Consider the following 144179-nt stretch of genomic DNA (forward strand, 5'->3'; position numbering starts at 1 on the left):
GCCATCAAGCAGGCTGCTGTGTCCTGTAAGATATCAGGCCTATTGAGTGTTATTGCTGAAAGTTTCATCTCATGGCAGATTTAAGCCTTTGACATGACACTGAACAACTAAGATTTTGCTTCCTGAACACTTTTGGGTTTATTTCATGGATTTTGGGCCGCCGATCACAAAATTCACTTAAAAATTATACGATCACATACCATTTTTTAGATATCAACTATTTTTGTGATTTCCTGACCTATTTTAAGTTTACTTCAAGCATACAAAACCAGGAAGTGTAACATGTCATTGAAAATTAATTTTCTACATTCGTGCGTGGACTTCTTCCCTGTCATTAGTACCCCAATCACACATGACATGGTCTCATGCAACCAGAAAATTCAATTATCCAGCATCTACCAATCCTTATAGATCCATGAGTTTTACTGTATTAAATTTTTATTAATACAATATACATTATTAGTATGCGCTGTGTATTATGTGTGTATTATGTGTGCACCATGGTCTGGAGAGATGTTATTTCGTCTGGTTACATATGTATAGTCAGATGATCATAAACTTGAACTTACACTTGAAAATAGGAAGCTCAGAAGATATTGGTTCATATGCTGTTCAGAGTTGATAAAATGGGCTACAAGAGGGATCATGGAGATAAACAATTCCAGGAATTACCATGTAAGTGTTGGCGAGAAATTCAGAAGCTTAATGTCAACTGTTTGAATACAGTGCAAGCTAGTTGGGTTTGTGTGTTTGGCTTTATTTCTGAAGTGAGTCCTTCAATTATACAAGAGGGATTGAGCAGGTATACAGCTGTTGCAGAACACAGCTTTTAATGATCCAGGAATGGAAGCTATCTCAACAGTATCTGTTGAATTGGCAGGATCAATAGAAGTAATATCAGCACAGTCATGTAGGTCATAGACAATTCAAAGTCCATTGAATCACTAATGAAACTTGAAAGCTTCTGTATGCTTTCAAACTAAAAAGCTCTGTTATTTGGGGGGAAAACCCCATGTGTGGCTTTTCTTTATGATGGATTGTGCATGTGTGTATTGCTTTTTGTGTGTGTGAAGCTTTTGGTATGTGTGAAGTTGACCTCATCAGCAACAACGATGAGTCGCACGACAGAGAAGAGGTGGAAAATCTCATGAAATGGTGTGAGGGTAACAACCTGAGTCTCAACATGGACAAAATCAAGGAGATGATCGAGGAATTCAGGAGGACCAGGAACAATCACCCTCCACTATACATCAATAACTCTGTCATGAAAAGAGTGGAGATCACCAAGTTCCTTGGAGTTTACTTAATTAGTGACCTATCGTGGACACTCAACATCTCTTCACTTGTCCGGATGGTGCAACAGTGACTGCATTTCCTGAGAAGACTGAAGTGGGCAAGGCTACCAGCCATCATTATGTCAACCTTCTACTGAAGCTCTATCAAGAGAGACCTGGCTGGCTACATGACTGATTGGTATCGTTGCTGCAGTAAAATGGGTTAGAAGTCAATCCACAGGTCCATAAGGGTAGCAGAGAAGATCACAAGAGTTTCTTTCCACCCCAATGACATTCTCTACTGGGATCATTGTCTGAACAGGGTGTGCAAAATCATTGAGGACCCCCTTCCTCCCTGCACACAGAATTGTTCAGCTGCTCCCATCGGGAAAGAGATAGAGGAGTATCAGAGCCAGCACCACCAGGCTGAGAAACAAGCTCTTTTCCCATGGACAATGAGAATTGTGAATGACCAATGGAACTACTAACACTAATGATCCAAGACTCTCATATTCATGAAAGAAAATCTATTTATTTATTTATTTGTATCGGTGAATGCTTATCCTGAATATGTACTAGTTTGTGTGTGTGTGTGTGTGTGTGTGTGTGTGTGTGTGTGTGTGTGTTATGTCTGGTTGAGTGTCTGCATGTTTTATACTGAGGATTGGAGAACACTGTTTCATCAGGTTGTACTTGCACAATCAAATGACAATAAACTTGATTTGACTTAACTTGACTAAATTGAAGGATTCCAGTTGCACTGATACTACTTTTCCATGGTGAAACCTTTCACCATGTTCATCTCAGAGTGCACCATGATCACCAGGGAAGAAGCCAAAATATGAATGCAGAAAATTAATTTTGAATAAGATGTTGTACTTCATGGTTTTGAATGCATAAAGCAGATTTAAAATATGACAGGCAATCACAAAAAAATAGGTGATCTCTACAGAACAGTGCATGATAGGAAAAATGTAAGGTGATTTTTGTGAGCAGCTGCCCAAAATCCATAAAATACACCCTAAAGTATTCATGAGGCAAAGTCTTAGTTATCCAGTGTAATCAGGTTGAGAAACAAAGAACTGTTGTTCTTTAATGGAATGTATTCATCCTCCAAAACAAAATTCAGTAAAACCCCTGATATCCAGAAGTCAAGCAATCAGCAGCCTGTTTATTAATGAAGATGTGTTAATTTTTGCATTGTAAGAGTAAATCTCAAGCAAATGGAAAATATACTTATTCGGCATCTACCAATTCCCATAGATGCTGGATACCAGGGATTTTACTGTACATGCAAATTTCTATGGATATTCTATTCCATGTTCTCCTGATTGCATTCATAGAAAATCCTCTCATCTATTCACTATTTTGGCATTGACCATCTGTTAATCTATCATTCTCTCTCTCTCTCTCTCTCTCTCTCTCTCTCTCTCTCTTCTCTCTCTCTCTCTCTCCCTCCCTCTATAACTCTTGCTCTCTCTCTCTTTCTCTCTCTCCCTTCCTCTATAACTCTCTCTCTCTCTCTCTCTCTCTCTCTCTCTCCCTCCCTCTATAACTCTTGCTCTCTCTCTCTTTCTCTCTCTCCCTCCCTCTATAACTCTTGCTCTCTCTCTCTTTCTCTCTCTCTCCCTCCCTCTATAACTCTCTCTCTCTCTCTCTCTCTCTCTCTCTCTCTCTCTCTCTCTCTCTCTCTCTCTCTCTCTCTCTCTCTCTCCTCTCTCTCCCTCACATTATTACATATCTCTGGAACAATGTGCAATCACAGACATGGGAACTCATATTGCTTCCTCCTGTGCTGTGATGATTCTACTTTCCCCGATTGTTAAGAACCAAAATTGTTTCCTCAATCAGCTATTTTTCTGGTTTTTGTGGTGCTTTTTCACTTAATGCTGTATGTTGGTTACCTTAGTTGCTTGAATAGTTACAACTTCAGTCAGATATAATATTTCAGCTGTTTAAAATATATTTTCCCCAATTAATCTTTCATCACATTTCTGAATGTAGTTACTGACAGCTCTGAGTGTACTTCTGACAGAGGAAGTCAACCTCTTCTAATTCACCTTCACCTTATTCTTTCCTTTGACGTAGTTGATTTTATTAGCTTCATTCAATGCTTCTTCAATTCACCTGGGATATTATGTGTTCCAATACACACTTATCTATCCAATTGTGACAGGGAAAAACATAGGAACATAGGAAGTAGGAACACGAGTAGGCCAAAAATGGCCCATCGAACCTGCTCCGCCATTCAATACGATCATGGCTGATCTAATTTATGACCTAACTCCACCTACCTGCCTTCTCCCCATATCCCCTAATTCCTCTATCATGTAAAAATTTATCTAACCGAATTTTAAATATGATTAATGAGGCAGCCTCAACCACTTCTCTAGTTAGAGAATTCCAAACATTCACTACTCTCTGGGAAAAACTATTTTTTCTCATCTCTGTCCTAAATCTACTCCCCCGAATCTTGAGACTGTGTCCTCTCGTTTTAGTTTCCCCAGCCAGCTCAAAAAACCTTCCTACATCTATCCTATCCATACCCTTCATAATCTTATATGTTTCTATAAGATCTCCTCTCATTCTTCTGAACTCGAGCAAATACAATCCTAGACGATTTAATCTTTCATCATAAGTCAACACCTTCATCCCAGGGATCAACCTAGTAAACCTCCTCTGGACCATCTTCAAAGCCAGTATATCCTTCCTCAAATATGGAGACCAGAACTGGACACAGTACTCCAGGTGCAGTCTCACCAGTACCTTATACAGTTGCAACATTACCTCCCTACTCCTGAATTCAATTCCTCTAGCGATGAAGGCCAACATTCCATTTGCCTTCTTAATAACCTGCTGCACCTGCAACCTAACTTTTTGCGATTCATGCACAAGCACTCCCAAGTCCCTCTGCACAACAGCATGCTGTAGTTTTTCACCCTTTAAATAATATTCAGCTCTTTTATTTTTCTTGCCAAAGTGGTTAACCTCACACTTACTAACATTGTACTCCATCTGCCAGACCTTTGCCCACTCATCCAGCTTAACTCTATCCCTCTGCAGACTCTCCACATCCTCATTACAATTTGCTCTTCCACTCAATTTGGTGTCATCCACAAACTTGGCTACACCACATTTTGTCCCCTCCTCCAGGTCATCAATGTAAATGATGAACAGTTGTGGGCCTAACACTGACCCCTGCGGCACCCCACTTACCACTCTCTGCCAACCTGAAAAACTCCCATTTATCCCGACTCTCTGCCTCCTGTCAGACAACCAATTTTCAATCCAGGCCAAAATACTTCCCCGGAGTCCACTTTCCTGTAACTTACTGATAAGTCTCTTGTGTGCCACCTTATCAAATGCTTTCTGGAAATCCAAATATACAACATCAACCTGTTCCCCTCTATCCACCACACCCATTATATCCTCAAAGAATCCTAACAAGTTTGTCAAACAAGATCTTCCCTTTCTAAAACCATGCTGCATCTGCCTGATTGAACCCTTACATTCCAAAAGTTTCACTATTTCATCTTTAATGACGGCTTCAAGCATTTTTCCAACTACAGACTTCAAGCTAATTGCCCGATAATTTCCAGTCTTCTGCCTACATCCCTTCTTAAAAAGTGGCGTGACATTTGCTGTCTTCCAGTCTGCCGGGACCTGCCCAGGATCCAAGGAATTTTGGTATATGACCACCAATGCATCAACTATAACTTCTGCCATTTCCTTCAGAACCCTTGGATGCATATCATCAGGACCAGGTGATTTGTCTGGCTTTAGTCCCATTAGTTTCTCCATCACTACTTCCTTTGTAACAACTATATAATCAAGGCCCTCCCCAACATTCGCATCCTTAACTCCGCACTTGGGCATGCTGGACGTGTCTTCCACCGTGAAGACTGACACAAAATATTTGTTTAATGGCTCGGCTATTTCCTCATTTTTTGCTACCAGTTTTCCTTTCTCATCCTCCAAGGGTCCTATGTTAACTCTGGCCACCCTCTTCCGTTTTATATATTTATAAAATTTTTTGCTTTCTGTTTTTATATTTTGTGCCAATTTACTTTCATAATCCTTTTTCCCATTTCTTATTACCCGCTTTGTAACCCCTTGTTGTCTCTTAAAGTTTTCCCAATCTTCCAGTTTCCCACTGCTCTTTGCAGCTTTGTACACCTGCGCCTTCAATTTTAAACTCTCCTTTATCTCCTTTGTTAACCACGGTTGATTTTTTTCTTCTCTTGCTGCCCTTTTTCCTGACCGGAATATATTTTTGTTGAGCATTACAGAATATTTCTTTGAAAATCTTCCACTGTTCCTCAACTGTTTCATGAATTAGCCTGTGCTCCCAGTTCCAATTCCTCCTTCATCCTATGGTAGTCACCCCTGTTTAAGCATAATATATTAGTTTTAGATCTAACTATTTCCCCTTCCATCTGAATGAGAAATTCAATCATACTATGATCGCTATTTCCCAGATGGTCTCTGACTATTACATCAGTTACTCTACCTATCTCATTGCACAACACTAGATCCAGGACAGCATTTTCTCTTGTGGGTTCCTTAACATGCTGCTCAAGAAAGCTATCGTGGATGCATTCTATGAAGTCCTCTTCCAGACTCCCACGACCAACTTGATTTTCCCAATCTATGTGGAAGTTAAAGTCCCCCATGACTACTGCCGTATCATTATTACATGCCTCATTTATCTCTCTATTTATTTCCTGCGCCACTAAACTATTGTTATTTGGTGGATGATAGATAACACCCACCAATAATTTTTTCCCTTTGTTATTCTTTATCTCTACCCAAATGGACTCAACATTATGCTCTTTAGATTTTATATCATTCCTCACTACTGCCTGGAGCTCATCTTTGATTAAGAGTGCAACTCCACCTCCCTTACCATCCTGTCTATCTCTTTGCACCACCTGATACCCTTGAAAGTTTAATTCCCATTTAGGGTCACCTTGTAGCCATGTTTCCGTGATGGGTACCAAATCATAGACATGGGTACCAATTTGCGCCTCAAGTTCACTAACCTTATTTCTAATACTGCGGGTATTCAGATAAAGTGCCCTTTTGCTCTTTGTCCTTTTAATATCTAGTGAAAACGTGAAATGGTTCCAACCTGAAACATGGGCAGACTATTCCTGCCCATGAATGTTGTCTGTCTGTTGAGTTCCTTCAGCTGCTCACCAGTAATGGTTCCTGTACTGCACCATAGGTGTCCCATTATCAACTACCTTGGGCCCTTTTTCTTAAATGCAAGAGGTTGTTGTTACATCCAAAACAACATGGCCACTGAAGTCACTCAGATTTCCCAGCCTGCAATCTTTCTTGACCATTCAATTTCCTTTACCTTATTAGCTTATTTGTCTGGGTGAAAGGTTACAAACCTTCAACTAAATACACTAAGACCCCTGATATCCGCCATCTCTGGGAATTGGTAGGTGCCGGATAAGTGTATTTTCCAGTTGCTTGAGACTTACTCTTACAATACTTAATTGTTAATTTTAAAAAGATAAACAATAAAACTTCTATACTGTACTTGGACTGAACAAGCTTCACTTGCACCTTAAAAAAATGTTACTTTATTTTCAGACACATTCTTTGAAAACATTTAACTGTTGCTGCATCTGCTGGTTCCTCTCTCTCCACGGAGCTGCCCGAAAGACAAACGATAACATTATAGATAATTAAACCCCAGCATCATTTCCCCCCCCCCCACTCCCCCCCGCCCACTCCCCCCCCCCAAGTTTACAGATAAATTTTCTGACTGAGATGACTTTTACTAAGGAGGGATAAGGCACACTTCTCTTTTCCCTATCTCGTTTCAGAGACAAAATCAATTCTCACCTTTCCGCTTATCATATCCAATTAACATGTTTTGTTTGTTGGTCTAGACTCCTCCCCCTCCCATTCTTCCACCTTTTTCAGTCTTTACTGAGATGCCTGCCTGCTTTTTGGTTGTAACTTGAAGAAGGGGTCAGGCTCAAAACATTGGTAATATATTTTTATCTCCGATGGATGCTGCGAGACTGGCTGGGTTCCTTCAGCATTTACTGTATGTTTTTTTAAATTTTTAAAATTTTTCACACTATGAACCATATTGACCAAAATACACATAAACCTTTCCCTCTTGAATATACGCAGTGTCATTTTCTCCCCTTTTCTTCCCCTTCCCTTCCCTCCCTCATTCCCACCCCCTCCCCACCCATATACGATACATTAAACCCATTAAACAATATCTTCACAAAATGAAAATAAACAAGAAAATTGTATCATCTACTTTTACACACTGGGTCAGTTCATTTTGTCTTCTTCTCATTCTGTCATTTTAGGTGATGGAGGTCCGCGGTAGGACTTCTCTGTTGTTTTCCATGTACGGTTCCCAAATTTGTTCAAATTCTGTGATGTTATTTCTTAAATTATATGTTATTTTTTTCCAGTGGAATACATTTATTCATGTTTATGTACCATTGCTGTATTCTCAGGCTATCTTCTGATTTCCAGGTTGACATAATACATTTTTTTGCTGCAGCTAAGCCTATCATAATAAATCTTTTTTGTGCTCCATCCAAATCGAGGCCAAATTCTTTACTTCTTCTATTACTTAGCAGAAAGATCTCTGGATTTTTTGGTATGTTGCTTTTTGTGATTTTATTTACTACCTGATTTAGATCTTCCCAAAACATTTCCACTTTCTCACATGCTCAAATTGCATGTACTGTTGTTCCCGTTTCCTTCTTACAGCGAAAACATCTATCTGATACTGTTTCATCCTTTATCTTTATGTTTAGATCTTGTTCCCACTTTTGTTTGGGTTTACAGCTTATTTCATCTTTCTCTTTCTCTTGTAGTTTGATGTTGTACATGTTTGTTATAAATCTTTTAATTGTCATTGTGTCTGTAATCACATATTCAAAACTTATGTTTTTATTACAATCACAACAGCTGCAGACTTCGATGTTTCACTCCATATTTTCTACACCCTCTGGAAAAAGAAAAAAAAACCAAGCTTAGCTAATATTGCAGGGACAAGCAAGAACCCCAGCTCTAGCCTTAATTCTGGAAAATTAAACCAACACATAACATGCTGAAGGAAGTCAATGGGTCAGGCAGCATCCAAGAAAAGCAAGAATAAAAAGTGAGGGATACTGCCCAAAACTCGTGATTAATAAAATCAGCAGTTTGAAACATCCTTAAGGTGTACTGGTGAGCTCAGTAACTGCAAAGGGGCTGATGTTCCAAGGAAGAATATGATGTCAGAAGAATTCTCCTCATCATTAAGAAAAATCCCCAAATGTATGTCTGACAGATCAGATACATTCTTCAGGATGCAGGTGTGGATGTGTCAATGCCTTATTTCTGCAGAAGACTTCATGAACGGAAATGCAGAGGGTACGCTGCAAGATGCAAACCATGGCAAAGGTGGTATGCTTTGAATCTTGGGACTTCGTTTACACCTCCACACTTTGCTCTTGCCATCACTCTGATACAAGTTCATCTTGGTCTCATCTGTCCACAAGACCTTTTGCAAGAATTCTGCAGTCTTTTTAAATACTTCTGGGCAAACTGCAATCTGGCCATTGTTATTGTGGCTAACTAGTCATTTGCATCTTGTAGTGTAGCCTCTGTCTTTCATTTGATGAAGTCTTCTGCAGAAATTAGGCATTGACACATCCACACCTGCATCCTGAAGAATGTTTCTGATCTGTCAGACATACATTTGGGGATTTTTCTTCATGATGATGAAAATTGTACCAGTCGTACCAGTTGAGGCAGCTGACAGGGGTTTTCATTCGAAATCCCACGACTGCAGGTCTGCACCCAAGATGATAATGCCTATTAATCGGCAGCAGCCACAAGGGGTGCAGGCTCCAGGGAAATAGAGGACTGGAGCAGGTCACAAGAGGATGGGAAGATCACCCCCCCCCCATTCTGAGAGGGAGGAATGGAGGAGAGGATCGTCAATGATGGTGACCACTGCGGTGGACCAGTGAGGGGGCTCTGCGGCTGAGCGACTGTAATGAAAGATTTAAACTGTGTTTTTACTTCTGCAGCTGCAAGGCTGAGAAATTGTTTGGAATCAGCAGACATAATCTGAATTCCACCATGAGCCCAGGATGCATATTTAGTAAAGACCCACCATGGGGCCCATGATGCAGTTGAATAGGAAGCAATTTACATTTGCTCTGGAAGCCCAGAGCAGTTTACATTTGTTGGTCGCAGACTGTCAGGAGACCTTGAAGATAATTAAACCATTTGTTCAAAGAGATAGGATTTGAGGCAAACAACTTTTGGGGTGATATGAGCCATGGTCCCACTGCTGAAGTGAGAGACTCTCCAAGAGGTGGTAACATCTCTCAGCAAGAGGAAGATAAATAACCATTTGTTCAAAGAGATAGGATTTGAGGTAAACAACTTTTGGGGTGATATGAGCCATGGTCCCACTGCTGAAGTGAGAGACTCTCCAAGAGGTGGTAACATCTCTCAGCAAGAGGAAGATAAATAACCATTTGTTCAAAGAGATAGGATTTGAGGTAAACAACTTTTGGGGTGATATGAGCCATGGTCCCACTGCTGAAGTGAGAGACTCTCCAAGAGGTGGCAACATCTCTCAGCAAGAGGAAGATAAATAACCATTTGTTCAAAGAGATAGGATTTGAGGTAAACAACTTTTGGGGTGATATGAGCCATGGTCCCACTGCTGAAGTGAGAGACTCTCCAAGAGGTGGCAACATCTCTCAGCAAGAGGAAGATAATAAACCATTTGTTCAAAGAGATAAGATCTGAAGTAAACAACTTTTGGGTAATATAAGCCCTGGTCTCACTGCTGAAGAGAGAGACTCTGGAAGAGGTGGCTACATCTCTCAGCAAGAAGAAGAACTTCAAGAGTCCAGCTAATGTCCCGGTCGAGGGAGGTAGAGAAGCTGCTACCGGTGCCCCGACAATCTACTACAAGTGTGCAGGCGTTGCCTCGCTTTGGCAGTTGAGACCAGTCCAGGCGTTGATAAGTATAATTGGGAAGGGCTTGCATATTGTAGTGTGAATTCAGTTTTAGATTTAGTAATAAAGACTTGTATCAACTGAACTGCTCTCGGTGTGTGTCTATTTTCTTTCGGTAGTTCGAACACTGCGACCAATCTAAAACGAACAAAGTGAGAGGTACAAGTTTACCCAAGACAGGGACCAGTGCATGCGGTGGACTGCTGGTGACTTGAGGTGGGGAACCATGGAAGCTGTGGGCTGCTGGAGACTGCTGCTGGTAGACTTGCACTGGGATGTGGTCTGCTGGAGACTGGCTCAATCTCGCTGGAGGGGTACCAGGTATTGGAACCAGGTTACGAGGATGTGCCAATGGTGCTGAAGGGTTCCTGACCGTGTCAGAGGTTCAGATCAGGAACTCAGGTTGCCAATGGTTTGAACTGGACTTTGAGTGGCGGTGGGGGCTACATAAGTGCTGGTGCAAAATCTACCGATATGGTGACTCTGGGGGACTCTCTTTTTCTTCTCTCTCTCTGACTGTCCGACTCTAAGACTGTAAGAGGCGCTTATGCAATTCCTGCCAGAGGCGAATCTGCCTGCCTTGCAGAAGACACAAAGCAATTTCATGTAATACAACATTCTTTTATTACTATGAACATAAATTGAATCTTGAATTCTTCTGTCATCAGCAGTGGAGGTTTCCCTTGGAACACCAGTCCCTTTGTGATTTCTGAACTCCCCAGTGCACTCTTTTTTTCTTAATGATGTTCCAAACTAATGATTTTTTATTCTTGTTTTTCATCCTCATAATGACTTCTTTGACTTTCATTCGCACAAATCTGGTCCTCGGGTTTAAAATGGCAACTACAGACTCCAAAGGTGAACAAAAGCTTAGAAGCAAGCCTAGCTCTCTTATACCTACACCAATAAAGCAATTAAACATACCTGAGTAATCACAAACACCGGTGAAAACTAATGTCCCAAACATTATGGTGCCTGGAAATGAGGGAACTTCGACATGGTCAAACCAAAATGTATACAAATAACCTTGAATGTGCACTTTAATAACTTGTGAATTGTTTGATCCAACATTTAAAGCTGTGGGGCAAATAAAGGAAAAAAAAATGTCTTTGTCCCAAATATTGTGGGGGTCACTGTATATGTGATAAGTTCTACCTCTGCTTTTGTGTTATTTTTAAAAATTAACCACTTGTGGTTTGGGCTTTATGCTACTTGATCTACTTCTTCCTCAGATTCCCTCTTACCTTTCAACCTAAACTTCTGCTCTTTGCTTTTTCATACCTCAGAAGATTCTTACTGGCCCAGCTAATCAAGGGACTAAGCTACAATCAAAGAATGGGGTAAACTGAGAGCAAAGGGTAAGGCATTTTGGCACAAATAGGATGATTTTCCACAGAAAGGAATATACCTCAATTTGCTTCCATTCTTGCAAAAATAAAATTTTTCCACTCTGATAAATAGCGCATCACACTCTGACTATAGTTTTTTATTTCTCAACTCAGATATATATATATATAAATATCTCACACACACACACACACACACACACACACACACACACACACACACACACACACACACACACACACACACACACACACACACACACACACACACACACACACACACACACACACACACACACACTCCGGTTATCCAAAATGCTCGAGACCAAGCCTATGTCAGAATATCGGATATACCGTAAACATTTTTTTTCGGATAACTGGTCATTTTTTTAAAAGAGGCCGATAGCAATAGCAAATCACTTGTTTATACAACATACAACAAGGGAAGACTTTTTAAACATTAAAATAATGTTTAATTCTCTTCAGCAAAATGTTTGCTGCCATCGATCACTGGCACTTTCCCACCAAGGCCCCGTTCCTGCCAGGAGCCTGACGCTCCTGCTTCTGCCTGGAGTCCGAGGTCCCCACCACTACTGGGAAACCGATGGCCCTGCTACTGCCGGAAGCCATACGTCCTCACTGCTGCCTGGAACCAGAAATCCCCACTGCCGCCAGGAGACCGAAGGAATGCTCCTGCTGGAAGGCCACACTCCTTGATGATGCCGAGAAAAGGAATTCTTCCAACCACTTGCGGCTGGGAGACAGCGGCATACAGTTTGAGAGGCAGAGTTGGAGAGTAAAGTCAATAGGGGAAGGTAAAGAAGAAATGGAAAGAGAGAGGAGAGTGCATTACCTGATAAGAGGACAATTGTCATTCTAATTTCATGTCAAGTCAATTTTTTTCTCAACCTGTGAGTTCAGTTTGGTTCGAAAAATTTTGGATAAGTGAGGATTCCTGAGAATCTGATTTCAGATAACCGGAGTTGTTGTTGTTGTTGTTGTTTTGTGTGTGTGTGTGTGTGTGTGTGTGTGTGTTCGTGCGCGTCTGTGTGTGTGCATGTGTGTGTGTGCGCGTGTGTGTGTGTGTGTGTGTGTGTGTGTGTGTGTGTGTGTGTGTATGCATAAAGTATATGTATGGGGCCTAGATATATAAATTATCAGTGTTCTTTGCGGGTTTGACAAATACAGAGAGGGGATAGATTTAAAGTGAAAGGGGATAGATTCAAGAAGTCACTGAGTGGCCATGTTTTCTTTCAGAGGATGATCCATACAGCATCATGCTGCCAGAGGAAGGGGGAACATTCAATTCAAGATTAATTTATTGTCATATCTTCTTTGGCTTGGCTTCGCGGACGAAGATTTATGGAGGGGGTAAAAGTCCACGTCAGCTGCAGGCTCGTTTGTGGCTGACAAGTCCGATGCGGGACAGGCAGACACGGTTGCAGCGGTTGCAGAGGAAAATTGGTTGGTTGGGGTTGGGTGTTGGGTTTTTCCTCCTTTGCCTTTTGTCAGTGAGGTGGGCTCTGCAGTCTTCTTCAAAGGAGGTTGCTGCCCGCCAAACTGTGAGGCGCCAAGATGCACGGTTTGAGGCGATATCAGCCCACTGGCGGTGGTCAATGTGGCAGGCACCAAGAGATTTCTTTAGGCAGTCCTTGTACCTTTTCTTTGGTGCACCTCTGTCACGGTGGCCAGTGGAGAGCTCGCCATATAACACGATCTTGGGAAGGCGATGGTCCTCCATTCTGGAGACGTGACCCACCCAGCGCAGCTGGATCTTCAGCAGCATGGACTCAATGCTCTCGACCTCTGCCATCTCGAGTACTTCAACGTTAGGGAAGAAAGCGCTCCAATGAATGTTGAGGATGGAGCGGAGACAACGCTGGTGGAAGCGTTCTAGGAGCCGTAGGTGATGCCGGTAGAGGACCCATGATTCGGAGCCGAACAGGAGTGTGGATATGACAACGGCTCTGTATACGCTTACCTTTGTGAGGTTTTTCAGTTGGTTGTTTTTCCAGACTCTTTTGTGTAGTCTTCCAAAGGCGCTATTTGCCTTGGCGAGTCTGTTGTCTATCTCGTTGTCGATCCTTGCATCTGATGAAATGGTGCAGCCGAGATAGGTAAACTGGTTGACCGTTTTGAGTTTTGTGTGCCCGATGGAGATGTGGGGGGGCTGGTAGTCATGGTGGGGAGCTGGCTGATGGAGGACCTCAGTTTTCTTCAGGCTGACTTCCAGGCCAAACATTTTGGCAGTTTCCGCAAAACAGGACATCAAGCGCTGAAGAGCTGGCTCTGAATGTGCAACTAAAGCGGCATCGTCTGCAAAGAGTAGTTCACGGACAAGTTTCTCTTGTGTCTTGGTGTGAGCTTGCAGGCGCCTCAGATTGAAGAGACTGCCATCCGTGCGGTACCGGATGTAAATAACGTCTTCATTGTTGAGGTCTTTCATGGCTTCGTTCAGCATCATGCTGAAGAAGATTGAAAAGAGGGTTGGTGCGAGAACACAGCCTTGCTTCACACCATTGTTAATGGAGAAGGGTTCAGAGAGCTCATTGCTGTATCTGACCCGACCTTGCTATTTTTCGTGCAGTTGGATAATCATGTTGAGGAACTTTGTGGGGCATCCGATGTGCTCTAGTATTTGCCAAAGCCCTTTCCTGCTCACGGTGTCGAAGGCTTTGGTGAGGTCAACAAAGGTGATGTAGAGTCCTTTGTTTTGTTCTCTGCACTTTCCTTTGTTTAGTTTTCTGCACTTTTCTTGGAGCTGTCTGAGGGCAAAGACCATGGTCATGGTCTATTGTCATATAATAAAACACTAAATGAGATATTAAATGAAATTTCCTTTAGTCTGCTGAAAGGCAGACAAAGATTTGCTTTCTGCAGAAATTGCCATGTGTCCCTTATAGTCAGAGAAAGAGGGCAAAAGAGCGTCTCCCCAGAGTCACTGAGTGTCCATGGATTTGCCTCCTGTGCTCCTACTGCCTCTGCAGCCAAACGGACTTCAGTCCAAACCATCGGCTGCCCAAGTTCGAGATGGAAACCTCTGACATGATCTGGAAGCATTTGTCACCCTTGACACTCCCAGTTCCAATACGTGTACCTGGTACCCTTTCAGCCAGTCTCCAGCAGACCGCAACCTGTGTGGATTCCTTTCCTTGAGTCACCAACAACCCGCAGCCTCTGTGTTATTGAGCCTCGGAGCTCCTCACTCTTCCACAGGTTATTTTCTCTGCTTCTCTGTCTCAAACAAGAGTGGGGAGGGGATGTTGGACTCCATTCCTCTGCTTCCTCTGAGTCTGCAATGTCTCATGGCCGCTGTCAATTATTGGCGCCACTACCCTGGGCCCAGATCCTCCAGTTGCAGGGTTTAAAAACCTTTACAGAACCAACGGAAGTTGGACTGTGTGGCTAGACCCCATAGGCCCAAACCAGCAGCCAAGCTGCTGCTAAATTAGCTCCGGCAGCACTGCGATTTATATTTATGATATTCAAAAGGCACCTTAGACAGATGAATAGAAAGTGTTCAAAAGGATTTGGACCAAATGCAGGCAAATGTAAATAACCCATAATAACAATTTGGTGGGCATGCAGAAGTTGGACCAAGGGGTGTGTCATATGACTTGATGACCCAAAATGTCGACAATTCCTTTTCTCCCACAGATGCTAATCAACCAGTTCCTCCAGTATATTGTTTATTTTTTGGCCAACTATTTCAAGGATGACCTTTTGGGATGTGCTTCAGATAATTGGTTATCTCACTTCCCCACTACCTTGCTATTTGAGTTTCTGATGTAATTCTAAATATTTTATGAGAATTACATAGCCACAAATAGTAGAGTAATAAAACACAAGTCAGAAGGGTCAAATTCAATGCATAGAGGAGGTTTTGGAACAAAGTCTAAGTTCAGTTTTTTTTTTAAATCAGAGTCCGTACATGACATCATACAACCCTGAGATTCTTTTTCCTGTGGGCCAGGCAGAATTTCTACTTATCAATAGGGTCAAAAATCTATACTCAAGAAAACATATAACATAACATAACATAACAATTTACAGCACGGAAACAGGTCATTAGGCCCTTCTAGTCCGCACCGAACCAAACACCCCTCTCTAGTCCCACCTCCCTGCACAATGCCCATAACCCTCCATCTTCTTCTCATCCATATACCTGTCCAACCTTTTCTTAAATAATACAATTCACTCCGCCGCCACTATTTCTCCCGGAAGCTCATTCCACACGGCTACCACTCTCTGAGTAAAGAAGTTCCCCCTCATGTTACCTCTAAACCTCTGCCCCTTAATTCTTAACTCATGTCATCTTGTTTTAATCTTTCCTCCTCTTAACGGAAATAGTCTATCCACATCCACTCTGTCTATCCCTTTCATAATCTTAAATACTTCTATCAAATCCCCTCTCAACCTTCTACGCTCCAAAGAATAAAGACCTAATCTGTCCAATCTCTCCCTATACTCTAGATGCTTAAACCCAGGTAACATTCTGGTAAACCTTCTCTGCACTCTCTCCACTCTGTTTATATCCTTCCTATAATTAGGCGACCAGAACTGCACACAGAACTCCAAATGAGGCCGCACCAACGTCTTATACAATCTCAACATCACCTCCCAACTCCTATATTCCATGCAATGATTGATAAAGGCCAGCATACTAAAAGCCTTCTTCACCACCCTATTCACGTGAGTTTCTACCTTCAGGGGACGATATACCGTTACTCCTAAATCTTTCTGCTCTTCTGTATTCATCAATGCTCTCCCATTTACCACGTATGTCCTGTTCTGATTCTTCTTACCAAAATGAAGCACCTCACACTTATCAGCATTAAATTCCATCTGCCATTTTTCAGCCCACTTTTCTAAGCAGCCCAAATCCCTCTGCAATCCTTGAAAACCTTCTTCATTATCCACTATTCCACCTATCTTAGTGTCCTTGAGGCACACCACTGGTCACCGGCCTCCAACCTGACAGACAATTATCCACTACCACTCTCTGTCCTCTCCCTTTCAGCCATTTGACTATCTCAAAATTTATACCTAAAGACTGCACCTTCTTAACTTACCTTCTATGTGGTACCTTATCGAAGGCCTTACTGAAGTCCATATAGACAACATCCACTGTGCTACCCTCATCCACATTCCTAGTCACCTCTTCAAAAAATTCAATCAGATTGGTCAAACATGACCTTCCTCCCACAAATCCATGTTGAGTGCTCCTGATCAGACCCTGTCTATCCAGATGTTTATAAGTACTATCTCTAAGAATTTTCTCCATTAATTTGCCTACCACAGACGTCAAACTTACAGGCCGATAGTTGCCAGGCTTCCTCCTTGAACCCTTTTTAAATAATGGAACCACGTGCGCAATGCACCAATCCTCCGGCACTATCCCCATATCTAATGACATTTGGAAAATTACCGCCAGAGCCTCTGCTATTTCCTCCTTCACTTCTCTCAATGTCCTGGGGAAGATCCCGTCTGGTCCCGGAGACTTATCCACCTTTATATTCTTCAAAAGCCCTAAAACTACATCTTTTGTAATCTCTATATTCCCCATATTTACCCAATTTGCTTTTTTTTTTAATCTCACATCTCCCAATATCCTTCTCCTTAGTGAATACCGAAGAAAAGAAACTGTTCAATATCTCCCCCATTTCTCTAGGCTCCACACACAGTTTTCCACTCTGATTCTCTAAGGGACCAATTTTGTCTCTAGCTTTCATTTTACCATTAACATATTTGTAGAACTCTTTTGGATTAGTTTTCACCCTGCTTGTCATAGTTTCCTCGTACCTTCTTTTAGCTTTCCTAATTCCTCTCTTAAGATTCCTCTTACATTCAATGTATCTTTCAAACATCCCCTTAACTCCATGCTTCTTATATCTAATGTATGCCTCCCTTTTTCTTCGAACCAGGTTTCCAATATTCCTTGAAAACCACAGCTCTCTCAAACCTTTTTCCCCTCCTTTTAACCTAACAGGAACATAAAGCTTTTGCGCTCTCAAAATCTGATCTTTAAAAGACTTCCATCTCTCTACTACATCCTGCCCATAAGACAAATTGTCCCAATGCACACCCTGCAAGTCCTTTCGCATCTCCTCAAATCTAGCTTTTCCCCAATCAAAAACCTCAACCCTTGGCCCTGACTTCTCTCTTTCCATAATGACATTGAAGCTGATGGCATTATGATCACTGGACCCGAAGTGCTCGCCAACACTAACCTCCGTCACTTGACCCATCCCATTTGCCAACAGTAGATCTAACACTGCTCCTTCTCTGGTTGGCACCTCTACATATTGCTGTAAAAAACTATCTTGCACACATTTCACAAACTCTAACCCATCCAGTCCTTTCACAGAATGTGTTTCCCAATCTATATGTGGAAAATTAAAATCTCCCATAATTACAACCCTGTGCTTATCACAAATATCTACTATCTCCCTACAGATTTGCTCCTCTAGGTCTCGGTCCCCTCCGGGTGGTCTATAATACACCCCTACAAGTGTAACCTCTCCTTTCCTACTCCTCAGTTCCACCCAAATAGCCTCTGTGGATGTGCCCTCTAATCTATCCTTCCTAGGCACCGCTGTAATATTTTCCCTGACAAGCAATGCAACCCCACCTCCTCTTGCCCCTCCGACTCTATCACACCTAAAACAATGAAACCCAGGGATATTCAGCTGCCAATCACAACCCTCCTGCATCCATGTCTCACTAATCGCTACCACATCATACTTCCAAGTATCAATCCACACCTTCAGCTCATCCACCTTTTTTACAATACTCCTGGCATTAAAATATGAATTTCAGAGATTTCCCAATTTTTAATCCCTGTTTTCCCTCATCTTTAATAACAACATTATTTACTTTTCCTGCCAAATGCCCTTCATCTTCTTCCAGAGCATTTCCCTTCTCTATCACCTGCCCATCCATATTCAAATACTTACTACAAACTTTCTTTGTTTGCATTCTAACCTTCTCCTTACTGCTCTGTACTATTTTGTTCCCTCCCCCCAACCATTCTAGTTTAAAGGATCCTGAGTAGCCCTAGCAAATACCTCTGCCAGGATTCTGGTCCCCCTGGGATTTAAGTGTAACCCGTCCTTACTGTACAGGTCACATCTCCCCCAAAAAAGGTCCCAGTTATCCAGAAACTTAAAACCCTGCCCCTTACTCCACCCCTTCAGCCACGTGTTAATCCTCCACCTCATTCTATTTCTATTCACACTGTCACGTGGCACAGGGAGTAATCCAGAGATTACCCCCTTTGCGGTCCTTCTTTTTAACTCCCTACCTAACTGCCTGTACTCACTTTTTAGGACCTCTTCTCTAATTCTCCCTATGTCATTGGTACCTACATGTACCACGACCTCTGGCTCCTGTCCCTCCCACTTTAGGATATCTGGGACACGAGCAGCAACATCTCGGACCCTGGCACCAGGGAGGCAAACCACCATCCGGTTCTCCTTGCTGCGTCCGCAGAATCCGGAAGAGTGAAATATAAAGAAAGAAAATGTAAACAAACTGACTGCAATACAGAAAAAAAATACATAAACACATATTCATTAATTAATAGTCTACAAAGTAAGAGTCCTCAAATGAGTGTCTGATTAGTGTGTTTCTAGGAGTCAGGTGGTGAATGGGTAGCAACTGTTCCAAACCTGGTGGTACAGATTTTGTAGCACTTATGGCTCTTTCCTAGTGGTAGCAGGGAGAACAGTGTATGTCCTGGGTGGTGTGGATCCTTGATGCTTGATGTTGCTCTTCTTTTTTTTTAATTTTTAAAAATTTTTCACACTATGAACCATACTGACCAAAATACACACAAACATTTCCCTCTTGAATATACACAGTGCCATTTTCTCCCCTTTTTCCCCTTCCCTTCCCTCCCTCCTTCCCACCCCCCTCCAAACCCATTAAACATTCAACATATACAAGACAATAAACCCATTAAACAATGTCATCACACAATGAAAATAAACAAGAAATTTGTGCCATCTACTTTTACATACTGGGTCAGTTCATTTTGTCTTCTTCTCCTTCTGTCATTTTAGACGGTGGAGGTCCGTGGTAGGACTTCTCTGTTGTGTTCCATATACGGTTCTCAAATTTGTTCAAATACTGTGATCTTATTTCCTAAATTATATGTTATTTTTTCCAATGGAATACATTTTTTTCATTTCTATGTACCAATGCTGTATTCTCAGGCTATCTTCTAATTTCCAGGTTGACATAATACATTTTTTTGCTACAGCTAAGGCTATCATAATAAATCTTTTTTGTGCTCCATCCAAATCGAGTCCAAGTTCTTTACTTCTTATATTACTTAAAAGAAAGATCTCTGGATTTTTTGGTATGTTGCTTTTTGTGATTTTATTTAATACCTGAGTTAGATCTTCCCAATTTTTTTAAAATATTTTCCCAAGGATACAATACCTATTCCGATCATTACCAATTCACCTAACAGAAAAATTCTTCAAGGAGCTAAAGAAAATAATAAAGAAATTCTTATGGAAAGGGGAGAAACCAAGGATAGCGCTAGATAAATTAACAGAATGGTACAAACTAGGGGGCTTACAGCTACCAAACTTTAAGAATTATTATAGAGCAGCACAATTAAGATACCTATCAGATTTTTATCAAACAAGGGAAAAACCAGATTGGACCAGATTAGAGCTAGATAAAATAGGGGAGAAGGGACCTGAACATATACTATATAAGTGTGATAAAAAGCTGGTGCAACATAGGAATTCACCAGTACTGCACCATCTGCTCACTATTTGGAAGAAGATTCACGTAGAAAGGAATAAAACAAATTATCAACTACCAAAATTAATATTGATGTTGCTCTTCGATGTCAGTGTTCCATGTAGATTTCAGAAACAAATAATGAAACTCTGTATGTAGCTTTAAAAAAAGTTTATCTGTTTTGATGAGCAAGTAATGGCTTGCAGCTTTAACTGTTTACTTTAAGGTCAGTGAAGTTGCTACTACCTAAAGAAATACTGTCACATTCTTAAATATGATTGGGGGCAGCACAGTTAGAGTAGTGGTAAGTGTAACTTTATTACAGTGCCAGCGACGAGTTCGAATGCAATGCTGTCTGTAAGGAGTTGGATGTTCTCCCCATGTCTGCATGCTTTATATCTGGCTGTTCTCATCCTTCAAAACATTCAGGGTTGTAGGATAATTTGGATGCAATTGAACAGCACAGCTTTAAATGGTCAGAATTGGTTTCTATCAAATTGTAAATAAAATTTAAATTTAAATTTAAAGTTTAAATTTAAATATTCCACTTCATACATTCTATACCCCCATTCAGTTAAGAAATGAACTCCCGAATATATAAACAAATTTCCTTCATGCTATTAGTCTAAGCAAATAACATAGTATTTTTTTTTACCAAAGGTTAATATGCTATAATCCGAAGTATTATATTCTTCACGAAATGTGATTATCATTAATCTGAGCAAAAGGCTGCAGAAAATAATCTTGGAAAAATGTTAATGATTGAAACAATTCATTCTCAATCATCCGCAATAGGACCAATAGAAAATAAAGAATAACACTTATGATGGTTTCTCAATCAGTATCCAAGTTTATCTGCCACTTGAGGCAAAGTTTTCTTCTTCTTAAATGGTGTCTTGGCTTTCAGGATGACCTGCTGACCCTGCAGGTAGCACAGTATTTTTATTAGAATTTAGTACACCACAATTCAAACTATTAAACTAAAGAACAAAATTATATCTTTAATAAAACATGAGTGTGTTGAAAAGGCAACACTTTCACAGCAGTGCTACGATAGTGTGTTTTTGTCATGCAGGTTGAGGTGTACATTTTTCCAGGGTGTTATATTTTAAAATAATGACATAGGATCATCTTCCACCCAACAAAGCAGTTACTATATTATTTGAAATGCAATATACTTCCAATAATAAAGTATTCATTCAATACTGTAGTGGAGTGTCACATATATTTTCACGCACAGATTGAAAGAGTAGGATTTGAGCCCTTTTTGATTCAAGGATAGAAATCCTGGCTAACACTAAGTGTTGATAGAAGTAGTAATTGGGAGGAAACTGGTGTTGAACATAAACACCAACAATGAATGAGTCAAATGGCTGTTTCTGTGCTGTAAATACCACATTTATGTTAATCTATTTCCTTAGGACATAGTAGGGCGCCTTTTGGCCCATGAAGGCAATGCCAACACTCAGAGAAACATCATTGTTCTCATTTTCTCACAATACTTGTCATCATTTCACTTTCACATGCCCATCAGCTAAGCTCCCTTTTGATTCCCAAAGGACCACCTGCACTAGCGATCATTTATAAAGCAAAACCAAAAAGAATCAGGAGGTCATACAGCACAGAAAATGACCAATTAGCCCACCATCTGTGCCAATCAATGTCTGATTTACACTGAGCCCATTTTATTCTCTCACCAATTTGCAGTGGCAAATTAAGCAACTAATCAGCACTCCTTGGATGTGGGAAGGAAACAGAAGACCCAGAATAAAGTTATGCAGTCACAAAGAGGAGGTCCACATTCCATACAGACAGCGCTGGAGGTCAGTATCAAACCTGGAACCCTGGAGGCGTTAGACGACTGATCTATACACTGCACCATTTTGTTGTCCTCAGTCTTTCACAGTTATGCAATTCACTGAAATATTCCAGGTAGGAACTCCAACCGTTTTGAAAGAGAGCTTTAGGAGAGACTTGAGGAACTGTCAAAGAATGGGGCCATGAATTAAATGAGAATTGTTTCAAAGAGTGCACAGGTTTCCATGAGGATGGAGATTTAGTTTTACTTTCAAGACATATATTTAGAATCTTAAATAGTTAAACTTTTAAATGTAAATTGACTGGAAAAGATTAATTCTAAATACTTCTATGAGATTTTAAAATGATGATGATTAATTTCCAACTTGCTAATAACTAGTTGTATAATTTAATGTGTGAAACTACTTATTTCTGGAGCAAAATTGAATTGGTGTCAGAATCTGAAAGCATCAATATGCTTTCAGAGGACTTTATAATTGTAAGATGAAAGAAATGGAGAAACGAGGTTAATTAACTCTTTGTGTACTTCCTCTTAATGAACTTTCAGAACTAATATTTGGATCTTTTGAGAGGACAATCACGTGATCCTAACTGTGATGCAAATGACATTTTAGGCTATTAGCCTTGAGATCAGCCACATGCTGGATGTAAGAGTGAAACACAGGTAAACCACAGAGCTTCATTGTGTGTGCTTGGCTCATTGGAGGTTGTTTAAGTCAAGTCAAATCAAGTTTTTTGTCATCTGTTTGCACACCTGACAAAACTGCATTCTTTGGTCCTCGGTGCAAAGCATGCAAACATGCAACCAGACATAATACATATATGGTCAAACAATACATATGCAGGACAAGTATTCATATACAATAGAACTATAGAATGATACAGGACAGAAAACAGACCATTCAGCATTTCTAGACTGTAATAACTATTGTTTCACTAGTCCCATTGACTTGCTCCCATCCATAACTCTCCAGTCCTCTCCCATCCATGTGGTATCCAATTTATTCTTAAAGCACAAGACTGAGCTCACATTCACCACACCAGATGGCAGTTCATCCCACATTCCCACCACTCTCTGAGTGAGAACCTTCCCCCTTTCATTGTAACACAGTGACCTCTCATATTTATCTTCCTCAATCTAAGTAGAAAAAAAACCTACATGCATTCATTCTGTCTATAGCTTTCATAATCTTGTAAACATCTATCAAATCTCCCCTCATTCTTCTTTGTTCCAAGGAATAAAGTCTTCACCTGTTTAATCTTTCCCCGGAACTCAACTTCTGAAGACCCAGCAACATCCTAGTAAATCTTCTCTGCACTATTTCAATCTTATTAATGTCCTTCCTGTAGTTTGGCAACCAGAGCTGCACACAATATTCCAAATTTGACCTCACCAATGTCTTAAACAACTTCAACATAACATCTCAACTCCTATACTCAGTACTTTGATTTATAAATGCTAAGATGCCAAAAGCTTTTTTTTACAGCCCTGTCCAATCTCTGGAGCACACTAATAGTCACAGGCTTCCAGTCTGAGAAGCAAACATTCACTTCCACTCTTTGTATTCTCACATGCAGCAAATTACAAATCCAGTTTACAACCTCTACATGGATACTGAGTGTCATAAACTTCTGAATTAACATCCCATGTGGGACCTTGTCAAAGGCTTTACTAAATTCCATATAGACAACATCCACAGCCTTTCCTTCATCAACCTTCTTGGTAACCTCCTCAAAAAATTCTACAAGATTTATTAAACATGACCTACCGTGCACAAAGCCATGCTGACTGTCCTTAATCAGCCCATGGCTATCCAGTTACCTATATATCCTATCTCTCAGAACTCCTTTCAATAATTTACCTACTACTGACATCAGGCTCAGCGGCCTATAATTTCCTGGTTTATTTTTGGAGGCATTTTTTAAACAACAGGACATGTGCTAACCTCCAATCCTTGGAGGATAAAGATATTTTGAATATATCTGCTAGGGCCCTTACAATTTCTTCACTAGACGCCCTCAAGGTCTGAGGGAACATCATATATGGCCTGGGTGATTTATCTACCTTTAATCACTGTAAGGTAGCAAGCATTTCCACCTCCTTAGTCTTCATATGTTCAGGGACCCTTTTTGTTTCCCTTCCATCCATATGCCAGTTTTCTGACAAATGTTGTCACTTACTATCCATTTACTCTTAATATACTTATAGAAACCCTTCGTGTTTACCTTCACATTGTCGGCCAATGCAACCTCATGTCTTTTTGCCTTCCTGATATCCTTCTCGAGTATTTTCTTGCCTTTTCTGTACATTTCTACTACCTCATTTGCTGCTTGTTCCATGTAAATGCTATACACTTCTTCTTAACCAAATTGCCAGTATCCCTTGAAAACCAAGGTTCCCTATACCAGTTAACTTTATTCTTAATCCTAACAGTGACATGCAAACAAATATAGATAAAAAAATAAAAAGATAAATAAATAAATGTTGAGTCTTCAGTTGTAGCAACTGCAGAGCTCAAGAAACACAACTTATCAGAGATTAGACAACTACCAACTGTTTTTTTCTTTTAAGTAATCACGTGCTTCATAAAGAGGAGTGATATAAGCTCGCACAATAAAGGGGAGTGATGTCAGTGCGCTTCATAAAGGAGAGAGATGTAAGTGTGCTACATAAAGATGAGTGATGTCAGTGCATTCCATATAGGTGAGTGATGACAGCGCGCTTCATAAAGGGGACATGTCAGCGCCCTTCATAAAGGGGACTTATGTCAGTGCCCTTCAAAAAGGGGAGAGATGTCAGCACGTTTCTTAGAGGGGACTGATGTCAGTGAGCTTCATAAAGGGTAGTGATGTCAGCACACTTCATAAAAGGGACAGATGTCAGCGCGTTTCATAGAGGGGAGGGATGTCAGTGCATTTCATAAAGGTGAGTGATGTCCACGTGATTCATTAGAGGAGTGATGTCAACGCACTTCATAAAAGGGACTGATGTTAGTGGACTTCAGGAAGGTGAGTGATATCAGTACGCTTCAAAAACGTGATTGATGTCAGCGCGCTTCATAAAGGGGAGGGTTGTCAACGCGTTCATAAAGGGGATTGGTGTCAGTGTACTTCATAAAGGGGGCTGATGTCAGTGTACTTAATAAAGGTGAGGGATGTCAATGCCTGATGTCAGCGTGCTTCACATAGGGGAGTGATATCAATGTATTTCATAAAAGGGACTGATGTTAGTGCGATTCATAAATGTGAGTGATGTCAGTACACTTCAAAAAGGGGAGGGATGTCAGTGCATTTCATAAAGGGGACTGATGTCTGTCCGCTTCATAAAGGGGAGGGATGACAGTGCACTTTATAAAGTGGAATGATATCAGCGCACTTTTTAAAGGTGAGTGATGTCAGCGCACCACATAAAGGGGACTGATGTCCGTCCACTTCATAAAGATGTTTGATATTAGCGCACTTCATAAAGGGGACTGGTGTCAGTGTGCTTCATACAGAGGAGTGATGTTATCGCGCTTGAAAAAGTTGAGTGGTGTCATTGCGCTACATAGATGTGAGTGATGTCAGCGTGCTACATGAAGGGGACTGAATTCAATGCACTTTATGAAGAGGAGTGATGTCAGCGCACTTTATAAATTTTATTGATGTCAGTACTCTACATAAATGTGACTGGTGTCAATGCATTTTATAAAGGTGAGTGATGTCAGTGTGCTTTATAAAGGGGAGTGATTTCAGTGCATTTCATAGAGGGGATTGATGTCAGTGCTTTTCATAAAATGGAGTGATGTCAGTGCACTTTATAAAGGGGACTGATGTCATTGTGCTTCATAGAGTGGAGTGATGTCAGTGCACTACATGAAAGGGAGTGATGTTAGTGCACTTTACAAAGGTGAGTGATGTCAGAGCGCTACTTAAAGGGGACTGAATTCAATGGACTTTATAAAGGGGACTGATGTCAGTGCATTTTATAAAGGGGAGTGATGTCAGTGTGCTTCATAAAGGATAGTGATGTCAGCATGCCACATAAAGGGGACTGATGTCAGCGCACTTTAAAAGTTGAGTGATATCAGTGTCCTTCATAAATGTGAGTGATGTCAGCGTGCTTCATAAAGGGGATTGAAATCAGTGCACTTTATAATGGGAAGTGATGTCAGTACGCTACATAATGGGGAGTGATGTCAGCGCACTTTATAAATTTTTTTAAAAACTTTATTTATTCGTTCAAAAAACAAATAATATATGACATATACTGCAATTAAACAAGAACATTAATATTATTTTATATAGGAAAAAAAAGAAAAAAAAAGAAAATAAAAGACCCTCCCTTCAACCAACTCTCCTAAGCAGAGCCATAAAAAAAGAAAAAAGAAAGAATATTAAAGAAAAAAATTAAAATATACGTATTAAAATCTAATCAATATAAATTGAAATGTAAATATTCTGAGTATAACAGCCACTTATTAATTAAAAAATTATAATTATTATGTGAAATATATGTAATTTTTTCCATTATTAAACAATATTTCATCTCATTATGCCATCTATTAATATCAATCATATTTGTATCTTTCCATGTACTAGCAATACATTTTTTTGCTATGGATAAAGCTAAATATACAAAGGCAAACTGGAATTTATCTAATCCCAAACAATTCAGAGGTTGCAAACTACCGAATAAAAATACTGTTGGATCTAAAACTATTTTAATCTTATACAGGTATTCTAAAAATGATTTAATTTCTTCCAAAAGGATTGTATATGTATACATAACCAAACAGCATGAAAAAAAGTTCCAACCGTATCACCACATCTAAAACACAAATCTGATTCATTAAAACCATATTTTTTAAATTTTTCAGGTGTCAAATATAATTGATGTAAACATTGTAATTAATCATTGCATAACGAACATTTATCAATCTAGTTACACTATCATAACAGATATCTAAGCAATCATCTTTAGAAAAAATAAAACCAATATCCACTTCCCATTTAATTTTAGTTCTATCCCAACCCTTTTTATTCATACCATCCTGCAATATTTGATACATAAATGAAATATAACCCTTCTCTGGTACCTTCATTAGAAAAGTCTCAAATTTAGTCATTTTAGGTAAAATGATATCTCTACCGTCTGCAAAGAGTAGTTCACGGACAAGTTTCTCTTGTGTCTTGGTGTGAGCTTGCAGGCGCCTCAGATTGAAGAGACTGCCATCTGTGCGGTACCGGAGGTCTTTCATGCCGCTTTAGTTGCCCATTCAGAGCCAGCTCTTCAGCGCTTGACGTCCTGTTTTGCGGAAACTGCCAAAATATTTGGCCTGGAAGTCAGCCTGAAGAAAACTGAGCTCCTCCATCAGCCAGCTCCCCACCATGACTACCAGCCCCCCCACATCTCCATCGGGCACACAAAACTCAAAACAGTCAACCAGTTTACCTATCTCGGCTGCACCATTTCATCAGATGCAAGGATCGACAACGAGATAGACAACAGACACGCCAAGGCAAATAGCGCCTTTGGAAGACTACACAAAAGAGTCTGGAAAACAACCAACTGAAAAACCTCACAAAGATAAGCGTATACAGAGCCGTTGTCATACCCACACTCCTGTTCGGCTCCGAATCATGGGTCCTCTACCGGCATCACCTACGGCTCCTAGAACGCTTCCACCAGCGTTATCTCCGCTCCATCCTCAACATTCATTGGAGCGCTTTCATCCCTAACGTCGAAGTACTCGAGATGGCAGAGGTCGACAGCATCGAGTCCACGCTGCTGAAGATCCAGCTGCGCTGGGTGGGTCACGTCTCCAGAATGGAGGACCATCGCCTTCCCAAGATCGTGTTATATGGCGAGCTCTCCACTGGCCACCGTAACAGAGGTGCACCAAAGAAAAGGTACAAGGACTGCCTAATGAAATCTCTTGGTGCCTGCCACATTCACCACCGCCAGTGGGCTGATATCGCCTCAAACCGTGCATCTTGGCACCTCACAGTTTCACGGGCAGCAACCTCCTTTGAAGAAGACTGCAGAGCCCACCTCACTGACAAAAGGCAAAGGAGGAAAAACCCAACACCCAACCCCACCAACCAATTTTCCCCTGCAACCACTGCAACCGTGTCTGCCTGTCCCGCATCGGACTTGTCAGCCACAAACGAGCCTGCAGCTGACGTGGACATTTACCCCCTCCATAAATCTTCGTCCGCGAAGCCAAGCCAAAGAAAAGAATATCTCTACCAAACATACATTTTACCAAAGATCGAATTTGATAATAAAGAAATAAAGAATTCTTATCAATTCCAAAATCTTCCCACATCTGATTAAAAGATAAAAACTTACCCTCTTTAAAACAATCTCCCAAATATTTCACACCTTTAAATCTCCAATGCAATAAATTTTGATTATGTATTGAAAAAAAAATAAGTTGATTATTATACAACGGAGTTAAAACCAATAATTTACCCCTAGAGCCTATAATTTTATTTTTCTTTATCCATAACTTCATTAAATGTTTTAGTATAGGCACACTATATTGTTGTAACAAATTTATATTCCACCTAAACAAAAAATGATGTACTTAAAATTCAGAAATACTTGCCATCTCAATTTTAGCCCAACTAGGAGGCCGTACCAAATCCATCAATGAACTAATAAATTTAAGTTGGGCTGCCTCAAAATAATTTTGAAAATGTGGTAAATGTAGTCCCCCTAACTCATATTTCCAAGTTAATTTATTCAAAGCTACTTTCGAAAATTTACCCCTCCATAAAAACTCCCTAACAATTTTATTGAAATCTCGAAAAAAAAAATGTATTAAGTAAATACCGAATAGATTGAAACAAATATTGTATACGCGGAAAGATATTCATATCAATTGTATTTATCCTTCCCATTAAATTAATAGGTAAATCTTTCCATTTAATCAAATCAGTTTTAATTTTTTTTCATTAACGGAGCATAATTTAATTTATATAAAGATTAATAATTAACATTCAAAATTATACCCAGATATTTAATTCGATCTGTCCACTTCAAATTAATAATATTCTTATAAACTGAATAATCTCCTTCACTTATCAGTAATATTTCACTTTTTTCCCAATTAACTTTATATCCAGAAAGACATCCATATTGTATTAAACACTCCTTCAAGTGCAAAAGTGACTGAGCTGTGTTTGTTAAATACACCAATACATCATCAGCAAATAAATTAATTTTATACTCCTCGTCTAAAACTTTCATACCTTGTATCCGTGTATTTTGTCTTATCAACTGTGCTAAAGGTTCAATCACTAATGCAAACAAACCTGGTGATAAAGGACAACCTTGATGAGTTGATCGAGTTAACTTAAAGATTCCGAAATCAAACCATTTGTCAATACTCTAGCTACCGGTTTACTATATAGAGCCCTAATCCAACCAATAAAAGAAGGACCAAACTTAAATTTCTCCAAAACTTTAAACAAAAAATTCCATTCAACTCTATCAAATGCTTTTTCTGCATCTCAAGATATCACCATCTGGTGATCTAAAGATTGTCGAAATCTATTAATCAAACTAATCAAGCACAAAATGTAATCTGAACCATATCTATTCTTTATAAAACCTGTTTGATCCATATGAATCAACTTTGGTAAAAATTTATCCAATCTATTTGCTAATATTTTAGCTATTATTTTATAATCTACATTTAACAACAAAATTGGTCTATATGAAGATAATTTCAAAGGATCCCTATCTTATTTTGGGATTACTGTAATTAAAGCACTAGAAGAAGACTCAGGTAATTCATAATGTTCTCCAACTTGATGTAATACATCCCAAAACACTGTAGATAAATCATCATAAAAATATTTATAAAATTCAACTGAAAATCCATTATCACCAGGCGATTTACCGTTCAGCATTTCCAGCATAGCCATTTTAATTTCTGAATCAGTAAATGGTTCTTCTAACTCAGGGGTGTCAAACTCAAATTCACGGAGGGCCAAAATTAAAAACTTGGACTAAGTCGAGGGCCAAACTAAATATTTATTGAAAATTTTCAAAAACATATGCATGTTTTCTCTTCTTTCAACATATGTAATGTTAAACTTTAGGATATAACTTTAGGAGGATAATGTTACAGGTCAGGAGTAGGTAGCTCAAATTCACCCTTTGTTTGACCTGAGGGAAACATATTTGGTCCCTGTGGAGATGTAGTCAGCATTCACAGGCTGTGTCCATTTTGGCCTACATCAGGACTCAGCATTTCCTGCTCACTCCTCAAGCTCTAGGCCTCTATTCACCCTCAACCCACCATCCCTCTACCTGACTAGTCCTTTACCCAACCTCTACACAACCCTCACTCCACTCGCTCTGCCTCTACCCACCCCATCCTATACACGCCCCTCTACTGCCTCTCCCCTCAACCTGTTCCTCCCTCTACCCATCTCTCACCCTCTAATAACCCCTCCCCTACTCGCCCTGCCCCTCCCCTTTTACCTCTTCCCTATCCACCCTTCCTTCTACTCATCCCTCCCTCTAACTGCCCCTCGCACCACCATAACTTCCACTGCCCATTACACCTCACCTACACCCTCTGCCCACCCCTGCTTACCCACCTACTCAGGCCCAGCGTGCTGCCAATCAGCCTTTGTGGACAGCCACCATCTCTCTCTTCACGTGAACCAGCCGTCCCTGGGGTCCACGCGGGTGCAAGCGCTGAAGGCCGTGGCGATCGGGAGAAGTGCGCTCGTGCTGTGGAAGGGCCATCCGGTGCCAGTCGCGCAGCGCTCGCACTGCCCGGGGGCCGTGCGCAGCCTGCCATGCCTGTCACGCCGACAGGAAATCACAGGCGCTCACCCATCCGCCGCACCGCTCGACAGGTGGGAGAAGTGACTGGTTGCGCGGGGAGCCTTCCAACTGGCTTGCCGGCTGATGACATCGACAGACTTCTCATGTTACAATTTCTCGTGTTACAATGGGGAAGGATGTGCAATGAAGGGGGAGGATGGTGGGGGTGACATTACCAAAAAACAGCATCGGCTCTCGCTGCAGGGCGGGCCACCTCTAATACACTTTTGAAATGATCTTGCGGGCCAAATAAGTTTGACATGTGTGTTCTAACTCCTGTATATCTCCATACTCTAACATTGGTAAATTCAACTGTGATTAAAAAAAAATCAATCAATCCAGTTTCCTGTTTTCCTTCAGATGTATATAACTTTTTATAAAATAAATAAAATTCATCATTAATCTCATGATGTTTATAAGTAATAAGAGAATTCCATCTAACAGCATTAATAGTCCTCGATATCTGTTCTTTCTTTAATTGCCACGCCAATACCTTATGAGCTTTCTCTCCCCATTCATAATACCATTGTTTAGTCCTATTAATCACACATTCAAACTGATAAGATTGCAAAGTATTATATTTCAATTTCAGCCTAGATAATTCTATTTTCTGATTTTTTGCAACATCTTTCTGGAATTCCTTTTCTAACTCATCGATCTGTTTCTCTAATTGAAGACTCTGATTTAATCGATTTTTTTTTATTTTTGAAGTATAACTAATTATTTGTCCTCTCAAATAGGCTTTCATAGCATCCCATAATACAAACTTACTTTGAACAGAGTTAGAATTTTCTTTCAAAAAAATTAATTTGTTTTTTCAAAAAATCAATAAATTCCATATTTTTTAACAACATTGGATTAAAGTCCAAAATTCACTAAAAATCTTACAATTCAATTTGAGAATACATCTTGCCTTTTCCTCCATTGATTGTAATTCAAAAGATAAATTTTATGCATCAAAATTGCTACACCTTTAGCTCTCAAATTAAATGAAGAAGAATATACATGCCCAATCCAGTCCCTTTTTAATTTCACGCTTTCCTTCACATTCAAATGTGTTTCTTGTAAAAAGGAAATATCAATTTTTATTTTCTTAATATACGCCAAGACTCGCTTACGCTTAATCAAACTATTTAATCCTCGAACATTAAAACTGGCAAACCTCAACTTTGACATATCTACTATTATTAATAAATACCAATAATATCTTTATATAAAAACTCAAATCAATGTATATAGGCCCTCCAATGAAAAAAATCACAAATTAAAAACTAAAAAAATAAAGAAAAAAAAGAAAATTCCCCCCCCCCCAAAAAATACTACCATAAGGTAGTAATTCCCTAAACAAAAATTGGGTGTGGGTCACCCAATCTCTTCATTGTCTAGATGACTAGTAAAAACTTAGTGCAAATCTCTCCCTCCCCAGCCAAACAATGAATAACATCAAAATATCATAATAACAAAAGAAAAAATAGAATAAGAAAATTCTTCTTTTCATCCAGAAGATTCCAATCACGAAGATCCCATTTCAGAAGAAGTTGAACTCTTTCCATTCCCGTTTTTCCCATTTCTGCCATTTCTTCCTTTTCCAGAGCAACCAGATTTTTCTTTAGGCGATAATGGTGGACTTCGTCTTTGTCCTCTTATATCTGGCAATGAATCAGCAAAAATCATTGCTTCACAATCAGTTTCAAAAAACCAAAATTGATAGTCTCCGTAAAACACCTTCAATACTGCAGGGTAACGAAAAGTAGACATAACCTTTACGCCACAAAACTTCTTTAACTGGATTGAATCAACGTTGATGTTGAATGACCTCTTGACTCAAATTAGGACAAAAAAAGACTCTGCTATTCTGAATCAATAATGGGATTTGTCATTGTCTCGCATTTTGTACTGCAAGTCGAAGTATTGCTTCTCTGTCCAAATAAGTCAAACATCGAATTATTACCAGTCTCATTGGTTGACCAGCTGATGGTGTTCTTCTTAAAGCTCTATGGACTCTTTCCAGTACCAATCCCCCAGAGAAAAATTCTTGCCCTAATATTTGCGGAATCCAGTCTTTAAAGAAACAAAGAGGATCTTGTCCTTCTATACCTTCTGGCAAACCAACAATTTTCACATTATTCCTTCTGCTTTGATTCTCCAACTAATCTATTTTTTTCTTTCTAGCTCCTTCTCACGTTCTCCTAATTCTATGATTGATTTTTCCACCTTCAACACTTTTTCTGTGTTAGAAGTCACTTGTTGTTAACAGTCCAAAAAAGCAGTCTGAATTTTTAAAAATTCTTCATAAGATGCATCCACATGTGTCTTAACCATATTTAATTCTGAACTTATACCAGCATTCATTTGAGCCATTTCATTCATTTGAGGTGTCAACAAAGGTTTTATAACATCTTGAATAACTTCACTTAATTGCATACACTGTGATTCAGTGAAGCTCAGCTCTGCTCTCTCTGAAATAGTGGCAGAACAAGGTAACTGCAGCTCCTGCTACAACTCAACAGAAGGCATTTAAAATTTTTTACTGCTGGTCTGGACTCCCAGTGACAGCACTCCGACTTCCTCAGGGAGTCACCGCTGGTCTTCCCCCTTATCTCGTTGTTTTTTCATCAATTCACGAATAAAAACGATTTCTTCAGATTGAAATACTACCTGATGCATTTCCAACAATGGAGTTGTCTTTCTGTGTGCTCCCTCCATTGAAATCGAAAGGCTTTCCAAATCGGGGTCCACTTCTTGGGAACACGCACCTTCTTCTGGAGAATGGGTAATTCCAGCACCATCCTTCATTTGGTGAGTAACAGTTTTTTTTTCAGCCCCCACAGGCAATCTTTGGGGTTTAGACAATGAAGAGATTGAGCCTGGGGCTGTATCAAGTTGTCAAGGCCCCAAATCTTCAGCACTTTGAAAATGCAACTTCTTATGAACTTGAGGTTCAGTCTTTTTACCATTAGTGGCCATAATAATTCCTTAATACTTTAAACTAAAATTTAAAAAGTTTAAACTTGAAAACAAAGTGTTAAAAAACAGGTATTTAAAAGTCTGGGCAGAGAGGTCGAGATTGCACGTCTAGACTCTGCGCCATCTTGCCACACCCCCCACTTTATAAAGTTGAGTGATGTCAGTGTGCTTCATAAATGTGAGTGATGTCAGCGTGCTTCATAAAGGGGACTGAATTCAGTGCACTTTATAATGGGAAGTGATGTCAGCACGGTACATAATGGGGAGTGATGTCAGCACTTTACATGAAAGGGAATGAGTACAATGCATTTCATAAAGGTGACTGATGTCAGTCTGCATCATAAAGGGGAGTGATATCAGTCTGCTTTTTAAAGTTAATTTATCTCAGTGCACTACATAAAGGGAACTGATGTCAGTGCACTTCATAAAGGTGCTTGATATCATTGCGCTTCATAAAGGGGATTGATGTCAGGGCGCTTTATCAATGTGAGTGATGTCAGCATACCACATAAAGGGGACTGGTGTCAGGGCTCTTCAAAAAGGGGAGTGATTTTATCGTGCTTTATAAAATTGAGTGATGTCATTGTGCTTCATAAAGATGAATGATGTCAGCTCACTTCATAAAGGAGAGTGATGTCAGCACATTACATAATGGGGACTGATGTCAGCACGTTATATAAAGGGGACTGAATTCAGTGCACTTTATAAAGGTGACTGATGTTAATGTGCTTCATAAAGGGGGCTGATGTCAATGTGCTTCATAAAGGGAAGTGATGTCAGTGCAGTTTTTAAAGGGGGTGAGTGATGTCAGCGTACTTCATAAAGTTGAGTGATGTCAGTGCGCTTCGTAAAGGGAAGTGATGCAGTGCCCTTCATAAAGGTGCATGATGTCAGAAAAGGGACTGCTGTCAGTCTGTTTCATAAAGTGGAGTGATGTCAGTGTGCTTTATAAATTTGAGTGATGTTAATGCAGTACATAGAGGTGAGTGATGTCAGCATGCTACATAAAGGGGACTGAATTCAGTGCACTTTATGAAGGGGACTGGTGTCGGTGAGATTCATAAAGGTGAGTGATGTCAATGTGCTTCATAAAGGGGAGTGGTGACAGCACGCTTTATAATTTTTTTTGAAAATGTTATTTAAGAATTTTATAAAATATGATAAAGAAAGAAAATACAAATATACAAAAATATGGATATATAAAACAAGAAAAGAAAAAATATATTAAAAAAATAAAAATAATGGTAATATCCCCCCACCCCCTTCCCTCCCTCTAGTAGCTACACTATCTTAACCCTCTCCCCCACCCCTTAGAGCCTTACAAAAAATTATACATTTAAAATTAATTAATCAACATGCCAACTCTTTATATAATGTTTACTTAAGATCAATAGCCATAAAATCCAAATATAAATTCCACATTTTAACAAAAAAAATAATTATTTTGCAAATTTTTTCCAAATATAAACATGATTTCAGTTCATTACGCCATCTTTGTATATTCAATTCCACATTATTTTTCCAAGTTATTGCTATACATTTTCTTGCAACCGCTAACCCTAACTGCAAAAATGCCAATTGTGGCTTATCAGCCAATCCCAAAGTAATAGCATTCATGTAACCCAATAAACACATCATTGGATCTATTTGCAAATGACTTTTAAATAAATCACTCAAAAATTTAATAACTTTCTCCCAAAAGGATTTAACTTTCTTACATGTCCATTCAAAATGCTTAAAAGTATGTCTTTTCTCCACATCTAAAATGCAAATCTGTTAAACTAAATCTATATTTCTTCAACTTCTCAGGAGTCAAATGTAATTGATGAATAAAATTATAATTAACTATACTATATTTCACATTAACTAATTTTGTAACACTATCAATATACATATTTGACCATTCCTCCCAAGACAATTCAATATCTAAATCTTTCTCCCATTTCTCTTTTGTCATATATAGCCCAACTTTATCCATCTTTTCTTGCAACAACCTGTATATATCCAATATAAATCCTACGTTTTCTTGTCAACCTTTAAAATCTCAAACTTAGATTGACTTGGTAAAATTAATTCCTTACCAAATTGTATTCGCAAAAAATTTCGAACTTGATAATAAGCAAAAATAGAATTTGCAGAAATACCAAATTTCTCTTGCAATCTATTAAATGTAGAAAATTTATCCATCTCAAAACAATCTTGTGTAATACTAATTCCTTTCAATTCCCAATTTTTCAAATAAAAATTGTTTAAAGAAAACAGAATTAGTTTATTCTGATATAGCGGTGATTTAATTGAAATTTTCCCTTTTGAGCCTATAAGTTGATCCTCCTTATACCAAATATCCAATATATGTCTTAATACTGGAAATTTATATTTTTGTAACAATAAAGGATTCCATTTATAAATAAATTGATTCATTTCTTTTTCAGAAATTTGATCCAATTCAACTTTAGCCCAGACAGGTGGTTGTTGAACATCAAACAACCTATTAATGCAGTTCATAACAGTTTTGAAAATGTGGTAATTGAAATCCTCCCCATTCGTATCGCCATGTTAATTTATGCATAGAAACCCTAGACAATTTACCCTTCCATAAAAATAACCAAATTACTTTATTTAATTCTTTTAAAAATTTCTTCAGTATCACACATGGAATAGATTGAAAAAGATATTGTATACGAGGATAAATATTCATTTTTATACCATTTACTCTCCCAATTAAAGATAATGGCAAATCTTTCCATTTCCGTAAATCAATTTTAATCTTATTCAACAGAGATATATAATTCAAAATATACAAGTCCTGATATTCTTTATTAACTATAACTCCTAAATATTTAATCTTATTGGACTATTTAAATTTAGTAGTCTGTCTACAATCTAAATAGTCCTCACCTGATATCAGCAATATTTCACTCTTCTCCAAGTTAACCTTATAATCTGACAATATACCATACTGATTTAATACATTTTGCAGCACCCTCAAAGATTCTTTAGGATATGTTAAATATATTAAGATGTCATCAACAAACAAATTAATCTTATACTCTTGTTCACCTACTTTGATATCTTTAATATCCAAATATTGTCTAATAGCTTGAGCTAAAGATTTTATTACCAAAGCAAACAATGCTGGTGAAAGAGGACAATCTTGTCTAGTTGATCGAGATAATGTAAAAGCCGATGAAATCAGACCATTCATCATTATTTCTGCTGCAGGATTAATATATAAAGCTTTAACCCAGGTAGTAAAGAGCTGTCCAAATTGATTTTTTTCTAAAACCTTAAATAAAATTTTCCACTCAACCCTATCAAAAGCCTCTTCCACATCCAACGCCACTATCACTGGTTGATTAGCTTGTTGTCTAGCAGCATTAATTATAGAAATTAATTTAGTAATATTATCAACTGAATATCAACCTTTTATAAATCCAGCTTTGTCAACATGTACTAATTTTGGGAAATAATTAGTCAATCTATTAGCTAATACTTTCACAACAATTTTATAATCTACATTTAATAATGATATTGGTCAGTAAGAAGACACTTTTAATGGATCTCTATCTTTCTTTGGAATAACGTCCTTGAAAACAATTTTGGAAATGAACCCATTTCAGTTGCCTGTTTCAAAACTTCCATTAAAATCATTAAATTCTTTATAAAATTCTTCTGTAAACCCATCTTCACCCGGGTACTTACCTCCCAGCATTGATTGCAGTGCTTCCTTAATTCCAATTCCATAAAAGGACTATCTAAGTCATTAATATCCTTCCCAGTCAATGATGGCAAATTTAAATTAGCCAAAAACAAATCAATTTGCTCAGTATTTTACAGCAGAATTTTATAAAGAATTTTCAGATTTATAAATTTCATTATAAAATCTAAAAAATTCCTCATTAATTTCCTGAGGTTTATCTCTGAATCGTTCCTAATTGAATTAATGTTTCTTGATGCTTGTTCCATTTTTAATTACCAAGCCAAAACCTTATGTGCTCTTTCACCTAACTTGTAATAACGTTGTTTTGATCTTTGAATCATTTTTTCATATTTATATGATTGCAAAATATCATATCGTAATTTTAACTTAGATAAATGTATCTTATTATTTTGCAATTCACTACCAAAATCCTACCACCATTAACAAAAAAAATTCCCATAGAAACAGTACTTTCTTATTTACCAAAATAGCTACTACTCTGGCCTTGGAATTAAAAGATGAAGCAATCACATGTCCTAACCAATCTCTTCAATTTCAAACGTTCCTTCTCAGTTAAATGAGTTTCTTTCAAAAATGCTATATCCACCTTCAACTTTTTGATATAATCCAATACACGTTTCCGCTTTATCGGGTGATTTAACCCCTTAACATTAAACGTTGCTCAATTCAGATTGCTCATTATCACCTAGAGAGTGGCACTTAACAAAGCACTGCAATCAATGCTGGGAGGAAAGTACCCGGGTGAAGATGGGTTTACAGCAGAATTTTATAAAGAATATAATGACTTTAATGGAAGTTTTGAAACAGGCAACTGAAATGGGTTCATTTCCAGAATTGTTTTCAAGGACGTTATTTCAAAGAAAGATAGAGATCCATTAAAAGTGTCTTCTTACTGACCAATATCATTATTAAATTTAGAGCTCCCCCTCTAAAACTAATAAAAATCCCCAAAAGAAAAAAAAACAACTAAAACTTCCCCCCCTTACTTACTAACCCAACAACTAAAAATACAAAGACAAAAATTCCCCTCCAACCCCCCCCCCAAACTGCAAAGCAGTACCCCCCTGATCAACTGGGTGTGGTCGATACCCCTAGTGGCAGATGACTTCGAATTTAGTGGGGTCATCGACCTCTCCCCGGCGAGACTTCTAAAAGAAAATAGAAAAAGGTTCATAAAATCATTGTTCAGTCTGCTTTATAATATCTTCCGTCACATTAACCAGCTGTAGCATCTCCATCTTCTGCAGTTCACTCTCATTTCCGTTCTTGACTTTAGGAACGTTAACTGCTGGCTTCTTGGAGAGATCAAAACTCAACTTGTTATCTGGTAAAAAATTAGCGAAGATTAAAGCATCTTGACCTTTCTCAAAAAATTGAAATTGCAATGGCCCTTAGAACACTTTCAGAATAGCAGAATATCTAAATGTCGACCTATAACCCTTCTGCCACAACATTGTCTTAGCTTGACTAAAATCCTTACACAACTGTATAACCTCCTGACTTAAATTCTCATAAATGGAAACTCTACTACCTTGAACCATTATTGGATTCTGATGAATTCGAGCTTAAGATGCAAAATCGTCTCCTGATCTTGATATCTTAAACATCTAAGTAAAACTGTTCTCAGAAGTTGTCCTGGGAAAGGCTTTCTTCTCAACGCTCAGTGGGCCCTGTCCAGTTCCAATCCATCTAGAAATGCTTCCGTCCCTAATACTTCTGGAATCCATTTACGAAAAAAATTTGTAGGATCTTGAACTTCAACATCTTCTGGTAGTCCAATTATCTTAACATTATTTCTTTGATTTTGATTTTCCAGAGAGTCAATTTTTTTGCATAATCATACTCTTCTGCATATCCCAACCAGATACTGATTCTTCCACTTGGTCCATTCTATCCTCATCATTTTTACATCTTTCCTGTACTTCATCTACTGCAATCAAACACTCATTAATATCCTCTTTGATAGCAGCAATTTCTCCATGCACATCAGATATTTTGCCTTTCACTTCAACAAATTGTTCATCAATGTTATGAAAACCAGTAGTTATATAAGTCATAATATTTTCATTCTGTTTTGTTAACTCCTCAAACATTGTAACTACATCAGGTCCAGGTGAAGGATTTGAAGTAGGTGAAGCAACAGACTTAAAAGGAGAAGCCATTTTTGTAGTTGTAGTTTGAGGCCTACCTTCCATTGCTTCAGCTGCCATTAATAACAGTTCCTGATCTTCTTCATCAAAACATTCAATTTGCTCTTCTTCATCATCTTCAGGTATTAAAACGTCCTCTCTTGCCGATCTGCTGCGGGTCTGAACCCCAGTCCACTTCAGACCAACTTCTTCAGCCTGTCGAGGAGCAGGCCCCCCCGCAGCACAAAACTGATCTAGGACCTCACGAAAATGCGACATGGGGCGCATGCGCATTGGGCCAATTGCATGATAGCATACACTCGCTGGCACATCAGCGCACATTGGAACATTACCTATAGTGCTGTCCCACCCATACCCTTGTACGGCCCCGCTATACTCACCACCCTCGGCCATGCTAATGGCACTGCTCTCGCGAATGTCCTGGTCGATGTTGGCACCATCTTTAGTCAGTTGAGTTTTCGGAGACAGCAATCTTCTTCCAAGTTCATCTGGAGATGTCCTCTGAGGCTTGGATTCCATGGTTAATCGATCCTGGTGCTTCTTCAGTTTGGTAGGCCCAGTTTTTTCACTCTTTCCCACAACTTTAATATTTAACTTCTTTTGATTCTGACCTCTTCCTTTCTTCATTTTTCAGCGTCAACACTAAATAATACATTTAATACACTTTTAAACATTTTGAACAGTCTTTATAACTCAGACATTAATTAATCCTGCCAGGGAGAGACAGACCATTGTCTTTGTTCTACGCCATCTTGCCACGCCCCCATGCTTTATAAATTTGAGTGATATCAGTGTGCTACATAAAGGGGATTGATGAAAGTGTACTTTATAAAGATAAGTGATGTCAGTGTGCTTCATAATGGTGAGTGATGTCAGTGCGCTTCATAAAGGGGAGTGATGTCATCATGCTTTACAAATTTGTGTGGTCAGTGTGCTACATAGATGTGATGTCTTCATGCTACATAATGGGGAATGAATTCAGTACACTCTATAAAGGGGACTGATGTCAGTGCACTTCATAATGATGAGTGATGTCAATGCGCTTCATAAAGGGGTGTGATAGCAGTACATTTTGTAAAGGTGATTGATGTCAGGACGTTAAATAAAGGGGACCGATGTCAGTGTGTTTCATAAAGATGAGTGATGTCAGTGTGTTTCATAAATGGGGCTGATGTCAGTGCACTTCATAAAGGGGAGTAATGTCAGCACGCTTTATAAAGGTGAGTGATGTCAGCGCGCTACAGAAATGGGACTGGTGTCAGTTCGCTTCATAAAGGGGAGTGATGTCAGCACGCTTTATAAATTTGAGTGATGTCAGTGCGCTACATAGAGGTGAGTGCTTTCATTGCGCTTCATAATAGGGAATGATGACAGCATGCTACATAAAGGGGAGATTGAATTCAGTGTGCTTCATAAAGGTGAGAGATGTCAGCACATTTCATAATGGGGAGTAATGTCAGTGCGCTTTATAAAGTTGAGTGATGTCAGTGCGCTACATAGAGGTGACTGATGTCAGCGAGCTTCATAATGGGGGCTGATGTCAGTGTGATTAATAAAGGGGAGTGATGTCAGCGTGGTTTTTAAAGGTGAGTGATGTCAGTGTAGTACATAAAGAGGACTGATGTCAGTGCAGTTCATAAAGATGTTTTTTTAAAACTATTTAAGATTTTCAAATTACATAAAAATGATACATAAAAATAATAACAAAATAAGCTAAACTAAAACAATATAAACCCACCCCACTTTCCCTCCCACCCTTAGCATGCCCCGCAAGGGGAGCAAAAAATATATATATATCAACCAGCTCAAACATAAACTCTATAATATCTTAAGATATTTTTAAACGCATACATTCCAAATAAGGTGACCACACTTGAACAAAAAAAGAATAGTTGTCATGTAAGTTATGTTATATTTTCCATATAAATACAAGATCTCAATTCATTGAGCCAAAAATTTGTATTTACTTCTACATCATCTTTCCAAGTAATCGCAATACACTTCCATGCTACTGCTAATGCTAGACAAACAAAAGCTATCGGAAACTTGTCCAACCCCAAACCAGTCAGTGAAACAAGATAACCCAGCAAACAAAAAAATCTGGATCCAATGGCAATTTAATCCTAAATAACTTTTCAAAAATACTCTCATTTTTTTCCCAAAATGGTTAGACTTTATCACAAAGCCAAACTGCATGTAAAAATGTACCAGTATAGTCCATATCTAAAACATAAATCTGAATTACTGAATCCATATTTTTTTCAGTTTCTCAGGGGTCAAATACAACTGATGTAAAAAATTATAATTAACCAAACACTATCTTACATTAAGTAATTTAGTCACCCCATCTTGGCACATTACTTCCCAATCCTCTTGAGGTATATCATAAACTAAATTGCCTTCCCATTTATTTCTAGATTTATTTAAATTTGGTTTATCCATATTATTTTGTAACAAAGCATACATATCAGATATAAAACCCTTTTTTAACATATGCAAAATCAAAAACTCAAATTTTGTTAATTCAGGTAATTTCATTTCTCTTCCATAATTATCCCTTACCAAATCTCAAACTTGATAATATACAAGTAAAGAATTATCTGATATTCCAAATTTTTATCTAAGTCAATTAAAAGAAAGAAACTGTCCTTCAAAACAATCTTCCATCACCTTTGTACCTTCAGATTCCCATGCCTTTAAATATCTATTATTCATTTAAAAAGGAATAACCCTATTTTGATATAATGGAGCTTGAATTGATATCTTACCTATAGCAGAATTCCTTTTAATCCAAATCCCTAATTTTTTTTTGGCTTGGCTTCACGGACGAGGATTTATGGAGGGGTTATGACCACATCAGCTGCAGGCTCGTTTGTTGCTGACAAGTCTGATGCGGGACAGGCAGACACGGTTGCAGTGGTTGCAAGGGAAAATTGGTTGGTTGGGGTTGGGTGTTGGGTTTTTCCTTCTTTGTCTTTTGTCAGTGAGGTGGGCTCTGCAGTCTTCTTCAAAGGAGGTTGCTGCCCGCCGAACTGTGAGGCACCAAGATGCACGGTTTGAGGCGATATCAGCCCACTGGCAGTGGTCAATGTGGCAGGCACCAAGAGATTTCTTTAGGCAGTCCTTCTTTGGTGCACCTCTGTCTCGGTGACCAGTGGAGAGCTCGCCATATAACATGATCTTGGGAAGGCGATGGACATCCATTCTGGAGACGTGACCTACCCAGCGCAGTTGGATCTTCAGCAGTGTGGATTCGATGCTGTCGGCCTCTGCCATCTTGAGTACTTCGATGTTGCTGATGAAGTCGCTCCATTGAATGTTGAGAATGGAGCGGAGACAACGCTGGTGGAAGCGTTCTAGGAGCCATTGGTGATGCCGGTAGAGGACCCATGATTCAGAGCCGAACAGGAGTGTGGGTATGACAACGGCTCTGTATATGCTAATCTTTGTGCGGTTTTTCAGTTGGTTGTTTTTCCAGACTCTTTTGTGTAGTCTTCCAAAGGCGCTATTTGCCTTGGCGAGTCTGTTGTCTATCTCATTGTCGATCCTTGCATCTGAAATGTTTTAAAACAGGCATGTTATATCTCTGTAATAAACCAGAGTCCCACTTAAATATAAACTGATGGACCTGAGACTGAGGTGTGGCATGATGGCATAGGAAGAAGTCGTGTAATTCGACCTCTCCCCAGTTGGACTAATTAATATCCGATTTTTAAAACTTGGAAAGTTTTAAAAAGAGTCTTTAAAGGTGTCTGAAGATTGAAGGAAGAAAATGACTACTAATATGAAGAAACCAAAAGCTCAATTACAGGAGTAACTACCTTACAAGAGTGCTGAAGAATTGAGGCCTACTCACCAAAATGAAACCACGGAGTCACAGATCCAGCTCCCAAGTCACAACAAACTCCTGGTCGGATCAGTATGACACCGGCGCCTACCTTTTGGTCGCAATATGTATCCGGTACTGTTGTCCACCTGGCCGACTCAAATACGTGCGCTTTTAATGCCGGGTGGGCGGATGAGAATGCCAAGCAGCATCTTCTGATTACTCCGCACAACCCCGCAACTGTGTCTGGTGGACCTGACACACGCGGAGGCCCATCTGAAGATGTGACTGCACTATCGTTGGTGCTGCCAGGCATGCACGGTGTGTCATGAGATTGCGACTTGTTGGATAGGGTCTGGGTTGTGGGGAGACCCAGCCGGCAATGGGCTGAGGAACTCGGCCCTGCGTAGGTGGGTGTCCAGGCCTGCAGCCGAGTGACCTGGCCGACGATGAGCACAAGTGAAGAGGAGGAGGGACGTCCTGCCTTGTCAGAATGGAGACAGGAAGAACTTGTTTCAGACATTGCAGTTAAAGAAGGTAGGCTTCAAGGAGGAATGGGGGAACCTGGTTTTGAAGCAGTTTTTACAATTTTGGAAGGGATTGCTCATCAAATGGACAATACGCCATCACAGATGTCTTCACAAATTCATCAAGGACTTATGGATATGAAAGCTAAAATGAACAGTATTTGTGAAGAAGTGTTATCTGTAAAGAAAGATATGACCGTTGTTAAAGCTGATGTTAATAGATGTTTGAAAGTGGTAGATACAGTACAAGATAATTTCAAAAAGATTGAAGGGGCATTTCATGATTGTAGAGATCAAGTGTAACAGAATAGAGAAAAAAATAGAAGAAATGGATGATTCTTTTGTAGGATTGGAGATTCAGAAGAGGGAACTGCTGAAGAAGATTGAGTCTTTGGAAAATCAAAGTCGTCGGAATAATGTGAAAATAGTAGGACTTCCGGAAGATAGCGAAGTTCAGATCCAGTGAAATTTTTTATGAAGTGGATTCCAGATAGATTGGGTGTGGAATTTTTCCCAGACAGTTTGGAACTGGATAGAGTGCATAGAGCACTGAGGAAGAATCCTTATCTGGGTCAATCACCTCGAGCTGTTCTACTTCGTTGTCTGAGATATCAGGATATAGTGATAATTTTGAGTTGCTGTTCAGGAGGCTTGGCAAAATCAAACTCCGATGATGGTTCAAGGCAATGGAGTTTTTTTCTATGCTGATTTGAGTCAGGAGATTATTAAGAGGCATAAGGAATTCAATTCAGCAAAAGAAGTGTTGTGGAGAAAGGGGTACAAGTTTACTTTTCGGTACCCCGCTGTGTTAAAAGTTTTCTATAGGAACTTTCAATCTCAGATTTTGAGAATGACCATGATGCATTAATTTTTGTTCATTCTTTACCAGCTGTGGAGGAGCTGATCGACCATTGTCACCTAAGAGGAGGATGTCTGATAAGAGAAATGGGAATGGGAATGGAAAGAAGGGAGAAATGTCAAGGAGTCTGATTGATATTGAAGATCCGGAACAATCTTTGGGACTTGAATCATTGAGAATATGATTGAGATGGACAATTGTTTAAAAGTTCGACTGGAGGGGTGGATGACTCTAAAACTTTCAAAAGTCATCTGCCACTAGTGGGGTTTTTTTTAACCACACCCAGTTAATTGGGGAATTACTACATTGGTGTAGTTTTGGGGAAGAATTTTTTTGGGTGTTTTTTATATTGTAGGGTATTTTTTGGATTTTACTTTAGAGAGATTTTTTTATTATTTGAGCAAGGAGAGATTTTTTATTATATATATGCATGTGAATTGTGAAAATAATAGAATTTGTTTTAGTATAAAATGCCTAATTTGAATTTTGTGACTTTTAATGTACAGGGATTGAACCAGTAAGTGTAAACGTGTGTTGGCTTACATTAAAAAGATGAAGGTTGATATTGCTTTTTTGCAAGAATCACATTTAAATGAAAAAGAACATTTAAAATTGAAGAGAGATTGGGTAAGGCATGTAATTGCTTCTTCTTTTAATTCTAAGGTGCAAGGAGTGGCAATTTTGGTTCATGAGAAAATACCATTTGAACTGGAATCATATTCTGAAACAGCGGGTCAAATTTTAATGGTGAATTGTAGGATTTTTGCAAAATCATGGACACTACTGAATGTTTATGTGCCTAATGTAGATGATGAATGATTTATATCTGAAACTTTTCTAACATTAAATCAGGTTAAGGAAAACATCTTATTTGGAGGGGATTCTAAATGCGTTTTAGATCAATTACTGGAAAAATCTCCGAAAAGTAAAAAGAAATCGAAGATGGCTGTGCAAATGATATCTTTGATGAAAGATATGAATTTAGTTGAGATTTGGAGAAGATTCAATCCAACAGAAAATGATTTTTTGTTTTATTCAACTAGACATGATTCATTTTCCAGAATAGATTTGTTTTTTGGAATCTGCTCATCTTCAAGCTTGAATTACTCGAATTAGTCAGACCGAATATAAGATAATGTTCATAAATATGTTTGATGTCAGTGTGCTTCATAAAGAGCACTGATGACAGGGCATTTTATGAAGGTGAGTGATGTCAGCGTGCTTCGTAAAGGGAAATGATGTCAGTGCGCTTTATAAAGGTGAGTGATGTTAACATGCTACATAAAGAGGACTGATGTCAGTGCACTTTAAAAAGGTGAGTGATGTCAGTGTGCTTTATAAATTTGAGTGATGTCAGTGTGCTACATAAAGGGGATTGATGTCAGTGCACTTTATAAAGAGGAGTGACGTCAGTGCACTTTATAAAGAGGAGTGATGTCAGCACGCTTCATAAAGGGGAGTGATGTTACTGCGCTTCATAATGGGAAGTGATGTCAGTGCGCTTTATAGAGTTGAGTGATGTCAGTGCGCTGCATAGAGGTGAGTGATGTCAGCGCACTTCATGAAGTGGAGTAATGTCAGTGCGCCTCAAATGGGGAATGATGTCAGTGCACTTCATAACGGTGAATGATGTCAACACGATTCATAAAGGGGAGTGATGTCAGTGCACTTGATTAAGGGGAGTGAAATCAGTGTGCTACATAAAGGGGACTGATGTCGGTGTGCTTTATAAAGGTGAGTGTTGTTGGAGTGCTTCATAAAGGAGAGTTATTTCAACGCACTTCATAAAGGGGATAGATGTCAGTGCACTTTATAAAGGTGAGTTATATAATTGCGCTATATATAGTGGACTGATGTCAGTTCACTTTATAATTGTGAGTGATGTCAGTACATTACATAAAAGGGACTCATTTCAGTATGCTTCATAAAAGCAGTGAAGTTAGCGCGCTTCATAAAGGGGTGTGATATCAATGCACTTTATAATCGAGAGTGATGTCAGCACAATTTATAAAGTTGAGTGATGTCAGTGCTCTTCATAAAGGGGAGTGATGTCATTGCGTTACATAAAGGGAACTGATGTCAGTACGCTTTATAAATGGAAGAGTTGTCAGTGCGCTTTATAAAGTTGAGTGATGTCAGTGCACTACATAGAGGTGAATTATGTCAGCACTCTACATAAAGGGGACTGATGCCTGTGCGCTTCATAAAGATGTTTAATGTCAGTGCGCTTCATAAAGGGGAGTGATGTCAGCGCGGTTCATAAAGGGAAATGATGTCAGTGTACTTTATAAAAGGGAGTGATGTCACTGTGCTTCATAATGGGGAGTAATGTCAGCACACTTTATAAAGGTGAGTGATGTCAGCACGCTACTTAAAGGGGACTGAATTCAGTTCACCATATAAAGGTGAGTGATGTCAGCGCACTTCATAAAGGGCACTGATGTCAGTGCGCCTAATATGGGGAAAGATGTCAGTGCATCTCACAAAGGGAAGTGGTTAGCGTTCTCTGCCAACTTGCCAGTAGGGAAGCAATGCCCTCTATCAACCCACATGGGTCTGCAAACGTGGGCCTCTCCTGGCCCCCCACCATTCGGTGCCGGCCGATCAGTGCAGCGACCTTGCCTGTCCAGCTATGTGGTCCCTTGGTCTGCCACACTTCATAAAAATGAGTGTCTCAGATGTTCAGGGTGAGCAGTTCCATTGGTCATTCAGCATTCTCACTGCTCATGGGATAAAGGTATTCCTCAGTCTGGCGGTGATGGATCTGATATACCTGTATCTCTTGTCCAGTGGGATCAGCTGAAAGATGCTGTGTGCAGGCTGGAAGGAGTCCTCAATGATTTTGCACACCACCTTCCGATCTCAACCCAGATAGAGCACGTTGTTGTTGCCGCTGAAGCTGACTACTGTTGAGTCATCTACAAACAATGATACTGTTAATGCTGGATCTGTTAATGCAGTCATGGGTCAGTGGCGTGCTGAGCACACAGTTCCGTGGTGCGCCAATGTTCAGCATGACAATGCTTGACATTCTGCTACTGAGCTGAAAAGACTGTGGTCTTTTCTTTAAGAAAGACTATTGTTGGACACTGACACAAGAGGCATCAGATGCTGAGTACAAGTGAAAATCTGCACAAAAATATTTCTAGGTCAGTTGAACTAAAGCAATGTGTCAGCATCGTTAAGTGATTAAGCATTCTAAATTCATTAAATATTAATTTAATATTTATCCAACTTCCTATGAGATACAGCAAATCTGAAATTATCTTTGTGTTCAGATTGAAATTGTCTATCATAATCCCCAATTTTTATTTCAGCAAAAAAAATGTGGTCCAGTGTTATTAATGAGCAGCATTGAATGAATATTCAATATTCATCGTTCAGGATATAATAGCTCTACTGACCTGACGGATGTTTTGACAGTGAAATTCATGCAGTGTGTGTACATTAAACATGCTGTGAGTTTAATGCATCCAACAACTTGGATTGCTTGGTTGCTCTCTAAAAGGTTCAACAGCAATTTAGAACATCAAGTTTACCTGCCCTTTTCAAGTTACCTCCCTCCCAGCTATGTCTTTACCAGTTTACCAGTTATTTCCCTTAAATAAAGTGAGACAAGGTGTGCTAGTATTCATTGAGGTCTCTCTAAACTTGCTCTGAATTAATAGATGGTAATAGTCCCACAAATTCTCCCTCAGTCTGCAGGGTCCAGAACGACAAGGTGAATGATGTTGCATATCTGATGATACTGTGTTTTTCCTCAATTTCAGGTCATTGTTGTCATGTGCTTCCTTATTAGAAGACTAAGTGACATTTTTATATGACACCTTATGAGATGATGCCCCATATGTCCTGTCTAATTAATCCAATGAAACAGCTGCACTAGACTGCACAAAGGTGCTTTGTCTCCCTCACATGTTTCAGTGGGTATGGCAAGCATCTATTATCCTTGGCACATCAACTTTGTGCAGAATATAAAGTAGATATCCAAAAGACAGAATACTGGTATTTCTATTGAACTTCTCTTGCAGCTTTCTCCTCTCATCTTGCTAAGACATCCACCAGATGCTGGACCCTGCCTCATTTAGCTGTAACATTTTACTCGACTGTAATCAGGTGTTCATCTGCAGGGCATCTCAATGAGCACTCATTCACATCCACACGAAATGATTGAGAGACATAGCGATCTGTAGTGGTGAACTTGAACTATTTTTTCTCAGTGGGTATAGATAATGTGAAGTCAAGCACTTAAGGATTGATAACAGATAACTGTCCCCAGTTTGGGGATAGACCATGGTGTTTTCTGTATGATTCCTTTGACTATTGATTTAACAGGAAACCTGCTCATCGTTAGCTTTTATTCAAGCAAACATAGAGGCTGTTGTTACATTTCTGACAAAAAAATCAACCCAGACTCTTTGAATGGAGAATGTAGACCACCTCTATGTCCTTTGTGGTTTCATTGTTTACTTTTGACAGATTACACATGTTGATACAAAAGCTTCTCAATCTTTGTCAATGTACAATGCTACTACCATCTGACCATAATTCATTTAACACTTTCACAGAACAGTGGGATATTTTAAAAAATTGGTCCACTTCAGACATTGCTGATCAGTAAACAATTTGTTCATGCTTTCATAAATGTAAAAAGGTTGCCTCCTGTGGTGGAAGAGTCTAGGACAAGAGGGCACAAATTCAGGATTAAAGTGCAGAAGCAGAACAGAGATGTGGAAGAATTTCTTAAAACAGAAGGTTTTAAATCTGTGGAATTTGTAACCACAGGCTGTTGTAGAGGCCAGGTCATTCAGGTGTATTGAAGGCAGAGATTGATAGGTTCTTGATTAGGCAGGGCATTAAAGATTATGGGGAGAAGGTCAGGTAGGGGGATGAGTTGGAGAATAGACCAAGTAATGATTAAATGGTAGGGCAGACTCAATGGGCTGAATAGCCTGTTTCTGTACTTATGTTTTATGATCCTTTGGTCTCCTAAAATGGTTGTAGATCAATATTTGGGTTCTTATCTGCATTGGTTGGAGCTTTAAGAGTGTGTTTTATTTCAGGAGAATTTTTTCTATGTTTTCTCAACAAATTCAACAGCTGCCAGTATAAAGTCATTATTGTGTTTGGAAATATCAGGTTTGGTGGGTTCACAGAGAGATGGACACAAAGGTAACTTTATTGAACACACATGAGACCAACAGGGGAAGATGTCAAATGATACTTAATTACTCTACAACTAAACAACTATATAGACATTCACATCAGACCCAGTTTTCGACTCCAATACCAGTGGCCGCCTATCTTCTACGTGCTTCTGTACATGTACACACTTCACAGACAGGAACTTTCAAACACACTCCCAATTCCCTGTACCAACAAGGGGGGGGGGGGGGCGGGGGTGGGAGTGCAGCTTTCTGCAAGCACAGATCAATCATAGTACTACAGTTCAATTTAAGAGCAGTGCACACCTTACTCACGACTCTTCCAGTGATCTTCATAGTAGTGACCTGGCGTGGAGCAAAGTCCGGGACTGGACCAAGAGGCAGAGAGTATGCATTGATCTTTATACTGTTCTGAGCTGGGTGTCTGACCAATAATGACATTGAGTCATTTAAATAAACCAATGATAAGGAGTGCATTAATGGGTGGCCAGAGTCCAGATTTGATTGGCAGGTGATACAACTTCTGAATAAGTTTCAGACAGGGATGCCACATGACTATTTGCAATCCACAATGTTCCAGACAGACAGCGAGGCCACATGCTTGTCCACAATTCACATTTAACATTCCACTCGCCAATCACTACAAATACAATGAATAACTGGGTTCTAGAACTGTAAAATCTAAATAACATTATAATGTAAAAATGTGTTTAAAATTATGCAAATCAAGTGGATTGATATACAGGGAGTCCCAGGATTATGAACAAGATCCGTTCCTACGTCTGTCATTAAGTCCAAATTGTAGGTAAATTCCACAGCTACATACTATTCTTATTTAGTATCAGTAATGTTATTTAGTAATGTTTGTCTTAGTACTGTAAAAAAAAGAAACAATTCTTAAAACAGTTTAGCTTAATAAAAAGAAAAAGGATCATGATTAAAAATTAACACTTGCTGTCGTTCCATTGATGCCTTGCATTCCAGAAGGAGCATGCACGAAATGGGAGCACAATTTGTTCGTAAGTACAAGTTGTCCATAAGTCAAATGTTCGTAACCCGGGGACTTCCTGCATACACAAGTGCCTTTTGTTTGATAAACAAGGCACATTATCAAATTCAATGACAATGCCTCACCAGGTTCCCCCACCGTACCAAACAGAGTTGTGTTCTTGATGGAGCAGGGTGCTGTGGGAACTGCTCCCCAGTGTGAGAGGGGAGGGAAGAGAAAGAAAATCGTCAGTTCGCTGACTTGCATGCCTGGTTTTTCTGACTTAGCTGGCATATGTGTCCAACCTTTACCACCAACAACTTGAGAGCAAAGCAATGCATGGTCTTTCGATTAGGTGCCAAATCCCTCTCTTTTGGCTAGTGTATCCTGCGCCTTGGCTTCACCTTTGGGCAGTCCCTTGGAACAGAGCCCAGATGCTCATCACTGTGATGGAGCAGGGGACAGGGCTGTAGGCATACATCCAGGGTGTACCCATATTCTTGTGGGAGCACCCTATTTTTCTGGGCAGTCGTCTGACACTAGGATGGCATCCCTACTAATGTTCGCTTTAAACAGGTGCAACATATGCCCATGATAAGTTCTCTGTAATGATATCCAGGGGGAGTCAGGACTGTAAATTGGCCAGATTAGTAGTTTTAAATAAATGCTTTTGAAGCACCCACCCCATGATCAATTAGTATCTGTTAAGGGGAGGACCGGAGGGAAGCTGTCATTGCCAAGTGGTGACAATATATGCACAAATAGTTCCTGATCTGCAACATTAAGGATTTACAAATTGGATTGTAACACGAGTTGAACCTGCCAATTTGGCAGAATATATTCCTGTGTACAGGCCAATTGGTGGGTACGATTTTATAAAAATCTGCACAGGTTGGCATACTACTTTGGAGGTGTTTCGCCAACCCATACAGACCTACCGTGTAGCTGCTGCTGCTCGATTTGTAATCAATAGATGGCTGCCTGGCTGGAGGATGACTTCAGTGCATGCGTGTGTGCGTGCATCATCACTGACATGTTGGCAGGAGGTTTGAGTGTGGAGAGTGAGCAGCTCAGGTCAGGTCACTGTGATAATCAGCATGTGTCCATAAAGTGAATATAGATCAGTTTGTGTACAAGAGTAATGTTTGCATGTTTATGTATTCGAGTGTTTATTATAAGAGGTATATGTTCGCTTTGCATTTTCCAATTACTCAGGCTTACCCTTCCAACGTGCTGCAGGGGATCTGCGTATGTTTACGGGACATTCTTCTGAAACCTGCACCACATAACTTTCATGAAATGAAAGCTGCCAAACCACTTTAAAATTTCAATTTTAAAAATGTTTTTAATTTAGCTTTTGCACATTTTATGTTGTATCTGCCACCATGCATTTGCACACCTTTTAATGTCCAATTTTCTACCTCGTCAGCATTTGCCACTACTCTACATGGCCTGTCATTTTTCAATAAAGTTTCAACTTAAATTCATTTTCGACTCTGCAGTGCATAGCTGGCCTGATTCTTACATAGTGGACACAATAGCAAGGCCAGAATTCCTCGTTGAACCCTGCAGAAGATTTCTCTCTGGCTGAGGGTACATGGCTCAGCAGTGTGATTCCACTCAGACAGATAGTTCTCCTTGTTAATCTCACATAGGCTATGCAGGATACAGCAAACAGTAACAATGTCAGAAACAGATGCAGTTTTAATGTCTATTCACTGGCTCAAATGACTCCAGCACCCTTTTAGCCATCCAAGGGCATTCTCTACCACAACCTGTGCCAAGTTCAAACAACAGCTGTGGTTCAGCCACTGATGATTGAGAGCACGGTGCTGTGTTTACCCCTTCATAAGCCAGTTCCTGAGGGGTAGGCAGGGTCCCCGACCAGATGTGCTGGGATTTCCATGTCACCAACATGGATGGACACTTGTAACCAGTCCAAGGCAGAGATGTGAGTATTTCATAGAGTTTGGCCATGGATCACTACATGCACACAATTGATACCACTCTGTGTGAATGTCACAGGTGGCACTAGACATATGTTTGAACCACGCACACATACTGGCCAGTACAGTTCAGTTACTTACTTCTGGTGGGAATAGATAGCCACCTGCATCCTCAGCCTTCTTGTGAAGGGGTGAGTTGGTTAAGACCCTAGCATTGTGAGTACAGCCCAGCCATCCCACATACACAAATGTGAAGCAGAAAGCAAACACCACAATGGAATGATGTACACCCAACGATGCAGACAGACAAATGAACAAATTGAAGGATTATCTTACCAACCTTCATGGTCTGTAACTCCTGGAAGAACAACGGAGTGCCACCCCTTATGGTTGTAGTATGTTGATTCTTCCTGCTGTGGGGAAATTATGGGAATATGTGTGCCGTCGATTTCCCCCGCACACATTGGGTATCCTTTGTCTGCAAATGCATTGATCGTCTCCTGCAGGCGTGCACCACTTGAGAGATGTACAAAATGTCTCAAGGCTGTCAACTTCAGGGCCCAAATCACCTGCTTAACTATCAGGGCAACCATGGATCTGCCTACATCAAACAGAACACTGATGGAGCGGTATTTGCTTCGTGTGGCATACCACCACAGGGCGATGGCAAGTCGGACACCAGGTTCCAGTGGCGATCTGCAGTTTGTCACCTGACCCCACAAATTTGCTCAAGAAGGTTACCTATGAAGGTGAATGTCCTCTTAGACATTCTAAAATGTGCCTACCACTCCACATCATCAAATTTAGACTCGATGCTTACCCAAAGGTCTGGTCCCTGTGTTCTAATTATCATCCTCCTCACTCTGTGTTCCAGTGGGCGGTGATGGCACTACAGATAAGCCATCCACCTAGATCTCCTACTGACCTAGTCTCCCCATCCTCCTCCATCCATCTCCTTACTAATTCAGCATTTACCTGCTGCCTCTTCTCCATTACCTCCATGAAACAACCCATAGCCACATTTGATAGATTTGCCTGCCTCGCAATAGATCTGCATTGCTGCAGAGCCAAGTTCCTCACACTGCTCCCGTCATCCATTATAAGGATGCAAACGGACTTCTGTTGGGATATCGGTGACTTCCACTGGGTGTATTACAAGTCATGCATCCGCTTCACCAAGCGAGCTGGTTGGCCCTTAAGTTAGCTGGTCTCCATTCAACTGGCCAATTTAGAGCCCAGTGTGAACAAACAGGTACAAACAATGAAAGGATGTACTGCAGGCTTTAATTAGCTTAAAACCTACACACAAGCTTCAATATAATTTCTGGCTCTATGTGCTCTGCTCCTGCCCAGGGGATGGTATGAGCCTTTATGTGGGGCTGGTGATTGGCAGGGAATAGGTGGAGCCAGTCTCCCAGGTTACCTCCCTGCAGGCACAATAGGTTTCCCCCTGCAGTAGGCAGTGCAGGATTGCGGACAGGCTCAAGCATTCATTGACATTCTAGTGGTTGTATCACCAAATTCACCCTCTTCTTAGAATGACTCTCGGAGGGGTGAGAAAAACAGTGTCCACCAATGTCATCGTGACGAGTGTCCACTAGATACCGAGTCGTTGGGAGCTAAAAACACATTTACAAAGTATACAAACTCAGGACATCTTGTGGTCGCCATTGCCTTGGGACCGTCGCAGGTCAGGCTCCTGGTCAATGGTTGGTGGAGACGGGGCTGCCTGAAGGTTGGCAGGGATAGGGCTGCTGGCAGTATGGGCAGCGAGGTGCATGGTATTGAGGGGTGTAGGTCAGGGGTAGGTCCACTGGCAGTGGGGTCCCATGGTTGATGGTGGGTGGGGGCAGGATGTCAGCTCCAGAAGGGTTCTGGAGATACCATGGGTGCCTGGAATGGGGGTCTGGGGTATGCCATATAGGCATAATGTGGATTTGCATAGAGGAGGTGCACCTGCTCAACTAGGGGGTCGGATTTGTGAGTCCTCCTGTGCCTATGAGGAAGACTGTCCCAGAGACTTCAGCCATGCTGGCAGTGAGACTTCCATTAGTGATTTCTTGGGGAAGGAAAAGAGACATTTGAGAGGGGTCTGGTTGGTAGCCATACATAAGAGAGACCGTATAGCATGGAGGGCCTCGGGGAAGGCCTCCTGTCAGTAGTTGGTGGATTATCCTTTCAACCTAAGTGCCAGAAAGACCTCCTTCCAGATTACCCCATTCTCTCGTTCGACCTTCCCATTGCCCCTGGGGTTGTAGCTAGTCATGCTACTAGATGCGATGTCCCACATCGCTATGTACTGGTGCAGCTCTTCATTCATGAAGCTAGACCCTTGGTCATTGTGGATGAACGCTGGGTATCTGAACATGGTAAAGACCTGTGCCAGTGCCTTTATAACAGAGGTGATGGAAGTATCAGGGCAAGGGATAGTGAATGGGAAACATCTATAACTGAGGGGAAATAGATGTTTTTGTTCATGGAAGGCAATGGTCCCTTAAGGATGATGTTGAGTCACTCGAAGGGCCAAGTGGACTTTACTACATGGACCTGTGCTGGACAGAAGAAATGCGGATTGCACTCTGCACAGATCCGGCAGGCTTAAATCATGGTCCAGACTTCTTGGACCATGAAGAGGAGATTCCGGGATTTCACAAAATAGTATAGGCGGATGATGCCTGGGTGGCAAAGGATGTCTTGTAGTGCCTGAAGTTGGTCGGACTGTGCACTGGCACACGTCTGTGACAGAGCATTGGGGGAGTCATTGAGCTTCCCCAGCCTTTCATGATGTCATAGCTGAATGGTGGTAGCTCGACTCTCCAGCGCAAGATCTTGTCATTTTTGATCTTGCCTCTATGGGTGGTGCTGAACATGAAAGCCACTGCATGCTGGTCTGTGAGGAGGATAAACCTCCTGCCTGCCAGGTAGTGGCCCCAGTGGTGTTCTGCTTCCATGATTGCCTGGACCACCTTTTTGATGAGGGAGTGCTTGAGCTCTGAGCCATGGAAGGTCCAGGATAAAAAAGCCACGTGTCTACCCCTTTAGTTGAGGGTGGCAGTGAGGGCAACATTAGAGGCAATGCACTCCACCTTGAATGGGATGTTTTCATCCACGGCAGGCATTGTGGCATTGGCAAAATCTTCTCTGATGTGGGTGAAGGCCGCTTGCACCCCAGCAAGAAGGGGAAAGGTGGTGGCCATGATCCACTGGGCAGATATTGTCTGAGAACTCAGGGACCCACTGGGGATAGTAGAAGAACATCCCTTGGCACCTGCGCATGGCCTTGAGTGTGTGGGGGAGTGAGAGTTCTATCAGTGGGCGCATGCATTCCGGGTTGGGACCGATGACACCATGTTCCATGATGCATCCAAGAATGGTGAGGCGCGTGGTACTGGACATGCACTTCTCCCTATTGTAGGTGAGGTTCAATGCCTCTGCCATGTGGAGGTACATCTCCAGGTTAGCATCATGGTCCTGCTGGCCATGGCCTCAGATGGTGACATTGTCCAGGTATGGAAAGGTCGCTCTTAGGTTATGTTGGCCTACCATATGATTCATCTCCCTCTGGAACACAGAGACTCTATTTGTGACCACAAAAGAGGACCCTCAAGGCAGTATAGGGCTTATCCCAGGCATGAATAAGGAGCTGTTGATAGACTAACTTTAGGTGGAGAAAACCCTGTATTGGGCTATCTCATTGACCATGTCGGCAATACGGGGTAGTGGGTAGGTGTCCAGCTGGGTGTACTGGTTGATGGTCAATGACCATCCTCGGTTTACTGTGCCCTTTGACCACAAGGACCTGGGATAGCCATGGGTTAGTGATGAGCTCTTTTAACCCTTCTGCCAGAAGCCATTACACCTCAGCTTGATGAAGGCCCTGTCGACTGCACAGTAACACCTGCTCTTGGCCGCAATGGGCATGCAGTCTGGCCATCCGGTGATTGTAGAGGGGGGGAGGGGGTTCCCATAGGGTGGACAATCTGTAGGTGGAGCAGGGTGGTTACTAGGTTTGGTGTTGTGGATGGCAAGTAGGGGGAGTGGACCACTGAAGGCCAGTGTGAGTCTGTGGAGATGGCACTGGAGATCAATCACAGAATAATTGGGGCACAGAACTTTGGCATGAACCCTTTGTAGGTTTCCCCTCCCACAGCCAAATTTACCAAACAGCACCCCAGCACTGTGATGGAGTTGTCCTTGGCTACAAAGGCAATGGAAAGTTTGCTGAGCATACTTTGAGCCCCAGCGTATGGACCACATCGGGGTATGTGAAGCTCTCAGTGCTACTGCTATCGAACAGGCATTTTATTACTTTCCCATTAACAGCGATGTCCATCATTGAGTGCCCAAGTCCGTGGGGGATGTTGTCCAACAGCATGGTGAATGCTAGGATTGACTCGGGGTCTAAGTCACTGCTCCCAGGTGGCAGAGGTAAGTAGTGGTTTTTAGGTGCACGCCAAAATGTGCCAGGATAGTAGAGGCATCATCATCTGTGCAGTGTGGGTCGGCGTGGGGAGTGACGAGTGAGCAGTCCGAGGTTGGCTGTACGAGCACATGTTGACCATGTTGTCAGTGTAACAGGGTAGAAGTGAGGTGAGTAATGTACTCTCACCATTCTTGCCATCGCCATGCCTTGTTTTGAAGTGGCGAACCTGTGCAGGTACTTCCTGGGTGGGTGCTCCCCATTCTGAACATTCTAGCCCCTCCAGAAGGGCAATGGCTTCCCGGACAGTTTTGCCAGTCACTTCTCCCATCAAGGGTATGACCACCCTTCTGAGATCAGGGCAGATACTGGTAACTAAGTGTCCTGCCATGGCGGAGGTTACCCTGGCGTCCTCAGGGTGCTTGTGCCTGAGACTCCTGCCAAAGGAGCTAATAATAAGGGCCCATTCCCTAATGACCCTCAGGCATTCACCGATGGTGTGCCACTGCGGTCAGCACATCACGTCACTCTCTAAAAGAATGGGGAACCTGGCCCGCACCAACCGATCCCACTAAGTGGTCCCCACATTGATCGCTTCAAGCAGCACCTGCAGGGAGTTGTTGACCGTTGTCTGTCTGCTGTACGGACAACTGCCCAGAGTGTTGGCTTCTAGCTGGGAGAGGTGAATATGAGGGGTGGGGTGGGGGTCTTCATCCTACAGCCAGAGTAGCTATGCAGCTAAATGATTGCCCAGCTGCTGGCAGTATCTGTATGGCAGCCTGGCCAAAAATGACCAAGCTGGCATATTCCCGAGTCTCTACTATCTCATACCAGCCCCTCGCCCATCCACTCGAACCCTCTATGTTCTCGGCACTTTCCCCTTTGTGGAAGGCCAACAGGAGCCCTCATGGTGGGACTGGGACTGCGTAGTCACCATCTGGGCTTGCAAGCCTCCAAGACATGGTGGGGGTGGGGGGGGGAACACACTCAATTGGACTCAGGCTCCTCAAAGTGCCATTCTCCAGCCACACATCCCCATCTCTGACCATGTATCCCATTTGAAATGTACCAGGTTAAGGGGATATAAATTGGGTGGTATGGACTTGTGGGCTGAAATGGCCTGTTGCCATGCTGTATGTCTAAATTTAAATTTAAAAAAAAATCACACTTTTCCTCACACATGATGATGATTCTGATTTTTACAGGATTGACCTGCCAATCAGATCGGTGGGCCGCCTGAAGCTGCCATGTTTTGACTAGCTGGCAGACAGCTTCAGCATACCTAATCTCCAAGCCTCTGATACATGCTCTGGCAATGTCCACTGCCTCCTGCAGGGACCCACAATGGTGCTTTAATGATTCAATTTGTTCATCTTTCTGCATGCCCTGATTACTTAAATTGGAAGTGATATCCCACTGGCACTTAAGTAGAGCTATCTGTATCCATAGGGCTCCCTGAGGACTTCCTCTGGTCTCAGGAAACCCTGATTCTTCCAGGAGGGAGATGACATGGTGCCCTGTTTTCTGTCCATAGCCTATCGATCCAGCTGACCTGCACAACATGGCTTGCCAGCCAAGCCACCAAAAGGCTGAACCTCTGATGGCCACCTGTCCACCCAGGGATTTTATACTCTGACCCCTTACTAGCTTGGGTCATCTCCTCCTGCCCCATTGGTGACAAAGTACAAAATAATGTATGTATCTGACAGGACTCCCACACAGACACGCAATCATTAACACAATCTCCGACATGTTTAGTACTCCACTTGTGTCCAGCCAAAGCTCTTTGAAACCTGCTTGCAGTGCCAATTATTGTGTTTGGAAAATATCAGATTCTGTGGGTGTAGCACATCGAATGACTCAAAGACTTGTTGATTCAAACCAAGGCTTTTATTAGCAAAAGCCTGGAGCACACTACATCGAGGTCGACCAGTCCAGACTGACCTGGGTCTGGTTAGGAGCAGACCTTTATGACCTGCCGATGGGCGTGGCTATGGCTCTCAGCCAATCACTATCGTTATATGTAAATATATACAAATATATACATCGGTGAAGTGTATCCTGTACTATCACAGTGGGTTCTCAGAGAGATGAGTCTGAATCCACAAGGTGCCAGATAGACAGGGAGGCCATGTGTTCCTCCACAATCCACATATAAAATCATCAACCAGTTCAAGATTCAAGATTAATTGAATAATTAAATAAAACCAGGTGATATTATAAGAAATTTCCTTTCGTCTACTGTAAGGCAGATAAAGATTTTCTATCAGCAGAAATTGCCCAGTACCCCCTTTCAGTCAGAGAAAGAGAATCGAAAGAGAGGACCCCAGATTCACAGTCAATAGTTGTTATAATTGAGCTTTTGCTCTCTGCATCAGAACCCTACCACTCCCACCATGTGTTTGTCTGGATACAACATCTGTAGGAAGAGTGACTCATTTGCCCAACTAGTCTCTGATCTTTTTGGACCATCCTTGCCAAATCATAACCATCACTCTTATGCATCAGTTGAAGCTGTACGACTTGGAATCCAATACCTTCCAACATCGTCAACTGATCTTAGATTTCAATATCCATCCTGACCTTTCTCCCCCTTCACTTCCTCTGACAAACTCTCCCCCCCCCCCCCCCCAGTTCTCCCTCTTTCCATGTTTTCACTTTCCCTACTGATCTTCCCTTGTCTGATCCTACATGATAAGTCTGCAGGAGGAGCTGCACCCAGGGAAAACCCACGCAGACATGAGAAGACCGTACAAATAGAGCTAAATTCAAAGCCTGGGTAATAGGCTGTAATAGTGTTGTGTAACAGCTACATTAACCATGCTACAGTCCTTCATCTTAATGAATTTCAAGCTTGACATGACATTCAACTCTTCGTTCTCCATCTCGGTAGCCATTTATTTGACCAAGAGTCCTCAACAAAGACTGGAACACTTTCTTCCATCGAAAACTCCCAGTGCACCTACATCCCTCCCTCTCGCCTCCACGTTCTTTCAACGAGACATGGACCACTTTCATTTTAACAATTTGCTCATTTGCCCTCAAACATTGCTCCCTGTGTATACATCACTCCACTCAGATAGAATAAAGCTGACATTATTATCAAGAGAGTGGACAGACTCCTTCAATCCATCTCATTGATTTCCTGTACCTAAGCTCTCATCCCTTCTCCTCCAAGAAAGAAAAAGGACACATCCCCTTGTCTCTCCCCTTCCACTTCACCACACCATCACAAATTCCACCAGCTCCAAAATGAATTTACAACCAAACACGTATTTCCTTCCTCCCTCACCCCCTCCAAATATTCCTTGTGCGATCTCCCTGATTTGTTCCTACATTCCCCTCCTTCTACAAATTCCCATCCTCTGGCAGTTTTCCATGCAACTGTGGTTAATGCACATGTCTCCTTTGACCTGTTCCCTAACCACCATCCAGGCTCTCAAACTCTCCAGGTGAAGCACTAATTCACTTCCACTTCCTCCAGTCTAGTGTATGGCCTTCACAATAGTGACTCCTCTGTATTAGAGAAACTGAAAACATATTGGGCAAAGGAGTGACCCTGAGTTTTGCCTTGTTTCCCACTTTAATTAATTAGCTCCTTCTACTCCCATTCTGTTGGTGGACTCCTATACTGTTACAACAAAGTCAATTACAAAACTTTCACCATCTGTCTGAGTTCATTGTCGCATTTCGAACTCAATTCCAAATTTTTCAACTTTAGATAACTCACTCTTTTTTTTCTCTGTCTGCATCATTTCTGTGTCATGACTTTTGGTCATTTAAAAAAAAATTGTACTTGTATGGTCTGCTCAGCCAGTATGTCTCATAACCTCCTTATTAGCAACATGAGGCACAGATAAAGAAGCATAATCTGATCCTAACTGTTTCATTTACTTATTAGGTCTCACCCTATTAGAAATGTTGCTCTTGTTCTGTGCATTGCTCCCCATGTTCTCTGCTACTGAGAACGAACTTGTATGACTCTCTTTCTCAGTTCAGACAAAGTATCCTTGCCCTTCATCATTGATTTGTTTTTATCTATAGAAGTTGCCTGCCAGTGTATTTCCAGGATTTCCAGAGTCTGTAGTTTTTTTTAATGATTTTAAAACTTTAGACAATTTTAACTAGTGATCGTGATAACACAACAAAAGAATTTCTGCCTGGCTTGCAGGAAAAGGAATCTCAGGGTTCCGATTCAGAATTCAGATTTCAGATTTATTGTCAGAGTATATACATGACATTGCATACAGCCCTCAAATTCAGTTTTTTCTGTGGGCAAGACAGAATTGCCACTTATTGGTAGTGCAAATAATCTGTACACAGCGTCTACATGTAAACAAATAAAGAATTGTACACAGATAGCAAATATGAGCAAACATTGTGCAATACAGAGAGAATTTTTAAAAAATCAATAAAGTGCATAAGATTCCTTAAGCAAGTCCCTAATTGAGTTTGCTGTTGAGGAATCTGATGGTGTTGGGGTAGCAGCTTTTCCGGAACCTGGTCATGTGAGTCTCGTGGCGCCTTTCCTGATGGTACCAGTGAGAACAGAGCATGTGTTGGGTGCTGCTCTCCAATGACAATGTTGTTTGTAGATTTTCTTGATGATGGGGAGGGTTTTTCATGTGATATCCTGGGCTGTGTCCACTACATTTTGCAGGATGTATATGATGTCATGTATATCCTGTGGCAACAAATATGAACTATGAACAAGAGGCACAATATTTGGTGTGTTTCTTCACTACTTTAACATTGTGTGTCTCGAGAATAACTATCTTCTATCAAAGGTAAATGTCTTCATTTTTTACTGGAAGTAACACTGCCACAATAGATTATCTTAAATCCTGCTGCTCCTTTCTGCCTGTCCCGCATCGGACTTGTCAGCCACAAACGAGCCTGCAGCTGACGTGGACTTTTACCCCCTCCATAAATCTTCGTCCGCGAAGCCAAGCCAAAGAAAGAAGATAGCTGGTGTTAGTGTTAAGAAAGCTTCATCTTTGTGCTGTTCTGTGGGGGAAAAAAAAAGCTCCAGTGAATAATTTATATTCTCTAGCATGACTATGGTGAGTTTTTTTTAAGATTAGGATATACATAGCATTATGTTGCGTCCATTTCTTTGATACACAGCACACTTCAATAAAGAAACACTGCAAGGATTCATGCCACTTATTGATTCTGGACAGAGATTCATCTGTGCCTTCTGACAATGAAACTGTAGTCAGATTTATGCCTGGGAATGGTTTGTTTTTTTTTTTGCGGCCACTTCCGTTGGAATTGTCATCTTCGAAGCCTGGTCAGTGAGACTCAGTGTGCCTAATAATTTGGACTGAATCAATTCATCACTGAAGCCACACACAAATCCATATCACAAAGCTGTTTAAGGACTCAAGAAAATTAAAATGTGCAAATAAATCTTTGAATACAACACAAATCACTGACTGGGATGTTATTGTTCATTGATTCCTTGCACCATACTTGCAACCCTTTGTCATCTCATTTCATGTTGATGTAGTTTGAAATAATCTCCAATTTCTGTGCAGCATCAGTGGAGAGGACACTTTTGGCTTTCTGTGTGGCTGGTATGAGTGCAATGCATCTTGGAGCCAATCCATGTCAAAAGACCATCCTTATTATTTCTTCATTTTTCCATTTAGTCACAGAGATACGACATGAAAACTGAAACTTTACTCCACCATCCAGCAAGCATCTAGTTTCACACTCATCCTACCCCAATTGATTTTATTCTCCCTATTTTCCCATCAACAACCTCCACCTCTTCCCAGATCCCCTCTTCACTTTGCTTCCATCGGGGAAAAGGTACAGGAGCCTAAAGATGAGCACTCAACGGTACATGGTCAGCTTCTTCCCCACTGCCATCAGATTCCTGAATTATCACCACTATTTTTATTTTTTAATATTATTGTTGTAAGATGGTTCATAATATGAACGTTTACTCTCTGACGCTGCTGCAATACCAAATTTAATGACTTGTTCATGACAATAAATTCTGTTTCTGATTCTATCAGTCACCAACACACTGGGGGCAATCTACAAAGGCCAATGAACCCACAAACCTGCATATGTTAGATATGGAAGGACAACTACTCAGTCAAAGGGAGAACATTCAGACAACATTGGACATCAGGACTTAATATGGTAGAAGCAGCTCTACTAGCTTAAATCAATCTAGTTTAAATAAGCTGTTGGCCGGCTATTTCCTTTGACTGAGTGGCTATTGCTTTTAATTACACTCTTAAAATCTGTTGGGAAGTATGTTAAAGGTAGACAAGGAACAAGTGAACGTGAAAGCTAGATGAGGAGTAAAAGAATAATAGAAAAATTAAAATAATGAAAAAATATAAAAAAAACTAGCAAGAAAAAGGAAGAAACTATGGTTTACTCCCATGTAACTAACTGGTACTGAAAATTGAACGCTGATTTTTACAGTAGTATTTTGATTATTTGCTACATATAAATAACAACTACCAGTATTCACACCCAGTTAACTATCAATCCCTAATATAATCCATGCAGCAACATGATTGAAGTTTGGGATAAGATCAAGCTACATTGTAGCATTATTGTTGTACATAAAGAAGCAGATTTCTAAAAGATTAATCTCCAACTTCATAATATGTAGTTCAGCTCTTGTACAGCTGTGGAAGACTTCATGATATGAAAAAAAAATCCAATTAAGGAGATATTTTTCTGTGAAATGCAACAGTACTTTTTTTCAAAGTTTAGTGAGTTTTTTTAAACAGCCTGTTAATAATAAGGATTCAATGTTGACAATGCATCACACATCGAGCATGAAAGATTCATAATTCAAGAGATTCAGGGTGTGAATGAATGATTCTGGTGCTCCTTCCTTCAAGAATAGCATTAAGTCATGTCATTGCTATAATGTTCATTCATTCCATGATTTTTGCTTTGTGAATTTTTATTCCAATTTCATAGTCTTCCAGCTATTTTTTTTCATCAAAACAACTTGTCAAATTCTGCAAAGACATTCCAATAGGACATTTGTAATGCTGCGAATGACCAAGTGGAGATTAGAGGATAGACATTCAGCTATCCCTTATTGCACTTCTGAGACTTGCTGTCAAGTCTCTGTGAGGTATTCAAGTGAGTGGTGGCACCTTCTGGGTCATCAAGTGGGTGCCCTCCTTCCTCAGTGTTTCACTGATAGACCCATGACACTTCTAGAGGGTTCAGCAATGAATTCCAACATCCCAGGCTCACCCATTAGATTTCATTCACTCACTTGGGGGCTCAGATGGAATCCTTTCTCCTCATCCAAAACTAACTGTAATCCTACATCAAAAAGCCCTGTTACTGGAACTGAGGTGAGAAGATAAAAGGTTGACTTTGCATTAGAAATCGGTGCATGTCCCTACACACCTGCACCCAGATCAAGCAACATTCCCAGTCTGAGTAACAGGAATCCATCATCCTCTTCACTCTCCACCTCCACTGTGAATGGTCTAACCCAGAATTTTTCCACCATGTACAGATACTGTGCTTTCACATCCCTAAGTCATTATCGCAGGATTTTATCAAAAACATACAATATTTGAATTTTAATTTCATCTGTAAGGTTGAAGTCAAAATCACATAAGGGGTTCAACAGTAGAAAAAAATATCATTAACTTGAAGGCAGCCTCCAACTGAAATCAATGCTTCTCAACCTTCATCTCACCTACTGACTGTTTCAACTATTCCTTAATGAACTGTGGACCACTTAAAACAAATAAAAACACAGAAATGTTGGAGGAACTCAGCCAGTCTCACAGCAGCCATAAAAGGTAATGATATGTACACCAACATTTCGGGCCTGAGCACTTCTTCAAGGTATGAGTAAAAAGCAGGCAAGGACCTTCTGTAACTCCCTTGTCCACTTCTCCCGCCCCATCAATCATCCCTTGGGAACAACCCCTGCGACTGAAGGAGATGCTCCAATTGAGCCCTCCTCCTTCACCACCATTTGGGTCCCCAAACAGTTGTTCCAAGTGAAGCAAAATTTCACTTCTGAATCTGCAGGGGCCATCTACTGCATCCAGAACTCCTGTTGTGGTCTCCTCTACATCGGAGAGACTGGACAGCGTCTGGAAAATCACTTTGTTGAGCACCTCGACTCTGTCCGCCACAATAGTGTGGATCTCCCAGTGGCCACCCATTTCAATTCTCCAACCCATTCCCTTGCTGACATCTGTCCATGGTCTCATGCACTGCCAGACTGAGACCGCCTGTAAATTAAAGGAACAACACCTCATCTTCCAACTTGGAACCCTCCAACCAAATGGCATTAATATCGACTACTCTGGCTTTCACCTCTCCACCTTCCTCAGTCACCTTCCCCCAGCTCTGTCTTTCCGTTTTCCCTGTCTCCTTTCGCAAAGACATGATCAATTCTTACCTCATCCCTTATCATATCCAATTAACACCTTTCATTGGTCTGGATTCTTCCCTTATTGTTTTAATTGAGACTTTCTGAGATTTCCTGATTCCTGTTTATTCCGCTTATTCCTTGAAGAAAAGTTCAGGTGTAAAACATCAGCAATGTATCTTCATCTCCTACAGACACTGAAAAGACCAGCTGAGTTCCTCCAGCATCTCGGTGTGTTTTTACCTGAATTAAAAGGCTGGGGAGAAGGAAAGAAAGGGCAGGGAGAAGTTTGAACCAAATGCATGGCTCACCAGTGGGGGAAGGGTGGGATGAGACTGGCCTGGTTAAACACAGGCTCCTTTCCAGATCACCAACAGGGTTTGATTTTGTGAGGCAAATCTACAGACACTCGGTGACTCTAGGGGAAGTCTCTTTGTTCCTCTTTCTCTGACTTCAAGTCTGATTGTAGGTCTGACTGGAAGAAATGTAAGAGGTGCCTAGGCAATTTCTGCCAGTGACAAATCTGTCTGCCTTGCAGTAGGCAAAAAGGAATTTCATTATCATATTATGATAAGAAATTGAATCTTGAATCTTGAAGTTTTCCTTTATTTGTCATCAAGTTTATAACCTTACGTTACAAATGACTTGCTCATGTTACCAGTGATTTTTGTCCTTGCCATGTTGCCATGGACCACCTATAATAAACCCACTGATCACCAAATAAAGACCACAAAGAGCTTGAATGAGTTTAGAAGCAAACATTTTTCTTCTGACTGCATGCTAAATCTGTTAAGGATGACTTGTTTTTTTTAAATTTGATGTGGTTCTGTGTTCATCCCCGAAACACAAACCTGGAAAGTCTTCAGTTGGCAATAAGATATTGCATGCTAATCTTTACTAAAGTAGCTTCATGCTTCATTGAAACACATCAACAAAGCAACAGTTTTAAAAATACCCACTAGGATGTTCTTTAATATAGGAGTACATTTTACAGCAATTTGAAACTCCACAGAGTTTTGTCACTTCAGCCTTAAAAGGTGGATTTTCGCTGACAGGAAATTGAAATGGGTTGTAATTAGAACTCAAAAATAGGTCACAACAATCAAGTTATTTCAATGTCTAGCATCTTATATACTCCAGCTCTGTACTGCCGACTGTGCAATATTTCCAATGACGTGTTAATCCCGAACAGATCTTCCATCAGTGAGGAAATACATTGTATTAACTTCTATTATTTTGAAAAACCAGCAACTGCATAAAAAATCATGAATGTTTGAACCTTATTCTTAATCTTAGATTTGTTTATTGTCATTCGATATTTCAAAGCTTGGTTTCTTTTAATAAGTGGTGTATTTTTTTAAACCACAAAACCATTTTGCAGTCTTTACTCATTCTGTTTGAGAAGCTATTTATGACTGCTGAACAGTCTGAAAATTTTAAGCATCTTTTGATACTGTGGAATATTTTGAAATATTCAAAATATTCAACAAGAAGAGTCTGAACAGTGCAATTTGTGAATGCTGATCTCCTACAGAATAGAAATAATCCAATTTCTATTTATGGAGTTCATGATTTTGGGCCATAAGATGGTATTCATTGATAATATTTTAAATGGCTAACAGAGGATTTTAAAAAATGGCTCAGAGCCATTTGATTTCAATTCAAAAACTGTACTGTGGTGAATTATCACATTGTGAAATGAGCAGCAGCAATCATCAAAAATCGACACCACCTGGAACATGCTTTGTTCTCTCTGCTGCCATCAGTAAAGACTTGCATCACCAGGTTCAGGAACGGTTGCCACACCTTCACCATATTTAAGGATTCTTACATGGCACCAAATTTATCTTTGATTTTTTTGTCACTATTGCACAGTCAGTTTGTTTGCATTTCTTCCTTTGTTTACATTTCTTTTCTTTTTTTTAGTGACAGATTTTTTTTTTTTTAATTTTTTCACACTGTGAACCATATCAATCAAAATACATACAAACATTTCCCTCTTAAATATACACAGTGGCATTTTCTCCCTTTTTATCCCCCCTACCTTCCCTCCCCCCTTCCTATCCCCCTCCAAACCCATTAAACATTCAACATATACATAAAACTCATTAAACAATGTCATCACACAATGAAAATAAACAAGAAAATTGTGTCATCTACTTTTACACACTGAGTCAGTTAATTTCGTCTTCTTCTCATTCTATCATTTTAGGGGGTGGAGGTTCGCGGTAGGCCCTCTCTGTTGTGTTCCATGTACGGTTCCCAAATTTGTTCAAATAATGTGACTTGATTTTTTAAGTTATATGTTAATATTTTCCAATGGAATACATTTATTCATTTCCATGTACCATTGCTGTACTCTCAGGCTCTCTTCTGATTTCCAAGTTGACATTATACATTTTTTTTGCTACAGCTAAGGTTATCATAATAAATCTTTTGTGTGCTTCATCCAGTTTGAGGCCTAATTCTTTACTTCTTATATTACTTAGAAGAAAGATCTCTGGATTTTTTTGGTATGTTGCTTTTTGTGATTTTATTTAATACCTGATTTAGACCTTCCCAAAACTTTTTCACTTTCTCACATGCCCAAATTGCATATACTGTTGTGTCCATTTCCTTCTTACAGTGCAAACATCTATCTGATAATGTGGATCCCATTTATTTTAACTTTTGGGACATGATATATAACCTATGTAACCAATTATACTGTATCATGTGTAACCTTGTGTTTATTATATTCATTATATTTCCAGAGCATAAATTTTCCCATGTTTCATTTTTTATCTTTGTTTAAATCTTTTTCCCACTTTTGTTTGGGTTTATAGCTTATTTCATCATTTTCCTTCTCTTCCAGTATAATGTACATGTTCGTTATAAATCTTTTTATTATCATTGTTTCTGTAATAACATATTCAAAGTTGCTTCCTTCTGGTCATCTGAGTCTGTTTCCCAATTTATCCTTTAAGTAGGCATTCAGTTGAAGGTATGCAAACATTGTACCATGAGTTATTCCATATTTGTACATCAGTTGGAAAGGGAGATAGTAAGTACAGAAAAAGAACTAGCAACAAGGGATGATGTCACAAAAAGAAGAGAATCAGTGGACAAAAAAATAAAATATGAAACATTACAAATGTATAAGGTGGAGAAAAAAATAATGAAAATAAAGCAAAAGTATTATGAGCTTGAGAAAAAATACACAAAATATTAGCCTGGCAACTTAAAACAGAACAAGCTAAAAAGAGTTGTATTGGCACCAAGGAAAAAGGACAAACAAATTACATATAATCCAATGGAGATTAATGAGAACTTTAAGGAATTTTATGAACAATTATTCCAAACTGAGAATGAGAGGAGAGATGATAAAATAGAAGAGTTTTTAGCTAAAATTGAACTGCCAAAATTGCAAGAAGAGGAACAAATCAAGCTGATAAAACCATTTGAAATAGAGGAAGTACAGGATATATTAAAAAAAGCTGCCGAACAATAAAACACCTTGAGAGGATGGATTCCCAATAGAATTCTATAAAACATTTAAAGAATTATTAATTCCTCCTCTCCTGGAAGTAATGAGCCAGATAGAAGAAACACAAAACTTGCCAGATTCATGTAAGACAGCAATAATTAAAATAATACCAAAGATGGGGAAGGATCCACTAACACCAGCATCATATAGACCAATATCTCCACTTAATTCAGATTATAAGATAATAGCAAAATTATTAGCAAACAGATTGGCCGACTGTGTACCAAAAATAGTAAAACAAGATCAAACTGGATTTATTAAGAAAAGACAAACAGCGGATAATGTCGGTAAATTTATTAATTTAATTCATGCAGTTGAAGGAAATAAGATGCCAACAGTGGCTGTTGCTTTAGATGCAGAAAAATCTTTTGACAGGGTAGAATGGAATTATTTATTCAACGTATTACAGAGGTTCAATCTACCAGAAAAATATATTAATTGGATTAAAGCATTATATAATGGAACATTGGCAAAGGTGACAGTAAATGGATATATATCGAACCAATTTAAATTAAGTAGGTCAACTAGGCAGGGATGTCCACTATCTCCCTCACTGTTTGCTTTAGCAATAAAACCATTGGCAGATTTGATAAGAACAGAAAATAAAATAAAATTGATAAAAATAAAGGAGTATAAAATAATTTTATTTGCAGATGACATCATAGTATACTTAACAGAACCAGAAGTATCAATAAAAGAACTACATAAGAAATTGAAAGAACATGGAGAAATATCAGGTACAAGATCAACACAAATAAAAGTGAAGCGATGCCAATGAGTAATGCAGATTATACAGAATTTTAAAAAGAATCACCATTTAAATGGCAAACACAAGCAATCCGATACCTAGGTATTAGATTGGATAATAATTTAAGCTACCTGTAAATATTAAATTATCAGCCATTAATAAAGAAATTACAGGGAGACTTAGAACATTGGAAAAAATTACCACTAACGTTGATAGGGAGGGTAAATTGCATTAAAATGAATGTATTCCCAAGGATACAATACTTATCTCAATCGTTACCAATTCCCTTAACAGAGAAATTCTTCAATGAACTAAAAAGAATAATAAGGAAATGTTTATGGAAAGGGGCGAAACCGAGGATAGCATTAGATAAATTAACAGAGTCGTACAACCACGGTGGTTTGCAGTTACCAAACTTTAAAAATAATTATAGAGCAGCACAATTAAGGTATTTATCAGATTTTTATCAGACAAGAGAAAAACCAGATTGGACTAAGATAGAGCTAGATAAAATAGGGGAAAAGGTACCAGATCATATACTTTATAAGTGGGATGAAAAGCTGGTGCAATATAAAAGCTCACCAGTATTGCATCATTTACTCAATATATGGCAGAAGATTCACTTAGAAAGGAAAAAAAAATTACCAATTACCAAAATTATTATTGACGCAAAATCAACTAATCCCTTTTACACTAGATAATATTTCCTTTAGAGAATGGGAGAGAAAAGGAATTAAAAGAATAGAAAATTGTTTTTTTGGAAATAATTTATTGCATTTCTTTTCTTGAGTACAATTTTTTTTCCACTGAGGAAAGGCAGAAATTCTGCCTGGTTTGCAGAAAAAGGAATCTCAGGGTATTATGTGATGTTGTGCATGTACTCTGACCATAAATGTGAACTTTGAACTTTGTTAGTTGGTTCATGTATCCTCCAAAAGAAAGAGAGTTTGTGCAAGAGAAGATGTAACAAAGGACTAAGAATATTGTTATGATGAAATGGCTCATGATAGGCTGGTCTAACAGACTAATTCACTGTCAAAATCGAGTTGGTTATAGAAGGCAGAGGGTAATGGTAGAGGGTGCTTTTTTTCTGAATGGAGGTCTCTCATCCACAAGATCAGGGGTGGGACTTCTATTATTTCTAACATTTATAAATAATTTGGATGAAAATGTCATTGGTCTGACAAGTAAGTTTGCAGATATCCCAAAAATAAACTGGTGGAGTTGTGGACTGTGAGGAAGGTTATTTAAAGGTAAAGAGTTGGTGCTGCACAATTGCTCAGCAAAAGGAGGTGTAAGGCATTCCTTCTGTCCTGCAGGTCATCCTTGGGCCAGGTGTCGAACCCATTTAGCCTCCCAATCAGGGTCACATGAAGCCATGGATTGCAGATAGTGGATGGCTTTTACAAGCAGATCCTACAAATTGGAATTTATAGTTGTAAAAACTAAAAACTTTGGGCAGATGAATCTGCTGATCAATGGACAGGGTTATTCATCCAGTATAGACATTGAGACTAAAGAAGGCAACAGGAAACCACTTCTGTAAGTGCTGCTGTGCGAATAATTCTGATGCAAAGTCCACAGACTGTACAACAGCCTTTAATTAGCTTAAACTTGTACACCAGTCTCAGTATCTCTGAAAGGCTCCACATGTCAGACTGTCCCCAAAGGGGTTGTCTCGAGTCTTTATACGGGCTGGTATTTGACATCTGGCTGGTGGGGCCAGCCTCCCAGGTTGCCTACCTGAAGATACAGTGGTTGCCCCCTGCAGTAGGCTGGTAGGAGTGTGGCCAGTATAGTGGTTGTACCACCACATTCACCCCCTTCTTAAAATTAGTCCTCATTAGGGGGGTGGGGGGGGGGAAGAGAGGCATGTCCTCAGTACTGGGTAGTATCTACAAGTTCAGGCAATCCAGCAGTCACCTGTGCCTCTGGGACCATCATAGGACAGACTCCTGATCACTGGTCAGGTGCAGGGCCGCCTGAGAGTCATCTGGGTCCAATGGCAGAGTGCCCAAGCTCTCAACCGTGGAGCATCCTGGAGAAAAAGGCCACGGGTCTGCCCCCTTGATTGAGAGTGCCTGAGATGCAGGGACCCACTGGGAGTAGTAAGAAAAGAGACCTAGGCACCTGTGGTGGGCCTTGAGTGTATGGGGAGGGGCAGTTCTATTAGGGGCACATGCATTATGGGTCGGGTCTGATGATACCATGTTCCACGATGCACCCTAGGATGGGGAAAGGGGTGGTGCTGAACATGCACTTCCCCCTGTTGCGAGGTTCAGTGCCTCTGCCATCCGAAGAAATCTCTCCAGGTTGGCATCATGGTTCTGCTGGTCATAGCCACAGATGGTGACATTGTCCAGGTATGGGAAGGTCACTCTTAGGAGGTGCCAGTCTACCATGCGGTCCATATCCCGCTGAAACACAGAGTCTCCATTTGTGACCCTAAACGGGACCCGGTGGAACTGGTAGAGGTGCCCATCTGCCTCAAAGGAGGTATAAGGTTTATCCCAGGCATTGATGGGGAGCTGGTGGTAGGCTGACTTCAGGTTAATCATAGAGAAAAACCTGTATATGGGCTATCTTGTTGACCATTCTTGGTTTGCTGCCCCCTTTTATGACAAGAACCTGGGCTCTCCAGGGGCTAGTGCTCAGCTCTATAACTCCTTCCGCCAGAAGCCGACTCATCTCAGCCTTGATAAAGGTCTTGTCGGCCGCACAGTAGTGCCTGCTCGACCACTATAGGCTTGCAGTTCACCATCAGGCAGCTGAAGTGGGATGGAGGGGGCACCCGTAGGGTGAAGAGCCCACAGGTGGACTGGATGCAGTAGTTGTACTATGTGCTGTGGATGGTGAGTGGGGGGAGTGGGCCACCGAAGGTAATGGTGAGGCTGTGGAGGTGATACTGGAAGTCTAGTCCCAGGATAACTGGGACACAGAGCTTGGGCATGATCAGGAGCTTGAACCCTTGATATGTTCCCCTCCCCCACTGTCAAGTTCACCGAGCAGCACCTTAGGGCTGTGATGGAGTGGACCTGGGCCGCAAAAATGAAATTTATTGGGCATACTTTGAGTTTCAGCATATGGACCATATCCGGTTGCACAAATTCTCGGTTCTAGTGCTATCAAACAGGCATTTTATTACCTTCCCTTGACAATGATATCTATCATCGAATGCCCAAGTCCTTGGGAATTGTCCTCCACTAGCGTGGTGGATGCTAGGAATGCCTCAGGGTCTGAGTCACTGCTTTCTGACAGTTCTGGTGAGTAGCAGCCAGTGGGTGCCTTGAGGAGCATGGGGAGTTGCAAGTGCACGGTTTTGCATGCGCACATGTTGACCACGCTGTCCTATCAATGAGTCAGGCAAGTTGAGGTAGTCGGGGGTCAGCTGGCCCATGATAGCGGTGCACAGGGATTGCACATGGTGTTGGCGTGGTTGGGCAACTCACCCAGAAGTGACATCGGAAGTGATGTTGTCTGTGCGGGCGGAAGTGACATCATCATTGCGGGCGGGTGGATTAATGGTGCTGTCCAGCATCTGCACATGGGAGCATCCAGAGATTCAGAGTGGGCTCCCGGTTGGTCGCGGAGGGCTGCAGCTTCCCGGAGATTTGGAGAGGAAATATTTTGTGAAGTGGCCTTTCTTGTGACATCGGGAGCAATGCGAGTTTCTCACAGGGTAGTTCTTTCTGGAGCACATGACCGACCCACACCGGGACCCACAGTACTTAAAAAGACAGACCGCGTTGGCAGTGAAGATTGTCCCTAAAAGTGGAGCCCCTCATTGACTGCTGTCATCGGCGTCAGCCAGGCTGGAGGTTGGGGGAAGTGAGTATGGTGAGCTGCAGCTTCTAGAGAGCAGAGGGAAGCACTATTACCCTCCAACAGTCTCTGTCAAGTCGCCGTCGACTGCAAACCTCGTACTCAGGCATCTCAGACAAGTCACTCCACCTCCCCAACAGTCATCCCAGCTCCAATCGTGCACAGGCATGCTACTTCTCACCATGTCCACAGGAAAGCATCTGCCATCTCAACTGGCTGGTGTACCCTAATGCTGAGCAGGTACCAGGGATAGAGTATGTTCCTCAGGGGCTGGTACATGCCCTCCAGGATGGCCATTGCTGGTTCAAAATCCATGCAGTCTTAGATAGCCTGGAAAGCCTGCAGGCCCAGCTTGGTGCATAGTACCATGACTTTCTTCTGGTTAGTGTTGATGACCTCAGCCTGTGTGTGGATGATCGCCTCAATTGCATGCTTCCAAATCTCGAAGTATTCTAGAGTGTTCGGGTGTTGAGGGTTGATATCCAGCCTCTCGATTGTGAAGAACTTCTCAATGGTACTTTTAATTTAAAGCTAATTAAATTGTAAGTGCTGCTGTGTGAATAACCCTGATGCAAAGTCCACAGTGTGTACAACAGGCTTTATTAAGCTTAAACTTGTACACCAGTCTCAGTATATCTAAAAGGCTCCACATGTCTGACTGCCGCCGAAGGGACCGGCTCAAGTCTTTATACGGGCTGATGATTGACAGCAGGCAGGTGGGGCCAGCCTCCCAGGTTGTCTACCTGCAAATACAGTGGTTGCCTCCTGCAGTAGGCTGGTAGGAGTACTGCCAGTGTAGTGGTTGTATCACCACAACTTCAATATTTTTCCCTTGTACAATCATGACTCAACATGGACTATGGTCTCACCATAGGAAAACGGGGGAGGAAACAACTACATTTTGGAGGGTCAGTGATCATGATGGATGGAGAGACGTGATCGCCCATGCCAAACGACAAGGCACTTGAATGATGAATGAAAGCAAGATACAGATCAGATGGAGAGACTGGTGGAGAAAAGGAAGATGAATATTAATCAGGACAAATGTGAGGTGATGCATTTTTGGAGATCAAATACAAGAGGAAAGTCTATAGTAAATGTGTTTGGAAAGTTGATGTAAAGTGGGACCTTGAGAAGTGTCATCAGCTCTCTGAATGCACTACAGGGAGGCATCTTGGGAAGTGTTCACAGCTTCCTTAAGGTGGCAGAGAGAGGAACCTTGGGGTGTTATCCTCAGTTCTAAGAACATATCACACAGCATTCTAATCTTTATCAGTCAGGGCATTGAGTTTAAAAGTTGGGAAATAAAGTTGGACCTGTCTAAAACTTAGGTTCAGGCCAAACTTGGAGTGCCTGGTGCATTTCTGGTTGCCACACTACAGAAAGGACATGGACGCTTTGGAGAAAGCACAGAATTGGTTCACCAGGTTGGATTGGAGGCTAATGGATAAGAGGTTGTTTTCTCCAGAGCATCAGAGGTTAAAAGTCTTTTTTTGCACAAGAAGGAAATGTTTATATTACAAAAGGTCAGAGGTTTAAGATGAAAGTGGGGAAGTTGAAAGGTCAGGAGTGGTAGGTATACTGTATATGGGATATGCAGCCAGGTGAGGTGGTAGAAGCAGATGCAATAGGAACATCTCAAAGGAATTTAGACAGACGTATGAACAGTCTGGAAATATTTGGAGGTGGACCATGTGTGGGCAGATGGGATTCATTCAATTGGCATCATTATTGGCACAGAAATTTAGGCCAAAAGGCCTCGTCCTGTGCTGCACTGTTTTATGTCCCATAACATTTCAAATACAAATGCAGCTTTTGCATTGAAATCAGATCACCAATGCTCATACGTTCCAGAGAAGAACAGATGCTCACAGACTAAAACCTTTGCTCATCTGGATCAAAGGTTGGAAGGGAATGGTTTTGTAATTGGTTAAACATGAATAAGTAACGGCCACAGAACTCAAGTGAATCAAATTAGCGTTTTCCTTTTGAAGGACAGAGAAGAGGGAAGTCCATGCTGGATCTTTATGGCCACTTCATTTAAGGTTAACAAAGGTAATCATAATTTTATCAGTGAATGAAAAATCCAGAATTTGAATGAATACTTCCCTTTGAAGAAAATGTAACTTCTGGTTTTTTTTTTGCAGAGATTCTGTTGTGACTGTAATGAAGCAATTGGACACTGATGCCCATGAATGAGAAGTTATTCGACACAAGAAGGCATTTTCTTGAAGACACTCTCGGTAGAATCTCTCTGAAGTCAAAGTACATTGAGTTCTTAAACTCTAAAGAATAAAGGTAACAGCAGATAATTCAATGCAATTTCAATAGCTACAATAACATTGTTTATTTCATTATTTTGAATGACAAATGTTCCTTTAAAATTACACATTTACAATGGGAGCGCACCAACTGACAAGACATCTCTGAATATTTGGACTAAAAATACGCCAATAGCCTGTGTTCTGCAGACAATATTGCCTGTTTACAAAACTGTCCTTTTAATTTTTAAGACTGAATACTGCTTGTAGTTTGCATTTATAAAGGGTTTTTTTTTAAGACTGTTACTCATTTGCATCAATGGCAACTATCGAAATGATTGTAAAGAATATTCTATGTTGAACAACCTCAAAACCCTTGTTATCTATGGCTATGAAAGCTGTCAGATTTTAATTCATATTAAGCCATTTCTTTAAGGTTAGAAGTTTTCACATTTGCTTGCTGGGCAATAGGCATTGTGTAAATCAAATATCAGCAGTGTGGCTGGCAATTATTACATGTTACTTGCTCCTGATGTACCTGAGTCGAAAAGCTGCCAAAGTCTTGCAGAGGATTTATGAATGGATTTACAGATTGTGCTTCATCAGCAAATATTTCCCATTCTAATGGAAGTAAGCTCATGGACAAAGCAATGAAAGATGGTGGAGTCTTATTTACTGTCAGAGAACAGACAAGTAATGTCATGGGATTGGAATGATTGACCTCTCATGATAATGATGAGTTTATTGTTATATACATTAAAACCCCTGGTATCCAACTCCAATGCTCGGTAAATTTATTTTGAGGTTGCTTGAGACTTACTCTAATAATGCACCTGAATTAAGAATAAGCAGTTTAAAACACAAAAATACTGCACTTACACTGAACAAACTTCACTTGAATGGATATATAAACCATAAAGCATTTTACTTTATTTTCAGTTAAATTCTTTGAAAACATTTAACCGTAGCAGCATCTGCAGATTCCTCCCTTCCACGGAGTTGCTCGAAAGACAAAACATATCATTTTAGATAATTAACTCCCCACTCCCCAAGTTTACAGATAAATCCTCTGACCCAGGGTGACTCATACTAAGCAGGGATAAGGAGATATTTTAAGAGAGTCACCCTAACCGCGAGCAGCACCAACCAGCTCTTCATCCTGGGCGACACCATTGCTGTTTTACACAACTTTATTTAAACTGTTTTTTTACAAGCAAAACACCACTAAGACACTCGGCTGAATATTTGCTCCAATCTTCACCAAAGATTTATGTGTTACTCAGAGAACATTTACCTTTACAGTTTTAAACTTTCATATTTTTATCTGTTATTTTATTTATATTTATTTTAATTTTTAACATGTATTTTTCTTGATTTTTTTTGCTGGTTGCTGGAAGCTGCTGGTTGCTTGAAATCCAGAGGTTTTATTGTATATTATGCAATGTACATATGTATTAAAATTCTTACTTGTCGTGCCGAACAGGAATATTGCAAAAAAAACTGCAAAAGCAACTGAAAAACAATTGTATATTTAATTGAAATAAAAATAACAATAAATACAACAAGATGGATAATAAATATTCACAGTGCAAAAATAAAGTAATTTACCAATCCTTTTGTGGTCCTGAAGCAGTCTTAATTAATGTAGCAAGGAGATGTTCAAAAACTTGTTTTTGTTGTAAAGAAACTGTTCTTGAAACTTAAGGTACTGGTCTTCAAACAACCACAATCGGAAATGACTCCAGCCATTGGAATGTTTACCCTTTTTTTTTAAACTTTATTTAAAATTTTATGACATGAATAAAATAAAAATTACATTTAAAGAAATAATAAAAATAAGATAATAAAAATTAGGATACTACATCATTAAACTACACAAATTAACCCCCCCAATAATTATAACACAACATTAATCGTCTAATTTAAAATTAGTCCAACCCTCCCCCCTCCCAAAATAAAGAGTGAAGAATTACTTAACAATGTTGTAAATAAAATAGAAAAAAACCCACTTACAAAAAAAAGGATAAAACTTAACAACAAAAAAAATATCAATACTAAAATAATACCCTTAAACATATATTTAAATCACACATAATACATGTATTTAACAAATGAAATCCACTTTAAAACTAAGTTCAAATATTAAAATCATATATCAACCACATATCTGTTATACAAAAAATCATAATTAATAATACATAAATACAGAATTTCCATTAATACCAAGTTTCCTTTATAATTCATCGAGAGAACAAAAACATCCCTTAGAAAAACAATCAGATAAACTTTTTATTCCCTTCCCCTTCCTTCATATAAAAAAAAGAAAAAAAAAGAAAAAAAAGTTCAAGCTCATAAAATTCTCCATATTCTTCATTTATATCATCTTCAAAATTCTCTATTGAAATTAACTTAATTTTATTAAACTCTTCTCCCTCAATGTATTTGTACTTGATTTTCTTCTTTTTTCTTCTTATCACCTTTCCCCTCATCTTCCTCTTCATCTAATTCAACATCCTCAATTTTTGACTTATTATCTTCTGTGACATCATTCTCTTAAAAAAGAGAGAAAAAAGAGAAACTCCCCCCAAAAAAAAGAAAAAAAAGGAGAGAAAAAAACCTCCTAATTCCCTCTCAATTACAATCAGAAAACAAAAAGAGTTAAAAAAAAATATTTATTTAAAAAATAATTTAAAAAAAAACCTTCACTTCTTAACCCAAAAATTAAAAAGAAAAAAAAAACAGGTCGGAGGTCACGACTACCTCCTCCTGTTTAAACCGCCCAAAGCGGTAACTCCCCCAAAATATTGGGTGTGAGATAACTCACAGGTAGCTGATGACTTCTGGAAACTAGTGCCCACCCAGTTCCCTCTCCCAACTCCCATTTCATTAAACTATCATCATTATTTAAACTATTTAAACTCTTCTCAAAAAAAAATAGAAGATTTATTTTTTAAAAATCAATGTTATCACTTCGATCACCATTGCTTCTATTTCTTTTAAAAATCTGGATCCCACCTTACATCTCTACTCTCTTTGGAGACCTTAAAGGACTACATCATTCCTGAAACTGCATGATTGGTAGAGACTGAGCAAAGTCCATAACCTCTTTAGGATTGTCAAAGAACTTTGGCTGATCTCCATCCTGAAAAATCTTCAGTACCGCAGAATACCTGAATGTTGCCTTATGTCTTTTTTTCCACAACCGTTCTTCCACAGAATTAAATTCGCGTCGTTGAAACATAATTTCTTGACTCAAATCTTGATAGAAGAAAACAGGATTATTCTGAACCATCAAAGGAGATCTATTTTGCTGGGCATTTCTAATAGCCGTATGTAAAATTGTCTCTCTGTCACAATAGTTTAAACAACGGATCAGAACAGGTCTTGGATTCTGTCCTGAAAAAGATTTTCTTCTTAAAACTCTATGAGCACATTCCAGTATTAAACCTTCAGGGAATTTATCCTGTCCTAACACTCGTGGAATCCATTCAGTAAAAAATTTCTTGGATCTGGTCCTTCTATGCCTTCTGGCAAACCAACAATTTTCACGTTGTTCCGTCTAGATTGATTCTCCAAATAATCAACCCTTTTTGCTAAATTTTTATTTTGGATCTGCAATGTTTCAATTATTCTATTTTCATCTTGCAGTTGATCCTGTACATCGACTAAACCTTGATCACACATTTCAAATCTTTCAATGGTTTCAAGCTTAAAAAGCTCCATTAATGGCTTCCGCCATCGCATTAATCTTGGAAATAAACAGGTTCACAAAATTAGCTAAGTGACTCAATACAGAATACATCTTATCTTCAAGATCCTTAACAAACTTTTCAACAGAAGTAGATTCAGGCATAATGGGGTCTTGCTGTTCCTTAGAGACCACGGGATCTTGTGTCTCTTCCCTTAATTTAGTATCTTTTCTAGCAGTTTAACTTCGTATAAAAATCCCTCTCAAAGTCCCCCCAGCAATGCCAGGAGACTGAAGATCAGGATTATCTTTAAGCCAAATCTCTTTAATCACCTTCACTGAATCGATGTCTGGAAAAACCGTTGTAATTGAAGATGCATTTTGCAGCGCCACCACTGTAGCAGTTGAATGACAGCTCTTTAACTCTCCAGCTGGTGGCGCCCCAGCTGATTCAACTGTCAAAGTCTCAGTAACAGCACTCACAGTGGCCGTTGTGTGAAATACTGGCATCCAGTCAGCCCTTTGTTCTGAAAGCTGCTGAATGTGACCTTCAGAGAGCCTTACTGCTATAAAACGGAGTTTCAATGCCAAATTCTGTACGTCTTCTTCTGGATCCATTCTACGCTGAGTCCTGGCTTCTTGTAAACAAGCAGGCCCAGACAATTTCGGAAAATGTAGTTTTTTAACAGTCTTTTGATGTTTTCTTTTACCTTTTTTTTTGCATATAAACCACTAGGCACTGATCCAGCACCTCTTATTATTTATAAACTTTTAAAAGAACTTTAATGGGCACTTAAAGACAAAACAATAAATCAGAGTCAGGAGAGGTCTGGAAGGCACGTCTGTTCCCTACGCCATCTTGCCACGCCCCCCGGAATGTTTACCCTTGATGTCCACTGTATGGAGTTTTTTACAGGATTGCTTGGGGCCACAGGTGATCAACTGGTGCTTTGATGTCAAGGGCAGCAATTTTCACCTTCTCTTCTTAATTTGGCTCTTTGTTCTACATTTGGACTGGATCTATGATTAGGTCTATAACCCAATTGCTCTGGCAAAACCAAACTGGGAAGTGGTAAGCAGGTTTTGTGAACAAGACGTAACAGGATCATTTGCAACACAGTCTGGAAGATGCCAGTGTTGTACTATGCTATGACAATTGGGCTATAGAGATAGCTAGTTTGACTAACTGTGACTAAAGTCTACGTTACTTCTCTCTTGAAGGGTTTCAGATGTGAGATGTCACCTGTTTCTCTTTCTTGAAGCTGCTGAGTATTTACAGCATTTTCTGGTTTAATTTCTTCACTTTATTTTGGGTGAACCAGTTCAAAGAAATGGGATTTGTAGTGGGTATCCGGTATCCTTGCCTTCCTTGCCCTGAAGTGGAGTTGTAGCCTACAATGCGTATATACACTGTTTCTGTGATGCCTTGCTGTTCCACGACTGATCAAAATGGTGCGTCCAAGTCAAGAAGCCAGTCAGAAGCACTGGACCTGCAGCTCAACTTAGGATTCTGCCCTTGGACCCCATATGTGTAGTCCTGTGGATGGTTGATATTCAGTTGTACCCTGATGAACCATTGGTCAGGTGAATTTTACAGCATTCCTCAAAGAGGACATTGGTATAATATGTTCAATTTCATTTGCATTGAATTTGAAGGATTTCCTGAAGCAGAGATTGAGCAAAGTTTTATATGATATACTCTAGGCCATAAATAGTTCTGATTAAGTAAATACATTTTAACTTCAATTTTAAAAAAATTATACATACAGCACAGCAACAGGGCCTTCTGGCCCACAAGTCTATACCACTGAAATGCAAACACGCATATATTTTAATGGTGGGAGGAAACCAGAGCATCCGGAGGAAATCCAAGCAGACATGGGGAGAATGTCAAACTCCTTACAAACAGCATCGGATTCAAACCTGAATAGTTGGCACTGTAATAGCATGGCACTAACTGCTACACTAACCATGTTGCCCTTACACTAGCAGTGCCTCCCTCTATGCTAACCCTGTCAAGTTTCCAAATTCAAAAATAAATGACTGTTACTGCAGAATATCAAAGTTAAGGGTAAATTTACATTGTGTTGCTATGCATTGCAGGAAAGGATAGTAAAAGTTGAATTCATAATATCTTTGAAATAGAAATTGGATAAATATTTGGAAAGAGAAACAAATTGCAAATTTATGTCAATCTACAAGGAAATGGAAGCAATTTTTAATTTTGTTCAGAAATAGATAGGTTTAAAGGGCTAAATGGCCTCCTTTGGCTCTGAATCTGATTTTTTGAAATGCCTTTCTCTATTATTGACGTATCAATCAGACTTACTGAGGGCCATTAAAATGCATTAATTCTTTGTTATCTGCACAGAGTTCAGCCTGCTGTGCAGTGAACATCTCTTGTCTGAAGCTGCACATTGGCTTGGTTTGAACAACCTCTGAGTTAATTGATGGAATGATTGTGGCATTCAGAATATTCATGTTGAATTAAGAGCATGATAAAGTAACAAAACAATCAGTCATTTAAATTGGCTGCATTAAATGCCCAGAACCTGCCCCAGAGTCATTCATGGTTACCCTGATATTAATATCTAAGCAATTGATTTATTTTATACATTGGCTTTTCCTTGATTATTATGATGAAAGACATTTAGGTCTTTAATGAAATATATAAATTACAGAATAGTTCCTCATAATGTTGATCACTTTAATTCACCTGAGCTCAATCTCTTAATTTTGGGTTTTATAAGATGTGGCGATCTGCGTTCAATCAATGGGTTGAGCCAAGGTGGAGCTTCTGCTCTGAAATTTGGCTGCAATTGCTTTTATCTTGAAAATGTTCAAATGTACCCAAATCAGGGTGCTGTTGCTCAGTTCTTGCAGAAGTGCATTAAGATCTATTGCTTGTAGGAATAATAAAAATATGAGGGGGCTCTGAAGGGTTTTCCACTTTTCGGCAATGAAAGTACTCCAAGTCTTGAGTAGGAGAGTGACATACATCTCCAAATTCACAGGATCTTGAACTAAAAAATGATGCCTTGCACTGTTTAACTACTTTTCTCCTTAACTTGGCAACAAGAATGTTGGTGCATTTTACTTGTGTATATGACAAGAAACTCTCATTACTCATTACTATCCATTGCACTTCTTTTTTTTAATCTTGACCTACCTGTCGTACTATGTCCAGGTTGACTCATCTGAATAACATCAAAGATACACGTTTTTACTGCATCTTGCTACATATCAGAATATACAGATTAATGAGTCATCACTGCTCAGTAAAATTGACTTTTGCTTATGTCTTCCTTGTCTTTTGCACATCCCTTGGAATTATGAACTCTGGTCCTTGGAGGTAGGAGGTTCACTCCATTTACTCCATCTCAACCAGTCACAGTCTTGCGCACCTCCATGTGGCATAACAACTGCTCCACCCAAGACCAAAAGAAATTACAGAGGGTTGTGAACATAGCTCAGACAATAACCTAGCCCCCTCCAACCCTCAGACAGTCCACTGACTCCATCTACATTTTCTTCTGCCATGGTGAAACAACCAAAGTATTGGAAGACTCACCTCACACCAATATGTACTCTCCTGCCTCCTCCTGTAAGATTCACGAATGTGAGATCATGAACCACCAAGTTTAAAGACAGTTTCTTTCCTGTCATTATCAGACACCTGAACAAACCTCACACAAGCTAAATAATGTTTGCTTTCATCTGTTCCAATCAATTGATCTCTGTAACTTCACTCTGGGTTAACAAAATGAACTGTAAACCAAGTAAACTTTCTCACTGTGGCTTGGTACAGGTGACAATAAACTTGAACTTGGTGAAGTTTCTTTCCAGCCTCCGAGGAAAATAAACCCATCATCTCCAGTCTGATCCTGGACCTGAAATCCCTCATCTCTTCAACCTTTCTAGTGAACCTGTGGCCTCACATCCTTCCTAAAGACTTTGGCCTTCAGATCAGGTGATTCAGAAACATGCAGAAAGACCGAGAAACCTTCAGACCATTAACAACACAAAGAGACAACTCCAGACCAAGCTGACATTCCAGACAGACAATTGGCTGCTATGGAAGGGCTTGTCCGCCCTCATATCCGATGAAACAAAAAGTGGCAGTGTCATTAATTGCAAAATATTTCTTTCCGATCAATTCAGTGGCTGCGTGGCTCACTTCAAAAGGCAATGAAGCATTATTGTGAGCTCACACAATGGTAACTCTAGTGATTCTGTTCTTCCAGTTTCTCAGGCTGATGTACAAAGAAACTTCATAGAATGATGGAACAACAGAAGATCACCACACAGAAAACAAGCCCTTCTAGTCTGTTCTGAACTATGATTCTGCCATGTCACACTGACCCGCACCCAGTCCACATCCCTCCATACTTTTCCCATCCATGTACCTATCCAGATTTTTCTTAAATGTTAAAATTGAACCTTCATTTACCACTTCAGCTGGCAGTTTGTTCAATACTCCCATTACTTTCTGTGTGAAAAATTCCCCCTAATGTTCACCTAAACTTCTCCTCTTTCACCCTTAACCCATATCCTCTGGTTTGTAGTAAAATATGAAAGTCTACAGCTCCCATGACTAAAGTAAAAACACAATGTTGGGGGAAATTAGCAGGTCAAACAGTGTACTTTATATATCAAAAATAAAGATATTTAACCAACATTTTGGGCTTGAGTCCTTCATCAAGGTTTATGTTTCACCTCACTTCAGTGGAAAAAGCCTACTTTCATTTACTCTATCTGGACCCATCATAATTCTGCATAGCGCTATTAAATCTCTCCTCATTCTTCTGCACTCCAAGGAATAAAGTCCTAACATTTAACTCAGTTTCCTCAAGTTCTGGCAATATCCTGGTAAAGTTTCGCTGCACTCTTTCAATTTTATTTGTATCTTTCTTGTAGTTAGTTGATTAACATTGAATGCAATACTCCAAAGTTGACCTCAGGAAAGTAAATTCTCAGAAATTGTCCAGACCACACGATGCACCTGACCATGTCCTCATATCCTGCATAGACCAGCTGGCTGGAGATTTGACAGATCTTTTCAACCTCTTGCTGCCATAGTTAAAGGTCCCCAGCTGATTCAAAAGCACATTCAATGGCCAAGAAGAGCAAGGTGATGTGTTTCAACAACTATCAACCAGTGGCGCTGAAGTCTTCTTTAATTTAATGCTTCGAGAGGTTGGTGATGGAGCAGCTCAACTCCTATCTCAGGAGGGACCTTGACCCACTTCAATTTTCCTCTCATCACAACAGATCAATGGCAGATACCAACTTACTGGCTGACACTCTGCATTAGATCACCTAGACCACAAGAACACCTGTATCCATTTGTTGATCATTAACTATAGTTTGCCATTCAACACAATGATACCAGAAAACTTGTGATGAAACTGAGAGATCCTGGACTTTGTTCATCCCTCTGCATTTTGATCCACAACTTCCTCATTGGCAGACCACAATCAGTGCAGATTAGTAACGTCATCTCCCCCTCACAGATCATCAACACAGGAATATCTCAAGGCTGGATGCTTTGCCTCCTGCCTTATCCCCTGTACACTCCTGATTGTGAAGCCAGCTTTGGTTCGAGCACAATCTATAAATTTGCTTATAACCCCAGCGTTATTGGTCAAATAATGGGAACTGATGAATCAGTATACAGGGTGGAGATTAGGAAACTAGTGGGTGGTGCCAGAACAATAACCTTGCTCTCAAATATCAAGATCAAGTGTGAATTTAAACAAGAAACACTGCAGATACTGGGGTTGAGTGCAATACACAAACATGCCAGAGAAACTCATCAGGTCATGCAGTATCCAAAAGAACTACTTCCCTGCATACTGCGTGACCTGCTGAGTTTCTCCAGCATGTTTGTGTATTGCTACTTATTGTGGAAGAAGGGGGTGAGGAAATATGCACTGGAACACATTGAGGGGACGGCAATGAAGAGGGTTAGTACCTTCATGTTCCTGGGAGCCCACATATCGGAGGACCATTCCTGAAACCCGTATATTGAGGCAATCATAAATAATGCACAATATTTCTACTTTCTTGAAAGTCTGGGGAGATTTAGCATATTGTGGAATACTCTATCAAACTTCTACTGATGCACTGTGAAAGTATGCTGACTGATTACATCACATCCTTGTTGGGTAGTTATAGTGCCAAGTTACACAGAAGGCTACAGAAAGTAACAAATGTAACCAAGTCCATCACAGGCTCTGACTTTCCATCCATTCCAGACAGCTATGTGAGGTGTTGCCTCATGAAGGCAGCCAACATCATAAAGATCCCTCATCACCATGGTCACAAGTCTGAGTCCTGATCCTCGAGATTCAAGAACAGTTTTTTTTTTAATCCAATGGCTATCAGAGCCTTGAACCTTGCCTTACCACCCTAACCATAAACTACTCCAAAAACACCAAAAAGATTTGTCTGAATTACTGAAACACCACATTTCTTTCTTGCACTATGAATTAATCTGTGATATTGATCTGTCCTTTTATTTATGGGATAACTTAATTTATAATATTGTAGCTGGTGTGTCTTACATAGTGGTTGAGGCAACTGTGGGAGGGGGGTGACCAGAGGTGATAAGGTTAGAGATGGTGCTGGAGACAGTGGCTTCATGACCTTTGGTGGGGTCCTGTGGGTGGGGTAGATAGGAGGAGGTGTCTGAGCTGTTGACTGTCCTTGGCAAGGTAGAGGTTAGTGTGCCTGACCACAATGGCACCACCCCTTGTCTGTGGGTTTGATGGTGAGGTTGGGATTGTTGTGGAGTGAGTAGAGGGCAGAGTGCTCAAAGGACATGAGGTTAGATTAAAAGTATGGGTGGTAAAGTTTAAATGGTTGATGTCTCAGTGGCAGTTGGAAATAAAAAGGTTCAGAGTAGACAGCTGGCCAGGATGAGGTGTTCAGGAAGAGGAAAAGGCTTGAGATGGGAAAAAAGGGTCTTGGTTGAGTGGGGAGGGGGGGGGTGAGTGGAGAGTCATAGTCATGGAAGTAAGTCTGAAGGTGGAGGAGACTGAAGAAGAGTTTGGCATTGTGGCATGCATGCAACTCATTTAGATATGCGCAGAGGGGGGGACGAAGGTGAGGCTTCTATTGAAGACTGATTCTCTGTCACAGAGAGAGGAAGGTCAAAGGGGATAGTAAAAACCAACCAGGGGTCAGAGTGGGAATCAGTGTTGTGGAGGGTGGAGATAGAAGGTGGATGATTTTCCAGTGGTGATGAGGTTTGGATTGGTGTTAGAGACAGAGGTTTGATGAGCTGTGGTGGTGTCCTGTGAGAGTACTAGATAGGAGGTGGTGTCTGAGTGGTGTCAATGAGCTTTCCAAATGTGCTGAGGTTGGAGATAGTGTTGGAGAGAGAGGCTTGATGAGCCATGGTGGGGTCCCGTGGAAGGGGTAGATAGAGGAGGAGAGCTGCTGACTGGCTTTCCAGAGGTGATGAGGTTGGAGATGTTTATAGAGGTTTTAAGGTTGGAGATGTTTATAGAGATGATGGGGTTGGAGATGCTTATAGTGGTGATGGGTTGGAGACATTTATAGAGGTGATGGAGTTGGAGACATTTATAGAGGTGATGAGGTTGGAGATGTTTATTGCAGTGATGAGGTTGGAGATGTTTATAGAGGTGATGGGTTTGGAGACATTTATAGAGGTGATGGGGTTGGAGATGTTTCTAGTGGTAATGAGGTTGGAGATGTTTATAGAGGTGATGGGGATGGAGGTGTTTATAACAGTGATGGGATTGGAGACATTTATAGAGGTGATGGGTTGGAGATGTTTATAGAGGTGATGGGTTGGAGATATGTATCTTCATCCTTGTTCAGCTGCAGCAAGTGATAATTTTGACGCATCTGAATATTGTAATTATGTGTATGACAGTTAACTCAATATCAGTCTTATCAGTATCCTGCCACTAATCTGATATGCCAGGTTACCACATGAAAATAAAATGACAGGAGTATTCCTCAGTAGAAACATTTTTATGTTCACTGCTTATACAGGGCCTCAGCAGAGATGTTAGTGCATTTATCTCTCAGGTGAATTAATGAACCAACACTGAGCTGAAAGAAGATTTAATGTGCATTGATACATGAAAGGAATAAAACAGATTTTTTTAAAAATTGTAGAGCACCAGAAAAAAAAATCAAAAAGAATTTAACTTTGTAAAGCTGTGGTTAAAATCAAGTCTTCAGGGCCACCATTCACAAATTCTATTAAATTATTTGACAACTGATGAGTGGTCTCCAGGTAAATGGAAAGCCCAGTGCTGCTCTGTAGATCAACAAAACTTCATAGACCTCAATCTTCACTGCATTCTACAGAAGATGAATTAAGAGCCTTCTGAGCAATTGCATTACCGCCTGGTTTGGAACCTGTACGACCTCAGACCATAAGATGCAACAGAGGATAGTGAAGTCAGCAGAAAAGATCATTGGGGGCTCTCTTCCTCCCACAAAGGAGATCTGCAACACTCGATGCATGCGGAAAGCAATAAATATTGTGAAGGACTTCACACCCCCCGCCCCACTCCCCGCCCATGTAAACTTTTTTCCCTTCATTCATCTGGTAGGAGGTACCATAGCACTCGGGCCCTTATATCAAGATTGGGCAACAATTTTTCATCCAAACCATCCATCTCCTGAATTCCCAAAACATATGTTAATGGTGTACTGTGGATTTTATTGTATATGCCTTAACATTTTAACTTATATTTATGTAAATCTGCTCCATGGTCCTGGAGAAAAGTTATCTTGTCTTTACCATGCAATGCATGGTATGAATGATAAATAAAGGTGATTTGACTTGACTTGACTTAAGAAGGTGTGATATTTTTTGAACAGGATTGGTGTGCATAACATGCAGTGTTTTCATTCGGGATGTGGAATTTAATTGACACAATATTCTAAATTCAACAGTATGTTTTACTCCTAAATTTAATGCTGTAGCAACCATGTCTCGCGCCTTGGACTGACATAGGAAATGGCCATCGAACACAACAACTGACAAAGCATCATATGGGCTGAAACGTCTGTTTCCATAGGCCGCCAGCAGAGCGGTGAAACTGGCCAATCACTGCCGGTAGATCACAGTGGAACCCGCTCAAACCATGGCCTGGTTGTAACGTGGCCGAGCTGACTATAAAAGGCAGAGCTGCCACCGAATAAACTCGGTATCAAATATACTCTACTGGTGTGTGTCTCTCTACTCCTGTGGATTCCAGTTACAGCCTTAGGGTTATAACTGAGAGCTATAACCTAGCTGTAGGCATAGCAACCTTGTTACATTGGTGACACCGACTGATCCAAATGGTGCTTTGGTCCCAAAGATGGAAGAGCAACCTGCAATCGACGCCAGAGAATTAAAGATGCCCAGCTTCTGGACATCGCAACCATGGGTGTAGTTCCAGCAAGCTGAGGCACAGATTGCCATTCGATGGATCTCCACCGACGACACATGCTACTACCACGTGGTCATCGCTCTCAATGAGGACACCACAGCCCACATCATTGACTTCCTCCTGCAGCCCCCAGAACAAGTAAGGTATGTAGCTGTCAAAGAGATGTTAACCTGCACTTTCAGGCTTCCAATCTTCGAGCGCTCGGCCTGACTGTTGCATATGGGCGGTTTGGGGGGGGGGGGGGTGGCAGTGTCCCTTCCACTCTCATGAGCGACATGCTCGCTCCCAATGATGGCCACGCATCCTGCCCACTGTTCCAGCAGATCTTCCTGGAGATGTTGTCCGAGGATATCTAGCTGCTCATTGTGGAGAAAAACTTTGATGACCCCAGGAAGGTGGCTGCCCATACTTCGCTTGAGCAAGTGACAGCACCACATCAGGAAGCCCATTGACCGATCATCCAACTGGCCAACCACCCAAATGCCACACTCCACTGGTGAGCAGTACTGTTTCTATCACCGACAGTGGGGTTCTGAGGCCTGTTGATGCTGCTCCCCTGCGCATTCCAGGGAAACGCCCAGGCTGACCATCGTTAATGGCTGTGACCGGCCAACTGCATAGCCTGCTACACATTCAAGACTCCCAGTTGGGCTGACATTTCTTGGTGGACACTGGGGTACAATGCAGCATCATTCCCCTGACTAGTATGGAGATCTGCTGTGGAAAAGTGGGTCGGGAGCTCAGAGCGGCAAATGGCTCTGATATCCAAACAGTCAGCACCCACACCATTCCTCTATACTTCCGGAACAGACATTTCACTTGGAAATTTATGGTGGCGGCTGTGCAACAACAATTACTGGGTGCAGATTTCGTGTGGGCCAACTCACTCCTGGTGGATATCAAGGGGCTCTGGCTGGTGCATACCAAGACATTTCAGTCACTCACTCAAGGGCATTGAACTCACAAGCCCCCACCTGCACTCAATGACAATTAATTCCGAGCGGAATTCCTCTCCATCACCATGCCTCACTTCCACTCAGCAGAACTCAAACATGGGTTGAGGCACCAAATCATTACAAAGGGTCCTCCCCTCCATGCCAGGGCGTGGGGTCTCCCCCCTGAGAAACTCAAACTAGTCAGGGATGAGTTCAAAAAGATGGAGGAACTTGGTATTGAGCGGCATTCGGATAGTCCTTGGGCCTCCTCTCTCCACATGGTCCCCAAGGCAGCAGGTGGTTGGAGGCCATGCAGAGACTACCGCCACCTTAGCGAGGCCAACATACCGGACAGATATTGCATGCTTCATATCCAAGAATTCACTGCTAACCTGCAAGGGGTATGGATATTCTCAAAGGTGGACCTTATCAGGGACTATCACCAGATCTTGTAACCCCGAAGACATCCCAGAAACTGCCATCATAACCTCCTTTGGATTGTTTGAATTTCTCCACATACACTTTGGATTAAAAAACGCAGCTCAGTCTTTCCAGAGGCCAGTAAATATATTGGACCAGGATCTGTATTTTGCCTCTATTTATCTTGACAACATTTTAATCGTCAGCCCCAGCCGCACATAGCATGCCGCCCACTTAAAACAATTATTCTCCAGGCTGAACGATTTCTGCCCAATCATCAACCCATCCAAGTGCCAATTTGGCCAAGAGATTATAGACTTCCTGGGTCATCATATCATCCAATATAAAGCCAGACCATTACCCACTAAAGTGGATTCTATTCACTCTTTCCCCATGTCATTGACGGTGAAGGGACTACAAGAGATTGCAGGTCGACGTTTATCGCCCCTTCATACCTACAGTGGCCCACATCATGAGCCCACTCTTTCCCCTCATGGCAGAACCTAGTAAAAATGTACAATGGACCCAGAAGGGAACCAAGGCCTTCCAGGCCACCAAAAACGCCCTAGCCAATTCCATGCTCCTCAGGCACTTGTGGACAGACACCCCGACCGCACTTACGACAGACACCTCCAGCACAGTGGTCGGAGGTGTACTTCAGCAACTGGTGAATGGACAATGGGAATCGCTGACCTTTTTCAGGAAACACCTCAGGCCACTGGAGCTCAAGTACAGGGCCTTTGATAGAGAACTGTTAGCATTATACCTGGCAATTCAGCACTTTTGTTAATTCCTGGAGGGTAGGAAGTTCAAAATGTACATGGACCACAAACCCCTTACCTTCGCCTTTAGACAAGTGCGAAATCCATGGTCAGCCAGGCAACAGCAGCACCTGTCCTACATTTCCAAATTTACAATGGACATTGAACACATTGTCAGCAAATCCATCATGGTGGCCGATGCCCTATCCTGTCTGCCTATCTTGGCAGTGTACAACCCCTACCCCTGGAATTGATTACCCGGCTCTGGCTGATGCACAGCAAGTAGACCCTGACATTTCAGTGTACTGGACAGCACTCACTGGCTTACAACTGGAGGACATCTTGATCACCCCTGGTAATGGCACGCTCCTCTGAGAGGTAAACCTTGCCCTGTCTTTCCAACTCCATTGAAGAGGTGGGTTTTTGGATCACCTTGCCATCAGGACTACACTCAAAATGGTGGCGAACAGTTATGTCTGGCACAGTCTCCGTAAAGAGGCCAAGACTTGTACTCAGTGCCAGTCATCCAAAATCCAGGCTCATATCAAAGCTCCACCACAGACATTCGAAACAGCACGTCGCCGCTTCAGCAACGTGCACATTAACATTTTGGGGCCCCTACCCGTATCCAGAGGCACATGTTACCTTCTCACAATGGTCGGCCAGATGGCCAGAGGCGGTGCCACTATCAGAGGCTTCCATAGAAGCATGTCCACGGGTATATTCAACACTTTGGTAGCATGTTTCAGGGTCCCCAAACACCATAAAGGGGGGGCACGATTCACTTCCAGTCTGTGGACCACCTTGGCCCATGCCTTGGGGACCCAACTCCGCTACACAATGGCATATCACCCACAGGCCCATAGATTGGTGGAGAGGTTCCACAGACACTTTAAGGCAGCCTTAATGGCATGACTTACCAGACCTAACTTGGTCTATGAACTCCCTTGGGTACTGGTAGGCATCTGCACTGCATCCAGGAGGACCTCGAGGCATCCTCTGCCAAGTTAGTCTACAGCGCATCCCTAGTCAAACCGGGCAAATTCATGACAACCTCTGAGGACATAGGGGAGTCCCCTGTGACCACATTGTTCTGAATACGCGATCACCGAGGCACCCTGGCCCCCACTAAAACTAGACCTCACAGCCAACCCTGCACTTATGCCCAAAAGAACTTTACTGACTCTAAATATGTGGTTGTTCAGTGCGGTGCTCACCGAGCACCTCTACAATGACATTATGAGGGGCCATACTGTGTCCTCAGGCACAAAGGCTCCACCTGTGTTTTGGACATTGGCGGCAAGGAAGAGACCTTCACGCTCGACTGGTAAACCTGGCAAATTTGGACTTTGACCAGCCCGTTCCTCACCCGACTCCATGGCGCAGGGGTTGTCCTGCTAAAAACAGTGCCTCGATTGCCAGTTCTGGGGGTTGGTGAGCCAAGTAGTGGCCTGAAGCCCGCACCTCGAGTCAACACAGGAAATGGCCATTGAATGCGGCGACCAGCAAAGCAATTTGCGGGCTGAAACGTCTGTTTCCGTAGTCCACCAGCAGAGTTGTGAAATTGGCCAATCACCGCAGCCAGCCCACTCAAGCCATGGTGATGAGACTGACCTGACTATAAAAGACAGAGCTGCCACCGAATAAACTCAGCATCAGACACACTCTACTGGTATGTGTGTGTCTTTCTTCACCTGTGGATTCGAGCTACAGCCTTAAGGCTATAACCGAGAGCTACAACCTAGCTGTAGCCATAGCGACCTCTCTACAATGCTATGGCTTTCTACTTTGAGAGAATATTACACTCAGATAAAATTTATATATACACCCAATTATTTATAGATGCTTTTTTTTAAATAAAAAGAACATGCTTTGTGTCATGGAGTAATACAGCACAGAAAAAGATCCTCTGGCCTACCCACTGTTAAATGTCTCTCTATCCTAATCCTTTTTGCCATCATTTAGTTGATAATCTCTGAGCCCTTGATAATTCATGAGCTCATTGCTACTTTATCCTGCCCATCCCTTTCTTCCCCTCCTTCAAGAAAAGTGGCAATCATCCACATTTTTGCTTTGCATCAGTGGTTGATATTTTTCCTGGCTCCTGATCAAATAGCTAATTTTCATCTTTGCGTTCAGGTCAACAATTGAAAAATCAAGCCATGAATAAAGATGAGATGGATTTTGTGAGGGGAGTTGAATATTGGAATTCTGTTAATTTTATAATGGTTTAAAGCAAAACAAATCAAGGTTCTTTTTCCCAACACCTCTCTCTCCACCTCCACATATTCTGTCCCCTGTCTCAGCTTCTCTTCCCCTTTATCAATGGAATTTCATCCCTTCCTTCTTGTCTTAATCATTGTCTGACCTGCTGAGTTCCTCAGGCATTTATTTGTTTGCTCATGATTGTATCGTCTGCAGCTTTTATGTTTCTCAAAGGTTGAATTTTAGTTGCTCAGCAACAAGCAAGAGCCATTTTAAATTGGAATATGAGAAATCAAGTTTCAGACGTGTTTCCCAGTGAATCAATGGGAATCAAGATTTTTCTGCTCTCTGAGAGAACAGAGTTTTGGAGGCCATTTCTTTACATGTACGATTCTGACATGAACATCTTTTCTATTGCTTTGAAAAGAATACTTCAGACTTTTTACCCACTTTGATCGTATCAAGCATTTGTATGCTCTGTCACGGAATTAAATAACTGTCTGCACAGCCAAACAATGGCAGCGATTTTCCATTCAAGAGAAAAATGAGAAAGCAATTGCCATTCCATTGTTTTCTTTCCCACAATTTGTTTGATATTCCGCCGCATTATTTAAGAAAGAAAGGAAAAAGAAAATTGGGGGACTGTTGTTCAATTAGTCACACACTAGGTCTCAATGAAACGCTGGACTCTGTGAGAGATGGGAAAATTGATCTAAAATTATGAACATGGAAGAAACTAAAATTCATTAGTTAATGGCTGTAACCAGTACAAACAGGATGAGCTTGGGGATTAGGATGCAGGAAAGCAGAGTCAGCACGATTAACATAAGAATCTTCTGTGTGACAAGAGCCACCATAAGACTAAGAAAAGGAATGTAAGGTACAATAGAATGTAGGAAGTTGAGGTAGTCTGGATCAGATAAAGGTCTCCTAGCCCTGGACAGAAGTACCAAGTCCTACATATCTAATTAGCTAACCATACACAGATTTATACATATGAAATTAGCCAACCCTAGATAGAATGAGTCAACTCCGCATACCAAGAGATTGTAGCCCCGAGAATCAGGAAGGTGTGAATAAGGACAATGACATGATGGGACACCCACAGGATACCCCCTGGTCCTCCAAGTGTACTGAAACTGCACGTAGGCAGGAAGGATTACCTATGCAAAACCCACCCAGGGGGCAGAAGAATGTAAGGGGGAGGGTATTCCTATACTGAAATCAACTGTATAAAAGTTGGGTGAGCCCCAGTATATGTGTGTATTCCCAGGGTAAGGGGAAGCACCCAACTTTGCATTGTTGTAGTAATAAATGTTCTTTGTTCTCAATTTTTGTCTCGAGCAATTTCTTTAAAGGTACTTTAATTTCTAACAACTCCATCCGTGAGAATATAAAAAAATAAGATTTGTGAAATAATAGCTGATTCGGCAGCAACAGGAAAAATCTGGTATGATTGTGTTTTCTGAGCATGAAACAGTGGGGGAAATAAAGAGGAATCAGTGGGTCGAGCACATCTCCATTCTCAAAACTGATGAGAGTTTGTTGTCTCAGCATACTGAGACACCAGAAATCTTACTGCTGCTTCCAAGTTGGTATTTAAGATACACCAGATAGAATACTACAAATTAAATTGCTACAATTTGCCAAGACAGAGAAGAAGACAATAAATATAAAAGGGTATATAAATATTCATGACTATAGTTAGTTCAAGGAAACAAAGACATTTCAATCATGCAGTTAGATCCAGAGTAATTCATAGTGATGGTTAAGGTGGCATGGGAGGTTCAAAAGCCTGATAGCCATGGGAAAACACTGTTCTTGATCCTAGAAGTGTTAGACATCAGGCTTCTATATTCTCGCACCTCCAGGTTCAAGAACTCAAGGGCAGTTTTATTTTCTCCAATGACAATCACACTCCTGAATCTCCTCATACTACCCTGATCATAAAGAACTCCAGCACAACCAAAAGGTCTGTCTGCAGTGTTCTTTTTTTTTTATCCTAACTATAGGATAATGATCATATATATTTCATATTTATTATTTTTTTCTGAACTGAGATAATTTAATGTACAGTTGAAGATTTTTTTTTCAAAAGTACCTGTTTGACTACAGCACATAAGAATGTCAGTGCATATGTACATCATACTTATGTGAATGACAATAAACTCATTATTTAATGATCAAATTATCAAGAAATTATTAAGGCATTGCTTCATTATGAGCAGGTATGAGTACAGGAATAAAGATGCTTCACTAAAATTATGTTGAGATTGCAAGATTCTACATCTTCATATTGATGATTTTTCAATTTGTGAACATCATTATCAATTCAGATGATCATTGTCCACTGTGATTACAATTCTTAAGGTCATTATGTTTTTTTCCTTTCCACCTTGATATACTTGATATCACTCCTTCCTACTGTAAGGTAAAACATCATGAGATGGGAATGTACAGGGCTGTAACAAGATGTAAATGCATCCTTGTACTTACAAGATAAGAGAGACATTGATGAATTGAGAGGCAGGAAGCTAGCAGGGAAAGGATAGCAACAGTTTTAGTCATTGGACAAGTAATGATATGATGATGTTCTAAGCACATATCCAAGGGTATAAAAAATCACCATTTTGCTGATAACGGCAGAATGCATTCTCCGACTAACATGTTTAGTCGCAAGTGTTACAATCCGGTAATAAAGAACAAAGAACCCTGATTTCGACTCAGCCTGGTGTTTGTCTCACTCATTCATGAACAAAGCAGACCTAACACTACCCAAATCTCCAGCTTTTCATTGTGTGCTCGAGGTTCAAGCATCTGCAGTTTTTGTGATTCATTCAGAGCTAACTGATTAACAGCAAATTCATGAGAAGAATTTCTTTGAGAAGGCTGTTGAAAATCATGCATCCGAGCTTAGAATCACACGAAGTCTGGACCATGGATGACAAATTCTTTGTCTTGAAGCCCACTTATATTAAGCAAAGCAGCATCCAGTTAAGGACACTGAAGAATCAAAGATGAGAAAAGGTTTCTTAAGATTAAATAGTTAATCACAAAAGAAAAAAAAAAGTGACCTGATGATATCCCCTAAATTGAAGCTTACAATTAATAAATTGAGAATCTTCAAATCCCTTCTGAGTTTGAATTCAATGATCTGTTCATTAGATTATGCAGCTTAATTGAAGATTGTATATTAGCAAGTAACTATCCCCACAATGGTAATAATAATAAACATTATAATATGCTTAATGCTGAAGTAGAGATGGAGTGGAGTGTCATTAAAGCATGTCATTTGGTGAGCTGCCTATCTTGGGCAGCTTTCTTCCCACAATTCCCATCCCATTAAAACACATTCATGAAATAGGATCAAAGGAAGCAAGGGGGCAACAATAAAAGTTAGATGATACTGTTTTTTTTTAAATTGTGTTTCTGTCAAAGGACAATGGAATAAGATAATATGGAGGAAGTCCATTTCACCTATCACAGCATTTGAAAGACCTATAATTTTTGCCCCATTCCCTACAGCCCTGTACATTTTCCCATCACAAGCATTTATCCAAAAGTTATTGACAAACCTCCTTTATCAGATGGTGCACTCCATAGCAACTTGCTGTGTAAGGAAAGGTTAAATCTTTCCTTTTGTTCTCTGTCAATTACCTTAAAACTGCCCGACACTTGTGTGAGGTCCCTTCAAGATACTTAAGATTTTGTTGAAACTTCAAGATTACTAATTGCTTTTGCATATCTCAATAAGCTTTACATTGTAATTCAACATTTATGCTTGGTATTTGAGAGAGGGCAAGTTCATTATGTTATTTACTCTCTGGTTTAATTCTCTGACATTACACTTCTGATGTCACGCTGAGTTCCTCCTCAAGGCAGTGGCTCATTGATGAGTACTTTATCTATCAATGTGAAATATCTGGAAGAGAATGAACCAAATTATTCAAAGCCATTTTGTTGAAAGGTTGCTGAGCATGCAATCAATAAGAACTGCAAGAGCATGTGGGCAACTCAAGATGGTATCTGAAAGCAGCTCAGCATTAAGTAAAGGTGTAGATAAGGTGAACGGGCTCAGATAAGTTGAAAGTAACTGTTTTTGATCCCCAGAGTAGGGGAGTACAAAATTTAAAGGAATAACTTTAAGGTGAGAGGAGAAAGATTTAAAAGGGTTCAGAGGAGAATGAGCTGCCAAAGTTAGTGGCCGAGGGAGGGGTATAATTGCAATGTCTGAAAGATATCATACTTGGAAAGGTTTAGAGGAAATAGGCTAAATCCAGGTACATGGGGCCAACTCAGGCAGACTGTCTTGGCAGCTTGGAAGAATTCTTATGTCCTTATGGAATTCTCTGCCCATTGAAGCAGTGAAGACTACCTCAGTAAATATATTTAAGACAAGGTTGGATAGATTTTTACATAGTAGAGGAATTAAGGGATATGGGAAAAGACAGTTAGGTGGAGATGAGCCTAATATCAGATCAGCCATGATCTTATTAAATGGCAGAGCAGGCTATACACCTGTCCCTATTTCTTATGTTCTTACAGAAGCAATATAGGACTCAATGGCTCTAAGCAGCATAGTTGCATTTAAGGGAAACAGGATGAAAAAGTTATACTGACAGAACAAAAAGTAATCATGAGGGAGGACAGAAGGAAGGTTTTAACCCGAAACATCAGCTGCCCATTTTCCTTTCACTGATAAGAGTGGATAGAAACAGCAAAGGATACCAGACAGCTGTGGCAGGGTCTAAATGACATAAACTGCCATAAAATCAAATCCGGTGCAGTAGGAGATGGTAAAGCTTCACTTCAAGATGAACTCAATGCACTCTACACCTGATTTGACCGCAAGTAATGGGAGATTCACCATGTCCCCGAATGATCCTATCCTGTTTGTATCTAAGGATAATATGCGGGTTTCCTTTAGGAGAATGAACTTGAGGAAGGCATCCTCAGTCAGTGTACGTGGCTGAGTGTAAAACCCTGTAGTCAACAACAAACTCAATGAAGGATTCATTTAAGGACTCTTACTGTTACACTTTACTGATTTTGTTTCTCTCTGCATTGCACAGTCAGTTTGTTTACATTTCTTTATTTGTTTACATGTGTACGTTGAGTATAATTTTTTCTTTGCTTTACCAATAAGTGGTGATTCTGCCTTGCCAGCAGGAATAAGAATCTCAGGGTTTTATGTGATGTCATGTATGTGCTCTGACAATATATCTGAAATCTGATGTAGCCTGGCCCTCTGAGTTCCTCCAACTGTGTTTTTTTTTGCTAACTTTAAAGGATTCCGCAAATTGTTGAACTGGCATCAGGGGATAAATAGCCTTTTCTTCCTCCGATGTTTCTGCAAGACCTTCCACTATTTGCATAAAGCTGCAGAAGGGGTAAAGGTGACACACTTATTTCTCCCAGCTCAGCCCTGCATCTCCGCACAGTAGAAATAAAATAGATTCTCACTAACTAGCAAACATTGGTACTCAGCACAAATTTCAGGTTAGGTTTTGCTGATTCTGTTATTTCTAAAATGATGATTGGAGTAAGACAGCACATCTGAACATTTGAATAACTATATGCGATAACATACTTAACTGACCTAAAATATAAACGACTGACTGTGAGTTAGATGATCTCAAGAGGAAATAGCTTGAACAAAGATGGCAATCCTGTAACTCTCAGCACAGTATCCTTCCTACTGATCCCATCTTCTCTGCAAATTTAATTATCCAGTTATTAAAATAATACACTGATTAAGCACCACCTCACCTTATGGTACAAGATCCATTTTGTTAGATGCAGCAACTCGGAAGGAATTTAAATTAAATTGACAATGTGTAAGCTTAAAGAGAGTTAAGAGGGTGAAAATACAAAAGCTGATTATGAACAGTGCTTCAACAATGCTGCAGGGGGGTGTTGGGATCATTTTCCTCATTGTTGTTTGCATTTGATTATCAGGCAAGCACTTCATGAAGGGAATGCAGCTCTCAGGAAGCACTAATCACGATATTTTCCCTGCTGGCACAGGTAATTTCAGGAGTTCTTTGCATCTGCTGAAACTGACCTGCAGCAACTCACATAACCTAGTTAGTTTGAATTGAGTTGCTCTATTGGCACTACCACCAAAATGTAGCAAAATGCTTTGTTTTGTGCATGATTTAGGCTATCCAGCACATGGGCGGCATGGTTAGAGTATGCGTTGGTGCCACGCTATTGCAGAACCAGCTATCCGAATTTGAATCCAGCACTGTCTGTAAGGAGTTAATACATTCTCCCATGTTCACGCGGGTTTCCTCCCACATTCCAAAGACATATAGGGTTGTAGGTTAATTTGGATGAAATTGGATGGCCAGAATCGGCTTCTACCATGCAGAAAATATTGTTTTTTTTAATTTATTTTTAAAGCAGACTGTTCAATAATAGCAAATAAGCAAATAAATAACAAAGTGCAGTTGTGTTAAAATCAGTCAAATAGTGAGCATAAAGCTCCAAAAACATTGTAGTGGCTACGGAGAGCCAACAGTTATAAATAGAGCAAGGACAACATCTTTGCCAGTGAGAGATTCATTTCAGAGTTTGGCAACAGCAGAATATAAACTGTTTATGAATCTGAAGATTTGTGCTTTCAAATGACTGCATCATCTTTCAGATGGATAAGAGAAGAAAATGTGAACGGAGTGAGATGGATCATCCATGATGTGCTGAGTTTTCCCAGCACATTTTGTGGTCAAAGAGATAGTATTTTCTTTAATAAAATTAATGGAAAAAGAGAAGAGAGAGAGAGAGAGATATTTTAAACAAGAGATTTTAAGACCTCGCTCCTGGCAGCTGAGGGTGAAATAGCCAGGTTGATGACGTTAAGAGAATGCCACTAGAGGATAGTAAACTTTTTTTTGTTTCAAGTATTTATTTATCAATCATGATAAATCATACAGTAAAGATACAAACAAGTAAAACATATTACATACATGATTTTTTTACCACTTACAACTACCCCCCCCCCACCCTAACCCGAGAGGAAAGTAAACTTGTTCGGTTCAAAGGGTTAGAGAAGATTCCAGAAACTAGGAGGTGTGAGATCATGGAGGAATTGGAACACAAGGGTAAGAAAATATCTAACTGGGCACTGCTCACTCCATGTGCAAGCAAGGAACAAACAGTGAACAAGCCTTTATGTGAATGCAGACACGAGTTTAGACTACCAGATGGTTAAAATCAGAATGGAAGAACATATTGGATATCCTTAAAATAGTAATGAAAACAATTTATAAATTTAAATGGCTGGTGAATTGATCAATGTAGACATTTGGAGGGATTACAATGTCAATAGTGGCACAGGTACATGGTAAAAGACCCTCATGATTCTGCTCATGCTTGTTCCACTCTGCTTCCTTCAGGCTAAAGATGCAGCAGCTTCAAGTCTGACACCTTGAGGCACAAGAAGAATTTTTCCACAATATTAGGTGCTCCATACCACCACATCCACAGTACAAAAAAGAGCTTGAGAGACTTCAGTAGGGCATGCAGCAGCTAATGGAAGCACAGGGTAACTAACATTTCGCATCTGAGCCCTTCATTTAGGAAATGGGAGAACCCAGGGGAAACCTATGCTGTTAGAAGAAAAACATGAGAAATTCATCCAGAAAGCACCCGAGATCAGGGTTAAACATGGGATTCTGGTACTGTGAGGCAGTAGCTCTACTAAATGCATGACCAAGCCAACTTCATGGTATCAGCACATGGAACTGAGGTCAGGGTGGCATGAAGATTGGGGTAGTTTAGGTTCAGGAGTGGTGAGCAGTTGTATGTTAAAGGAAGAAATTCAAAGGCTTATTGGGAGCCTGGGGAGATCTGTGGATCAGTGCAGTTATCAGAAGGAATGGACATGTATCAATGGGGAAGATAGGAGGATTAAAGGGTTTGAAGGGCCTGGTCCTTGGGGTGGTGGAGGCAGCAGGGTTGGCTAAAAATGATGAAGTTGGGTGAGAGAGTCAAGACCACATGAGGAAGATAATAGGGGATAACCAGTAAGAATCTTAAGCTAAGTATCATTCCAACAGTAAAATTTGATGTTAGAATTATCCTGGGAAAAGTCAATTTGAAATTGACTACTGAGACAATTTAATCCCGTTTTCTCTGCAGATTATTCCAGATAAACCATAGGATCTTGTGTGCAGCCAATGCAAGGATGCAAATTACAAAATCTGCAGATATGATATTAAAAAAGGAATTGCTGACAATACTCGGCCAGTCCTCAAACTGAAATGTTAACACTGCCTGATTTGCTGAGTGTTTCCAGCATTTTCTGTTTCTGATACTAAGGTGACTCATTAGCAAATTTTGCAAAATTTCTTTAAATCTGTGAAATTATCTGGAAAAGGCTGTTAATTGTATCTTCCATCTCCAACTGCATGGTTGAGGTAGTAGCTCCACTAAATGCATGTGACCAGGCTAACTTCAGGGTATCAGCACATGGAACTGAGGCTGGATGTCAGAGTGGCTTGAAAATTGGGGTGGTTTAGGTTCAGGAGTGGTGAGCAGTTGTGTTGCAATGGCTAAAGGAAAAAAGTTGCTGATATGCCCACCAACTCCTAACCTCCCCGACTCATCCTTTTGGACTCTCTACCTCTTTACTCTTTGAAGAATCACCTTAAAACTATGTGGCATGCTAGTAATAATGTTCAATAATTGATCATGTAAAGCCTATGTTTGAAGCACTCAATAATGGAACTTGTTATTGTTGTGTAGTTGGAACGATTAATATGCCTGACAGGGAATATCTTTGAATTTATATCAGGTGTTTATATAACAGATAAAGTAACCCTGGAGAGTTCTAATATTCTCGTGGAAACGTCCAATCTTCACCATTCACACACACACACACACACACACACACACACACACACACACACACACACACACACACACACACACACACACACACACACACACACACACACACACACACACACACACACTCACCTTGTTTTTGTTGTATGTCTTTTTCCGACTTTTTCAAGTTTCTTCTTGGCTACAATTTAAGCTACCTTTAAGCTACAATTCACAAAGTAGAACAAAGAGCAAGGGTTATGGTAGAGGTAAACAAAAAGCCTTTAAGCAGAGCTTCAACCAAAGTTTGTTGCAACATATGGTAGGGAGATAAGATTCCAAGGGAGGATTGAGTTCACTAATCAGTGCAACTTCTGAAGGAACTCATCTCATTCAGTCTTCTTTTGGCTGTCAGCATGTAACTGGACACTTTTGATAAAAGGCAGTGTTTAACCTATATCTTTCAAATTTCCCTGACTCAAATATACTATTTTAAAATTGACATTCCTATTCCCATTATTCCATGCTGTGTCCCATTGCATTCATTATAAATTGTCTGGCAATGACCACAGAACACTGCTCCTCCCCAACCAGTTTAAAAAGGGCTTTGGAGGACCTGCAAAGTGGTTTGAGAGAAGTGGAGATGGAGCTTGATTTTGATTAGATCTTTGAGGCACCAGCAGCCAATAAAAGGAGAAGAAATATAGCTGACAGCCTGACTGTTTTCAGAGTAGAACTGATTGAAGGTGATCACTGGGGCAGAGTTAAGTGCTGGGGCTTTGGCAAGAGGGCTGAGAAGACTTTCAGATAAGGACTGATGAGGTATTTCACCTTTTCAGGCTTTATGTTGCCCAGTGCAGCAAGAATAACAGTCTGGGCAAAGAAATACCCTTCTTCCAGGATGTGAGTTATCAGGAAGTGTTTTAATGTCCCTTGTTACATCTGTGGCAAACTTATCCATCAGCAGATCCTCAGTGAATATTTTAAGAATTGAAAGCGAAATTGGATGAACTCATCTGAGAGGTGGAGAAGGTCATAGGTTGCAGTTATGGTGTTGCAGTCACACCTAAGGTACTGGCTTCAGGAATTATTCCCAATGTTGATTTGGAGATTCTTGGTATCATACACATAAGTGATAACAGCTGACCGTGATTGGCACAATGTCACTCCAAGCTGTTGTCAAGTGGAGAAAAACAACGTTTCAAGGATACTCTTAGCCACAGTAATTAATGAAATCTGAAGATCCAGATGCGCTGGGTGGGTCATGTCTCCAGAATGGAGGACCATCGCCTTCCCAAGATCGTGTTATATGGCGAGCTCTCCACTGGCCACCGTGACAGAGGTGCACCAAAGAAAAGGTACAAGGACTGCCTAAAGAAATCTCTTGGTGCCTGCCACATTGACCACCGCCAGTGGGCTGATATCGCCTCAAACCGTGCATCTTGGCGCCTCACAGTTTGGCGGGCAGCAATCTCCTTTGAAGAAGACCGCAGAGCCCACCTCACTGACAAAAGGCAAAGGAGGAAAAACCCAACACCCAACCCCAACCAACCAATTTTCCCCTGCAGCCGCTGCAACCGTGTCTGCCTGTCCCGCATCGGACTTGTCAGCCACAAACGAGCCTGCAGCTGACGTGAACTTTTTACCCCCTCCATAAATCTTCGTCCGCGAAGCCAAGCCAAAGAAGTCATCACCACTCAAAGTGCAGAAAGATCATTTAGATTCTAAATTTTAGAACAAGACTGACCAACCACCTTTAGACCTGTCACTGAAAGTATGCGACAGAAAGTGCCACATCCTAGATAGGTATTGATTTTGCAATCATGCATTTGCTGGATTACTCTTGTATAAAGCTGGGACAGAAGTGAAGGGTTGAACAGACTCCTTGTTAATGTGAACAATGGAACTCCTGACACTGATACAAGCAGAAATGATGTCAACAGCTATGTTTTCTTTCAGGTGCTGTAGAATGATCAACTTTGCACAAACATATGAGAATTCATCTGGTGAGTTAGAAAGTATGATTTATCCTTGCAAATCAAAATGCATCTTCCTTTCATTATCGTTTAAGAAAATTATTGAGTAGCATGACTAGTTGCTTAGACCTCTCTCAAACAGACCTTGAGAGAGTGATAATTCAATTATAAATGTTAATTTAATTTAACTTCTTAACTATTCCATAAATAGTCAACTGTTTGTAGAAATGCTTTTCTTAATCTTTTTTTGTTGTAACATGGCAAAACAATCAGATGAAATTCAATCACTTTGTTCTTTGTAATTAAATTCTGAATAACTTCTAAATGTCATTAGTCACTGTGACAAGTTTTCTTTTTCCCATATCTTGAAATTATAATGCTGCAGCTTTGAGTCGAGTTAAGGTCTTCTGAAGTCACAGTTGAACATAACCACGTGTGTCAAAGTGGCAGTGGTCCAAGATTTGGCACTGCGTCATTGACGACCATGTATTCTTCTAACATAGGACCAGAGTGCCCAGCTATTTCAGAGGAAACACCAAACAATCTGCATTTTGAGGTCCTTGGATCCGTGCAGAACTCTGAACAAAATGTTTAGGTACAAATGGATTAATGAAGGACTTTATTTTACATGTTTTTGAAATGGGTACTAACCAATACTCTCTCATTTTGTGGCTCTCAGAAAATATCACCTTGAAACTCTCAACTAGAACAGGACCATATCTGCCATTTGCATTGAACTGGGATTCACTGGTAGGGTGTTGTGCTAATGACTGGTTCCGCCTCCTGGCTCCGCACAATCTGCCTACATATAACCCTGGTTTCCAACCTAAACCCAGAACCCTTCTGAAGACTACTGTGAAACCCTACCATCAGTTATAAGCTATTAAAAACATTTGTTCTCCTTCCAGTCATGAGAGCTTTTATTCATGCTACAGTTTTATTAGCTTATTCCTTAATGATGGAAGCGCAACTCAAGCCAGGTATGCTACTGATAGATGCTCCAACCCTGATGCAGCTGAGGAGTTCACATACTGGCTAGACTGCTTCCAGGCCTACCTGAATGTGACCAGAGACGTTGTCCACTCAAGAGGTCCGCACTCATTTTGAGGGTAGGAATAAAAGGATATGCAGTCATCAGGGACTGCTCTATGTATGACGCTGCTATCAAGGCATTGAAGGCTAGGTACCTGAAGTCACAGAATGAGGTTCTAGTGAGGTAATGACTCACTTTACGTCACCAGTGGCCAGAAGAAACCATCGATGACTACCTGCTGAATCTGTGGATGCTTGCCAAGAAGTGCAGGTGCAAAATGGCTACGGGCCACATTTATGAGGAAGAACAGATTGGGGACACTCTTGTCGCAGGGATCCGCTTGAGGTACATGAGGCAGTGACTGCTCGGGTCGGGAAGGAAGGACCTGGCTAGCCAAATCACCGGAACAGGCCAAGCTCAAGAACAACAACCTCGAACCCAGTGAGTTTGCCCACCCAGGTGAGCTCTTCCAAGAACTGGCTGCTCCCGCTACCCCTGCCCTACTGGCTGCTGCTTTCCATGCCAGGAAGTGTTTTTTTCTGTGACAAGAGCCAACATTCCTGATCTTATTGGCCGGAAACGGTCTCAGTGTGTTCCAGCTTGGCAAGAAAGGATATTGGGCGAGGTTTTGCCATGCGTGGGGAAGCCCAGAGAAGTTCGCAGCCTGCACCACTCCCGGATCCAATTCCATCCCCTAGCCATCTAGCCTGAATTCACCTGAACCCGCTTGCTGCACGATAGGCTGATGGAGGGTGGCTGTAAAGAAATGGTGCAAAAAGGCTTGGCTATGATCCAAATTAAAACTTGGCACGATCATCGTCGGAGGAAGGAGGGCAGCTATCTTGCCACACCACGAGATCAACAACATCTTTCTCATACAGGGCAACCCAGGACGGTGGGGGCAATTCAAGTGAGGAGTATGGAGTCTCCAGGGACCTAGCCTAGATCAGGACAGACCTTACCAGCTCAGCAACTCTATAGTGACTGTGAAGGTAAACAGACAAATGCCTAATCGATACGGGTTCTACTAAAAGCTTCATAGACTCACAGACTGTGTAAAAATAAAACCTGAAGATGTATCCTTCTAATTACCACATATTTATCATGTTACATTCACATTCTAAGCGTGTTCAATAACATTGCATAGTATATCTGTCATTTGAAGGTGGGGAATTCTCTAAATTTTGCTTGCATATTCATGATGACCTGTGTGCTCTGGTGTTGTTGGGTCTGGACTTCCTGTGTCTCTTTAAAAGCGTGACCTTGGAGTATTCTGGTCCCTGTAATGGTTTGGAACAGAGGGCCCCTAAAATCAGAACCCTCATGCAGCCTCTCCACACTGAATATCGACCCTCCCTCCTCTCTTTCAGAATATGTCCCCAGACTGCAAGCCCTTTGCTACAAAGAGCAGGAGATACAGTGCAGCAGACCACGAGTTTATAAAGTCAGAGACTCAACATCTGCTGGATGAATGTACCATGGAACCTAGCACCAGCCTGTGGAGAGTGCAATGGTAGTGGTAAAGGGGGAAAACAAGTCCAGACTAGTAATTGACTAAAACTAAACCATTAATCGATACACACTCCTGGATGCATACCCCCTCCCTCATATTTCAGACATGGTAAATGATATCATGCAATATCGGGTCTATTCCACCATCGACCTGAAAGCTGCCTATCACCAGCTGCCAATCCATTCCGAGGATCATCTATATACGGCATTTGAGGCTAACAGTCATCTCTATCAATTCCAGAGTGTCCCTTTCTATATTACTAACGGGGTTTCTATCTTCCAGAGGCAGATGGACAGAATAGTGGACGAGTATGGGTTGAAGGCTACCTTCCCCTACCTCAATAATGTCACCATCTATAGCCTCATCTTGGAAGACTATGGCGCCAACCTCCAGAATTTTCTCCACATAGTAAAAGCCCTGAATCTCACTTATAACTCTGAGAAATGCGTGTTCAAGATTAAACGTCTGGCTACCCTTAGCTATGTGGTGGAGAATGGCATAATTAGCCTCAATCCCAATAGGATGCGCCCGCTGTTAGAGCTCCCCATCCCCAGGAGCACAAAGGCTTCGAGGCGATACCTGGGTTTTTTCTCATATTACACCCAGTGAATTCTTCAATATGCTGATAAGGTTTGCCCACTCTTAAAAGTCACTAATTTCCCTCTCTTCCCTCTCTTCCCTCTCTTCCCTCTCTTAAAAGCCCAAAAGGATTTTAACTACCTCTGGAATGACATTGCAAAAGCTGCCATGCATGCGGTGGATGAGAATGTACTTTTCCAAGTAGAAAGCGATGCTTCAGACATAGTCCTGGCTGCTACCCTCAATCAGGTGGGCAGGCCGGTTACATTATTTTTGTGGACATTACAAGGCCATGAGCTCTGGAATCCATCAGTGGAAAAGAAAGCTCAAGCCATTGTAGAAGCCGCGAGGCACTGGAGACATTACCTGGCTGATAGAAGATTTACACTCCTTACTGACCAATGGCTCGATCACATTCATACTTAATAATGTCAGGAGGGGAAAATATAAGATTGACAAGATTGCTAGGTGGAGGATTGAACGCTTCACGTACAATTATGACATTGTCTATCGGGTAGGAGCCCTTAATGACCCTCCAGATAACTTATCCAGAGGAAGCTGTGTCTCTGCACACACTGGCCAACAGCCGTCTATGCATAATGAACTCTGCGATCTAGGGGTCACCCGCATGGCTCATTTTGTCAAGGCGCACAATCTGCCCTACTCCATGGAAGACAGGGAAATGACCAGGTCATCCGCACTTCTACCGCCCCACAAAGGCATACCTGATCAAGTCATTCAGGCCCTTCGAATGACTCAGTGTTGATTTTAAGGAACTTCTCCCCTCCACGAATGGGAACATTCTTCCTCTCTATCACTGATGAGTGCTCCCACTTCCCATTCACCATTCCATTCCCAGACACGTCCACCACGTTGGTTATGAAGGCCCTATACTCCATTTTCCCTCTGTTCGGGTATCCCAGTTTTATTCATAGCAACCGGGGCTCATTCTTTCTGAGCCTCATCCAGCAGGACTACTAGCTACAAACCCCAGGGGAATGGAAAGGTTGAAAAGGAGAATGCCACAGTTTAGAAGGCTATCAAACTGGTCCTGAATTCAAAAGGCCTTCCAGACTCACACAGGAAGGATGTCTTCCCCATGGCACTCCACTCCATCTGGTCGCTACTATGTATGAGCTCCTATTCACTTTTAAAAGAAGATTGGCACCGGGAACTATACTCCTAGTCTGACTCACTACTCCTGATCCAGTCCTTCTTAGGAAATGTGAAGAAAAGCAAGACCGACTCCCTGGTGGAAAGAGTGAAACTGCTCCATGCCAATCCCACGTATGCCTATGTGGAGTACCCAGTTGGCAGGGAGGACACTGTCTCCATCAGTGACCTGGCACCCACTGGAACAGAGGGTCCATTGCATCAGATGCCCTGCGAGCCACGGAGCACATTCTCACCGTCCCCAGTCAGGGCCTCGGGGGATCTGGTTCAGGAGGAAAAGGCACCCCACTCCATTGTCGAACCGGAGACCCAGCCCACCTCTCTTCCATCACAAGGGGACCAGGAGACCCAAGCTCCCCAGTGCTAAGGTGCTCCACCAGGATCTCCAGACCCCCAGGATCACTAAAATTTGTAAATTTGTAAATAACTGTATATTTTTGTTACCACTTATTTTTGAACCAATGTTCTCTGTCTTCATTCACAGACCATAAATTCTACAGGAAGGAGTGAATTCAGTGAAATGGGATTCACTGGTAGTGTGTTGTGCTGATGGCTGATCCCAACTCCCAGCTCCACCCCCATCTGCCCACATATTACCCTGGTTTCCCGCTTAAACCCAGAACCCTTCTGAAGACTACTGTGAAACCCTACCCATAGTTATAAGCTAATAAAAGCTTTTGTTCTCCCTCTAGTCATGAGAGCTTTTATTCACACTGCACCATGATGCCAAAATCACTGTTGACATCACTTTCCTGCAGTGGATAACTTGTACATGGAGAACACCATATTCATCCTCTATTGTTACACAAGGAAGTTCATTGATTTCTTTTACTTTAAGGTTGAGTATGTTTCATTCACTGCAATCTTCATGTGGAGTTAAAATCAAAATCAAGGTTCAGATTAAGTGTCAATACATTGCATCACATTTACTGTAACTCTCATATTCATTTTTCTTGTGGGCCATGCAGAATTTCTACTTATCTATACTGCAAAATACTTAAGAAAATATATGTTCTCAAAAAATATACATGTAAACAAAGAAAAAGTGCAAACAAACAGTGCAATACAGAAAATGAATGTTCAATAATAAATAATGTACCAAGTAAGAGTCCTTACATGAGATTCTGATCTCTGATTGAGTTTGTTGTTGAGGAGGGGTAGCAACTGTTCTTGAACCTGATAATGTGAATCTGTGGCACCCATACCTCTTTCCTGATGGCAGCAGCGAGAACAGTGTGTGTGCTGGGTGGTGTAAATCCTTGATGATTGCTACTACCTCTGACGGCAGCGTTCCGTCTAAATTTTCTTGATGGTGGGGAGAGTTTGCCTGTGATATACTGAGCTGTGTCCACCACCTTTCCACTCACGTATTGGTGCTCCAGATGGTGATGCAGCCAGTCAGCACACATTCCACTACACATTTGTCAAAGTTTGCCAATGTTTTTAATGTCATACCAAACCGCCACAAACCCTGAGAAAGTAGAGGTGTTGTCGTGCTTTCTTCATGATGACATTTGTGTTCAGGATGCAGGAAAGGCATTGATTTCATCTGAGAGTAAAGCTTTGCTGCCTCCTACTGCACTGGATTTGGTTTTATTGCAGGTTATGTAATTTTGGTCCTGACACAGCTGCCAAGTACCCTTTGTTGTTTGTATTCTCATTCAGAATCTCCATTTTGCCTAGGAGATTACTTTTCATGGTTCATACCTGCTCCTTGTGTAGTGGTCTTTCCGTGGGAAAGTACATTTCCCATTGCTTTGGCTGACTAACTAATGTTGAATCAGTGATTCCATAACTTTAATGAAAGGTTCAGGCCTGAAACATTGGTTATGTTTTGGTTCCTATGGATGCTGCATGACCTGTTAAGTTTCTCCAGCACTTTTGGTTATAGTACAGTGAGTCCAGTGCCTGGATCACATGAGTAATACAATCATAATCAGGGTGGGACTGACTTACGCTAGATAACCATACCATCATGAAGGCCAAGTTCCATTTAGAAGGAGAAAGGCGATCTAAACCCTGCCTCTCGGCCTGGGCTTCTGAAACCAATCCATTCAGCATTTCACAGTGAGATTACAGCACAGAAACGAGCCCTTCAACTCCATATTAACCAACCACCCATTTTCAGTAATCCTCTATTAATCTCATCAACTCTCTCCTTCACCCCCAGATTCTACCATTCATTCATTCGGGGCAATTACAGTTGCAAATTCCCCCAATGATTTTATCAGCTCCACCTCCTTAATCCTATTTTTAAAGATGTCCTTAATTTCCCCAACAGTTCTTACCAGGCTTTTTCCTGTAGCTCTCAGTTCATTCAGCCAGAATGTAAAGTCATCCGGAGGTTGACCAGCAGCTTGGTGATCTAACAACAGCACTGGGTCATATACTATCGCATAAACTTCTAACGTAGGATGGCTTAGTAGAGTGTGACCACAGGGAAGTGGTGAAGGCTGACATCTAAATGAGCAAAACCATTGAGTTAATGATTGGGTATAAGTGAAAATGTCTTCAACCTCACTTTCACTTTATTCTTTTACCATCAGTTTTTCAGGTGGAAATGTAGGATTTCTTTTCATCTGCAAACATAAAGAGGTGTCTGATCATTGAGTGTTGCTGACTTGGCCACTTTACTAATATAAAAACATTCCTTATTCTCTGGCCAAATTCTTTTATCTGAGGCTCATATATTTCCTTGTGCCATCAGCTCATTAAATCTGTGCCAGCTCTCAGAAGCATCCAATTAATCCCATCTCCCACTTATTCCTGCACAGTGTAGACTTCTCAACACCAGAGAGACTACACGTAGACTGGGAGGCCACTTCATTAAGCATCTTTGCTCTGTCCGCCTCAATGACAGGGACCTCCCAGTGGCCAACAATTTCAATTCTGTGTCCCACTACTGCTCTAATATATCTGTCCATGGCCTCATGTGCTGTCAAACCAAGACTGTAAAGGAAAAGAGCAACACTTAATTTTCTGTCCGAGGACTCTCCAACTGGATGGCATTAACATGAACTTCTCTGCGTCCTGCTAGCTCCCTTTCCTCCCCATCCCTCTGTCCTCTTTCCTCTAGCTCTCCACCCTCCTCTGTCTCCATTTACAGACCCACTATCCCTGCCCCCTCCAGCCCTGGTTTGCTCGTGTGCACTCCCTCCCTGATCTACCTATTACCTCCTGCCTATGGGACTGTGCTCCTCCCCATGCCCCTCCCACCCCCCAACCATTTTGTTTGGCTGCATGCCTACATTTTGCTCATACCTTGATGAAAGACTCAAGCTTGTATTGTTGATTATTTATCTTTATCTTTGCTATATAATGTAAATTAGGTGCAATAAATCCCTGTTCCTGAACTAAATCCAAAATTTGGTTTCATAAATTTAGGAGTTTCCAAAAGGAAATGGAAGGAAACTGTTTTCCTATCCATTTAAGCACATGGTTCATTTTGCACAGTTGTGACTTGGACCTAAATTGCATCACGCTTAGATTAAAATAAATCCTTGTGTTGTGTGCTTTGAAAGACTCATTGAATAAGTTTTGACAGTCTATATTCAGATCCCTCTGGGCAAAATCCTCTTTATAAAAAACTTTTCCAACTTTGAGACTAATTACCAGCTTGGAGAGAATATTTCTGTCAATCTAGTGCTGGAAGTTTATGTTTAAAACTTGGCACAAAATAAAAATGCAATCTTGCATAACTGAAGAAAATGGTAGCATACTATTCTATCTTTAACATTACTGAATAAATAATACATTTTTTTTGCATTGTACTGGATATCATAAATGCAATGAGTTTAAATTGAAATTGAAATCGAAGTCTTTCCTGTGAGAAGGAACTTGGCAACAAATTGTGAAAATTAAATTGCATAATTAAAGCAGTAAGATCTCAAGATTCCAAGTTGAGAGAGTGATAGTACTTTTAAAATTACTATTGCCAACATAAGATATAAAAAAAGTTCTCTATCACATCTCCACCTCACTTGAACTTCTGTATTGCTCCTGCAAAGATTTAATTTCACCCAGATCCATGAGAGTAGGAACTGGAGACTGCAAGTAACACTTTGCCTTTCCTCAATCTCCCTGTCTACCTCTTGGAAGACAAACTCTCAATGGACATCTTCTATAAACTCACCAACTTCCACAGCTACCTCAACTACACCTCTTCCCATGCTGTCCCCTGTAAGGATTTCATTTCATTCTCACAATTCCTTTGTCTCCATTGCATCTGCACCCAGGTTGAGGATTTCCAAGCCAAATCATCAGAGATTCCCTCCCTCTCCAAACAACATGGTTTTCCCTCTACCACCATCAACTCAGCACTCATTTGCATATCCTCCATTACCCTCACATCTGCCCTGGCCCATTCCGCCCCCACGCACAACAAAGACAGGATTCCTCTTGTCCTCCCCTACTATCTCACTAGCATCTGCATTCAACACATCCATTTCTGCCACATACTATGTGATCCCACCACTAGACACATATTCCCCTCTCCTCCCCTCTTTGCCTTCCACAGGGACCAATTCCTTCATGACCCTCGTCCACTCCTCCCTCACCACCAATCGTCACCTTGGGACCTACTCTTGTAACCACAGGAGATCATCCACTTCCATCCACACCTCCTCCATCACCACGATTCACAGCCCCAAACAGTCCATCCAAGTGAAGCAACATTTCACTTGTGAATGTACATGGGTCATCAACTGCATCCACTGCTCTCGTTGTGGTCTCCACTACATCGGAGAGACTGGATGCAGACTGGAAGATCACTTTGTTGAGGACCTTGGCTCTGTTCGCTGTAATACCAAGCATCTCGCAGTGGCCACCCATTTCAATTTCCATCCCATTCCTTGTTGACATGTCTGTCAATAATCTCATGCACTGCCAGACTGAGACCACCTGCAAATTGGTGGAAAAAATATCTAATCATCCGTCTGGGCACCCTCCAATAAGATGGCATTAATATCGAGTTCTCTGGCTTTTTTAACCACTCCCCCACTTCTTCTCCTATTGCCGTTCCCTATCTCTGTCTTTCCATTCTGTCTCCCTTCGCTCAAACATGGTAAATTTTTATTATGTCCCTTATCATATTCAACTAACACCTTGTGTTGATTTGGATTCCTCCACAACAAGCATTGTCTGAATTATAACCATATAACCATATAACAATTACAGCATGGGAACAAGCCATTTTGGCCCTTCTAGTCTGCACAGAACTAAGTACTCTCCTCTAGTCCCACCTACCTGCATGTTACCCATAACCCTCCATCCCCCTCCCATCCATATACGTATCCAATTTTTCTTTAAATGACAAAATTGACCCTGCCACCACTACTTCTCCCAGAAGCTCATTCCACACAGCCATCACTCTCTGAGTAAAGAAGTTCCCCCTCATGTTACTTTTGCCGCTTAACTCTTAACTCATTATCTCTTGTTTCAATCTCTCCTACTCTCAATGGAAAAAGCCTATCCACATCAACTCTATCTATCCCTCTCATAATCTTAAATACCTCTATCAAATTCCCTCTCAACCTTCTACACTTGAAATACCTAATTTGCTTAATCTTTCTTTGTAATCTAGATTCTGAAACCCAGGTAACATTTTCGTAAATCTTCTCTGCACCCCCTCTACCTTGTTGATATCCTTCTTATAATTTGGTGACCAGAACTGCACACAGTACTCTAAATCCGGCCTCAACAATGCCTTGAGCAGTCTGAACATCATTTCCCAGCTCCTGTATTCTACGCATTGATTTATAAAGGCCACCATACCAAAAGCCTATCCACATGAGATTCCACCCTATCCACAAGAGATTCTACCTTCAGGAAATGATGCACCATTTTTCCTACATATTTCTGCTCCTCTGCATTCCTCAATGCCCTCCCATTTACTATGTATGTCCTGTTTTGAATATTTCTAACAAAATGAAGCATTTCACACTTATCAACATTAAACTCCATCTGCCATCTTTCAGCCCACTCTTCTAAACAGTCCAAATCTCTCTGCAATCTTTGAAAACCTTCTTCATTATCCACAATTCTACCCATTTTAGATTCATCCACATATTTACCAATCCAATTTACCACTCCATCATCCAAATCATTAATGTATATGACATAAAGCAAAGGACCCAATACAGATCCCTGAGGCACACTGCTTGTCACCGGCCTCTGGCCTGACAAGCAGTTATCCACTATGACTCTCTGGCATTTCCTTTCCGGCCATTGTTGAATCCATTTGACTAACTCAAAGTTAATACCTAACGGCTGAACCTTCCTAACTAACATTCCATGTGGAACCTTATCGAAGGCCTTACTGGTCCATTAAGACAACATGCACTGCTCTACCCTCATCAACATTCCTAGTCACCTCTTCAAAAAATTCAACAAGATTGGTCAAACATGACCTTCAACTCACAAATCCGTGTTGAGTGTTCCTGATCTGATCCTGTCTCTCCAGATACTTATATATATACTATCTCTAAGAACGCTTTCCATTAATTTACCTACCACAGATGTCAAACTTACAGGCTGATAATTGCTAGGCTTGCCTCTCAAACCCTTTTTAAACAAAGGAACCACACGTGCAATGCACCAATCCTCCGGCACTATCCCCGTCTCTAATGATATTTAAAAAGCCACTGTCAGAGCCTCTGCTATTTCCTCATTAACTTTTCTCAAGGTCCTGGGGAAAATTCTGAGATTTTCAGAGATTTTCTGCTTTTGGCTTATTCTTTGAAAAAGGGCTTAGGCTTAGGCCAGAAATGTTGGCAATATATCTTTGTCTACTATAGATCGGCTAAGTTCTTCCAGGATAAAAGTGTGCTTTTATTTAAACTTATTCAAAACATATTTTGAAGGATATTCTGGCTTAAGCCAGTAGTGTCCTGCCTCTAGCACTTAATTTGTGTGTCCTACATTTAGACCCCCATTTCTCATTCTCTTTTGCACAATCAGACCCTCCTTAATTTCCAGTTTGGTGATCAAGCTTTAGTTCAGCTCTCCTAATATTTCTTTTAATGGTTTAGGCATGACTCTTGTCTGATTATACCTTGACATTTCTCAAGTTGATTTCATAGGACAACAAATGTTTTCAAAAGGTTTGCTTCCTGAAAAAAAACTGGGGAATATAATAGTCAACTTCAAGCTGAACACAAAAGATAATTTCAGGTTTTCTGTAAGTTGGAAAAACATTAAATAAACTGTTATTGAATCTAGCATGTTTAATCGCATAATGATCCTGACACATTGTGTTAGTTCAACTGACATTAAAAAAAAATTGAGCCACTGATTTTCATTTGTACGCAGCATTGAATGCCTTTCCTGTCAGTGTCCAACAATAGAGGCTAGCATTGACGGATTCCAGCTGCCTTGATACCTCTTTTCTATGGTCGCAATGTCCTGGTGAAACCTTTCACTATGTTCGTCAGTGACTCCACCAAGATCAGCAGGGAAGACGTCCAAGTGCAGGTGATGCATTTCATGGTTTTGTATCCTTGAAGCATGTTAAAAATATAATGGGAAAACACAAAAATATGCTGTCCCTAAAAGAACTGTATGTGATAGGAAATTTTTAAGGTGATTTTCGTGATCAGCAGCTCAAAATCCATAAAATACACCCAAAAGTGTTCATGTCCATTTTAACATTAAATAAAACATTTTGTAAATGTTGGAGATCTACAAAAGAAAACCCATCTGAAAACATTGGAAGCAGATAACTGTTGAGGTAGAGAAAGGATTATTAAAATGTGCCTTTGGCAAGTTGACAAAAAAATTACTGAGCAGCATTTATAAACAAGGAGTGAGAAAAGATGGACTGTTAATTTAAAGAATAAAGTGTGGCACAGTTATCACAACGTATTGCAGCGCCAGCAGCCCAGGTTCATACGATCTCTCTGTTTCTGCGTGGATTTCCTCCAGGTGCTGCGGCTTCCTCCCAGCCTCCAAAAACACTCAGGGTTTGTAGGTTAATTGATGTATTTGAACACCACGGGCTTGTGGGCTGCAGCGGTCTGTTTGTCTAAATTGAGAGAACAAAAGATGATTAAATAGTAAATGTAAGTTAATATTAGGCATCAGATAACTCAAAGACTGACATTTACATCATGTGATCATTAGACACAGCAATTCCTGAACGATGGGTTAAAGTAGTTTGCACCAAGCATTGCACACCAAAAACATTATATCTCAAACCAATCAAGTGAATCAGGAATGAATAGGTGTGCTTTGTATTCGTTGGTTTGTTGGTATATTCGCCGACTGCTTAACATGTACAAAATTTTGCACAGGTACTCCAGTGAGAGGCTTCTTATGGCATTCTGACTTGATCGTCATACAAAGGTGTTTAGACAGCCAGTGGTGTCACAATCCTAGGCTGAATTGCTGTCAAACAGCTTGGTTGTTTGTGAGTGGCTCTGACATTCAAGAATGTTCAGAAACAATAACAAAACATGCTCAGTGTAAAAACACAATGCTGGAGAAACTCAGCAGGGCAAACAGTGTATTTTATATGGTAAAGATGAAGATACACAACTGATGTTTCAGGCTTGAGCCCTTCATCAAGGTATGAGCAAAGTGTAGGCATGCACTCAAACAAAATGGTGGGGCAGGGAGAGGAGGGAGTTTCTCCAGCATTGCATTTTAGCTTCAATCCCAGTGTCTTCAGACTTTTGGGTTTTACACATGCTTTTTGTAAAGAAAGGTTAACATTAACCAGATAATTGAAAAAGTTTAAGGCAGTTAACAAAATGTAAAATAGGTCATTAAAAAAAAAGATACGTTACTTGAAACTTGCCTATTTCCATTCAAATGAGTGCAATTGGAGTAAATGGCAGAATGTTGTCAGTCATTTGGTCACGTTTGATGCTAGTGCAGTCAGAGAACCATTTATGTGGACTGCTCAGGATATCTGGGGTTACCACATTCACTTGGAACCATCAAAGCTTTCGAGGGTTATGCCGGAAAGCATCAGCAATTGGACATAAACTACATGGTTGACAGTTCTGCCTGTACTCCCTTCCACACTTCAGTCCTGTAACTTGGAGCTGAGATGAAACATTAACTTGAATATGAGCCAAAAGCTGACAAATGAAATCTCCCATCCACAATGGATTTTGACCCAGAGATGAAAGATTATAACAATATTCTAATGTATGATTCATAGAAATTGCAGGCATTGAAAGTCTTCCTAATAATTAGAACTACACAGAGACATGAACATCCAATCTTTAATTCATTGTGGAAGTTATGGGAATAGTTTTGTTAATAATTAAAAATTCAAAGCTGGCGAGACGGAAAAGTTAGATTGGAAAAATGTGGAAGGGTATTGAAAGGGAACATTTAACAACAAGAAAAATAAAACCTCAAGATGTAACTGAGGAAATATGGGTACATTGGACACCTATTTCAATTCCCTGTCCAATTCCCTTGCCAATATTGGTCTCATGCACTGCCAGACTGAGGCTACCCAGAAATTGGAGGAGCAACACCTCATCTTTCATCTGGACACTTTCCAACCAGATGGCATTAACATCGACTTCTCAGGTTTCTGTTAACCCCAACCCCTCCTCCACCCTTTTCTTCTTCCCCCTGTCACCTTTCCCTTATCTCTCTGTCTTCCCTTTCCCCTCTGTCTCCTTTCACAGAGCCTAAATCAATTCTCATCTTTCCTATTACATTTCCAATTAACATTTTTTTTCTATTGGTCTTTACTCCCCCTTCCCCCATTCTTTCCCCTTTCTCCCCCAGTCTTTTAATTCAGACGCTTGCCACCTTTTTGTTTTTACATTGAAGAAGGGATCAGGCCCAAAATGTCAGAAATATACCTTTACCGCCGATAGATGCTGTGAGAAAGACTGAGTTCCTCCAGCATCCCTGTGTGTTTACTACATTTTTTTTCTCTCATTTGGCTGAAACTTTGAAAAAGTAGCGACTGAGATCAGAACAATGAGGCCATCAGAAAGCAAAAATTATAATTGTATGTGCTATCTGTGGGATTCAGAAAGTTGTCTCCGTGTCAAGGTGTTTAAAAGTTTGTAATAGCTTATGGTAATTTTAAAAAAAAACTTGTTTAAGGCCAATTATGGGAATTGCTGGCAGAATTGCTTCAGGATAAAAACTATTCACTCATTTAAGACAAATTCTCTAACTAAACAGCTGAAGTTACTTTTCACTCTGCTCTGTTCTTATTTTGACAAAATGATGTAAATATGGTTTCTGTCTGCAGTTTTTCTACACAAAGTAAAAGCAGATCATTAAAACATTATCGAGTGAATAAAAAATGCTGCATATCCAATTAGTATTAAAATAATAATAGATCTATGGATAATTTCTATTAATGCTTGCTCGATGACTTTCCTTTCAATTTATTTCCAAATAGCAGCCTGCTGGTCTATTTCTGTGTTAGGTAAACTTGTTCCCAAGTTCTGAAGCTGAAAGAAGACCTTTTGGGAATTACTTCTGTCACTCAAACTTCTCACTGCAAAACTCTTTTCCAAGTTGCAAGGTTTATATGCGCGCAAGGATAAGATTCTGTAGATTGTACAATCATTCAAAATAATGCTTTCATGTCACAACATTCCTTTCAATCTTGTCACCCTTAACAGGAACTATTCCTGTCAATAAAAATATCCCTTGTGTTTACATCATGTCATATCTCCCCATTGTCTTTTTATTACTGCAGCTAATGCGGAGACCCAGCATTCCCCGTGTGGTCTATCTGTCCAGTCCAACTGCCATTGGCTCTGTATAGGCTTTAAATGGCCTGTTAAAGGAGCTGACTTTTCTTTTCAAATCCTGTGACTGTGGGGTTTGAGCCCAAGATGTTGGCACCTATGTTCGGCAGTGGTCTCAAGGGGTTGCAGACTCCAGGGAAGCAGAGGACTGGTGCAGGGCACCATAAATTGAGGACATCTTCCCCCCCCACCCCACCGCGTGAGAAGGAAAAGCAAAGGAGATTACCCCATGGGACTGTGAGCATGGCGGCAGGCCAGCTAGGGTCTCTCAGTGTGAAGAATACACTTGTGGCAGGTTGTTTGGGACTTCGAGGCGAGGAACTCATGCAGGCTTCAGGCGACCACGGTAAAAGAACATAAATCAGTCTGCGGGCTGCTGGGGTTTGGCTCGAGACTGGCTGAAGGAAGAACCAGGTATTGGAAGCGAGAAGTAAGAGTGCCAAAGGCGCTGAGAGCTTCTTGATCATAACAAAGGTTTGCATCTGGAGCTTGGGTTGCCGATGTCTAGGATTGAAGCCTATGTGGTTGCAGAGGCAAAGTCACGGACACTCTGTGACTCTGGGGAATCTCACTTTCACTTGTCTTTCTCTGACAATTAAGGTCGCTGTGCAATTTCTGCTGACAACGAATCTTTGACTGCTTAACGTGGACTAAAGGAAATTTTGTATTATTGTCAAGTTTCATTACTTGACAATAATAGAATCTTCAGTCTTCAACCTTTTACCAATATTTAATCACTCTATCAAATCAAATCAATATTTTTTAGAGGAAAATATAAAAGGAATTCAAAAACTCACAATAAATCAAGCAGCATCCGCAGAAAGTAAAAATGATTCCGATCAATAACTAAACAGGAGTGAAGTGACACAAACAAGTTTCAAGTTTCAGAGAAGATCAGGTGGGAAGGGGGGAGAGGGGAGCGTGTGGGAGGGAATGGACAGGACAAAGAATACTTCTGATTGTGTGTAACTGGTGTTTCCATTGTGATTTGGTGCTGATAAAGTCATCAGGTTGATAAGGGAGGGGCAGAGAGAAAATATAAAAGTAGGGTTGCAAGAAATACAATTGGCCAGGCTGCGGTTAATGGAGAAAAGCTAAGTTAATATTTGTAGATGGGTAAACTCTGGCAGAAAGACCAGCCTGATAAGCAGAGTGCAGAAAAACTTCAAATGAAAGGAAATTAGATATACAGCATGGCCACAGAAACTTCCGGCCCATGGGCCAATGCTGTCCAATTACACCAAAATAATCTACAACCACTGAACGTTTTGAAGGGTGGGAGAAAACTGAAGAACCTGGAGAAAACCCATGCAGACATCAGGAGAACATACGCACAGCACCTGATATGCCCCATAATGGCATTGCACTAACCTCTACAAAGACTATGTCACCTGTTGAAATGTTGAATTAGTCATTAAATTGAGCAACTGGAGTCTTTTAATATTGATCTTTAATGGTGTAGATTTAAAATATAATGCAAATGAATAAGTGTGTTGTAGCAGTCAGGTTCTGTGTTTTGTTTTCACTGGTTTCTGTTGTATTTGCCTTGAGTTTTAACTTTTGAAGCTCTGTAAGAGTGCTGGAGGTTCAGTGAACTTCTGAGCTGTTTTGAATTTGAGCATTTACAATTCATTCTAATCATGGTGTAGTCTTGTTTGGAGGGCAATGGATTAACACAACAAGCTGTACCCTCATTGCTAATGCAAGATTATACTGATATGGCTGAGCAGCTAATGGTTTCAATGTTCAAATCAAAATATTTTCAGTTCAAATCTCACATTGGAGTACACAACACAGACTATTGATGCAGTGTTGTGGAGCGCTGGAGTTGTCGAGGAGCTGTAAGATGTCAATTCGAAAATGCATTCACTGGATCCCTAGAAGTCTCACTACATTATTTGATGAAGTTTCCTGGTGTAGATCAATCACCATTAAAGATCTTAACATTACCAGCTTCCTGAAAACTTATTTACACCAAGGGATTGCCACATGTTCTATGTAAGGGAGGTGGGGTGGGGGGGGGGGGTTGGCATGGTTAGTGTAGGGGACAGCATGGCCAGAATAAGGGGTGGCACGGGTAGCACAGCAATTAGCACACTGCTATTACTGTGCCAGCGGCTGGGGTTTGAATCTGGCACTGTCTGTAAGGAGTTTGTACATTCTTCCCTTGTCTGCATGGGTTTCCTCTGAGTGCTCCAGCTTCCTCCCACCCCTCATAACGTAAGGTGAATTGTCTGAAATTGGGCGGAATGGGCTTCTGGGTCATGTTGTATGTCAAAATTTATACTTAAAATTTTTAATTTAAGATCTTGAAGTAATTTCCCCATCATGGTGACATGTGTAACAGCACTGATTTAGCACAACTTACAAACAAATAAAGAATACACTCACTAGTTTCTTGCAGCACACCATGAAGTCATCTTCCTTTTTTTATTATTCACTAGGCACAACATTGCATTCTTCAACTCCCCAAACACCACCCAGCTAAGCTCTTCTGACCTTCTCATTGACTCCGTGCCACATGGATGATCCTGACCCTCAATCTCCTCCACCCAACGAAGATAGGTACGTGACCGTGACACGTGGACCTTGAGTGTAACTGTTGCAATTGTCATCTTCTTAGTGAGATGATTGGGTCTCTTGATCATATTGCTAAACATATTTGAGAATGGGAGACATAAATGACTTGACTTATACTGCAACAAGGCTTATGGGGAAAGCTGGAATTTGGTGAATGGCAGTGCAGACTCAAAGTGTTGAATAACATGCAGCTATTTTGCCAGAAAAGTGCATTATCAGGCCTCAATGTCTTATCATGGGTTCAGTGGGAAGAAAGGGCTGAAGATCAATGGCCAGATTGGATGTTCTGGGGAAAGAGGGAGTTGGGTCAAGCATTGAAGGATTGACACCTGTGGGTGGGGCTTGAGCATTCATACTCCGATTTGCAATTTGGAAGAGCAGTGAAGTGGAGATGATGTTAACATGTTTGACTATCAGAGGACCAAGGATTTTGGATGGATTCTATGGATTGGAGGGGAGGGTTTTGCATGATGGAAAAAGGATAGTCTTGAGATGACCAACAATAGGATGTGGCCATTAGAAAATGGTGGAAGAATGATGGTAGCTTAAGATTTGTGACAGTGGTTCATGTTTTAGGAGAGTGGGAGGGTCAGGGTCCGAAGAGGAGGCTGAGAAGTACAAGATGGCTAAAGGCCACATTTGAGTGGCTCCCAGTCTGACACACTAATAGAGCTTGGGATGGCCTATAATGGTTAATGGTCACTCGTTACATTGAGGGTTAAGTTCCTCTTCAATGTACCAATATCTACCCATCATGGGCATGTTTCATAGTTCCTCAAATCAGGAAGTGCTGAGTAGAATTTCTGAAGTGACACAAAATGATCTGGGAATGGTTTTCATTGAACTTTGCTGTTGATTATTTGAATTTTTAATGGTACAACACTGAAATATTAGTAGAAGATTTGTTGTACGAGTTCTTTCCTCAATGCCTGAATAATGTAGTTCTTCATAATTAAGGCTGACATGAGTGACACTGGGCATTAACTCCACCATTTTATACGGCTCCTCCTATTCTGTTTGGGGGGGTCAATCGATATAATGTCACAGTAAATATTCAATGTACCTGTATCTGACATATTTATATTATTACCAGTGGTATTATACTGGCTGATCTTAATGATGCAATTCCCATTCCAACCTTTCTCTTAAATGAAGATTCTGAAAAGTGTTTTACAATATTGGCTTAATAATTTAGTGTGATTTTTTTAGACGGCTAATATAATCCATTTATATACCGTTTCAAAATATTTGAAAAGCCTGATGCTCAGATTATTGAGATGGGTTCTAGTAATCAGCATTTAAAAATGTGGGAAAGCTCAGATCTATTCCTATCAAAAATGAAGATGGTACATTTCTCAATTCTATTGATGTTTCTTTTGTAACAATGGACTTATTAACTGGGGGAGTTATAACAAACAGAATGGCGGTAGTTCACTCAAAATCGGCAGATGCAGGTTGTAACAGAATCAGCGAAAGAGACTCAGAAGACACGTCTGCTTTATTTTCCCACCTGAAAAGTAATTTATTTGTAGATGTGTAACCCATTGAAATTATATTGAAGGCAAAGGTAAAACCAACCTATGATTTCAGACTAATAACAGGATAAAGATTAAGCTTTGATCCTGCATAACCAAGGTCAAGGGAGTTGGGCAGTGGGGTGTGTCACGTGATGACATGGGTTTAGACTGCAAATCCCTACTCACTTTGAAAAAGTTGGAAAAAAAAAGTCAAAAAAGGTTGGAAAAGTTAAGAAAAGTAGAAGAAAGAAGTGTCTGAAGATTTAATGAACTATTTAAAATGTCGACAAAGAAAGAAAAACTAGCTGCAGTCAGACAAGAAGTTGAGCAAGAAAAAGAACAAGATAAAGAACAAAGGCCTACCTTGAAGAAGGATCCAGGAGCTGTTTGGAAGCTACTGCCCAGGGGAGATAAGACAGAAGCTGGGGAGACCTTGGACACTGCTATGCAGGGTCTCTCCCAACAATGGCCACTCACTATGGGTGAAGAAGTGACTCTGCACATGAGCAGAATACCAAAAAGAAAACACAGAGGCAATTTTTAAAAAGCCTCAAAATGCTTCCAGCTCCAGTGAACAAGAAGAAGAACAAGAAGAGCAAGAAATACATTCTGAACAAAGATTTATGGACAGAATGATTTGGAAAATTAAAAAGTCATTTATTTCCACAGCTGATATGAAAAATTACATAGACAATTTCCAGCAATCTATTAATGATGTTATTAATGGAAGAAGTTAAAAAATGTGGAAAGAGAATAGCTGAAAATAAGAATTTTACAAGGAAAGTTGAAAAAAATTATGCAGCAGGTGGACAAAAAATTTGAAGTTCTGGATGAAAATTTTAAAGGAAATGAATTTGAAATTCAAGGCATTAAGGAACAAATGAAGAAGATACAAGTAGAAGTGGCTGCAACAAAAGATCAATTAATGCAAAAAATTTACATTTTAGAAAATTTTAGCAGAAGGAATGACATAAAGATTGTTGGACTTAAAGAAGGTGATGAAGGTCAGGAAATTAATAAATTTTATAGCATTGGATTCCAGAATATTTGGAGGTAACTGAACTTCAAGAAGACATTGAGATTGAGAGAACACATTGAGCACTGAGACCAAAGCCACACCAGATCAGAGACCTCATCCAATACTGATTAAATTTCTTCATTATGAAGTAAGAGAGAAGATCTTGGAACTGGCAGCCATAAAAAACAAAATAAAGACAGTCACCTTTGATTTATAATGGGAATAACATTTTATTTTACCCTGATATAAGTTTTGATTTGCTAAAAAAAGAGAAAAAAATAACACAGTTAAAAATGCATTATGGAAAAAAAGGTTATGCCTTGAGGTATCTGGCCATTTTGAAAGTTTTTGTTCCAAATGGGAAAACAGGTTTCTTTTTCACAGAGCCTAATGAAGCAAAGGTGTATGCTGATTCATTGCCAGAAAATGAGAGAGATAGGTGTCTTTTGACACTTGAAAGAAATCTATGACTGATTGAGTTAAGACGTAACTGAAAATTTGAGACAGTTTAATTGTGAGGAGGGTTTTAACCTATCAGTTATATTGAATAAAAATGTATGGTCATAATGCAACGGAGGACTGTATTGCATTTCAAGTGAGTTTCGAAAATGGAGCTGATTACTATCATGCGAACAAGTGTGATCCTGTATAGATCAGGGTTTTAAAGACATAAAAAACATCATGTGTCTTTGGAGGAAGTTTCAATTTTTACATTTTTTTAAATTCTTTTCTATTGTTTACCTAGATAATTAAAAATATTATGAGATATGTTGTTAATATTATGAGAGTGGGAGGACTGGAAGAGATGGGGTGGATGGACAAAGGATTTTATAAAGGTACTTGATGGCAGGGAAATTGAATTTTATTATTATTGATATAAATGGAACATAGAATCCAATAAAATGGAAAAAAATGTTGATGTATATTTTAAAAAAAAACAAAAGTTTTTACAAGAATCTCATTTGACAGAAAAAGAGCATAAAAAGTTAAAAATAGATTAGGTTGGATTGGTATTGGCATCTTCATTTAATTCAAAAGTTAGAGGTGTGGCAATATTAATGCATAAAAATTTACCAGTTAAGATATTAGATACAACCATAGATACAGCAGGAAGATATGTAATAGTTAATTGTCAAATTTATTCAGAATATTGGACCTTATTGAATGTGTATGCACCAAATGTAGATGATGGAAAACTTATACAAGATATATTTATGCAATGAGCAAATGCAAAAGGAAAAATATTAGTGGGTGAGATTTTAATTTTACCTTTGATCCAAACTTAGATAGATCAGGTGGTAAAATTATAAAAAGTAAAGAGCCAAGAGATAATTTTTTTCTAGAAACTAATGAAAATTCAGTAATGAACATTTTTATTATATGGGATTCTATTAAGGCATATTTAAGAGGTCAAATAAAAACCAATTGACTCTTCTAAGATCCTTCTTCATTTCCTCAAAATTGGCCTTTCTCCAATTCAGAACCTCAACTCGAGGAGCAAACCGATTCTTCTCCATAATTAAATTGAAACCAATTATATTATGGTCACTGGACCCAAAATGCTCACCTATACATACTCACCTGCCTGGTTTCCTAAAAGAAGATCAAGTATTCCATCTTCTTTTGTTGGTACCTCTACATATTTATGTAGAAAACTTTCCTGTACACATTTGAAAAACTCCAACACATTGTAGAGTGCGTCGATAGAACCAAAGGCTCTTTCAATATCAAAGATGTTGATCCAAACCAAGGCTTTTATTAACTAAAAGACTGGAGCATATCACAAGTAGGTCGACCAGTCCAGAATGACCTGGTCTGGCTAGGAGCAATTCTTAAAGAGAGAACATATGAAAGAGGTAGGCCAATTGGAAAAGGAAATATTACATTTTGAGAAGGAATTACATATCGAAAAAAAAAAGAGAAAAAAGATTATTGGAATAAAAAAAAAACAAGATTTAATACAATACAATCTTATAAGTAAAAAGAGATATAATGACAACATGACAGAAATATTATGAATTTGGTGAATGAGCTCATAAAGTATTAGCATGGAAATTAAAAGCTGAACAAATATCAAGAACAATAATTGCAACAAGAACAATAATTGCAACTCACCTATAAGATGCAAGAAATAAATAATAATAATTTCAGGATTTTTTAATAAAAAATTATATCAATCAAAATCTCTGAAGGATGAAAAAATGGAATATTTATCACCAGTTAAATTACCTTTGTTAAAATATTTAAGTGTAAACATACTACTCACCTCTACTCTGTCTATACCCCTCATAATCTTAATAAACCTCTATCAAGTCTCCCTCATTCTTCTTCATTCCAAGGAGTATAGTCCTAGCCTGTTTAATCTTTCCCAATAACTCAACTCCAGGTGACCTAACGACATCTTAATAAATCTTCTCTGTTTTCTTTCCATTTTATTGATATCTTTCCTGCTGCTGGGCAACCAGAACTGTACAAAATATTCTAAGTGTGGTCTTACTAATGACTTGAACAACTTCAACATAACATCCCAACTTCTATATTCTATACTTTGATTTATAAAGGCTAAGTGTCAAATGGTTTCTTTACAAAACTGTCTACATGCAACACCACCTTCAAGGAACAATATATATGTATTCCCAGATCTCTTTGCTCCTCTGCATTCCTCAATGGCCTACCATCTACTGTATATATCCGACCCTGATTTGCTCTTCCAAAGTGCAACACCTCACATTTATCTGCATTAAATTCTGTTAGCCATATAATGGCCAATTTCCCATCTGTTCCAGATTCCTCTGGAAGCTTTGAATATCTTCACAGTCCACTACACCTCCTACTTTTGTGTCATCAGCAAACTTGCTGATCCAATTCACTATGTTAACATCAAGGTCATTTATATAGGTAACAAGCAATAATGGTCCTAACAGATCCCTGAGGCACACCACTCAACACAGACCTCCAGTCTGAGAAGCAACCATCCACCACCACTTTCTATTTTCTTCCACCAAACCAATTTCAAATCCAATTTGCAACCTCTCTATGTATATCTAGTGTCCTAACCGTCTGAACCAACCTCTCATGTGCAACCTTGCTAATGGCCTTACCAAAGTCCTTATAAACAATATCCACATCCTTTCCCTCATCAACCTTCTTGGTAACTTCCTCAAAAAAATTCTACAATGTTTCTTAAACATGACCTACAAATCCATGCTGACTGTCCTTAATCAGCTGATGATGGTCCAAATATCTGTATATTCTATCTCTCAGAAATCATTCAAATAATTTACATACTACTGACATCAGGCTCACTGGCCTATAATTACTTGATTTACTCTTGGAGCCCTTCTTAAACAGCGGGACATGAGCTACTCTCCAATCCTCCAGCACCTCCCCCATGACTAAGGACATTTTAAATATATCCACCAGGGGCCCAACAATTTCAGCACTTGTCTCCCTCAAGGTGCAGAGGAATATCATATCTGATCCTGGGGAATTGTCTATCTTTATTTGTTGCAAGGCAGCAAGCACCTCCTTCTCCTTAAACTCTATATGTTCCATGACACTTCTCTATGTTTCCCTGCTATACTTATTCACTATGCAAGTTTCCTGCGTAAATACCGATGCAAAAAAATTATTTAAGATCTCCCCCATTTCACGAGGCTCCACACATAGTTGACCACTCTGATTTTATAGTGGTCCAATTTTGTCCCTTACTAACCTTTTATTTTTAATACACTTGTAGAAACCCTTTGGATTTTCCTTCACCTTACCTGCAAAAGCCGCTTCATGTCTTATTTTTACTTTTCTGATTTCCTTTTTAAGCATTCCCTTACATTTTCTATGCTCTGCAAGTGCCTCATTGCCTTATGGTCTATACTGCATATATAGCCCCCTCCTTTTCTTAACCTGTTTTACAATATCCCTTGAAAACCAAAGTTCCCTACATCTGTTACATTTGCATTATTCCTGGAAGGAACATTCAATCTCTGCCCTCTCAAAATTTCTTCCTTGAATGCCTTCCTTCTGCTGGATGCATCTTTGCCAGAAAATAATTTATTCCAATTGACTCTTCCAAGTCCTTCTTCATTTCCTCAAAATTGGCCTTTCTCCAATTCAGAACCTCAACTCAAGGACCAAACCAATTCTTCTCCATAATTAAATTGAAACCAATTATATTATGGTCACTGGACCCAAAATGCTCACCTATACATTGACCTGCCTGGTTTCCTAAAAGAAGATCAAGTATTCCATCTTCTTTTGTTGGTACCTCTACATATTGATGTAGAAAACTTTCCTGTACACATCCGAAAAACTCCAACACATTGTAGAGCGCGTCGAAAGAACCAAAGGCTCTTTCAATATCAAAGATGTTGATCCAAACTAAGGCTTTTATTATCACAAGTAGGTCGACCAGTCCAGAATGACCTGGTCTGGCTAGGAGCAATCCTTTAAGACCTGCCAGTAGGTGTGGCTACACTCTCAGCCAATCACAATCATCCTACACTACAATCTATATAAATGTACATATACACATTGGTGATAGAATCTGTACTATCACATTCACCCCTTCTTTGAGAACTGACACCAGGGTGGATGGAGGTTAGGAGCTGTACCAGTCAGGGGGCCTGACCATCAGGCGTGACCGCCGTAGTGCCAGGATTGGGGTCGCCGGAGTCATGTCACCAGCAGGCTCGTAGGGTGCGGGCACTGCTTCCCTCATTTCCTTAATGGCGTTGTCGACAGTCTGGCCTGAGCTGGTGGGGTGGTGCTGGTCCTTCTGATCAAGCACATGACCTGGGGGAGAAGGAATAGGGGGAGGTTGGATTAAAGGCACTGCTGTGCCCCCGGCTTGAGCTAGGTCCCTTACCGAGACTGTGTCCTACCGCCCGCCAAGGTACTCAATATTGGCATAATGCGGGTTCGCATGGAGCAGAGTCATTCGGTCAACCAAGGGGTTATTCTTTGAGTACCGGATGTGGCATTGTAAGAGGAATGGAACGGGAACCATGAGCCTTGCTGGTATGGTTGTTCCCAATTCGGATTTCCTCAGGAAAGAGAACATCCTTTCATGGGGGGGGTGGCATTCATTGCGGTGCATAGGAGGAAGCGGATGGAGTGTAAGGCACTAGTGAGCATGTCCTGCGAGCGAGAGGTGGGGAGACATTTGGACCAGAGGGCAAGCGCTTTCCAGACAGTGGCATTCTCTCTTTCGACTTGCCCATTACCACGTGGGTTATAGCTGGTGGCCTGCTTGTAGCAATACCACGCTCCAGAAGGTACTGCCACAGCTCTGCGCTCATAAATGAGGACCCCCTGTCACTGTGGATGTAACTGGGGTACCCGACGATGGCGAAGATGCTGTGCAGGGCCTCTATGACTGAGGAGGCAGTCATGTCTGAGCAGGGCACAGCGAACGGGAAGCGGAAGTACTCGTTGATGGCCGTAAGGATGTAGGTGTTATGGTTGGTCGACGGTAGGAGCCCCTTGAAGTCTACGCTGAGACGCTCAAAGGGGTGGGTAGCTTTGATGACATGGGTGTTCTCCGGATGGAAGAAGTGGGGCTTGCACTCAGTGCACAACGGGCAGTCTCAGGTCATGGAGCGAATCTCCTCGACCGTGTAGGGGAGGTTTTGAGCTTTGACAAAGTGTGTGAACCTAGTTACCCCTGGATGACAGAGCTCTTCATGGAATCTCTACAGCCTTTCCAGGTGTATGTTGGCGCAGGTCCACCTGGAGAGCGCATCTGGCGGGTCGTTGAATTTAACTGGCCGATAGAGTATGTCATAATTAAAGGTGGAGAGCTCAACTCTCCACCTGGCAATGTTGTCATTCTTGATCTTACCTCGCTGGGTATTGCTAAACATGAAGGAGTCAGCGCGTTGGTCGGTCAGCAGTCTAAAGTGCCTGCCAGTGAGGTAGTGTCTCCAACGACATACTGCTTCGACTATGGCCTAGGCCTCCTTCTCGACAGAGAAATGTCGGCTCTCAGGACCCTGGAGGGTTCTGGAGAAGAAGGCTACCGGCCGGCCAGCATGTTTCAAAATGGCTGCCAGTGCAAAGTTGGATGCATCGCTCTCAACTTTGAACAGAATGGACTTGTCGAAGGCGTACAGTGTTGAAGCAGCAGTGTCTGATCTGATGCAGTCGAATGCCACTCTGGCTTCGGTTGACAGGGGGAAGGAGGTAGTCTTGATGCGTGACCGTGCCTTGTTGGCATAGTGTGGAACCCATTGGGCATAGTAAGAGAAAAAGCCTAGACAGTGTCTGAGTGCCTTTTGGGTGTGGGGGTGGTGGGGGGGGGGGCAAGTCCATGAAGGGACGCATGCAGTCAGGGTCCGGCATGACCATCTGTTCTCCACCACACAACTTGGTATTGTGAGCCGAGTGGTCCAGAAGACACACTTGTCAAAATTGTAGGTCAAGATCAGCTGAATTGTAGCCTGCTGGGTGTGTCGGCCAGCCAACAGTAAGTGTTGGGGGTTGCTGCTTGCTGTTGGTGGTGGGGCGGTCAATCGGGTGGTCAGCGGCGGCGGGTCCTTGGTCGAGAGCGTTAGGTCCCTGGTTGGCAGCATTGGTGAGTACCGGTTCGGTAGCATCGGTCGTGGCTGCAGGTCCCTGGTCGGTGGCGGCGGTGATGGCGGCGGCGGGCTCAGCGGTGATGGCGGTGGTGGGTCCCTGTTCTGCAGTGGCGGCGGCTGTTGAGGTCAGGGCTGTGGCCTGGTCAGACATTGCTTTGTGAGGTAGGGTGAACGTCATTGCGGCGAGGGTGGGTTGTACGTTCCGTGCTCGACGTCTGCCCCATTAAGTCAGGCACTGCCGCACGGTGGAGCCCTTGCTCTCATTGGATGAGAGCTCTGAGGAAGAAGCAATGGGAGAATGGCGATTGGGCTTCACATGAGGCACTGTGTTTGACGGTGGCCATTTTGGAGTGACAGACTACTGCAAAGTAGCTGTTTTTTTTTTCTTTTTTTTTCTTTTTTTTTTAATTTTTTATTTTTCACACCATAAATCACGTTAGCCATGATATACACTTTTTCTTTTTCACACATATACAGTGACTTTCCCCCCCCCTCCCTCCTCCCAAGCCACCCCCCCCACCCCCCCCTCTCATCCATTTTAGGTATACAATCTAGGTTGCATTAAGCCAGTCAGACAATGTTGTCATTCAACAAAAATACACCAGAAATTCTACTGAGTCCATTCTTTTCTTTTCTTCTCCTTCCATCAACTTAGGTAATGTTTGTTCCCGGTAGGTTTTCGCTATTGTATTTAATGTAAGGCTCCCATACTTGTTCGAATATTTCAATATTATTTCTTAAACTATATGTTATTTTTTCTAATGGAATACATTTATTCATTTCTATATACCATTGTTGTATTTTCAAATTATCTTCCAATTTCCAGGTTGACATATACATTTTTTTGCTACGGCTAGGGCTATCTTAACAAATCTTTTTTGTGCATCTTCCAAGTCAATTCCAAATTCTTTATTTTTTATGTTACTTAGGAGAAAGATCTCTGGATTCTTTGGTATATTGTTTTCTGTTATTTTATTTAAGGCACTTCTGGCACCTGGCTTTTCTCATTGGGCACTGGGACCTGCTGCGCTTGTTCCTCCCACAGAAATAACCCCAAAGTTGGGGTTGCATCAGGCAGTGTAGTGGCAGCCGACAGTCTATCGGTCTGCTGGGTGTTGGTAGTGTAGAGGGAAGGCATCCTACTCACATCAGAATGTGGGGTCCAGCCCCAAGAGTACATGTCCATACTTAAGACCGCAGCCTCAATCGTCTCTGCAGTCCGGATCATGTCCGTTAGGTTTTCTCCTCCGTGCTCTAGCAGGCGCTGCCTCACCTCATTCAATCGATCGCCGGCCACATAGGCCTCCCGAATGAGATCATCTGTGATCTCCGCAGCAGTTCTGTCTGTGCAGGCACAGTCTCTGCCCATTGCCTTAGTGCCTGAATAGAAGCTCTACAGGACCCACCGGGCTGTTACCTCCTTGTTGCAAGTTTGTACCGAGCATAGACCCTGCTCACCGGTCGCTCGTAGAGCCCTTTCAGCACCTTCATGGCTGCGGCATAATTGGTCACATCCTGGACACTCTGGTAGACTCTCATGGACACCATAGTCATCAATATTAGTAGTCGGTGGCTGTTCTCTATCACGGCAGGGTCAGAGAGCTGTAAGTATGTTTCGAAGCATCTCACCCAGTGCTTAAACTCATTCGAGGCTGTAGCTGACTTTGTATCGATGTCAAGGCGTTCCAGCCGTAGCATACGCTCCATCCCTTCAAAACTTTTTAGTTAATAAAATTGTAGAGTACGTCGAAAGAACCAAAGACTTGTTGATCCAAACCAAGGCTTTTATTAACTAAAAGACTGGAGCATATCACAAGTAGGTCGACCAGTCCAGAATGACCTGGTCTGGCTAGGAGCAATCCTTTAAGACCTGCCAGTAGGTGTGGCTACACTCTCAGCCAATCGCAGTCACCCTGCACTACAATCTGTACATATATACATTGGTGATAGAATCTGTACTATCACACCCTTCCAGTCCTTTTACCATATGAGAGTCCCAGTCAAGTGCGAAAAGTTAAAATCTCCTACTATCACAACTTTCTGTTCTTACACTGCTCTGCTATTTCCCTACAGATTTGATGCTCCAATACTCTCAAACTATTGAGCGGTCTATAATACTGCCATATTAGCTCATGCCCTTGCCATTCCTCAGCTCCACCCATACGGCCTCTGTAGATGAGTCCCCAGTGCTATCCTCTCTATGCATAGCTAATTGGCAATGTCACATCTCCTCATTTCCTCCCTTGCCCTCTATCCCATCTGAAACAACGGAACCCTGAAACGCTGAACTGCCAATCCTGCCCCCCCACCCCCCCACAACCAAGTCTCACTAATAGCAATAATGTCATAATCCCATGTGGCAATCTTCGGTCTAAATTAATCCACTTTACCGACAATGCTCCTCATGTTGCTCTCTCTCTAGGTGTTACATCAATATATTGATTTAGAAAACTTTCCTGAACACATTTGACAAACTGCAAGACATCAAGCCCTTTTACAATATAGGAGTCCAGTCAAAATGTGGAAAGTTAAAATCTCCTTCTATCACAACCTTATGTTTCCTGCAGCCGTCTGCTGTCTCCCTACGGATTTGCTCCTCCAATTCTCATTGACTATAATACAGGTACCTAATCTTTCATCTGGAAACCTTGGGACCAGACACTTTTCCAAATTCGGAATTTTTCAGATAATAAAATAGTAGTAAAGTTGGTATGTTAAGTAATTGCACTGATTTCTGATTTGTGCAAAACAAAGATACACTCCAACAAGAAGGGTCTCTGGACGGAAGGGTGTTGGATGGGGGGCTGGTTAATGAAGTGAAATAAAGATAGACCATAACATTACAGATACACCACAATCAAGCTTCTACAATAACTCTGCTTTCTGTGCTATCGATGATTGACGCTTCCTTTTCTGCTTCTCTCTGTTACCCGTAGGTGACTCTGCAGCTCTTTTTAGCATTTCCACAGTCTCCAAATTCCGTGAGCAGCAAAGACACGTCTGACTGGTAGGAGCACTGAGCCATGACACTGACAGGGTGGGTTGTGTCAGGTCGTGTTTAGCGCCAAACGTGAGCTTTAGTGTGCAGATGAAATCCATGGAAAAAATGTTTGGTTATCGGAGGTTTCAGTTTTCAGAATTTTGGATACAAGATTATGTACCTGTGCAACCCCATGAGTGTGGTGGTACCTTTCCTATTCCTCAGCTCCACCCTTATAGCCTCAGTAGATAAGCCCTATGTCTATCCTGCCTGAGCACAGTTGTGATATTTTCCTTGATGAGCAAAGCCACTCCTCCTCCTTTCATTCCCTACCCCCCCCGCCTTCCTATTCTATCATGTTTAAAATAATGGAAGCCTAGAATATTGAGCTGCCAATCCTGCCCCCTCCTGCAACCAAGTTTTACTAATGGCCACAATGTCGAAATTTCACATGCCAATCTAAGCTCATCTGCCTTTCCTACAATACTCTTTGTCTTGAAATAAATGCAGCTGAGAACGTTTCCAACACGCACCGTTTGTTACCTTGTAACAGTGCATGCCATTTTCACATCATCTTTTCCCTCCTCTATCTGCTCTGGCACTCTGGTTCCCATCTCCCTGCAAAATTTTGTTTAAACTCACTGGAGCAGGACTAGCAAATTTTCCGACAAGGTTATTAGCGACGCTGCCCCCCCCCCCCCCCCCCGCCAGTCCAGTTCAGATGCAAACCATCCCACCAGAACAGGTCCCACCTTCCCTGGAAGAGAGTCCAATGATCCAAAAACCTGAAGCACTCCATCCTGCACCATATCTTTAGCCACATGTTAAGATGCATTATTCTCCTATATCAGTAGCATGTGGCACAGGTAGCAATCCTGAAATCACCACCCTCAAGTTTCTGTCTTTCAACCTCGCACCTAACTCTGGAACTCTCCTTGCAGGATGTTCCCGATATGGAACATACCATCTGGCTACTCACCCTCCCTCTTGAGAATGCTATGAACTCAATCTGAGATATCTTGGACCTTGGCACCAGGGTTGCAACATATCATCCAAGATACTCGATCACTTCTGCAGAACCTCTTATCTGTCCCCCTAACTATGGAATCCTTTATCACTACAACTCGCCTCTTCTTCTACCTTCCTTGCTTAACCACAGGACCAGACTCATGCCAGAGAACTGTGGCTTGTCACTGATATATGTTCCCCCCTCCCCCAATAGTATCCAAAATGAAATACTTGTTATTGAGAGGGACTGCCTCTATTCCCTTTTCATCTCCTGACTGTCAACCATTTACCCTCCTCTTGCCTCCTAGATGTGATAGTGTCCCTGTATCTCCTGTCTATCATCCCCTCTGCCTTCCAAATGATCTGAGTTCTCTGCCAGGAACGTTATCCGATCCAGCAGCTTTCCATAGGTTGACCTTGCCTAACACTCTCTTCACATCAGCCACTGTAAGACACACCACCTGATCATTTGGAGGAGAGGTGTTCTTCTTCACTGCCACATCATTTTTTGTGTGTAGAAATTGTTCAGTGCATTGGGGAGGGAGGCATCATCTGAAGGCTCCTCAGAGACTCACCTAATGGCAATTCAATCCTTGAGGGGAATAAACAAATTGAAGGAGGAGCTCAGTAGGTCAGGGAACATCTGAAGAGGCAAAAGGATGGTTGATATGTGGGTTGAGAACTTGCATCAGGACTGATTCAAGCATCGTCTGCCTTTTTCGTCTCTTTCACTCCTAACCCATTGTAAAGATGCTGCTGTGCTCCTGGATTTGAAGCGAATGATGAATCTGACTTAGACTGATAGTCATCTGAAGAGAAATAATGCCTTCGGCACATCTTCCATACTGACAATTAGGATCCCATCTGATGTTTCCCAGAGCCTTTTTGTACCTCAATGATTTGAAACTTGATGAAACTTACAAAAATATTTTCATGGTCCAAGCATGCACAACTCAATTTACGTGCAGAACCGTAACCCTAACCCTAACCCTAACCCTAACCCTAATGTACATGTCAAAAGATACAGGAGTCGCAGCACAAGAGACTGCGAACACTGGAATCTGGAGCAAGAAAGAAACAATCTGCCAGAGAAAATAAGCAGATTGCTGAGTTCCTCCAGCCGATTTTTCCCCCCCGAACGATAATGTTTAACAACAAAGTCTGAAGAAAAAAATGTTTTCTGATACCACAAGGGATTAATCAGCCACTTTCTATTTCTGAGAAGGCAGATATGTTTTGAGTGACAAAGACATGATCAGTTCTAGTTCTGCCTTTGAGTTTAAATGCTTCAGGTCAGAATTGGAAGAGGTAACTTTATCTCTGGTTGTAAGTAAATCACAAAATTCTGAAGACACCATGGTTGAAGTCAAAACACAAGATGGTGGAGAAGCTCAGCACGTCGAACAGTGTCCCTTATGTAGCAAAGGCAAAGATACATAACTGCCGTTTCGGTCTTGAGACGCTCATCAAAGAATCAATCTCTGGTTGTCGAGAGTTGAAGGATCTCTGATGGGGATCCATCTCAGTCTGTGGTTTCCATTTTATATTCAGTCCAATTTGCTAACAGTTAGATAACTCCTCAAAGTTTAGACCAGCTTAAAGTTCGACGCTGACTCCATTTAAAACAAAATCTAAACTGCTTTGTGTCATACCCTACTGCTAATGAGGAATGAAGAAGCACAGATTAAGGTCATTTTGAAGGCTCTCATTTTAGAACTGTCAGCATATTTTACCTTCACCTTTTGTGATGGTGATGAACCATAATCGACAATTGACTCCTTTTGCACCGCCTTGATGGGCTTCCAAATAAAGAAAGTGGCAGCCAAAACAAAACCAATCCCAAATCAACACAGCCACTTGGAAAGGGAGTTTTGCCCACTGAATTAAAATGTTACGAAGGAGGTTTTCCATAAACTTGGTGACTTTTGTTGTGTTCTGATCTATGATGCTTCTGGAGTGGGAGTCTCTGAAAAAAAGGAAGCAAAAAGCAAAAAAAAAAAAACAAGGTGCTGTCATTCTAAAATAAAAGCAGTAAATGATGGAGATACTCAGCCGGACGAGCAGCAGCTAATGAGAAGAAACAGTATACAACACTTCAGGGCGATTTTCAGTGTAGACAATTGAACCGTTTCTCTCTTTTGACCTGAATATCACCTACATTTTCCACTTGTATTTGAAATAATGTTTCTTCCTTTACGTTAAGGTCAAGGAAGTTACTGAATTGCTGCAGGGCATCCTGAGGTGAAGTGTAGAGAATAAAAATGTATGGCCCACATTACAAGACCATAGAACATAGAAGGAATCGACTATTCAGCCCATCAAGTTTGACCTGTCATTCATCATGAGCTGATCCATTCTCCCACTTAGGCCTGCTCCTCTGCCTTCTCCACATAGCCTTTGATACCTTGACTAATCAAGTAGCTATAAATCTCTGTCTGAAACATACCCAATGACCTGGCCTTCACAATCACCTATAGCAACAAATTCCAGAGATTCACCACCCACTCACTGGTGAAAGCAATACCTCTGCATCCCTGTTCTAAGTGGATGCCTTTCAATCCTGAATTTGTGCCTTCTTGTCCTAGTCTCTCCCACCATGGAAAATAACCTATCCTCATCTACTCTGTCCATGCCTTTCAACATTTGTAATTTTTTTTTAATGAGATAGCCCCTCATTCTCCTAACTTCCAACAAGTACAGGCCAAGAGTCAAACCTTCCTCAAAAGATAACCCAATCTTTCCCAGAATCATCCTTGTGAATCTCTCTCCAACATCTGCACACACTTTCTTAACTGAGGAGCATAAAACTGCTCACAATACTAAAATTGACAGAGTCAGTGGTACAGCACAGAAACAGGCCCCTCAAATCACCTCCCCCAGCTGTATCCACCTATCACCTGAAAGGCTGTCCTCCTCCTAACCCTCCCATCCACCTCCCCCTTCCTGAGGATGGGCTCTGGCTGGAAGTCTTCCATGGATGCTGGGTGACCTGTTGAGTTTCCCTAGCATGTTTGTGTACTGCCTGCAGGCCATGACATCTACCCTGCCCTTTACTGCCCAAACATCTAACCCTATTTGCCTACATTTGAATTATATCCGTCGATGCTTGCCTACTTAGGAGTATGTCTAAAGACCTCTTAAATGCAGTGAATGTATCTCATTCCACTATCTACTATCAGACTTTAGAAACAGAAAACCCCCCAAGGTATGCTGGATATTGTGGAGATTAAAGAAGAAGTGTTAGAACTTGATAAAATCATCAAGGTTGATAGTTCCCCAAGGCCAAACATGGTATAACCCAGGTTGCTGTGGGAAGTGAGGGAAGAGTGACTTGTGCAATGCCTGCCACCTGTCATCATCCATAGACGCACAGGTGTGAGAGAAGGCATCAAGGGAGTCGTTAAACTTCCCAGGGCAGTACTGGATGTCATAGCTGTAGTTTGCCAGCTCGACTCTTCAGCGCAATATCTTGTCATTCTTTATCTTGCTCTTGTGGGAAGTGTTAAACATGAACATCAAAGCCCGCTGGTCCTTGAGGAGCATGTATCTCCTGGCGGCCAGATAGTGGCTCCAGTAGCAGACCACTTCCACAATCGCCTGGGCCTACTTTTTAATGGTGGAGTGCCCTAGCTCGGAGCCGTGGAGGGTCCTGGAAAAGAAGGCGACAGGGCACCCCCCCTTAGTTGAGGGTAGCAGCGAAGGCCACCTTGGAGGCATCGCTCTCCACCTGGAAGAGGAAATCCTCATCCACAGCCTGCATTGTGGCATCCGTGATATCTTGCCTGATGCGAGTGAAGCCCGCCTGCGTCTCAGGTGGGAGGGGAAAAGTTGTGGCTTGGGCCAGTGGGCGTACCTTGTCCGAGAAGTCAGGGACCCACTGCAAGTAATAAGAGAACAGGCCCAGGCACCGGCGAAGGGCCTATAGCGTGGGGAGAGAGGTAACTCCATTAATGGGCGCATCCTTTCCGGATCTGGGCCTACGATTCCATGGGCCACGATGTACCCCAAGATGGCAAGGTGGGTGGTGCTAAACACACGCTTCACCTTGTTGTAGGTGAGGTTCAGCTCCGCGGCCGTCTGGAGGAATTTTTCCAGGTTAGCATCGTGGTCCTGCTGGTCACGGCCACAGATAGTGATGTTACCCAGATATGGGGACATTGGCTTTAGCTTATGCCAGTCTACCATGCGATCCATCTCCCGCTGGAAGTCAGAGACCCCATTCGTGACCCCAAAAGGAATCCGGCAGAACAGGTACAGGCACCCATCTGCCTCAAAGGTGGTGTAGGGCTTGTCATTCGGGTGGATAGGGATTTGGTGATATGTCAACTTTAGATCAATCATGGAGAAAACCTGGTAGCGGGCAATCTCATTGGCCATTTCAATGATCCTCGGCAGGGGGTAGGCATCCAGCTGGGTGTATCGATTAATGGTCTGGCTGTAATCCACGACCATCCTCGGCTTACTTCCCCCTTTGACCACAAGGACTTGGGCTCTCCAAGGGCTGTTTCTGGGCTCTATAACTCCTTCCCTCAGGAGTCGCCGCACCTCCATCTTGATGAAGTCCCTGTCTGCAGCGCAATAATGCCTACTTCTGGCAGCGATTGGCTTGCAGCCTAGCGCAAGATGTGAGAAGAGTGCCGGTGTGGTGATGCGTAGTGTGGAGATTCCGCAGGTTGTCCGGGGCTTGTAGGATGGTATGCTGTGCAATTGTGCGTCGAGATTGGAGCCCCCCGAAGGCAAGAGTGACACTCTACAGGTGGCACTGGAAATCCAGGCCCAGCAGGAGTGGTGCACAGTTTGGGCATGACCAGGAGCCTGAATCCTGTGTAAGTCTCCCCTCCCACTGTTATATCGACCGAGCAGTGCCCGAGGGTTCCAACAGTCTTATTCTTGGTGGCAAGGGCGATCGAGCAGGTGGTGGGGTGAACTTTTAACCTTAGGGAATGGGCCACACTTGGGTGAACAAAGCTCTCAGTGCTACCACTGTCCAACAGGCACTTTGTTACCAGCCTGTTGACTCACACGTCCATCATCAAGAACCTGAGATCGTGGGGAATGTCCCTGGTCAGCGTGATGGTGGCCAGGACCATCTTGGAGTCGGAGTCATCGCTATCCAGAGGGATTGGGTGCGTCGATAGGGTGGCCTGGTCATCGCCCGTGTTGACCACATCAACATCAGTCATGAGGTGCAGCATGCAGTAGCTGATGTCATTCTCAACATCTTTGGGGGCCCTCTGTGAAAGGTGCTGCCTGGCCCAAGATGATGGCGGCACGTGGGGAGCAGCTGCATGGCTGGCCTCCCTCCCCAGCCATGTCCGCTGCGCCAGGGGAAGTGCTGTCATCACAGCTGGTGGCAGTGACGTCATTACATCAGCCGGAAGTGATGTCCCACCTTGAGCCAGAAGTGGCGTTGCTGTATTTCTCAGTGAGCGGCAAGGCCAAGGGCTGGTGCAGATGCTCGTGGCACACGCTGCGACAGTAGCTGGCAGGGCCGGATGTTGCGCGGTCGAAGTCAGGGACGATGAAAGTCATCGTTGGGACAATGGTGCCGTCCAGCACGTGCATGTGGGGTGGTCTGCAGGGGAGGGCCGCTGAGCTGCCGGCAGGTTTAGAGAGGCACACTTTTGCAAAGTGGCCTTTCTTGCCGCATCGGAAACAATACAGGTTCCTAGCTGGGCAGTTTTGTCGTGATCGTCAATCGGACCAGCATCAGGACCCACAGTATTTAAGGGGCGCTGGGTGCCTCTTGCAGCGATGTTCTCCTCCCCAGCTCGGCCTGGGGCTGCAGCTACAGTGTAAGAGGGCCATGAGGGAGCCTGGGGAAAACTGAATTGAAGGCTTCAATGTGCGGGGTTGCTGCTTCCAGGGTTTGGACCACTTTCACAGTCCTGGTTAGGGCGTAGATGTTGTCCTTCAGCAGCTTCTGCCAGATAGCCCTCGAGCATAGCCCTCGGACGAAGGCATCCCGGACCAGCCTCTCGACCTCCTCTACACCTAACCCGGATTCAGCCAGACACGATCGGGCAAACTCTCGCAAGTGTTCCAGGTAAGACTCAGCCGTCTCCCTGGATTGATGGGCTCGGGTGTTGAAGAGGTTTCTTGCACAGACCACATTCATGGGGGGCTTGTACAAGTTCTCAAGAGTTTCCATTGCTCTCTTGTACGTGGTGCAGCCTTTGGTTACCTGAAAGGCTCAGGGACACAGCTTTGACCAAAGTAGGCCCAACCTCTTCTGATCGGATTCCAGGATGTCGCCCTCGTATGCCTCGATGATTGCCTCAACCGCGTGCTGCCAGATCTTGAAGCGTGTCTGGGCTTCCGGGTGGCATGGGTCGACCTCGGGGCTCCCTGCGCACAGAAGTTTTTCCATGGCAGCCATGGGAAAATTTTGTGGATTAAATTGTGGTGCGCTGTTAGACAGAATCAAACACACACAAGGTAAAGACTAATCAACAGGCTCTAATCCACAAAAATCTCCACAGAGCCAGGCTGGCTGTGAGGCTGTGAGGCCTCGGGAGGCCAGCACAGGCTTATATCCAAGAGGGTGATGGACACTCGACCGGCTGGGGCTTGATCCCTTCAGGCCGACTGATTTGCAGCTGGCCAGGTATTGTCCTATCCCCTTACACTCCTGCAGGTACAGAGGTTGCCCCCTGCAGTAGGCTGGTGGTGTACCACCACAGAGATTTACCAGAATGTTGTCTGGAGTGGACAACGTGTCTTATGAGACAAAGTTACCAGTGCTAAGGTTAGCTCACTTTGGCGCAAAAAAGGTTGTGAGGTAATTAATAGAGATTTAGAAGATTACAAGCAGCATAGATAGTGAGGTCAGCCAGCACCTTTCTCCAAGGGTGACAGTAGCAAAAACCAGAGGACATCTGTATAAGGTGAGGGGAAAAACTTGAAGGGGAGACATCAGGGGTAAGGTTTTTTACACAGAGAGTAGTGGTTGGCGGGATTGCATTAGCAAGGGTGGAGGTGGAGGTTGGTACAATAGGGACATTTCAAATAGTCTTAGACAAGCACTTGGATATAGGAAAAATTATGGGTTATGAGTGTGTGGTTGTTAAGTAGGTGTGATGCGCTGCAGTGCGAACAAACAAGCATAAACTATGAAGGCTGTACTACAGGCTTTATCTTGTACACATGGTTCAGTGTCCCTTCTGACTCCGTGTGCTCTGCTCCTGCCCAAGGGCCAGTGTGAGCCTATATACAGGGCTGGTGATTGGCAGGAGTAGGTGGAACCAGCCTCCCATGTTACCTCCTTGCAGGTACAGTGGTTTTCCCGCTGCAGTAGGCAGTGCAGGAGTGTGGACAGGAGAAGGCAGTCACAGGCAGTCCAGTGGTTGTATACCACTGTAGGTTTACTTAAGTCAGCACAATATTGTGGGTTGAAGGGGTTTCATTGTCCTATAATGGTCTATTTTTTAAATACATTCCTCACTTTAATCTGTGCCCTGTTCACCTACGAAATGGGTAAAGTTTGGCGCAAGATCCTACAAGTTGATTTTAGCAAGCTGGAAAAGAACTAAAAATGCTAGAACTATGATTTTTCCCAGTGCCATTCACTAACAAATACAGAAATAAGGGGATAAATCAAAGCTGGAGAAATGTCATGGGAGGGAGTGTGTTGGATCTTTTTGAAATATTGGTATTTTTTTCTGGGGCATTTGGGACCAGTACAAGTCGAACAGGTTACACCTCAACAGAACAGAGACCAGCAGCTTCTTGGAAGTTTTGGGAGAACTTTATGAGAGAAATTCAATTTCCTTGTTTGGGGAAGGGGATCCTGACATCAGAGAACTGAAAGAAAAATAGCTTGAATTTTAAAATGCAATGGGCAAATTTAAAAATCAACAACGCAAGGAAGCAACAATTAAAGTCAGACTATAAAAAATGTTAAAATACCAAATTCGAAGGTGCTTTGTCTAAATGCTTACAGTATCCTCAACAAGGTGAATAACATAATGGAACAAAATGTACACTGGTGTGATCGTATTGCCACACACACAAGATCACACAAGACAAAGGAACAGAAACAGTCCACTAGGCCCATCGAGTCTGTTCTGTAAAACTACACTAAGTTGTTCTACACTACACACTACACTACACTAGTTCCAATTTCCGGCCTTTTCCCCATATCGCTTGATGAGATACTTGTCGATTTCTTGTTTATATACACCCAGTGATCTCCCTTTCACTACTGTATGCGTCAGCGTATTGCCATTACAGAAACGGCTGCAGGATGATCGCAACATAGGAATAGAATATTTCTGGGGATTTGACTTCTAAGGAAGAACAAGCAAAAAGGAAAAGGGGCTGAGATAGTACAAAAGACCAGGTTGCCATCAATGTAAATGTTATAAAGGATCTTAGCTTAGCAGTTTGGGGACTAAAGCAGGATAAGTTTGGATGGAGATAAGAAGGAAGGGACAGAGACACAAGTGACTGCAAAAGCTGAAATCTAAAGCAAAAAAATATTTTTTTTTGTTTCTCAGAAACAAAATTTTTTTGATATATTTCTGAAGTTTATATGAAATAGATTTCTTGTTCAGTGTATTCTGACTGGGGCATAGAAGAATGAGGGGAGATTTGACAGAGATGTGCAAAATTATGATGGGTAGAGATAGAGTAAATACAAGTAAGCTTTTTTTTCCCACTGAGGTTAGGTGAGGTACAAACCAGAAGCATGGGCCAAAGGTAAAAGGGGAGACATTTAAGTGAAACATTAGGAAAAATTTCTTCACACACAGAGTGGTGTGAGTATGGAATGAGATGCCAGGTAAAGAGGTGAAGTCTGGCTCAATTTTAACATTTAATAAAAATTTGAACAAGTACATGGATGGGAAGGGTATGGAGGGATATAGAATGAATGTAGATCATTG

At 41.2% G+C, this 144179-nt stretch overlaps 1 long non-coding RNA gene across 1 annotated transcript; it reads left to right on the forward strand.

The window, feature by feature from the left end:
• The first annotated feature begins 25119 nt into the window (after window positions 1–25119).
• On the forward strand, window positions 25120–116279 carry LOC138761140 (uncharacterized). Its single transcript, XR_011356139.1, has 5 exons — window positions 25120–25216; window positions 76083–76143; window positions 76236–76386; window positions 104569–104615; window positions 116192–116279. It is a non-coding gene; the product is annotated as an uncharacterized lncRNA (long non-coding RNA).
• The last annotated feature ends 27900 nt before the right edge of the window (window positions 116280–144179 follow it).

Source organism: Narcine bancroftii, chromosome 1 (assembly GCF_036971445.1).
Source record: "Narcine bancroftii isolate sNarBan1 chromosome 1, sNarBan1.hap1, whole genome shotgun sequence".
NCBI classification, from domain to species: Eukaryota; Metazoa; Chordata; class Chondrichthyes; order Torpediniformes; family Narcinidae; genus Narcine; species Narcine bancroftii.